The sequence below is a fragment of the Oreochromis aureus genome, linkage group 1 (genome assembly GCF_013358895.1).
Source record: "Oreochromis aureus strain Israel breed Guangdong linkage group 1, ZZ_aureus, whole genome shotgun sequence".
Classification (NCBI taxonomy): Eukaryota; Metazoa; Chordata; class Actinopteri; order Cichliformes; family Cichlidae; genus Oreochromis; species Oreochromis aureus.
The window spans coordinates 13,618,605-13,757,750 of record NC_052942.1 but is presented as its reverse complement, the minus strand read 5'-3'; the positions used below and the strand labels follow the sequence as shown (position 1 = coordinate 13,757,750).

The 139,146-nt window shown below is 40.4% G+C and overlaps 12 protein-coding genes and 1 long non-coding RNA gene across 27 annotated transcripts; 7 read left to right on the top strand and 6 right to left on the bottom strand.

Moving 5' to 3' along the window:
• Positions 1-1,351: 1,351 nt before the first annotated feature.
• Positions 1,352-7,587, top strand: fgf7 (fibroblast growth factor 7). Its single transcript, XM_031728941.2, has 4 exons — positions 1,352-1,631; positions 1,926-2,526; positions 5,724-5,830; positions 5,959-7,587. Exons 2-4 carry the CDS (start codon positions 2,241-2,243, stop codon positions 6,166-6,168), a joined length of 603 nt encoding a protein of 200 aa, XP_031584801.1. The 5' UTR covers positions 1,352-1,631; positions 1,926-2,240; the 3' UTR covers positions 6,169-7,587.
• Positions 7,588-13,496: 5,909 nt separating this feature from the next.
• Positions 13,497-19,755, top strand: dtwd1 (DTW domain containing 1). Of its 4 annotated transcripts, XM_039608347.1 has the most exons (6): positions 13,630-13,651; positions 15,642-15,693; positions 16,380-16,681; positions 16,858-16,995; positions 18,578-18,854; positions 18,977-19,755. In XM_039608347.1, the coding sequence occupies exons 3-6, from the start codon at positions 16,382-16,384 to the stop codon at positions 19,204-19,206; spliced, it is 945 nt and encodes a 314-aa protein (XP_039464281.1). In that variant the 5' UTR covers positions 13,630-13,651; positions 15,642-15,693; positions 16,380-16,381; the 3' UTR covers positions 19,207-19,755. The 4 variants fall into 4 exon arrangements, with proteins under 4 accessions (XP_031584686.1, XP_031584687.1, XP_039464281.1 ...); XM_031728826.2 differs by lacking the exon at positions 15,642-15,693 and having other exon boundaries at positions 13,497-13,651; XM_031728827.2 differs by lacking the exons at positions 13,630-13,651; positions 15,642-15,693 and adding an exon at positions 13,555-13,571.
• LOC116311641 (NAD(P) transhydrogenase, mitochondrial-like) lies at positions 19,654-36,464 on the bottom strand. 2 transcript variants are annotated; one of them, XM_031728824.2, is made up of 22 exons: positions 35,599-36,098; positions 35,329-35,495; positions 34,369-34,598; positions 33,483-33,682; positions 33,313-33,400; positions 33,082-33,170; positions 32,808-32,995; positions 32,117-32,250; positions 31,794-31,985; positions 31,126-31,276; positions 29,220-29,381; positions 29,021-29,131; positions 28,766-28,911; positions 25,995-26,190; positions 25,024-25,257; positions 24,367-24,527; positions 24,004-24,183; positions 23,766-23,925; positions 20,755-20,836; positions 20,527-20,645; positions 20,075-20,190; positions 19,654-19,974 (listed from the first exon to the last, which is right to left on the bottom strand). In XM_031728824.2, the coding sequence occupies exons 2-22, from the start codon at positions 35,456-35,458 to the stop codon at positions 19,828-19,830; spliced, it is 3,216 nt and encodes a 1,071-aa protein (XP_031584684.1). In that variant the 5' UTR covers positions 35,459-35,495; positions 35,599-36,098; the 3' UTR covers positions 19,654-19,827. The 2 variants fall into 2 exon arrangements, with proteins under 2 accessions (XP_031584684.1, XP_031584685.1); XM_031728825.2 differs by lacking the exon at positions 35,599-36,098 and adding an exon at positions 36,164-36,464 and having other exon boundaries at positions 19,828-19,974.
• A 1,526-nt stretch (positions 36,465-37,990) lies between these two features.
• Positions 37,991-43,130, top strand: spata5l1 (spermatogenesis associated 5-like 1). Of its 3 annotated transcripts, none has more exons than XM_031728819.2 (11): positions 37,991-38,226; positions 38,338-38,948; positions 39,084-39,269; positions 39,390-39,674; positions 40,494-40,679; positions 40,952-41,110; positions 41,213-41,422; positions 41,521-41,748; positions 42,375-42,509; positions 42,664-42,789; positions 42,912-43,130. In XM_031728819.2, the coding sequence occupies exons 2-11, from the start codon at positions 38,355-38,357 to the stop codon at positions 43,047-43,049; spliced, it is 2,247 nt and encodes a 748-aa protein (XP_031584679.1). In that variant the 5' UTR covers positions 37,991-38,226; positions 38,338-38,354; the 3' UTR covers positions 43,050-43,130. The 3 variants fall into 3 exon arrangements, with proteins under 3 accessions (XP_031584679.1, XP_031584681.1, XP_031584682.1); XM_031728821.2 differs by having other exon boundaries at positions 37,991-38,250; XM_031728822.2 differs by having other exon boundaries at positions 37,995-38,149.
• Positions 43,131-43,383: 253 nt separating this feature from the next.
• c1h15orf48 (chromosome 1 C15orf48 homolog) lies at positions 43,384-44,847 on the top strand. The gene is made up of 4 exons (XM_031728940.2): positions 43,384-43,587; positions 43,713-43,801; positions 43,957-44,017; positions 44,325-44,847. Exons 1-4 carry the CDS (start codon positions 43,549-43,551, stop codon positions 44,391-44,393), a joined length of 258 nt encoding a protein of 85 aa, XP_031584800.1. The 5' UTR covers positions 43,384-43,548; the 3' UTR covers positions 44,394-44,847.
• A 13,925-nt stretch (positions 44,848-58,772) lies between these two features.
• Positions 58,773-68,727, bottom strand: slc30a4 (solute carrier family 30 member 4). 4 transcript variants are annotated; one of them, XM_031728815.2, is made up of 8 exons: positions 68,591-68,727; positions 67,319-67,828; positions 66,544-66,690; positions 64,470-64,623; positions 64,021-64,246; positions 63,541-63,646; positions 63,291-63,425; positions 58,773-59,993 (listed from the first exon to the last, which is right to left on the bottom strand). In XM_031728815.2, exons 2-8 carry the CDS (start codon positions 67,710-67,712, stop codon positions 59,839-59,841), a joined length of 1,317 nt encoding a protein of 438 aa, XP_031584675.1. In that variant the 5' UTR covers positions 67,713-67,828; positions 68,591-68,727; the 3' UTR covers positions 58,773-59,838. The 4 variants fall into 4 exon arrangements, with proteins under 4 accessions (XP_031584675.1, XP_031584677.1, XP_031584674.1 ...); XM_031728817.2 differs by lacking the exon at positions 68,591-68,727 and adding an exon at positions 68,267-68,401; XM_031728814.2 differs by lacking the exon at positions 68,591-68,727 and adding an exon at positions 68,166-68,318.
• On the top strand, positions 68,337-72,908 carry bloc1s6 (biogenesis of lysosomal organelles complex-1, subunit 6, pallidin). Its single transcript, XM_031728818.2, has 6 exons — positions 68,337-68,471; positions 68,671-68,769; positions 70,278-70,437; positions 71,132-71,219; positions 71,327-71,413; positions 71,517-72,908. The coding sequence occupies exons 2-6, from the start codon at positions 68,706-68,708 to the stop codon at positions 71,634-71,636; spliced, it is 519 nt and encodes a 172-aa protein (XP_031584678.1). The 5' UTR covers positions 68,337-68,471; positions 68,671-68,705; the 3' UTR covers positions 71,637-72,908.
• LOC120437753 lies at positions 70,444-74,996 on the bottom strand. Its single transcript, XR_005611388.1, has 3 exons — positions 74,691-74,996; positions 74,096-74,202; positions 70,444-70,696 (listed from the first exon to the last, which is right to left on the bottom strand). It is a non-coding gene; the product is annotated as an uncharacterized LOC120437753 (long non-coding RNA).
• A 7,777-nt stretch (positions 74,997-82,773) lies between these two features.
• On the bottom strand, positions 82,774-85,083 carry mibp2 (muscle-specific beta 1 integrin binding protein 2). 2 transcript variants are annotated; one of them, XM_031728812.2, is made up of 8 exons: positions 84,852-85,081; positions 84,368-84,458; positions 84,113-84,161; positions 83,705-83,894; positions 83,550-83,621; positions 83,356-83,462; positions 83,161-83,251; positions 82,774-83,071 (listed from the first exon to the last, which is right to left on the bottom strand). In XM_031728812.2, the coding sequence occupies exons 1-7, from the start codon at positions 84,875-84,877 to the stop codon at positions 83,166-83,168; spliced, it is 621 nt and encodes a 206-aa protein (XP_031584672.1). In that variant the 5' UTR covers positions 84,878-85,081; the 3' UTR covers positions 82,774-83,071; positions 83,161-83,165. The 2 variants fall into 2 exon arrangements, with proteins under 2 accessions (XP_031584672.1, XP_039464200.1); XM_039608266.1 differs by lacking the exon at positions 84,113-84,161 and having other exon boundaries at positions 84,852-85,083.
• On the top strand, positions 85,083-95,105 carry LOC116311631. Of its 2 annotated transcripts, none has more exons than XM_031728803.2 (5): positions 85,083-85,201; positions 91,795-92,006; positions 92,487-92,664; positions 92,740-92,954; positions 93,697-95,105. In XM_031728803.2, exons 2-5 carry the CDS (start codon positions 91,983-91,985, stop codon positions 94,015-94,017), a joined length of 738 nt encoding a protein of 245 aa, XP_031584663.1. In that variant the 5' UTR covers positions 85,083-85,201; positions 91,795-91,982; the 3' UTR covers positions 94,018-95,105. The 2 variants fall into 2 exon arrangements, with proteins under 2 accessions (XP_031584663.1, XP_039464182.1); XM_039608248.1 differs by lacking the exon at positions 85,083-85,201 and adding an exon at positions 91,299-91,406.
• On the bottom strand, positions 94,989-98,963 carry LOC116311635 (hyaluronan and proteoglycan link protein 3-like). 2 transcript variants are annotated; one of them, XM_031728811.2, is made up of 7 exons: positions 98,816-98,963; positions 98,636-98,685; positions 97,464-97,625; positions 97,162-97,384; positions 96,929-97,074; positions 95,861-96,163; positions 94,989-95,473 (listed from the first exon to the last, which is right to left on the bottom strand). In XM_031728811.2, the coding sequence occupies exons 3-7, from the start codon at positions 97,597-97,599 to the stop codon at positions 95,178-95,180; spliced, it is 1,104 nt and encodes a 367-aa protein (XP_031584671.1). In that variant the 5' UTR covers positions 97,600-97,625; positions 98,636-98,685; positions 98,816-98,963; the 3' UTR covers positions 94,989-95,177. The 2 variants fall into 2 exon arrangements, with proteins under 2 accessions (XP_031584671.1, XP_031584669.1); XM_031728809.2 differs by having other exon boundaries at positions 98,636-98,963.
• Positions 98,964-100,695: 1,732 nt separating this feature from the next.
• LOC116311634 (lactadherin-like) lies at positions 100,696-113,209 on the bottom strand. 3 transcript variants are annotated; one of them, XM_031728807.2, is made up of 11 exons: positions 113,070-113,209; positions 112,639-112,832; positions 107,639-107,764; positions 107,427-107,558; positions 104,568-104,681; positions 104,186-104,367; positions 103,943-104,098; positions 103,037-103,181; positions 102,142-102,344; positions 101,894-102,046; positions 100,696-101,470 (listed from the first exon to the last, which is right to left on the bottom strand). In XM_031728807.2, exons 2-11 carry the CDS (start codon positions 112,700-112,702, stop codon positions 101,327-101,329), a joined length of 1,419 nt encoding a protein of 472 aa, XP_031584667.1. In that variant the 5' UTR covers positions 112,703-112,832; positions 113,070-113,209; the 3' UTR covers positions 100,696-101,326. The 3 variants fall into 3 exon arrangements, with proteins under 3 accessions (XP_031584667.1, XP_031584668.1, XP_031584666.1); XM_031728808.2 differs by lacking the exons at positions 112,639-112,832; positions 113,070-113,209 and adding an exon at positions 110,457-110,751 and having other exon boundaries at positions 102,142-102,326; XM_031728806.2 differs by lacking the exons at positions 112,639-112,832; positions 113,070-113,209 and adding an exon at positions 110,457-110,749.
• Positions 113,210-113,367: 158 nt separating this feature from the next.
• Positions 113,368-130,057, top strand: LOC116311633 (monoacylglycerol lipase ABHD2). Its single transcript, XM_031728805.2, has 11 exons — positions 113,368-113,520; positions 114,535-114,612; positions 115,280-115,495; positions 118,253-118,428; positions 119,566-119,733; positions 120,604-120,787; positions 122,469-122,561; positions 123,161-123,262; positions 123,431-123,500; positions 123,602-123,686; positions 126,110-130,057. Exons 3-11 carry the CDS (start codon positions 115,287-115,289, stop codon positions 126,316-126,318), a joined length of 1,296 nt encoding a protein of 431 aa, XP_031584665.1. The 5' UTR covers positions 113,368-113,520; positions 114,535-114,612; positions 115,280-115,286; the 3' UTR covers positions 126,319-130,057.
• Positions 130,058-139,146: the final 9,089 nt, after the last annotated feature.

Sequence of the window (139,146 nt, the reverse complement as noted above, 5' to 3'; positions counted from 1 at the left end):
TTTCAGCTGAAGCTGATGACTACGTGTAGGTAAGTAGGGTGAGACTGTACACCAGTAAGTCGAGAGCTCAGTCAGCCTGATGTGAACAGGGCCTAAAGAAAGAGCATGTCAGTATCTTCACTTGGGGCAGAATTAACTGTACAATCAATCTTTTTGGCATTTTGTGGCTCACCAACTACATCTCTAACCTTCGTGTAAAAATTCCAGGTAAGGTCATTTCTCTCTTTTGAAGGGATTTTTTTAATAGGAGTCTTGGGAACACCTTGTCTGGTTCCTCCCACGGACAGAGTCTGCCTCAGGGGGACGTACCAGGTGCTACCTGCCCAGACAACACAGATCCACCCACCATGAGAACCCTCGGGATTTTATAGACACGGATCCTGTAAACTTCAGTCTGCAGATGACCTGAAAAAATATATAGAATGTTGTGGAATTATGTCTGTTCATGTTGATTTATATAGATTAGGCATTTAGCATTCATTTCAATGTCTATTTTTCTGGTGTTTGTAACAGATTAAGTAATATTTTCTTGGCTCATCTACTGAAAAAACACATCTCAAATTGTCTCTGAGGTGATAGAGGGGACAGAGGAACAGGAAAGAATGAGGTCTTTACAACTGCCAGTTTAGAGATAAGAAGGAAACCTGCTGCGACCAGAGGTCCCACTCTCTCAAGCTGCAGCCCTGAGCTCCCCAGGGGAGCGCATCATTAGGGCCCATATAAACTTTTGAAGTTGTGCGTCCTGGAAAACACAAGGCATGTAAGGCAATAATTTATGGCTTTAAATGCAAACATAAAAAGTGAAAGAGTGTATGACCCTTGACACTGACACGACTACTTCTGAGTTGTTACGTCTTCTGTTTTTCTCGCTTGGATGGATACCTGCCAGCCATAACCTTAGCCACTTTAAGACTCAATAAGAAAGAAAACTAAAGGACTTCTTTCAAGTTTTTATTTTTTTAACTTCAGTCAGAAACCCCTTACCAGTGATCCAATGCAGCCGAGTAAAACCGCAAATTAATTATGACATTTAAATTGAATAGGAAAGAAATTCTTTTGAGGTTTGTCATTACAGCGAATATTGTAACCATCAATAAAATAAATGTGAGTCAGTCTGAGATCTGTGACACGCACAGTGCAAGTCTATTTAAGCACAAGATGTTTCTTGGACAAGACAGAAGGGTTGTAACAAGAGTGAGTCTGCAAGAGTGAGGGAGCATGCAAATGTTCTTAAAGTACTTGTGATTTCAGTCTTCCAAGAGTTTATAGCTCCCTCTCATGTCTGGTGGTTGAGTGACAGTAAGAGGCAGGCAGAGGGTGTTTCTTCATTGCATATCAGCCAGGGACAGCTGACTGGTTGGAATTTAATTGCTCTCAAGTGAGGTCAGCAGGAGGCATTTATCTAAGCGGAGTGCACAACGACAGTGGACGATGCACAGAGTCAGTCTGCCAGAATCCGAGAAACATCCATGGGAATTCACAGAAGCTCCCAGTTCGTGCTTAACTTTACTGCATCACTGGGTCTGGTTTACCACTGAGACTGCAGCTTTAGATCTAAAAAGTCTTCAAATTGAAACTCTTGCTGAAAGGGAGCGCACCTCTGCCAACTCCTGTCACCACTCAGAGCACATGTAAGTCATTACAATACAGATTTGTTTGTTACAATTAAAACTATATATTTTGCTTGTTTCAAACTATGTATGTATGTACAGGAATTATAGACAGCACCAGTGAGGCAATATTTCACGCTCTGGATCCATGAGAGGGAGATATATATCTGTCAGCGTACATCACCCAAATTTTGATTTACTGCTTGGAAATGTACAAAACATACTTGTGTAAACACAGAAAACCAGAAGCTATTTTGAAAGTTGATTGAAAATGTAAACTTGTAAGTATTAAAATGCATTGTTTCTTCAATACAGTGATATTCTGCACACTATTTCCTTAACTGGACTACAATGCCCCTTGAGGGACAAGAAGATGGAGCAGTAGATGTGCGCCGTCACTGAAGTTTAAAAGAGGGGCATCATCTTGCAATACAATCAGCCAACTTCTGCCAACCTGCTTCCTCTACAGCCACCCTGTCTCACCTCCCCGCCAGGAAACAGTGCTGCAGTAACAAAAACCAGCAGGTCACAAGTGAGGGGTCAGGAGATCCCTGAGCTGAGGAACGACGCACAGATCTCTATCTTGTATTTCAGTATGTTGTTCACTGATCCCCACTGCATTGTATTATAATGCGCAAATGGATGCTGACATGGAACCTTCAAAATCTGTTCCCGGGACTGTACCTGCATGCAATCTTTCTGTTTGGCAGTGTGTGTGTAGTCTACAGTGACTGCACCCCTGAACAACTTGCCGCCATCATGAACTGTTCCAAACACGAGCGCCACACCAGGAATTATGACTATATGGAGGGAGGAGATGTGCGCATACGACAACTGTTCAGCGGCACGCAGTGGTTCCTAACTATTGATGACTCCGGCAATATCAATGGTACTCAAGACTCTACCAACTGCTACAGTAAGCATCGCTCTTTTTGTGTAGACCGAAAGTTTATTATAGGTCCCACTGTATATCTGAATTACAGGCATTTGCCAAAATTTATGTGAATCTGACTGCTGCGCAGGTGGGACATGTTATTATACAGTTTTAGCCCCAGCGTAATTACTCTGTTAATAAGTCATGTGTCTCTGTTAGAGCAGCCAAAGTGACAGGTAAAATGCAGCAGGTGGGAGATTTGATGGGTTAAATTACAGCACAGGCTGTAATGAAGTAAACTGAAGGGTCTTGGAGACTTATGAATGTTAGGACCCTGTGACCTGAGACTCACACCGGCACAGATTCACATTTGTTCTGCCTGATTTACTCTCAGTACTCAGAGCGCCAGAATGAGTTATCAGGGAAAAGAGTGGGAGAGAATATTAGCAATGGAAAAATCAAATCTTACTTTGTAATGGATCTGTGGTTGGCTGCTGAGATCAAACACAGAGACAGCAACCACACTGTGTCCAACCCAAACTTATTCTTTTGTAAAATTAGAAGCCAAATATTTTAAAATAATGATTACCATCTAACTACTTAATGACACATTTTATTTGCTAGTCGTGATAAGTGCTGTTTGACACACATACTTGTTTGAATCGTTGCTCGGGGGCCAACATTTTCTCAAAGGTTGTCAGATAGTACGAGGAGTCTCTGTGTCACGGTGAGGATGTTTTAAGTAGTTATCATTTCCTCCTATCTGACAGTGCCTCCGTGCCTGGAATGTTGGCTTGAAAGAGAGATGCCTCATGGAAAAGATGCTTGTGCAACAACTGGCAATGAAAGACTGAAAAACTGATACGCCCATATGCGGCTGACAGTCGCACGCTAAAAGCACACAAAGTTCTTTGATGAAAGCAGCATGGTGCAGATGTACATGGAATAAATCCGCGATTTATGTTTTTGATTGCAGCGAACAAGAAGTCCTTAAAAGCTGATTGCAAAAAGTCTTTTATTACAAAGACAGAAGGGAAAAATAGGAGACCAAAATGAGAAACGTTTGCTTTGTACCTCTAACACAAATATCGGGTCACTTCTAGCGAATTCATCTTTGTTTTTATGATTTATTATATTACATTGTAGTGTTTTGTTTTCTGTTACATCCAGGGCAGTAAAAGATAAAAATCATAATTTTTTTGTGGTTCAAGCAAAATGTGGCATTATTGATAAAAGGTATGTTAACCCTCACAGAAAGTGGGACAAACAACAAGCTGGAAATAAATAATTTCTAAACAGCAGGTGGAAAACAGGGACTTCTAGGAAAATAACCTAATAAAAGTAAAGACATATGTTTTGGCACAGTTCTCTGCTGAGTCAGAGCAATCGTAGCATAGCAGTCTGGCTGCACCGCACTCTACGGCCACCCTGCTAAATTCATTGTAATTTAGAATTAGAATTAGAAATGCTTTCTTCCCGAAAGATGGAAAATCGCTGTGTTACCGCAGCCAAAACATGACAAATACCTTAGGTCAGTAAACTCACGAGAAGAAAAGGCTCAATTTTTGGGATAAATAAAGCATTTCTAAATCGAATTTGATGAATCTCGAAGTAAAATACATATTACCTGATTAAATCCTGCAGTATTTTGCAGCAAAAACGAAAGCTAAATGGAATTAATTTGCTAAACTTGCAACTCTGTGAAACTACAAGGTGTTTAGTCTGAAGCCAACTCCACATTTAACAATATTCCGTGAAAGTTATGTCTGGAGCACATTTCGCAATGAATGTAAACACTGAGGTCCAACAGTGTTCAGAAAGTAGACTTAGGGATTATCCACAAAGTAGTTTACTTAGCCAGGGGCAGCGAGTGATGGCAAATCTGTTTCAACTGAGGACAGCTTGTGAGGCTTTTTGCATCAGAGCCAAAATGTTTACAATATGCGTGTAAAAATGTGATCCATCTTTCCACAGTACACCAAACGACTGGAGCTGTTACACGTTACATTACGGGATAATGCTCTCAGACGACAAGCATGCAGTTACATCGACAAATCCCACCAATATATGTGGATTAAACAAATGTTTGGCTGACTCTGAGTCTGTAAGCAGGTTTACAAATGAGGTTGTAGCTTTTATAGTGTTAAACCGAACTTTCGAGATTGCCTCTAAAATAAGTACAAGCCGGGGGGGAACCTAAAAGCGGGGTTAAGTAAATATGAGTAAACAGTTAAAGGTCAGTAGTATTAAGTCAGATATCAAGAGCAAGAAAAGCACAAACAACATTCCAAGATTGGGAGATCCCATCTGTTTGTGATCTAGCAAACACTCAAATGTGGCATGCTCAGTGTCAGCCTAAAGAGCTTTAATAGACCTCTTCCCCCTTCTTTCCCCTCTGCCTATCAAATGAAAGAATTTCTAGAGTATGTAAAAAATCAACAAGGTTTTAAATTGCCTAAAAACATGAGCTCTGAAGCAGATTGCCGGTCTGTAAAAAGCACATTTCTCTATTTATTTTAGTTTTGCTGCCACTGCCACATCTCACCATCCACTATTTTTAAACAGAAACATCATATGTTTACAGCATGCAAAGGATTTTTCATACATATGATGGCAATGTTTTTACCAAAGGTCAACGTTATGGATATTTGATTTATGAACTGATAATTGGTGCAGCCTGTTGACATGACATGACTTTTTTTTTAAGTTACATTTTACGTCCTACAAGATAACTAAACATCTACTTCACTTTACCCAATAATGTAATCATTTCAAATATTCACAAAAGATCTCGTGTTCTTTTGGTTTCTGGGCAAAGAAATTTGATGTTTACATCATTTGATTTTCTGTGTTTAAATTCTTTTAAAAAATCCATCCTTTCAACATGGCGCATTGGGAAGAATAAATGTGTTTACCCTCCCACAGATTTGAAAAGCAGGCTTTAAATGCCCTGTCTAAAGCACACGCAAGAAGGTAGTTTTCTCAGTCCCTGGGGGAGAGAGAACCCTAATCTGTTTCCCATATGTGCTATGGCATGGGTTGTGGTTTGTGTAAAAGCCACCCAGGCCACTTAACAAAGCTTGGATAAAGTCAGAGAGACCACAGACTGATTAATCACAGGAACCTCCACCTCGTTTGCTAATGAAGATGTATGTGGAGCTGGAGCTAGAGTAAAGGCTGGATGATGACAGCGCCTTATCTCTTCTTTAACATGCCTCCTTTTTCTGACTGTCTGGCAGGTATCCTAGAAATCAGGACAGTGTCCGAGGGAGGCATACTGGCTATAAAAGGAATAAAAAGCCAGTATTATATTTCTATGAACAAAGCTGGACAGCTGCAAGGAAAGGTAATATTTTTCCACAGGGAGAAAAGTCATATGCTGTTGTCAGCTAATTCATAATCATGCAGAAATAAAACAAACAGTTCAGAGCGTTTACTTAATCATATTAATGGCTGGATGTGTTTCCATTACAGAGGATCTACAACGACAACTGCAACTTTAAGGAGGTTTTCCTAGAAAACTACTTCAATGCTTACTCCTCGGCCAAGTGGACAAAAAAAGAAATGTTCATAGCCCTGTCGCAAAAGGGAAAGCCCATGAGAGGGAAGAAGACCAGGAGGGAGCACATTGCATCTCATTTCATCCCTATGAAATGCAAGGCGGAGGAGAGGAGAGTAGACTGAAGAATCAAAGAACTTACCTGCAAAATATCTATGAATTCAGTCATGCTATATGTGCTAACAGACACTTGAATACACTCCACTCTCACTCCAGTTGCAGATGAGCCAGGACCTGTTTTACAAAATGTGGTCATTTTTAAAACAGAAAACAAAAAGGTCAATTTGAGCACGCGAAACAGTTTTAATCGTCCTAAAAATTAGAAGTTGAAACAGGAATTCTGGAAATATCATGAAAGCTATTCTATATTATTGGTGTTTTGAATTGAATAACGATACTTCTTTATAAAAGTGTTTCTATATAATACAGTAAAATTATACAATACAATACAAATACAAATTATACGATGCAGTACAGTCCCGTATTGTATCTTGTTCAGCGATGAGCTACATTCAGCCAGGTGAGGACAATCGTATGATCACCAGAATAGTCAACAATAAGCTTGACCATGATGTGCTGAAGCAAGCAGGACTTGTTTTTCTTTCTTTCTTTCTTTTTCCCTCGTGGTGCTCAGACCACACAGAGCATCCATTTATCAACCATCCTGTAAAGAGAGCTGGAGGCATACATATTCATACTCACACCTAAAGCCAATTTAGAATCACCTATTAACCTTACACTTGTTCCTGCTTGGTTCTTTTTTTTGTTTTTTTTCTTGGGAATGTCGGACGAAAACCAATCCAAAACATGCAAAGTCCACACAAAAAGGCTGCTACTGACTGGCAGGTTCCAACTGTAACCTTCTTGCTGTGATCGGGCAGTGCTAACCCTTCGAAAGTGAAGCGCACACAAACAGAGACGCAATAAATTGCAGTAGCATCATCGCTGAAATGTAAGCGCATGAGACAGTTACTTGTGGATGATCTGTTTTGTCCTTCCTGCACTGAAGACCAGACTCTGGCCAAATGCACTGTAGATGCTCGCCAACTCCCTCTGCCTTCGGGTGTGACTTTGAAATGCTCGAATATTCTGCTGCTGATGCTGCTAAAAGATACCCAAATTAAACCACAAAGTGAACACCATAATAAATGCGTATGTTATGTAATCTTTCTATCAGAGTGAATAATCCTGTACACTAAAAGGTTATGATATTTATTTTTACAGATGTTATCTTTAGGTTACGGATCATTCCCATTTTACTAAGCATGAAAAAGACAAAAATACACCAGGAGATGTATTTATTTTCACCACACTCATCAAATAGTCGTAACTTTTAACTTCTAGGCCAGCTCTCTGTTCATGATATCACTGCAGTATCTCAGTACTAACTATATCACTACAGTACCTTGTTATTTATGGGTGTAAGTTATTTGTTTTCTTTACATAAAACATATGTTGTATGTTAAGGTGTCCTGTTTTCTTACAATGTAACCCACTTGGATCTTTTACTGTGCAACTGTGGAAATAAAGTATTGCAGACTGTATTCATGTTTTGTTTGTTTTGTTTTTGTCCACCAGGGGGAATAAATTGTCAAATAAATTCATGTAAACTTTGGAAACAAAAAAAAAGCAATGACCTACTTACATATTCAGAACAGAAACAGAGATACTTTACAGAAAGTTATCTTGCCTAATATTCTCTCTCTTGTCAGCACACCTTCTTTACATGTCATATCTATCTATTTATACTCCTGTGCAAAAGTCTCGACCCACCCTCATTTCTTTGTATTCTGCTAGGAAAATTGGAAACAGGTGCAGGGATTTATTGAAGTGCATGCAAACATGTGTAAATACAGTATATAAGGGAAAAAAGGTTTGTACAACTCTACGGAGCATGAATGTCAATATTTGGTATGACCACCTTTATTCTTCAACACACCCTGAACTCTCTTGGGTCTACTTTCCTGTCATTTCTTTAAGTAGTCTTCAGTAATAGTTAGTTAGGAATAGAAAGCTCTTCTTTGATGTTGGCTGCCTTTTGTTCTGTTCTCTGTCAAGATGATCCCACATTGCTTCAATAATGTTGAGGTTCGGGCTCTGGGGAGGTCAATCCATGACTGATAGTTTCTTTTTCTATTCAGGTGCTTTTACAGCAACTGCAATGTGTTATTGATCATTGTCATGATGAAAAATAATGACAATCAAACACTATCCAGGTGGCATTACATGGTGGGTCAAACTTTGACAGCATTTTTCTGCATTTGTAGTTTCATTAGTTTTGACAAGACCCCCAACACCATGACAGAGCCTCCACTGTGTTTTACAGATGGCTGTAGACATATTAATGATCACTCTATCCGACCTGATGCCACTGATTTTGTGTCCAGTTCTTGTGTAATTTGGCAAAACTCAGCCTTTTCTCCCTTTTTCACTTCCTTAAGAATGGCTTCTTGACAGGCATCCCTCCACTGAGACCATTTCTGATCAGCCTTCAGTGAACAGTAGATGGATCAGATGAAAAGTCATGTTTCTTATGAACATGACTTTCATATACAGTCCATCTGCTGTTGATAGTTTTTTTTAGATTCGATTAGATTAGATTAGGGTTTTTTTTGGGGGGTCCTGCCACTTCTTTTTTGTCCAACACTTAACCTTTTTTCTTAAGTTTATTCGAGTTAACCCTAACTTCACCATTTTATTTTACTGGACTAACCCACACTCTTTTATTCACTTTAGTTTGATACATTTTGAAAATTAACCATCTCAGGCACACCATACCAAGATATGGCATGTTCTCAACTAATAGCTCTTTGGGAACCACATTGTTACTACAAAAAATAATGTTTCATGAATGACAGACTTCTCATAACAAAGAACCTAAAGATATAAAAGATAAAGATTAAAACAGGTTCTTTGCTAAGTTTTCTAATAAATGTTGACATCATACTGGTTTTACCTTTGGGTTACATGTCTTACATGCATTTTTAAGCTTGAATGATTCTCAGGGCAACATTAAGTGACTGAACAAAGAAAGAAATGAGGACTGGATTGAAAATGAGTCAAAAAGCACATATGTATGCTTTCACTCTCAACTCTTAAATATGTGTTACTCATGCATGACTTGGCCTTGTTTTAATTACTGATAAAACTGTAGAAAATGCATTTTGCTGTTAGTTTGAGCTTAAATGACTTTGGGGATTGTTCTAATCTATTCTTACTGTAAACAGCACAATCCTGAAAGAACACATTGCACAAGAAGCACTCAGTTTCAGACTCTAATATTTCTATAGTACCCTGGGGATATTAAGTGGCATAATAAAATATGTTGATATATTTAAGTAAGTAGATTAAAGACACACTGCAAGAGAACATTTTGAATGTCCTTGGACAATACTTGATACACAATATAACATCAGTTAACCTGATAAGGGAGGTTAAGATATAACAGAACTATTAATTTACAATAGCAGATTTTTTAAAAATACATTAATGTTGTCAGATTGTTTAGGTAATTGCCTCTGGTTTTCTGCTGTATTATGAAAAAGTGGAGCCTTCCCAGTTGAGAAAAATATTGCAGACATATTGGCAAGGTGCCTACACCACACGTTCATGCATACACTCATATGAGCACATGTGTGCAGGCGCACAGACAGACATCAGCATAGTGAGTTTTAACTTTTTCCTGGGTTCACATCTGGCTTGGAAAACCCTTGTCAGATAAAGACAGTCAAAATGAGAGTGCAACCCTGTAAAAAACGTTTGACCCAAACAACATCTGAGCAAGGTGAAGGCTTCTGCCAAGTCACGCAAAGTTAGTCTTAGCAGATAATTTGTAACATACTCAAAATGTAAACACATTTCAGACTCAAGGCTGCGTATTCCCAGCAGGATGAGGGGAAGCCAAAGCCAACGAGAAAGAGAGAAGATTGTCACAGACGTGAAGCTGCAGACGTCCAAGAAAAAAGATGCAACACAGGCACATCGGACATAAATTGTTGCAGCTTACACAGTGTTCCAAGACTCTTTATTTCTGAAATCAAAAATCACTGAAATTCTGATTGCAAAACCAAGTGAACTCTTGCCAGTAAGGCACATAAGGACAAAGTCACTTCCCATTAAAAAAAACAGTGCCCTGTAATAATATTACCATCACTATTAATACTAATATAAATATCATGTGTGCAAATAAATTGACATTCAGCCGACAATGTTGTCCATCAATACTGTTCAATCATCCCCAGTTGTGATAACTTACAGTCAAATTAAAAACTTAAATCTGAAATTAAAGTTCTATATATTACCAGATAATAACAGTAGTTCTGAAACAGAGAACAGGTAAATAATTAGCTGTAATTACTGTTGTTGTCTACTTTTTTACATTCTTCATTGTTGTTGATGGGTTTTTTTGCTCAAAAAGGTAGTTCCCGGGATGATTACTAATTCAAGTCAGCAGCATTTTTGTGAAAGTGAATGCACAGAAAGCCACATGTGCACCACATTACAAGCACCATATGCAGACAATTGCAGTGTCTGACGCTCACTTTGAACAGCACAATAGAGAAAGGAAGAATAGGGGGAAAGTTACTAATTTGAGTGAAGAGTAACAGGGAGAGACATTAGAGAGTCTCGCACAAAGTGGAGCGGTGGACTTGGGGCTGCGGGAGAAAGGGGAGGCCCTGAAGGAGGGGGAGAGGGAACACTCAGTTGAACTTGATACATCTCAGGGCTGTAAAACTTTATTTCCCTGGAGGAAATCTGTTGTTATGTAACCTGGGGAATTCTGTATTTGCAGCTCTTTGCACGGAATCCCCAGACCACCAGATTATTGTGAAACAAGATCAGGACCTCCAGCAACTCGCTGCAGCATCACACTTTTACTGAGAAGTAAATTAAATCAGTGCCAAATGAGAACAGGCAGTGATTACAATCTAAATTAGTATTGACATACCAAGGAGTAATTCACTGGGTCAGTACCATGTAACTGAAGTAAAAAGCGCCACTGGCTTTCAAACTATGGTGCACTACACGAACACCACCAAACAAAACAATATACTAAAATGCAAAAATCATCACTGTGCTGGGAAATATTTCTAATTAATCCCCTCAGTAAATATGCAGTCATAAGTTTGCATCCACTCATCATAAGCATGAATGTCAAGGTAATTCTGTCTATCAATCTATCAGTCGATCTATCTATAGGCAAGACAGATGATGTGGTATGCTTTGGATCATGAGCTGTTTCCCTCCCTCTCCATTCTTGTTTCATCCCATCATGATGATAACTAATAAAAGTTCATCTTGGTTTCATCTGTCCAAAGATTTTTCCCAGAACTGCGCCGGCTCTTTTAGATGTTGCGGTCATGGTAGAGGGAGCGAGACAGAGCGAGGGACAGAGATCGAACTCGACATTCATAAACAGACTTCATTCACTACACACTGGGGACACTGGGAAGGACACACAGAGGTGAGACTAAGACAGACACGAAAGGGAATGAAATTAAACAAGAACCAAAAAGTAGAAACACAAGTAACAAAACTCAGAGACTATCAAAAGTGAATATTAAAATCTCAATATTCCCAAAGAAAGAACAGCAAGCCTAAACAAACTCAAAAACCCGGGTCAAAGACTCAGGACCATGACAGTATTCTTGCAAAATCTAATCTGGCCTTCATGTCCTTGAGGTTAATTAGTGGTTTGCACCTAGTTGTAAATCATCTGTATTTACATTAATGAAAATACAGATGAAAACCTGTCTTGACTGTAGGCCTATACACCTGGATACACCTAGCTCCCCAAGTAGTCTTCATTCAGTTAGATGTTGTGACAGAGTTTTTCTTAACCAAGGAACGAATTCTGCATTCTTTGGTGCATTCCTTCTTTTTAAGATTGCACCAGATTGTTGATTTGGCCACTCCTAAACTTTGCTTTTTTGTATATTTAGCCACCATCGCTTTCATAAACATTCATTTGACGTCATATTGAGAGTTCCAGTTAAAAGCTACTAAAAGCAACTTCAACACTTGGACTCAACCCCAAACATTTTCTCTGTGTAAACTGCCATGAAAGGGGGAGAGATGAGGCTTCTAAACAGCTTATCATTCTGCTGTCCAATTACTTTTGAGACTCTGAAAATGGAGGGTAGGTGGTGTATAAAAATCTGTAATTTTTACACAGTTAATACAAATGTTTTAGTCAAACCCCTTGAATTGAAGCTGACAGTCTACACTTCAATCACAGCTTGATTATTTGATTTAAAATGGTGGTGTACAGGGGCAAAACTTATGCAGTTCCTTATATCATAATTCATCAGTTATTTATTAAGCTTCTGTGTTAACATCAGCAGCTCTAATAAATTATTGTTTATTGTTGTTACTAGTTTTTGTTACACAGAATATGTACACTATGCAAGGGTCAGGCGACTGTAGTTGTAGTTCAGGATGTCAGGCAGGTCTAATTATCAGAAGGTTGGTGGTTCAATTCCTGGCTTCTCCAGTTTGCATGCCAAATACCCTTGGGCGAGATACCAACTCCAAGTTCAACTCTGATGAAATAATCTCAGTATGAGCATGTGTAAATGTTAGATAGAAACCACATATGTATACAAAACGTACTTGTATGAAAGGGTGAATGAGGCAAGCTGGATAAAGTCCTTTGAGTGCTCAGGTAGAGCTGAAAAGTACAAAGATCCAGTCTATTTACCAAAATATTACCATATTATTGTGTGTTTACAACTCCAAATCCTTACATCCACAGATCAAACCCAAGTATTTACAATGACACCTACACAAACAGAGATATTTACTAAAAGTCAAATATCTTTTTCTACTTTATATATCAGGAAAATCCCTATCTTTATTTCTGTTTTTGAATTGCTTCATGTTTGGACACTGCTTCATCTCCCCACTCAACATGTTCCAGATTTTGACTCGTAAACACTAAAAAATGTTCTGGTAGTACACACATTTATAGTTTTGAAGTTGCTAAAACCCCTTAAATTATGTTCTCTACAGAAAACATACTTTGAATATTTCCTGGTAGTAAATTATTTTTTGCTCCAAACAAAATGTGTGCTTTCTGGAATTTGTAATTAATGCCACAGACCAGATTCATATGAATAAGCAGAGTCTCTAAGGATTTTTCTTTAAGGTTATTTTAATATATTATTTTAAATATTTTTGAGAACTATACATGATCATAAACTGTGTTTTATTTTAAGAAAAATAAATAAATAAATAAATCTCTTTTTTCTTTCTAACGTTTACCGAAATACATAAGAGCGAGAGTTGACGTTCATTATGCTGCTAGTATGAGTAACTACTTCGAGTTAACCCTAACTTCGTAATTTTATTTTACTGGACTAAAGCACACTCTTTTATTCACTTTACTTTGATACATTTTGCAAATTAACCATCTATGGGTTTATAAATCGGCTGCCATAACACCCTCAAAGGGCATCTTTGAGGAGTGTGTCTACTGCCTACGAGGTAGCAGCACCGACCGAGTAGCACATTCGGTGCTTAGCGACAGGTAACTACCCCGCATTTCCTTCACACGGAGCTGTGCTTCCGGCGTAGAAGAAGACGCTCATCCCGTTGTGCACTTCATTGGTAGGCACTTTTGTAATGGGGCTCCTTTATGTAGTTAAGCTAGTGAACTCAGTTGAGCTAACAGTGCACCAGCATCTGTCTTCGTTTGATCTTCGCTCCTCTATCTAGACTTTTTGACTTGTCTGTTAACGGTAGCAGCGGGGGCTGCGGATGCTGAGGAAACGTGACGCTTGCTAACAGAAGCTAGCTCCACTATGTTGAAGCATGGGCAGTGTAAAAATACTGACTCTTTTATACTGTCTTGGGGTTCAAAGAAAAGTAACTGCAAGCTGCAGATGTACGGTTTCTGCTCTCTCACATCTCACTGCGCTAAAGAGAAGTTAAAGAGAGCAACGTTTCATGTTGTTTATCCATGTGCTAATTACTAATCTGTATTTAGCACACACGCTACACTCGGACACCAGCGTTTCCTCATTAGCTGATCATGTTTATCAGAAATTCAACAGTATGTACATACAATCACTGGCCCCTTGATTAGGCACACCTTGCTAGTTTAATCTTCAGAGGTGCGTTAATTCTTCGTGTCATCGATTCACCAAGGTGATGTAACTTTTGATTCACAGTTGCTACAGATTGGCCAGCTTGCCAAGAATATATTCCCCACACCATTACACCAATAACAGTACTGTTAATATAATGCATGATGGATCCATGCTCTCATGCTGTTTTTGCCAAATTGTGACCCTACCATTTGAAAATTGAGACTCAGACCGGGCAACATTTTTCCAATCTTCTGTTTTACCAGTTGTTGCCTCAGTCTCCTGTTCTTAGCAGACAGGAGCAGCACCTGATGTGGTCTTTTGCTACTGTAGTCATCTGATTCAAGGTTTAACATGTTTCTTCAGAGATGTTCTCTGCATTCCTTGGTTGTAACGAGTGCTTAATGAATTACTCTTGCCTTGCGATCAGATTGAAGCAATCTGGCCATTCTCCTCTGACCTCTGGCAGCAACAAGACATTTTCACCTACAGAACTGACACTTTTCTTCCTATTGTCTTTAAATCCCAGTAGCTCAGAGCAGCCCATCTGGCATCAACAGCCATGCCTTATTCACAGGCACTTAAATCACCTTTCTTCCTCTTTCTTTCTTTCTTTCTTTCTTTCTTTCTTTCTTTCTTTCTTTCTTTCTTTCTTTCTTTTTTTTTTAACTTTCTATGTATCATTTTCATTATAACAACAGATAGTCCAGAACAGCAAACAAAACCATGGGGCTCACCAGTTCGTGTCATGATTTCTAAAGTATATATAAGTATATATCATAAGTAATTCTTATCCTCAGTATCCCCAGATCCTTAAAGATAGGAAGTCAATTTTTTTCCCATTTATTCAGGAGAAGTTTTCTTACACTTTGGGGTATTTTATATCCAAGTAATTTAGACACTTCAGTGTAAATCTGATCCCAAAATGGCTTTATTTTATTACATGTCTAAAAGTTATGGGTGTGATTGGCACACAGGTTCCCACACTGCCTCCAGCAGAGCTCCAATGATTCTCAGAATTTGCTCCTTATTTGTGGTGTGATGAAAAAATGAACTAAGGATTTCCAGCCAAATATTCTCTCATTTTTGGAGCTCCTCGAGATGTGCTGTGCTTTCAGCATTGAATGCCAACCCTCTTGCGAAATTTCTATATTCAGTTCTTCTTCCCATTTATTTTTAATGCAGTTAGTATCCCACTTGGTTAGTTGTCTTAGGCTCTGATATAGCTTAGAGATCATTTTTATGGGTTTTTTCTTGTAGGCTTCAGTTAAAATATGTATCAAAGTATTTTCTCCTAAGGGCAGCGCTGGCTTTATATTTCTTAAATAGTAATCTCTTACCTGTAGATATATAAAAAAAAGTCTTGCTGATCTAGATTAAATCCTTCTCGTAGTTTTGAGAAGTTTTTAAATTGGCCTTTGTGTATTCATGTGGATAGTGCTGTTATACCCTTGTTTGCCCATTGTTTAAAACCTTCTTCCCTAATTTTTGGTTTCTCCTTCTTTCTTCAGCATGTCATCTGGAACCATGTCTACTATCCTAAATGGATTACGTTACTGCAATGTGATTGACTAATTAGATATTTGCATTAACAAGATTTATGATTTTCTGTTTTCTAAGAACTTCTATCTCAGTGACTCAGCTCATAATGTGACATTTGGGAATTTGACGCGTTCATATTTGAACCAGAAATGGGTAATGTCATGTAATGTGATCTTATTCAGTTACCAGAATTGCAAAACTAACATGATGATCTTTCCACTGTTATTCATATATACCAGTTTCTAATCTGGCCTATGTAAAATCACAAGAATCTGCAATAAAATAGTTAAATGAAACACAAAACATTATTTTTAAAAGATTTGGTCATTCCAGGAGTTACAATGCTCTAAAAATGCACCTGAAGACAGTCAAAATCATGACATTCTTTTTACTAAAGCGAGTATTCAACTAAAGGCTTACTTTACTGGGCAACTCACATGAGAGTTAAGGTACATAATGGTGTAGGTTCTGTGTCACTGTAGCTGTTTAATGTAATTTTTATAATGAAAAGCATTCAAGCTGCACCGTACTATCACAGCAACAAGTTTTCTAATCTAATCATTGCCAGTCACGCACAATTAATGAACTCTTAGCTCCATAACTAGCTTTTTCCATGTTATTGTGTCCTATGAGTTTAAGTCTTTGTAAATGTTGGATTATTTATGTCTGCTAATATTGGCATTATTTGCTCTGTTATTCTTCATCAGCTATGAGTGTACTTGTGCTCCAAGACAAGTCTGTCAACAGAGCAAAAATGAGCGGCCTGGATAAGGACCAGCGTCATCATCCCAGTTGCCGGGAAAAAACACTGGCCTCTGATTCATCCGACTCCCGTGAGCTTCCCAGTCAGCAGCTCCAAGGGCTCAAATTGGCATCACATGCAGTGCTGGAGGAAGCACAGCAAAGGGGCAGGTTAAAGTGCTCTAAATGTGGAGGCTCGAGGATGTTCTTCTGCTACACATGCTGCTCCTTAGTGGGCATGAGCCTGCAAGATGTCCCCACAGTAAAGGTTTGTAGGAGGTTAGGACTCACCTGCTTTGTCTTTTAACAGAGGCCTTCACCATTGTCTTAATTAGTTGCAAAAATGCCTTTTTTTTATTATTTAAAGTTAAATTTTTTGACATGATGCTGCTGAAATCCAACTCTCCCCTCGACCTGACTGTACACACTGTGTGTTACACTCAGCTTCCTGTGAAGATAGACATCATCAAGCATCCCAACGAGACAGATGGCAAGAGCACTGCCATCCACGCCAAGATTCTTGCACCCAGTGATGTCACAATATATACTTACCCCTGCATACCTGAGTACCAAAAAGATAAGGTTAGTTCTTCTTTATCCTTGTAGTTGTGGTTTTTATCCTAAAAGAATGGAGTTCATTTAACTGTAAAACATGCTGTCTGCCTTGTACCTTGTGTGGCTTCAGCTAACGATTACGTTTATGATTGATTCATCTGGAAATTACTTCCCAGAAAACTTTTTTGTATCTTCACTTGTCTTGTTTTCACTACTCAGTCAAATAACATATTCAGTTTTCTATGACACAACACCGAGAAAAGCATGTGGCATGTTTTGTTTGGAAACAGAGGTTAAATTGATCATCAAAAGTGATTTTCTCTCATTTGCTAATCCATGAGTGTCAAACATATGGCCTGCAGGCCAGAACGGCGCGCCAAAAGATCCCATCAGGCCTGCTGGATGGCTTGTTGAGTGTATAATATAAAGAGCAGGGCGGCATATGTAGTTTTTGGACTTTTCAGTGTATTTAGTACCAAGAAGCCTTAAAAGCTTTGAGAACTAAAAGTCATCGTGCAAACTGTTATTTTCATCCAATCCAGAGGTTTGAATCACTGTAAGTTTAAAAACTTTCTTAGTGACAAAAACATTACACACAGCCCACCATAGCAAACTGAGGAAAGGTGATTGCGCAAAGGAGCTGTGCCCGTGTGTTTCACCGAGTTCACTATACAAAAGTCTTGAGTCACTCACCATTTCTTATTATTTTTCTTCCAAGAAGAAAGTAAGGGTTTTTTGTTGTTATTGAGCAATAGTTCTTCAGGCTTTCTGAAGGTCTTTCAAAGTTTGTCTTTGGATTTTGGCTGCTTTTTCACTCAATTTTTTAGTCCAGTCTTTATACCTGACCATTTTGAGGGGAATGGGTTTTTTGGCTTGTTAAGCCACTCCCCTTTTTGTCTTTTTTGGTTCCCTTTCGGAATTTACTTTACACTAAAACAAATGGAAGTAGTTGAGAGCATTTATTATGCAGTTGCTTTTACTAGTTTTGAACTAATGTCTGATATCACGGACTTAGCATTTTCTTTGTCATCTATTAGTCTTTTTCTTTATATTGTTGCTTAAATAATCCTCTTTACTGTGTTGCATCAACTCATTTCTATTTTAATGCAGGAATCTAATTTAACAGTGTGTTCTGAAACTGTTGCTCTCCACTAAAGTCAAATTGTAAATGCTTATCTTTTGCATTTTGTAGTCTTGTTTGTTCTTCTCTTGTCTGTTTGCATAAAAATCTTAGATTTTTATGCAAACAATGTCTGGTGAAACATTTCTAAAAGATGTAGATTTATTTGCTGCAGCTTCATTCTTCAGTTCAAACCTCACAGCACTTATGCAATCAGATTGTTATTTCAGCTGAATGAGTTTCGTCCACAAGCCATACATTTGTATTGTTTTTCTTCTTGCCTTCTCATTTATTTAAATCAACTGATTTAGTGTTTTCACTTTTTCAACTTTATCCCTCACCTGTCAAACAGTTTACATCCTGTTCTCTGCTTCCTAAATTTAGCCTTTTATAAATCACCCCACTGTAAAAACATGTGTTCGAGACACATATTTTGTGCCCTAGCACAGTTTGCATGATGGCGTTCCTCTCCGTCTTCGCTCGCTCCAGGTGGTGTTGGTATTCCCTGGTCCGAGGGCCGTCTCAGTTCAAGACATGATGAAGTGTTTACATGACAGGTCACACGACTTCTCTGATGAACCGTGCAGAAAGAGGTTAAAGACTGAGCAAGTTCAAGGTTCCACGTGCACCTCCGAGAGCTCAGAGTCGGGGACGCCAGATGAAGCAAAAAGCTCGGTGTCAAAGGTGGATCCCCTCCAGAGGGTGGTCTTCATTGACAGCACATGGAACCAGACCAATAAGATCAGCACAGACGAGAGACTGCAAGGTAATCATGAAAGATTGCATTTGAGTGGGTTTCCAAAGAACTCTTGACTGCTGGTGATTATTCACCCACAATTGAATTTACCATGATCTCACGATGTTGTGACTGACGTGTTTCTCCCCCAGATTTGCTCCAGGTAGAGTTGAAGATGAGAAAAACGTGTTTCTGGCGTCATCAAAAGGGCAAGCCGGACACTTATCTAGCTACTATCGAAGCCATATATTACTTTCTCATGGACTTCCACGAGCATTGCCTCGACGAGGAGTACAGCGGAGAATACGACAACCTTCTCTTCTTCTACTCCTACCTGCACTCGATTGTTAACAAAGCTAAAACCTCTGCGGGAAAATGCTGAGGTTTCCTGTGAGGACAGACCAAAAGACATCGAACTGTAGCTGAAGCGACGATATAAATGCAACATTCAGGTGCTCTGCCTTCCAACGACCCCAAAACATGCATCTCATTATGTGTCGATCATAATTTGCCTCTGGTTGTGGATGAAAACCTTAATGGTCGGCTCTCTGTTTGAAAACCTGTTCAGGGTCACAGTGAGGGGATAGAATAAGAAGCTATTAAAATGGATGGATTCGTAATTTAAAGTCGTGGATAATGAACAGATCAAAATGAGTAACTTGGAATAACAGACAGTGAGATGGGGTTTTTATGTTTATCGATTCTGATTATGCAGAAAAATAATTTTTAGTTTTTGAACTCGAATGACTTTTTTTTTTTTTTTTTTTTTTAAATGCATGAATGGACAACAGTATAGAGTATGTAGTGGTACAAAGAAAGGGATTTCTGATACATTTAAACATTTTAATTTACAAATTAGTGCACAATGACGTTTGTGTTCTGCTGTAATCACATTTGTTGCAGACCCAATAAACTTGTTTTCTTAAAATAAGTATCTGAAATGCCAAAAATTGTAATAACTTTTAAGTTCTTAACAATTGTACACAGCAGTAATGAGCTGTATTTAGTAGTAGGTCTCTCGGATCTTTGCTTGCAGACTGTCGCAAGTCTTCTTGGCATCTCCCAGCAACATCGATGTGTTGGGCTTGTAGAAAATGGGGTTATCTACTGCAGCGTAGCCCACGCCCAAAGTACGCTTCATCACTATCACCTGGTGGAAATAGTAAGAAAAGAAGGTGGTATATGGTTCGATTTTTCTTATTTTGGTACCATATCATCAAACACATTTCATCTAATAAAGGTAGACCAACCTGTTTGGACTTCCACACCTCCAGGACAGGCATGCCAGCAATTATAGAGTTGGGATCTTCTTGTGCCGCCGAATTCACCGTGTCATTGGCACCGATGACCAGCGTCAAGTCTGTCTCTGTGGGTCATAACATTTACACGTTTACGCACAAGGCAGATGAACTCAGAAACTCCAGCGCTGCACTAATCTCCCTCCACCATAAACAGAACCATGTGTGTCAGCCTGCGTGCCTGGTTGCTAAGAAAACAATGAGTGTTGTCCTAATAACTTGGCACAACCAAGTATCCAGACACAACATGTGGCCACTTCAAGCACAGATGAAAAGGAAAGGATGCGTTTATTACAAGTCACCGATCAAGTAATTGAATCCAACGCCTCCCTGCCAAAGTGACAGCCGTGTAACGGTAAATATAACAGATCTTTCTAGAATTTATTTTTAAAAAAGGAGCTTGCCTGGGAAGTCGTCATTGATCTCATCCATCTCCAGGACCACGTCATAGGGAACGCCAGCCTCGGCCAAGAGTACGTTCAGCTGGCCGGGCATACGACCGGCCACTGGGTGGATGCCAAACCTGTTGGAGATGTTACAGCACATCACTGATTTTTCACTGAAAACTTGTCACACACATTGATAAAAGAATGTCCTGCCGTGTGTGTGTGCGTGTGCGCGCACAAACTCACCTCACAGTCTTGCCTTGTTCCTTCAGCATCTTCACCATATCTGCAATAGGATACTGGGCTTTGGCTGCACACAGACCCCAACCTAACAACATAAATATAGAAACTTGCAATAGCTGAGCAAATTGGCCTCTTGAACTTAGTAGGAATATAATGGTTATATCCTATCTAGAGACTCCATAATCCCCTTAGGTTGCTTGAGTCTCCTGTCAAACAGCTTTTCTTTTATTGGATGGGTGCCTGGTCATAGATAAGCATTTCACAGCTATTGTTCATTTTTAAATGACAGGCACAGCAGTCCTGCAGGACAACAGTAAAGCCACATATTCATCACCCTTCATTCCTTCTTTTGTCCTCCACCACCACAAGACTCCTCTCTGTGTTAAATCATAGCAGTCAAAAGTCTGAGAGACATTTTTCTAAGGAAAACTTTTGCATGTGTGGTGTGCTTTGGGGTCCCCTGCGTGCAAAGAGCTAGTTACCCTCTGTCTGCATAACCCCTCCTTAACCCTGGTGGTCAGGTACCTTCTAGAGTTCAGCATTACCCCTAATCGAGTTTTTCCAAGCCAGTGACTTGTATCCTGCATCTTCTATAATTCCCCAGACAGCCGGAGCCTTCTGTTTCCTCACTGCCGTGCTTTGTTGTTGACAGCACATGGAGAGTCTGGACCGAATAGCCCTTATGATTTTTCACTGTTTCTCTAATCAAACCAGCATGTTCGACCACACAGCTGTCTCTGCACCGATTCGGAGCCATTGGAAAAAAACAGCAATCCTGGTATCCAAGCTACACGGAGTGGTTCCTCTCGCACAGGCCGTTCAACAACTACTCATTTGTCAGACAAGTCTGGCTTTTTCTGCTTAATAAATCATGATGTGGGCATTATCTCACACTCTGAAATCCAAACCACCATTATTTAGGCCCTGTGGACAGTTTGTGAACAAACTACTCCCTCTTGTGGTCACTACAGTTTAGCATTCTGAGTTTAATGAAAACGCTACCATCAGATGCCTGATTCTGGCCATTTCCAAGTACTCTGCAAAACATTTGGGCTTTCCCAGAGCTGTTTTTGATCTGACAGAGCAACTTTTTTTGTTTGGTTTTTTTGGTCAGGTGAAAGCAGTTATGTGGGAGATAGATGATGGTACTGATCTAAACTGATGATCTGAAAAATGACGTTTGGACTCCACGCCATCTACTGACAGGAGCACCAATATAAAAGTTGTGCTCCATTTAAATCTCTTATGTTAGTCCAAGCTTCTTTCTACACCTGTCTGCACCTGTCTCTAAAGGGCTCCATCTGTTTCCAGCACCATCTCCACCCTCAACTGGGAAAAAAAAAGTTTTTCTATTTATGTAGAAGATTTAAAGCTTCCACCAAAATTTGCTTACAGACAAAGTGGCAAATGACAAAAGTAGCTGAGCTTTGAAGAAAATATAAATCATGGTGGAGCATTCTTCCAATGCACTGATTGCAAGCTGGCTTTAGGCCAAATTTTAACAGTTTCTATCAGTTTACATAATTTTTTGTGCTGCTCTAAAAGTGTTTTTTTTCCCCAGATGAAACAACTTATAGCTAAGGACTTCAAAAATGAGGAAACTTTGGGTGAAGCACCGTTTTATCCAACTTGCTACCTGCTCTTCATGTCTGCTAAAGGCTTAATTAACCACTGATAACACAACACACCTGAAACCACTGTTGGAGTGCCAAAAACAGTTTCTTAGATGGCCATTTGAAGCTAACCCAGAGAAATAAACATACAAAAACACTTTGTCTCCATTCTCCATTTTAACTCATCTGTTTAAATTTAATATTGGAGCTTAAAGACATGGCTTCATTAACACATGGATGCCGTTATAGGTGGCTATATATCTATCTGCTAACCTTCACCTCAGCCAATTCTTCATTCACTGCAACCTATTTCACCCAGTGGCAACCTGGAATCCCTCCCCAATCAAACAGGGTGTTACACCAAAACCCTCCTTAGAATAGCTTTGGTCATTAGATTGCAGTGGTCACTCATGTTTTGCCACCATTAACTATAAGAGCAGCGCAAGGTTTTCACCAGCAGGTTGGGGGGAATAAATAAATAAATAAAACAGCACAGCACATTTTTCCCTAGCAACCTGTAGTTGCCAGGAAGTCACTGCCTAACCTCTAGGCTTTTACGACTAGGGTCTTCATTCACATGATCCTACATGACGACACAGGATTCTTCTTCTCTCTCTCGCTCTCCCTCTCTCTTCTCCTTTCAGCTGCTCCCTTTAGTGGTCACCACGGCAATTCATCTGCCTCTATCTCACCCCATCCCCAGCATCCTCGTCTGTCACACCCACCCTCTGCATGTCCTTCTTCACTACATCCATGAATCTGCTCTGTGCTCTTTCTCTTTTCCTCTTGCCCGGTAGCTCCATCTTCAACATCCTTTTTCCAGTATATCCACCATTCCTCTTTTGCCCATCTCCAAACTATATCAGCTTTGCGACTCCAACTTTGTTTCCAAACTGCTCAACCCGCCCTATTCCTCTGATGTACCCAATGAAAATTCCTAATGAAAGTTTAAGCATCTTCAGCTCTGCCAACTCCATTTACACTTCCTATTTCTCCAAACCATAAATCATAGCAGGTCCCTCTACCATCTTGTAAACCTTTCATTTCACTCCTGCTGCTATCTTTGTGTCAAAAATCACCTCAGTCTTTCCACCATCCTAAATCTCCACCTGCTCCACCTGCTCCACCCTGCCTCCACCCTTTTCTTCACCTCTCTTGTGCACTGTCCATTGCTTTTGGATGGTTGGGTACACTGCTAATCACACTAGATAGTGCAACCTAATAACTCAATACAGTCACTTACAAGTGGGGTACTATTGTGGTAATATAGGTACCTACATTAAATGAAACAAACTGATAAAAGATCAGTTTCACAGTTTCACTTTTTCCAACCAACCAATGACAAAGCTGAAAATTACATTCCTCATCTTTGCTTCAAGACATCTGTAAAACAGTGTGTACCTGGGGTAATGATGATGTTGTTGGCCTCTTTGATTATGTCAATGGTTTGGTCCACATTGACCTCAGTGTGAGTGCCAACAATCTCCATGGGCTTACCACCCAATGTTGAGGTGGTGCCGTACCCGCCCAGGATCACGTTTGGCAGGGAGCGGTTCATAGCCTTGAGGAAGAAGCAGCCCAGTGACATGTTTGTATCCTTTTACTTCATGCACAATGCTGGAAATGTGCATCTACTCACCACACACATGATGTAGGAGAGGATTGCACCAGAGGAGCCAATCAGTGCTCCAACAATTGTCATGAGATTGTTGTCAAGCAAGAAGCCTTCGGCGCATAGTGCCCATCCAGAGTAGCTGTTCAGCACAGTAATGACCACAGGCATGTCAGCGCCTCCAATGGCTGCTGTTAGCGTTACACCCTATGACAGGTTGAATCAGAAAAACAAAACAGAAAACAAACAAAGTATTTTAACATATTCCAACTTAGATAAAACAATACATTAAAAATCAACTGCTGAAATGTAAATTCACTGAAAGAGATGTTGCCATTTTTTTTTTCCCCTGCTGCCTGTTCGCAGCTTTAATAATGGTCACAAACTCACCATGACAGTGGAAAGCCCAGACACTCCCAGCAGGCACCCCATGCCAGTACCATAACTGGAACTAAGCATAAAGGGCACCATGCCTCCAACGGATGCTGCCATCAGACTGGCATTCAGCATGTGCCGTCCAGGCAGCAGCAGGGGGGCAGAGTTCAAAAGACCTGCAACCAAAAAAAAACACATTTTTCAGAGAGGCAAGAGAAAGTGTTCTTACACTTTTGTAGGGGTTAAAAGGAACAACAAGAGAGCGTGCTTTTCTTTAACCAGTGTCAGGTGTATTTGAACCCTCAGACTTATCTGCGAAAGCCTCTAATCAGCTGTCTGAGCATCTGTCTCATCCACAAATCAGATAGCAACCCTCTACCAACCACAGCCATCCAGTCACTGGCCTGCCCTTCCCATGACAAATTACCAGAGAGCTTCTCATGTGTTCCTCTTGATTGGTCGGCCTAAAGCGCAAATTAGAGAGTGCTGACACTTACACAGAAACTCCTGGATTTAAGAGGGGATCTTTGGCTTTCAGTAGATGAAAGGAACAATCAGCAGCCGACCAGACAACCTGATGTGTTTTCATAGAGATTTGTGTGTAATAAGAAGAGCTATGGTCAGATCTGGACTGACAACGTGCAAATGAGAGATTAGTGTCAGATCGATTACCTTGAAGCTTGCCATAGGCCACCAGTGATCCACTGAATGTGACGCCTCCGATGTAAGTACCCAGGTAAGCCACAGTCTTGAGCACACCTGCAGATGGGTGAGTATCCAGGTGAGGATACTCAATCATATACTCGGCAATGCATGTGAGAACAGCCGCCAGGCCCACAAGGCTGTGGAAAGCTGCCACAAGCTGGGGCAAGTCTGAGATTTCAATACGCTTGGCAATGGTCAGACCTGTAGTTGAGATATGAAGAACGTAAAAAATAATAATTTTTAAAAAGCAGCCAAAAAAAGTCAAACACCAGAACTAAACTTCTCATGCACATTGGCAGAGTCTGACTGCTAGAAACATTTAGGGCATTGAAAAAACATGAAATTAAAAAAAAAAAAAAAAAAGAAGGAAAACATGGTTAAAAGGCAGACACCTGCTTCTAGTTATTGGGCCTGTTCTTCAAAAGGTAATCCTAGGAGTTCAAAGTTGAGCATTTAATTGCATTTTCTTGAAAACTAAGCGGCTCTTAATGCCGTGTGTATGTGCGCATTCTTAGGATGATTACACTGCCATTCATCTTCCTGCTTCTTAAATTACGATTAACATGTACAACAGGGTGATTGATGCATGTTATGAAGTAGCAATACTTCTTCAGAAGACTGGAGGAGCTGCATGCAAAGCTAATAACGAAACAAACTGCTAGACTTCAGAGGAGTCCTGCCCAAACTTTATCAATTTATTTTTTATTGAAAACTGAAACCTTGAGGTGCTACGTTATTTGCAAGTCTCCTTCACATGACCCAATGAAACAGCAGGCCGTACTGCTTGAGTTGTTCCAAAACCAAATTAGAAGCGCTGTGAAGCTACAGTGGGCATTTTGCAGCACAAGAGGTTTTTTGGGGGGGCAGTTTAAGTAAAGAAACATCAGTGAACACAACATCATGATATCCATTTTAGTTGAATGCATGGAGCCACCTACCCAGGGTTCCCCCGCCGGCCATAGCCAGAGACATCTGAGACAGCAGCTCCGGTGAGGGTTTGAGGGCACCGAGGGTGGCAGCAAGGCCCCCTGCCACTCCCATCATGCCGAGGGCGTTCCCCAAGCGACTGGTGCTCTGGGCAGACAGGCCGGCCAGCGCCCCGACACAGCACAAACCTGAGCCCAAGTACATCATCTGAGGAGAAAAAGTGAGAATCAGCAATTTATCATAGCTACATGTTGAGAATGGATCAATAATTCATCTTTAGGTCATCAAAGAATCGAGAAGCAGGATGAAAGTAGTCTAAAGATGAGAAGTAATTCCAATTAAATAAAAGCTTCTGAACAGTTTCTCCCACATCTATTTTTGTCCTGAACTTTTCAAAGCATTGAACAATGAAGTACACGAGGAATCAAATATTTGAGTCATTTAGAGCTGACATCAAAGTGGACCCAGTCTGCTAATCTGCAGCTTTTTTTTTTTTGGAAATACATTCTACTTAATAGCTTTGAAAAGCTAGCTCACAATTAAAGAAAATCCCTATATAGCCTCTACCAGGTCTTGATGCAGCCCCACAGTGAACTCCCTCAAAGAAAAGATTTGAATAGCAGGTGGGTAGGTTTCTGTGCTCAAGCCAGAACTGTGTACCTGACATGACCATAATGAGAGTTTCCCCCATCTCACTGACATCATGCAGAGCAAAGAGTAGAAAAAAAAAAAAAACACACAAAACAAACCGTGTTTAAAATGCATCCACTACTGCAGTAACAGAATCTATGTGAGAGAAAAAAAAAAAATAGAAGTTTAAAAGGTTCTCTCGGGCAAATCATTCCAAAACCAGCTGAGAGATAGAATCTCTCCAGTGTGTCCCGTGTCTGGCCCCCGGCCTCCTCCAGTACAGCCCAAACACTTTACCTTGGAAGTGTCTAACCAGATGCATCTCAGAAAATTCAAATATTTAAAAGAAGTTCAGTATTTCCCATCAGTTAGTTACAACACATGAAAATTTTATATATTGTAGACTCACAGAAGCTACAATGTTTCAAACTGGGGTTTTTTTGTTTGTTTTAATTTGGATAATTATGGCGAGTAGATTTTTTTAAAAGTCATTAGAAGAACAGTATAAATACCTGTAAATGACTCCGCCTACTTAATACACACAACCACAGTCATGGAGAAGACTGCTAACTGGACAGTTGTATAGATGATTATCACTGATTCTCTTCTCAAGCAGGAATATTGACACTTTTCATAGAAGGTCATTAATATAGCACATCAAAACATATTAATGGAAAGTTGACTGAAATGGAAAAGTGTGGTAGTAACAAGAAAAATGGACGCCCGCAGCCTTGAGAGGCTTGTTAAGAAAAGTTGATTCAAGAGCTTTGGAGAACGAGTGGACTGAGGCTGGGGTTTGATCTTCCTAAGATCAAACAAAGATGACAGACAAAGTCAAAAGCACCTTACCTGGGTCACTCTGAAAAATTACTGGACTATTGTGCAGTGGTCCGAGGCCCTTCTTTCAGATCAAAGTAATTTTCGCTCTTTATTTCTAAATCAAGGTCCAAGAGTCTGGAGGGAGAGCAAAGAGGCACACAAGCCGAGGCGTTTGAAATCCAGAGTGAATTTCCTGCAGTCTGTGATGGTTTGAGATGCCACATCATCTGCCGGTGTTGCTGATGGTTGGTCCACTGTGTTTTATCAACTCCAAAGTCAGTGCAGCTGTCTTCAAGGAGGAAACTTGAAGCTCTCTAAAGCCATCTGCTGACGAGCTTTATGGAGATGTTGATTTTCTTTTCCCAGCAGGACACAGCACCTTCACACAGTGCCAAAACTAGTACCAAATGGCCTGCTGACCATGTTATTACTGTGCAAGACGGGCCAGCCAACTCACTTCACCTGAACCCTCACAGAGAATCAAAGAGGTATTTGTCAAGACCAAGATGAGAAACACCTGATCCAATACAGACAAGCTATCAAAGTAGCATGGGCTTCAGAAACAACTCAACAGACCCACAAGCGGATTGCCTCCATGGCAACCTGATGCAGTAATTCATGCAAAGGAGCAACAATCAAGAATGAACACACTTTTCAGAAGCTGGATATTTCTGTATTTGAAATCCTTTTTTGATCGTGCTTAACTTTTCTATTAAACTGACATAACTGCATTTATGATGTTCACAAATGGTAAGCCATATTTAAAGTTAACATAATATTTCAGTTTAATTTCTATATTTATTAGACTGAAAGTATGCATAAAACTTTCCATGGTATCCTCATTTTGTAAGATGCACATTTATACATAAAATTAAATGCACTTTCTAGCAAGCAGAGGTCACCACACTAAAGTACCACACGGAGTACCATATACTCTACAACAGCGGTCCCCAACCCCCGGGCCACGGACCGGTACATGAGTCGTTTGGTACCGGTCCGCGAGGGTTATGGCTCAGGTGTGAAATTTATGGTTTTCAGGGTTTTTAATCATTAACTCTGTTTCCCTGGGTCTTTTCCCGTGTGTTATGAATAAATCTTCTTTTTTTGCTACTGGCACAGGTTTTATTTTGTTGTACTAATCCAAGACATCTTAAAGGCCGGTCGGTGAAAATATTGTCGGACATAAACCGGTCTGTGGCGCAAAAAAGGTTGGGGACTGCTGCTCTACAACCAATTAATTTCACTGTTAAGCTACTTAATGCACATTACATTAAGTAGCTGATTGTCAGTGGAAACAAATGTGAGTGGGATGACATGATGTGCATCTTCTCACCTGCTCGATGCTGTACCCAGCAGCCACAGAGGCTCCGTATCCTCCAACAAATGTAGCCCCAGGCAGCAAATACAGGTAATTGTACTCAGGAGGGTCGGTGGGGCGTTTAAACATGTCCAGCATCCTCTGGGTGATCAGAAAACCACCTGCACAGGTACAGAAATAAATTAATGAATTAACAGTTTTCATTTGTTTGGGTGGGAAATTATTTATGTTCACTGAAGCCATTTTTGTGTCCAGTTTTGAATGTCACACCAGCAATGTTGATGGAGGAAACAAAGGCAGCAGCCAGAGCAAGACTCTCAGGCAGGGAAGAAGGTGTGAGACCTCCACCCATCAGCACCAGGCCTCCTACCGCAGTCAGACCTGACAGAAAAGAATTTGTTAACAAATAAAAAGGAAACACTCAAACACCACATCTATACAGACTTTCATGACTTTAATGCGTTCTGACCTGAGATGGCATTGGTGACGGACATGAGAGGTGAGTGCAGAGCGGGGGTCACACCCCACACAGTGTGGTATCCCACTATCCCCGCCAAACCAAAGGTGGTGACCATCTGAGTGAAAGCAGCATTGGGCGAGATGACGCCCAGAGCCAGACAGGTAGACAGGCCTAGAGAAAGAAAGAGCAAGGCTGTGTTGCTGTTGCTATGTTTGTGCTTTCCCTGCTGCTGTAGTTTCAAGTTTGGTTTCCAGTCCCTTCTTAACCATTAAAGGAATGGAATAACTGAATAAGACAAATAAACATGTCGTTTTATTACCAGCTATTATGATTCATAGTTCCTCTGAAAGAAGTGAAGCGAAATGTTTGAATTTACTGAAAAATTTATTCATCGCTGTGCTCGGTTACAGAGGGGCTTCCAAAGGTCACAGTAAGATCTGTGTTGTGAGTAACAATGACTTGTTTTAAAAATGGAAAAATTACAAAGTCAGACTGGAAAGTAAAGGATTTTTCCCCTCATGAATCTTACAATGAAATCCCAAAGAGACATGATTATACTGCAAATTGCTTTTTTTGTCCACATAAAGGTTTCCAGTTTACATATCCATTATGTAGAAAAGCAGTCCCACTTTACATTTTGTTTTATATAGAATCAAAGTCATTTCTTAGTTTTTGGCATACTTGTTATACCCAAATGCTTCAGATCAAACAGATTTTAATATCGAGTAAAGAGGTTTTTAAGGGGGGGAAAAAGCCATCCCTACCTGAAACTTCTATGTGAAAAACCAACTCCCCCCCCCCTAAATGTAATAACTGGTTGAGCCACCCTTGGCAGCAAGAACTGCAATCAAGCATGTGCAAAAACTGGAAATGGGTCTCTCGTGACTGTGGAGGGATTTTGGCCCACTCTTCTTTGCAGAATTGTAATTCAGCCACATTGGAGGATTTGAGCATGAATAACCTGTTTAAGGTCAAGCATCTAAAGTCCACAATTTGATTAGACAACTCCAAAACCTTCATTTTGTTTTTTTAAGACATCAAGAAATGGACTTTCTGGTGTGTTTTCAGATCATTGTCCTTCTGCCTAACTCAAGTGTCCTTGAGCTTTGGGGTATAAACTCGAGGCCAGACATTCTCCTTCAGGATGTTCTGGTAACTTTTACCTGGAAGGCCAGGTAGGTTTGGATAGCTTTTTTCCTCAATAAATGAAATAATCATTTAAAAACTTTTGCATTTGCTCAAGTCTAACATTAATGTCACACTAACACAAACCATTTAAACCGAGGGTGTCCAACTCCAGTCCTCAAGAGCTACTGTCCTGCAGCTTTTAGATGCATCGCTACTCCAACACAGCTGAATCAGATGGTTGGATTACCTCTTTTCAGCATGCCATCAAGTTTGGCAAAGGCCTGACAACAAGCCATTCATTTGATTCAGGTGTGTTGGAACAAGGATGCGTCTAAAACAGTGGTGGGCAATCTCAGTCCACGAGGGCCGGTGTCCCTGCAGGTTTTAGATCTCACCGTGGGTCAACACACCTGAATCACATGATTAGTTCGTTACCAGGCCTCTGGAGAACTTCAGGACATGCTGAGGAGCTAATTTAGCCATTTAAATCAGCTGTGTTGGTTCGAGGACACATCTAAAACCTGCAGGGACACCGGCCCTCGTGGACTGAGATTGCCCACCCCTGGTCTAAAAGCTGCAGGACAGTAGCTCTCGAGGACTCGAGTTGGACACCCCTGATTTAAACCAAAAGATAGTCCAATTACAATAAAATGTACATTTTCACTATTTGTATGCTTTAATTTCAGTACAAATTAATGTTTTACACAGAACAAATCCTCTCAGTGAAGCCAAATAAAGCAGTGCTAAATGTCCCAGAAGTCTGAATATTTCTGCGTTTGTGTTTAACCTGCAGTGTAGACACCAGCAGAGGTCATGGTGCGATTGAAGGGCGAAACAGCCGCCACTTTCTCGGCCTCCAACTCTGCGACCGTTTTCGGTTTCACCGGCGGTGGCGGGACTGTTTTTGGAAGAGGCGATGGGAACATGTTCCTGCCTTCCTGAATGCACCAGAAAACACACAAGAAGACCAGAGTGAGGAGAGAGGAGTCCACAAAAGATTTGCGTGAGAAACAGACATCAAGACTTTCGCACAGTGGGAGAGCTCTCGAACACGAACTCGTGGACGGCACAGGGGATTACACTAAACAAAAAAGCAATCACGAACCAGTTAGCAGTGGTTTTGAAAGATAAATTCTCTTTTAAGGGGCTGAATAATGCTTAGTGTAACAAGAGGTAAGCTGATATGTCCTATTGAGGTTGCGTGCTTATTCTGCCATAAACAATGTGTCAAAGCTAAATTCCTGGAAAAGTGTATTTTGAAACGTTCATAACATTCTTGCTGGGATCCAACTTGAGCTATTCCCAGCTGGGACTGTGTTTTAGTACTCAATTGGCGCTCTACCCAAGCATGACAGGATCTGACAGCGCATGCTGAGAGGGAAGGAGGGATGCCAGTGGGGATGGAAGCTGACAGGAGACAGTTACACGAAAAAAAAAAACCCAAAAAAACTGCACCTTCATAACAAGAGTCCCACGGATGACATGGTCAATTGTTCCATAATCAAATTCTTCTTTGGGCTCATAGTGGAAGTATTCCTTGTCTGGACTAATGGCCTTCAGAAGCTTCAGTATGTTGTTTGAATATAGACTGCTGGCTTGGGTGGCCATGCGGCTGGGCAGGTCTGTGTAGCCGATGTGCGTTACTCCCTAGTTAACAAAAAAAGTACATTAGTCATACATAAATAAATCATATATATCCCAAATCAGAAATACATCTTTTGCATTCCTTAAGATTATCCAGTTTTTATCCAAATGTCCAAGCTAGGCCAAAAACTCACCCTGTAAACATGCAGCTCTCCGGGCTTTGTGGTCTCGATGTTGCCCCCTGCCTCTGCAGCTAGATCCACCACTACAGAGCCATCCTTCATAGACTCTACAAACTCCTTTTTGATCAATATGGGTGCACGCTTCCCTGAGTGAGCACAGGACCACAGGTAGAAAGGAATGAGATGCATCAAACAGCATCATGCTGTCTAACAAAGAGGATAGTCAATCCACATTAAAGATGTAGTGACCCTCATGAAAGTGACATTATGGGGTTGATGGGGCTTAAGCCATAGTATAGAAAAATTGGATGAGGCCACTGTGCCATCATACGTTGGTTAGTTAGATCTAGTTGCAAAGTCCAAAGCGGAGGCTTTTCACCGTCGCCACCTCTTTTGAAAGCACAAGTGATGAGTGAGGGGCAGACTAGCAGACGATTTACTCAGTGTCAGCAGATAAAATGATACGTTCCTTATGTTTAGGACCAACTCCCATGAAGCCTACTGAGTCCTTAGCTGCTAGATTACATAAAATGAGCCAACAGCGATTGAAATTCTCAGCACACTTGCAGAGCAATATTTCATATGTTTATCTCTAATTGATGTTCAGTGTTGCTTTGGAAAAGATGAAATAAAAGCAAATAGTGGTGACACTTGATGCCAAACGATAAAGGCAAAAGTGGCTTAAAGTACCGATGTGACTCACCGGGAATTAGGGCAGTGCTTACGATAATGTCGACTTCTTTACACTGCTTGGCAAAAAGAGTCATCTCAGCCTCAATGAACTCCTTTGACATCTCCTTGGCATAACCTCCAACACCCTCGCCAGACTCTTTGAGGTCTACTTCTAAAGGCTCAGCCCCAAACGACTTGAACTGCTCCAGAGCCGCTGGCCTGAAAGTCAAGAAGCAGCCAGCCTATCAGCAAAAATCTGTCCATCATTAGTAAGCCTGCGGTTTGAGGCGATGCCAACCTTATACCTGGTATCAAACCCTCTGACTATGGCTCCCATTGACTTGGCTGCCCCGGCTGCTGCCAAACCAGCCACTCCACCTCCAATAACCAGGACCTGTTTACAACCGAAACATCCAAATGTGCCAAGGTTTCACTTCACACTTCATTTTTTATTTTAAGAATATTGAAAGGAAAGGAAACGCTGTACTGACTGTAGAAATAGATCATGCTTGGTTGAGTAAAACATAGACTATTACCTTAGCTGGAGGGACTTTTCCTGCAGCTGTGATCTGACCAGTAAAGAACCTGCCAAAGTGGTTGGCAGCCAGAACCACAGCCTTGTACCTACATAACAAAAACTCACGTCACATTTACATTAACTAAACAAACAGACGAAATCTGGACTTAAAAATACATTTTTGTTTACCCAGCAATGTTAGCCATGGAACTGAGTGCATCGTAGCCTTGTGCAATGGTAACTCTGGGCACCTGATCCATGGCCAGCACAGTGCTCTGCCTCTGTGACAGCTTATTCATCAGCTCCTGGTTCTGTGCTGGATAGATGAAGCTCACCAGGGTGGATTTGGGTTTCAGGAGATCTACCTCACTCAAACTGGGGGCTCGAACCTAAAAAGAAAAAAAAAAAAAAATCTATTTTCCACTCAAAATTAAATAGAACTGACAGATATGTTCCCAGCCACCCACCCTAAGCTGTATACGATGTCCTCAAGAGCAAATACTTTTAATACACAAGACCCCTGGCTGTGAGCCCCTCCTGTGAATGGATTAAACTTTCTGATTCCAGCCACTCTGAAGAAAGACGGAAGCTAAACTGCGGAGCCACAATAAGACACAGTTTAAGATAATGAAGGAGTATTTTGAACTACGAGGAATAGCTTTGAATTTGAAATAAGTATTACAAGTCTCTTTTAACCAGCTGATGTGCGTCATCTGGCTTCATAAATAAATACAGCTGAGCTTTGACTGCACAGCAAGGCTGTTTTATAATGACACTACCAGCGACATGTATAAGGTGAAAAGCACAGGCCCGAGAACAGAACCCTGTGGAATTGTATAATGAACTTTTGTCTGTGAGGAAGACTCGTTAGCCAAGTGTTATTCAAACCAGAAGAGGGTGGTTACTTTGACTGGAACATATCAGGAAGCTCAAAGTGATCATTGGTGTCTGATGCTGCACTGAGATGAGTCTATAGTATGAGGCCTTAAGAAGATTGTTGGTGGTTACGGTTTCTGTGCTGTGAAGCTGCAAAAACAGAGTCTGATCTGCGGACCAAACCGAGCCAGGTACGAACCTTAAGGACCAAGTCTGAGCCGAGGGCTCCCTTAACATCAGTAATGGTGGCTCCAGCATCTCTGTACTGCTGATCGGAGAACTTTGATTCGTCCCCGGCACCGCTTTCCACCTGCACCCTGAAGCCCTGTTTGACCAGCGCCTGCACCCCAGCCGGAGACAGCGCCACGCGACGCTCATTCTGTAACGTCTCCTTAGGAACTCCAACCACCAGGTCCTTGTAGAGCACACCTGAGGACAAAAAAACAAAACAAAAAGAAAAAAGAAAACAATGCAGCCGAGAGTGAAGAACTTGGAACTTGTCACACAAAAAAAAATACACAACAAGACATAAGTTTATCTTCTTTTACGCAACAACGCAGCAGGCATGCGCGTACAGCTGAGATTTGCGTTGCTGGAAACAGTGTCAGGTTACACATTTCTCTCCCTACATGGTGTGGTGACCTCGCCACCATGGAGACATTATTAGCAGGTGATTGGCACCAGGCCAGCACACACACAGAGGCCCTGCAGTCCTACGCAGACACTCTCCAAAGTCAAACTTAAAAGCTTTCAGTAACTCACAAAACTATGACGAACACTCTGTGCCATGTGCCTCGCACACAGCACCGGCTCCATACACAAAAGGCTGTCATCAGAATCAGCCGCACTGCTGTCAAGTTTTTACATGTCACCTTTAACTGACCTCTCGCCCGCTCTCACATGTTAGCAGCGCTCACGAGCAAAGCCGCCGTCTGCTTTATAACAGCTTTCCCTATTTTGAGAACATCTCCAGCAACCTGCTGCAAACAGTTTGTGATCTGCAGTGGAAGTTTTCCACTCTTTTGGCCGGCCGGAGCGTGTCCTTGAGTGAACCGTTACGCTCTCATTCCTCAAGTCAGACACGAGAAAGCACGCAAGCCCAGCCTGTCCTCTGTGAGAACACTGTAAAGTGAAGCAGAGAGATTTGTACATTTCCTACCTCTGGAGGCCTTTTGGTCCCATAACACAGGGAAAGTCCTGAAATGCCTCCTTCCTGGGAACTTCAGATGGACCCCTCGCTGGGACAGAATGACAGAGGAGCTACAGATGCAGCGGAGAAGGGTCGACATGGCTGCTGAGCGTCCGCCCTGAGGCTCCTTCTAAGCTCTTGATTACGAACACAAACAAGGAGAAGGAGAGGTTGACGATAAGGCGACACTACTTCTACATCTGCTGTCAAATAAAAAAGAACATTATTTTTTAAAAATACCCTCAAAGCAAGTCCCGGGCCCCCCTTTCTCCAAGTCACACACTCAGACTGTGTGTGCTGCGAGGCCTACAGACAGCGGAGTGACATTTCAGCCACACACACACACGCAGAGCACAGGGTTGATTACACACTCCAGGCTTCTCTTCGCAAGAACTGGAATTATGACGGCACAGGGGGGAAAGTGTGCCAAGTGTGGCCTGGTTGTTGTGAGCCGGAGAAGAGCCACCAGTGAGCAGATAACAAAGGGGGAGCTGGAGGGGGGACAGCTCAGACACAATCAAGACTGGAAAAAATGTGGTGTTTACAAATGTTGGTCTGTCTTATATAAAGACAAACAATGCCACAACCAGAAAGACAAAACAAAACACATGACTGTGGAAACTTGTCATACTTTGGTTGCTGTTTTGATTTCTGAGTCACAACAACGTTTTGTTGTTTACCCTCCCTCCCATTCATTCATTCATTCATTTTGTTGAATCACAGTCAAATCACTGCTCCTCATTCTCCAGTAATCCAGTCAGACACTCAAAGACCGGCTGATGGCCTTCCTTGTTCTCACACTTGCCTTTCAGGTTTCCAGAAAGAGCGAGTTTAACAGCAGTGTCACCTGCGAGGTTCCTATATCCCCAAAATCCTTCCCGTCTGCTTGCAAGGAGAGACAGACGACCTTCCACAGTTTCCTTATCACTGCCGGACTATTTGAGTATAAATAGCAAATCCACGTGACTTCAGTCATCACCACCTCTGAAGCAGCTAAACTCCTTCAGGCCCTGCGCAGGCTGATACACTGCCACACTCCCACAGAATTAAAGGCTGGATTAAGACGCCCGGGAAGGAAGACACTGGCTAGTCATTTTATTTTAAAGCGGTAAAAGTGGATGAACCGACCGACTATGGTCCTTACTGTGCAATAAAATAGCTTTTATGACAGTATCAGTTAGAACAAACACTTTCAGTCTATCTTGGGCACAAGTAATTGGGGACTACCTGGTGTCGGTGTTGTTAATTAGGCCAGTGTGCATTTTCGTTTCTGCACACTAGGTGACGCCAGAGAGTCAGAGAACGCTGTCCCACCTGTAAATGGTTGGACGACAAGAACTATTACTGCTCCCTCTCTTTGCAAGTCCCTGTAATGTTAATGTTTAATTCAAACAATCTTATCGGTTTATAAATTTACATTTACATAAAATCCAAGATATATATATATATAAAGATTGGAAAAATTAAATAATAATGGTAATTACGGAAACAATTCATTATTATATTATATTATATTATTCTTTTTTTAATGTTTACTTGATATTTGAGGAATAACCTCAGTACAAAACATGCAGCCAAACAGAAGCAGCATACATTAATAGAGAGAATATATAATTAAATACATTTCCTTATATTCTGCAGATAATCTTCAGAAAAATAATACAGCAAAAAGAAGACAAATAATGAGGGAATGTTGAAATAAACATTTATTCACACAATAATGGGTCATTTTTTGCACGTGGGTTTTTTTTAAGTTTTTTTTTAGAGTAGCTTATCCATAGTTTTCTAATGATTGTTTTTATGGCAAATACTTTCATTCCAGTCCTTATACCTGACCATTTTCGGAGGAGTGTTTTTTGTTACGCTACCTAATGCTGACCTATGAATCATTCAAACATAAAAAGGCACCTTACTCAAGAGATGAACCAGTGTTGTGTCTACACATTACAGACACCTTAGCAAAGAACCAATTTCAAATCATTTCTTTTGGGCACTTTAGACCAGCAGCCTGTCACAAAACACGGCATTTGTTCTCATTTGTTAGGTTGAATTTATGAATTAACGCCAAAGATAACAAGGTTGACAGGCATAAAATTGGATCAACAAGTGGAGAACAACAGAAGAAGTGACAGGCCTAAAAAAACAAATGCAGCAGACAAATTATCTCTAAAAATAATCTCCTTTAGAAATTGGGGGGGGGGAGAGAACAGCAAAGACCTGACACAGGACCTGAGAGATTCATGTGGCCCTTCAGTTGCTTGGACCTCAACATTATTGAAGCAGTGTGGGATCACTTTGACAGAGAACAGAACAAAAGGCAGCCAACATCCAAAGAGCTTTGAATGTCTTTCTACAAGCCTGGAGAAATATTCCCGAAGACTACTTAAAGAAATTACAAGAAAACCTGACTAAGAGAGTTCAGACTGTGTTGAAGAATAAATACTCCTAAAGATTCCAAATATTGACTTTTATGTTCACTGAAATTGTAAAAACTCTCTTTATGTCTTATATACTGTATTTCCATATATGTTTGCACATGCTCCTATTTCCCTAGCAAAATATAAAGAAATTAGGGGTGACCCAAGACTTTTACGTAGTAAAGTGTCGACGCGGAAGATTAGCGTCACCTCACGCAGGAAGCTGTTTTGGTTGACCGTGTTGTTTTAATGCCACATGGATTTTGTAAACAGTAAAGTCTGAGTTGATATGTTCTGTGTAGTATATAGTTGGTATTAGCACCCATTTTATTTCTGATTGTTTAGGTGCTGTCGGCTGGTTTCAGCCGTTTCCGGTACATAAACCTCTTTGCCTTAGACCCAGCTTAGTCAGAGTTTTGTCCATTTAGCGCCGCTAAAAGAAGCTCTAACGGTTAGCATGTAGCATGTAGCCTCGGTGAGGTTTTATGCTGCCTCTGAGTTTCTGCTTAGTCTCTCTCCCTCACTAACGTTACGTGCGTCTCTGTCTCTATTTCCCCGTCAGGTGGCTGCAGGCGGAGCATGGAGCCTCTGAGGCTGCTTTCCGTGGATCCATCAGACCGGGGCTCTCAGAGATGCAGGCTTGGTCCGGGCATGATGTCGGCGCTGGGTGTGCACCTGGGCTCCCCTCTGCTGGTGTCTGTCCCCGGAGGAAGCTGCCTGTGCACTGCCTGGCCCCGGGCTGACCTGGCAGAGGGCTTCCTGCAGATGGACCTGAAATGTTTCTCCCCCAGTCTTCTCTCTCAGCTCCCCTCGCACCTGAGCCTGGACCCCGCTCAGCTCACACCTGTGATCTGCTCCAAACTGAAAGGCGTCAGGATAACCGTGATAGTCCAGAGTGTCAATTTCAGGAAACGCACACCGCATCGCCTTGTTCATGAGCTTGTAAAAGACATGCTGAAAGGTGTTTATGTCCATGATGGGTTTGTAATAAACCTGGAGGATTTCGACACAGAGATCAAATATGTTGTTATTGAAAGCATCAGTCCAGAGTCGGATAGTGCTGGATTCATCACCTCGAAGACTGCTGTTGAGATTGCTGGCATCCAGACACTCCGACATTACAGGAGTCAGCTGCAGGACCGGCACACAGTGCAGCTGGGGGGGCTGGAGGAGGTGAATTTCTTTAAATAATACCTAACAGAGTGTTTTTCCACTGTGCAACACCTAACGTGTGTGGGTTTTTGTTTGTTTGTTTGTTTGTTTGTTTGTTTGTTTGTTTGTTTGTTTGTTTTTTTTACAACATTTTAGGTGTCTGCATCACTTAGAGAGATGCTGAAGCTGCCACTTCTCTATCCAAGCACACTGAGCTCTCTCGGTGTATCCTGTCCCAGAGGGGTGCTTCTGGTGGGGCCTCCAGGTGTAGGCAAAACCTTGCTGGTCCGCCAAGTGGTGGGTGAGGTGGGAGCCAGCTTGGTGGTGGTCAGAGGGCCAGAGGTAAAAAAGATGATACTAAACACACCTCATCATAATGTTGTTGCCGTCTAATATTCCTTGTAATACGCGAAGCATTTTGCATGTAAATGCATTACCAGTAATTCTGAACAATAATTTCAGGTGGTGGGGGCTCGGCCGGGTGAGAGCGAGGAGGCGCTGCGGGCCGTGTTTGAGCGTGCTCGATCTGCAGCAGATGAAGGTCCCTGTGTGCTGTTCTTAGACGAGCTGGACTCTCTGTGTCCGAGGAGAACCAGCTCGTCGGCTCCGGAGAACCGGCTGGTTGCTCAGCTTCTCACACTCATGGACGGGATGAATCAGTCTGACCGCTTCCTGATCGTCGGAGCCACCAACCGGCCGGACAGCTTAGACCCAGCACTGCGCCGGCCAGGGAGGTTTGACAGAGAGGTGTGTGTCCGCTCACTGTCACAGATCCAGTGTTTTTAATCTTTCTTGAGAAAGATGATATAAATTTCATCTTCTCTGTGAAGTGTAGATAATTGGGGTGCTTATGCAGGGGTTTCTCTCAGATGTTTGTAATGCTTCAGTTGACTGATTTGTCTAGCTTCAGATTTCACTAGAGATATCTTTGTTTCTAGAGATGCAGAGACAGAGATACAGTAATGTGCAAAAGTCTTGGGCCACATATCATTTCTTTTCTAGAAAAATTGGAAACAAATTAAATGTTTTATTAAAACATGTCCTAACATACATGAAAATGCACCATATAAGTTAAAAACAGAGTTTATACACTTTTAAGGAGCTTAAAACTCAATATTTGTTATGGCGACCTTTGTTCTTAAACACAGCCTGAACTCTCTTAGGCAAGGAAATAAAATAACGTTGGCTCACATGACTTCCCGTACTTCAGTGAATAGGCTCGGGATCTGCAGCATGTCTCCTAAATGACGAGGCAAAACCCATGTGACACAGATACACTGTATGACCCTCCGGTGAAGCGTTTTGTTTTTGAAACATGTCTGGAGGAACAAAAGAGGATTTTATAAAAACAGAAGATGACAGACGACAACCGAACGCCTCGGTACACCTAATTCTTTAACACTGCTGGTAGTCACGACTACGTATAGATGTAAACATAGAGGGGGTTTTTTTCTGATTATAAGGCAAGATGTACCTTTTTTACTTATATAAAATATCTGTCCAGGTCGGTGAGTTGGTGTATGTGTATGTGAGTCGTTAGTCTCTGAGTGTTCGTCTTTCCCACAGGTTATAATCGGAGCTCCAACCTTGCAGCAGAGAAAGGCCATCTTGTCTGTCCTGTGTGAGAGGATGCCTGTGTGTCCCAGTGTGAACCTGACAGAGCTTGCACAAACAACTACAGGCTACGTGGGAGCAGACCTCAGTGCCCTGTGCAGGGAGGCCGCCATGCACGCTATACGGGAAGACTCCAAAGTAACGACAGCGACCTGTCACAGTGAAACAAAACACTAGTTTTTGCTGTTTTGCTACAGGAACGACACACTTTATTGCAAATTGTGCAGCTGTGTTGTAACTGTAAAGTCAAAGTTAAAGCCTGAATAAGAATCACATTTAGAAATTCATCTCATAAGGCTCACAGTGAATGTGTTCTTTAGATGTGTGAAAGATTACATAGAAAATAATAGGGAGAGTGAGTGGATGACAGCTGTAAAAACCTGTTGCTGTTTCTGTCACACTGTCTGCAGTGTTCAGGGGAGCAGCTGGTGAGTATGAAGCACTTCCATGAGGCTTTGAAGTCGGTGCGTCCCTCCTGCCTTCGGAGCAGCATGGGCAGGACGGAGCTCTCTCCGGTGACCTGGGAGCAAATTGGAGGCCTGGATGACGTCAAATTCAAATTAAGACAGGTAGCTAATTGAGTGGCTTTGCTCAAAAATGCACATTTATGTATTCAGAGAAAAAACTTTATTGCTGGATGTTTATTTTCCCTCACTGTCTCCACGTCAAAGAGCATCGAGTGGCCGATGGCGCACCCTGAGGCCTTTGTTCGTCTGGGTCTGTGTCGACCGCGAGGTGTGCTGCTGTACGGGCCTCCGGGATGTGCAAAGACGACGCTCGTCAAGGCTGCCGCTACTTCCTCCAACTGTGCCTTCCTGTCTGTCAGTGGCGCTGACCTCTACTCTCCCTATGTCGGAGATTCAGAGAAGGCTTTAGCTCAGGTTCTTCCTCTTTATAATCTCGAACAGACGAGCATTAATGATTGTGTCCTCCCTTGTGTTTCGTCCACTAAGCCCTGCGTCTGTCTGTCCACATGCAGCTGTTTCATCAGGCCCGCGCCTGCGCTCCAAGCATCCTGTTCCTCGATGAGATTGACTCACTGATTGGCTCGCGGTCACACAGTCAAACACCAAACAGCGTACAGACTCATCTTCTCTCTGTGCTCCTCAACGAGATGGATGGGATCGGCCTGAAGACTCATGAGAGGAGAGGGACGGAGAAGATCCTCCAGGCAGAGGGAGTCGAGGAGAGTCACACACCTGAGCAGGTCAGACGTTGTAGAAACATGGCTGATGCTGCAGCTGGCTTCTATGTTTCTTCTCTTAAATTTCCAATTTGTTTTGTTTCATTTTGCTTTTGTGGCACACAGGTGAATGTAAAAATAGCACAGATTTTTTCAGGGGTAGACTTCAGATGTTTGGGGTTGACATCTGTTGATCTTTGGCTTTATACAGATTTAGGGTTTTTTTTGCTTTTTGTTTTTCGCTGACAGTTAGGTGTGTCATTACATTAAGCAGCTTTATCTTAACGTGACTCTTCTCTCCTCAGCTCTGCTGTACTCCGTGTGTATCTGACATTGTAAGACAGTAACTTTCCACTTGATCAGTCCAGAAATGAACATCAGTTGGTTTCTTGATGAGTGAGGTAGATGTGTGGCAGTCATAATAAGAGCTTTTTGAATTCTCCAGATACTAAAGGAAGTAACAAAGGTATGCTAAAAGTGGTAATAAAGGAACCTTCAGTGTTTACTTTATTACAGCTTTTAGCAGAGGACACACTGGAGCATCCTTTATGAAAGAGGACATAATACCATCCTGCAGTTCATTGTGACACATCATCAATCCATCTGTTCGTGATTTAATCAACACTTTATGTGCTTTTGCTGTTTGACAGTTGGACTGCCAGGAAGTGTGCAACAAAGATGTAATGGTTGTAGCCGCCACAAACAGACCCGACTGTTTAGACAGCGCCCTCCTCAGGCCCGGCAGACTTGATCACATCATTTATGTCCCACCACCAGATCAAGAGGTAAAGGACTTCTCAAAACAGGACAAAAATGTATTACATTTACCAGCAATGTTGTAAGAAAGACTTGGACTTGAAGAGGTCATTTAAAATAAAGTAACCGCGCCTCTCCTGTCAGCGTATCTGTGTTTAATGACCCTCACTTTCTAATATTTAGGCTCGACTTGTTGTCCTGAAGGTGTGCACAAAGTGTATGCCTGTGGGTGCCGATGTGCGCCTGGAGGATCTCGCAGCAAAGACCGAGCTTTTTTCTGGAGCTGACCTGGAAAATCTTTGCAAAGAGGTGACATAAACATATGAAACCCTGGAATTCTTAGACTTGTAAAATGTAAAATCCTTTCTTGGCGGATAGATTTGAAATAACTGAAAATATTTGTTTGTTTGGCTTTTGCTTTTTTTCCTCAGGCTGCTCTTTTGGCATTGCTGGACGGGAACATGGAAGCCTCAGACATCAAACACACGCATTTCCTACGATCCCTCAGCAAAATGAGCTCCTCTCTGACTGAACAGCAGATCAACAAATATGAAACTCCTCCCAGATGACACACATAATATTTGACTGATCTTAAAATTGTATTATTACTCAAATATTGTTTTAAAATAAAAAAAAATTCTAAAATTTGACACTCTCTCTCTCTTTTAGTCATTTCAAATAACATCCTTTTTGAGATCAGCTTGAAACCCAACCACCAGTTACTGACCTTCACTTTTACAACATGGCCATGGGAGGGCGCTGCACACTTAGAAAATCTATTGATCATCATCTAATGATGCGTTAACCTCCAGTGGTGCATTTCAGTACAGGAAACTCTGTGTACGTGCTTATCACCTCGTACAACCTCCCATCCCGCCTCCATCTCATGAGCTCACAATGTGTCGCACTTAAAAGGAGTTCCCAGCAGCAGGTAAACTGTCACAACATAGCTGCGTGTGAGACTGCTCCTCTTCAGTTTTGCAAGTGGATGCTTGAAGCCTTAGAATAACCAGAGTTGAGTGGAAATACACTTAATTCCTCTTTGAGTGCTTAAAACCAATCAGAAAGATGTCTGGATTTTTCCAAATGTTGAGAAAAAGGAAAGAGGTAAGATCATCATTATTATTATTAATATTATTATTATTATTATTATTACTCTGTTGCATTGAGTTATATCCTGTGTGGGGGGCATTGTGTGATTTAATTTGTTGGACTGTTTTTTTGTCCTGTAGCTCATCCCTCTGATAGGGTTTATGGCTTTTGCTGCAACAGGAGCCACCTCTGCATCGATCTACTTTCTGCTTACTAAACCTGACGTTATGTGAGTGTTACAAAGCTCTTTCTCATTTATTAAAATAATGCATTTGTCTTATGGTATGTTTTTAGTTTCATTTGCACTTCTATCTTACTTTCGCACCTGCTTAAACTCTGTTGTGTAAAAATACTTAAGAATGTATTTGAATTTACTGTTTATAGTTTGAATAAGACCAGCAACCCAGAGCCATGGGAGAGGCTGGACCCGTCAAAACCCCAGAAGGTAATGTAGTAACATTGCAGAGCACTTAATAATGTTTATATTCTGGCTAATAAGCCTTCCGGTTCTTATCAGCACCAAAATATAAGCAGACTCTCCTCCTGCAGCTTAAATCTGCTGAGTCATTGAGGAAAGAATTTTATCATTAACGCCAGTCGTTAATGTCATCGAAAGAAAATAAATTACCACAAGTAATGGCACAGTCCCGGTGCGGCCACATCATTAAGTCTGTTAATTCAGTTTAACACTTATAAATAGGTCAGACGAAGCCTCGTTATGTTTTTTTGAAATTTCTGGCATTTCATTGCAGCTCATCACCATCAATCAGCAGTGGAAGCCCGTGGAGGAGCTGGAGATCGTGAAGAGCCTCACAAAGTGAAAGAGCCCGGGTTCCTCCCGAGAGTCTGACGACACGCCTCCGCTCACTCCCCACCCCCCCATTAGTCTAACAGAATCGTTTCTGCACAAACTAGGACGCTTTGACACTCAGTGTGCGGAAATGCTTCTGCTCAACTGGTGGGGTTCACCCTGCTCTGTACTGACCTTTCTCAAGGACATCCATCACATCACAATAGGCAGATATGGTAACTGATGACCGTGCAACCTTTGAGTCCGAGGATGATGAATGTAAGCTTTCTCTGGGTCTCTGTCAGTGTATATTATTGCAGAAGTATATATCATTGAATTTATTGTGTTCAGGTTTTGCCAGGGTTGGTGGTCCACGTGTTCTTGCTGTAGATGTGACTGTACGATAGTGTTTTAATGGAAAAGACACAGAATGTTGATTTATTTTGTAATGTACTGTACAGTGATAATAAATTATTTTAAAATTTTGCTGTCCCAGTGCTGCTTTTATGCTTTATTCAAATTAACGTATTTAAAGATGCTGAGAATGTGCTTGACCTAGAAATCGATTATTAAGTTAAATGTAGCCAAAAGAGATGCCGCTCCACCTCTTGTAGTATACATATAGTCACAAAATAATGAACGCACATGGTTAGTTTTAAGCTCTTGTGCATTTTTCTTATTAACAACAGCTTCATGACATCAACCCTGCTGTTTTTCACACCAAACATGCCGACTCATCAAAACAGGAAGGGTGCAGGTGTTACTAATAAGCTTAACCAGCAATACGACAACCCCCGGGGCTAAAAGGCAGCTGAATGGAATTCAGTCTCATTATTCTAATGTGTTTGCACCTGATGTCCACATGCTATCTGTGACACGTCCTGTAAAATATCTCATTAAAAAGGCAGAACAGCAAAAACGGTTCAAAACTCACCTTTACATGTTTTTTTAAGTGAACATAGGAAATTTAGGTCAATCAAAATAAAGGCAGTTCCCTCTTAACTGATGAGTGACATTTTCCAAAATAAACACAGTGCTCGAGTTTTAAAAAATAAACCTATTGGCTAATTTATAAAATTAGAGATGCAAGCAAATGGGTCACGGGAGCAGATCTGCACAGGCAGCAAGAAATTAGCCGGACAGCCAGGCTGGGGCCACAAAATCCACTGTTGAATTTTTAAAAGCTTTACTAAGATACTACAAATCACTGTTGCACACAGCCTCTTTCACTTAAGCTGGTTATCTTTTTCCAGCATGCTGGTGATATAAGAAACATTAATTTTGGGGGTTTAAAGCTCCTCTTAGGCCTGTCTGTAATGAATTAAGAACAGAAGAAAAGGATGGCAACAGAGTCCCAATGGTGATGTATGCAATTTTCCATCCTCCCCCCTTCCCATTCCCTTTTCAAAACAATCCAGTCCACCCCCACCTTTAACCTCCCAGCTCCATTCCAATGCTTCCCAGGTGTCACATGACCATTATAGACAAAATCCAACGATGCTCAAGCAGAAAAGTAAATAGAAAAAAAGACTAATAATCTCCATATCTATCTATATATATATATATATATATGTACACACACACACACACAGACATAACCTACAATTAGGCCAAATATAAATGTGAAAGAATGAAAAGAAATAGTTATTTTCTTTGTTAGCTTTGACCTACAAATATCTTGTTGTTTTTAAGATAATTTGAATGTGGGTAATTTCATCTAATTTCAAAAGTTGCCAAATTCCAACAAGCACAGAGCCAGTTGCATGCTGATGGAGCATGCAGAGGTGACCAGCATCATGGTACCATTCTTTTAGCAGCTGTTGGTCAAGCAAACAAGCCTCTATGGTAGTAGTGCTTTGTGAGCACGGAGCAGGAAGGAAGACACGTCTGTATTTATTTTAAGCTAAGCCAAAGATATGATAGCTGAAGCTTCAAAGTGTGCAGGCGTGAATAATACTCTGTTTAAAAAAAAAAAATTTTTAAAAAATGACATGCTGGAATATTTTGACTAATGAGTTGTTGATTTTGGGGGGGGGGGGTTTCTCTGTATGGTGAAAATAATGCTGTGATGCTGACTAAGAGCAATGTACAGGTCTTCTTATTATCACATAGCTGCATGAGCCCCTTCCTCAGTTTGGATGAGTGAATCCTTCCTGAAAGGATAGCCTTAAGGAATATGTCATAAAAAAAAATACTCCCCCACAAATAGTTGGATATGAAAAGAACAGGTGTAACTAGTAACAGTCAGTGGCTCTGTATTCAAGCATAACTGAAAAACATGCCAACATGGTACAATAGCAGCTTTTTGGGACATGGAGTGGTGCCATTATGGGCGTTATTATACCCACCTGTCGTTTTGCAGCAGATTCTCCTGAAAACATTTCACCTTGAAATCCCTCAAGCAGCCATTGTCTGGGTTTTGATCATATTACATGATTTCATAACTAAACTGTTTGCCAAGCTTTGCCAAAGCTTGCATGCAATTGTATAGGTGTGTGTTTGGATTTTTAAGCATTTGTCATCTGAGCAATTTTAATCCACAGCAACTGAGTAAACAATCTGCCGCAGAAGACGCTCAGACTTAAAGTTCAGCATGAGATGGCTGTTTAGGATTGTTTAGGATGAACTTTTAGGATTCCATTTTGTTTTTTACACCATCTAATCTCCACTCATCTGCTCCTTTTATAGCCGAGTGGGCATTCAGTGCTCCCATTGTGTTCAGCATAACAGACAATCCTCTTAACACCCATACTGCATCTCATAAAAGAGCGATAACACCAGAAAGTGTCCATCGTTTCAATGCACCATGTGCCCTTCTACAGCCTGCTGAAACAGTGATGGTCCTTGAGGATGAGTCTTATGACTTATTAACCACTAAACAAAGAGAAAGCAAGCAGACGAGTAATGGGTTTTGTTTCCTGGTCCGTCTGGGCTGCACTTATTTTTCAGGAAGTTCATTTTCTGCTTGGTTTCAGTTACATGTTGAATTATTAACGCACGTGTCGGACATCTGAAAAAACATTTCCTTCCTCTGTTTCTCTGATGCTGTGTATGCCGTGAGAGGAGTATATAAACTACACATACTGCGGACAAGCGCCAACTTGCACTGGGGCTGCCGGCTACAAGTGCTCTCATGTCAAATATAGGCTACTACAGGAGCAGAGGTCAAATACAACAGTCACAACATGCTTCTTTAATCAGTCAAGGGGAGTGCAGCTGAAAGCCTATTAAGGGGAACAATGACAGAAGAGGAAGGCTATTTTGTGTCTATATGTGTGTGTGTGCTCATACGTGGTGTTGGAATTTGTGTACGTGACTATGAAACACATCGCGACACCACAGATCATGTGACCTCCAAGCAAAGCAGGTATTGTTTGCAGGGTGTGTTAAAAAAAATAAGAGATGGAATTTCCCCCTCAGCTGACAGTGGTACAACTTTAAGACTTAAAAAGTTACCTTCTGTCACTTGTTGTCTCTGAAATAGTCTTTTTCAAACATGCATGTGTGTGAGCTTGACTGTGATATGATGTGACTGTAGTAGTTACTTGTAACAGGAGGGAGATAACAGCAGCGTTTTATGGCCCCCTAAAGTAAGGTAGGGCAGACAGGTACATGCTGTAAACACTTCTTCCTTTGCCAGACTGCTTTTGGTTCACTGCTTCAGTGGTTTTTGATAAAGAAGTTGTTGCCTGGAAACTGGGGCACTCCTAGATTTTTTTTGATATTGTCAGTACCTAACCTCTGATATGTCTACATTTTAAACATTAACTTTGCTCTGTGTATAAAAGCCTCTAACAATGACTCTTTTGATGCTCCATTGCATAATTATGAGTAATCTGGAGTATGTTTGTCTATTTAAAGCTAGATATTCACAAGCGCACAATGTGTGTTGACATATAAGGGCCCATTTAATAATTGTATCTCCTTATTTATGTTCTAGTTTTTCAGTTTCATTCTGTGAAGACAATAATGGCTCCGTGTAACAACAAGGCATTCATTCAACACCACTTTGCACTGTCATGCTGGTAAAGGCAGTTTTGCTGTATAAACAATAGATTCACCATCCAGCCATCCACCTATCTGCTCATCCATCCATTTTTTTTTAACAGCAGCTCATCCAATTAAGGGTAGTGGGGGTGTGTGTGGGGGTGGGTTGGAACCTATCCTAGATGTCACTGTGAAAGAGGTGTGGCACGATGCGGACGGGTTTCTAGTCCATCACAGGGCTGTTCACAATGAAACATTTCATTCTCTTGTTGTTTTTAGAAGTGCACCACCTAGCGTTGAACAGTGTACACTTACTGGCCACTTTATTAGGTACATCTTGCTACTTGTTGTGCCAAAAAGTAATCGTCTGAAAAAAGTAATTTTTGAATTCCTGTGTGATTTTTTAAATGTCTAATATCTTTATTTATATTGGTAAATATACTGTAATAAACAGGATTCATGAAGAATGTATATAAAAAGAAAATTTTGCAAGAATCTTCACAACTCTGCGTTCTTGTAAATTATGAATCTCTTAAGTTATCTTTATAAAACTTTTTTTAACACTTTATTTTTATTTATTTATTAAAAAACAACCAGACCCTAAACAAGTATTCAGAGCATCTAGGCTAGCAAAGACGCATTAAAAGAAAGATGCAGCCATTTAAGGTACAATCAATAGAATAGAATAGAATAATCCTTTAATTGTCCCACAAGGGGAAATTTGGGTGTAACAGCAGCAAGAAAGACACATATACTAACAAACAGTACACAAGACACAGAACAGAAATCAAATCAAATAGGTGAATCACAGCAATGATACATTTGGTACCAGGATTTAGAGTATTTTTCCATTCAGGTAAAAGTCCTATTTTTTCCAGTACTTCTCAAATTTATCAGCAGCAAGTCTCTCCATTGTGTAAATTTCCTGGATAATGCCTATCCAGTCCAAAAATGACGGTGGATCCACATTTAGCCATTTGCGAGTTATGGCTTTCTTTGCACCAGCCAATAGTACTAATAAAAGATATTTGTCCGATTCCCTCAGTCCTTGGGGGAAATTACATAGATAAAACACAGTGAAATCAGGGGCCAAATTCAAGCCCATCATGGTATTGATTTCTGTAATCACTACTAGCCAGTAGGGGACAATCTTAGGACATTCCCAAAAAATATGAAAATATCCTGCAGATACACATCCACAGTTCCTCCAGCACAGGGCCTTGTCAGGGTCTTTACTTTGTTTACTCTTAGCATTAGGCGTGACAAAAAAAAGCACCATGTTTTTCCATGCAAATTCCCTCCAAAGACCTGAGCTCGAAGTCATTATCACAGCTTTACACTTATTGAACCAGTTGTCGTTATGTATTATTATTTCGGCCTCTTTTTCCCATCTAGCTTTAATGTACGTTGTGTCATTATTCCTACATGTTTGTAAACATTTGGATAATCTGGATATCTGTTTCTTTGGGGCATTCCCCTTACATGATTCAAGGAAGATTTTAACCAAGACAGTGTCCTCCTCTTCTAGGGGTTTTATGTTTCTGTCATAATGGTGCCTCAGCTGGAGGTATCTAAAGAAATCCTGTCTTTCCAAATAAAAACTTCTCTGGAGTTGCTGGTAGTCTTTTAGTACATTTTTGTCTGCGATTTTCCAGTAGCCTGTTATACCTTATGTGACCACTGTATAAATCTCTTATCCATGTTTGCAGGTGCAAAATCCGAATCGTGTGCAGACCATTCAATTCAATTCAATTCAATCTTTATTGGCAGACTTCATGTCCATAAAAAACAAGACAGAAACACACACACATATATATCTATATGTAGATAAATAAGTATATAAAACATTAGTAAAAATATAAAGCATTTGTAAAAATTTGTAAAAATATAAAACCATAATATACATAAAACACAATTACTTAAAATAAATCAATAAATACACAAACACTTTAACCAGTGCTTTCTCAGACTGGATGAGTAACGGGAACCACTCAGTGTCGGATCTGTAAGTGCTAAAATTATACTGTTACTCGAACCATCCAGTCGTTCTCTAAAATTGTACATTAACTTTCTTAAAAGTGCTTTAAAAGTCCAAACACCCACAGCTACAAACATCTGACTGGCACTACCACTTCTAGGTATCCTGCAAAGGATTCTCATCGCATCATTATATGCAACATGCAGCTTCTGCATGCTACATTGTTTGTAGGATGACCACAAGGGGGCAGTATATAGCGGTGTGCAATACGCTTTAAACAAAGCCACTTTAACTGGAAGTGAACAAAAACTGAATTTGCGTGCAATAGTATTTGCCTGCACATAGAGCTTACATCGTTGTCTGTAAATGTCATCATCATCATTCATTTCCTCAGTAATAAAGTGACCGAGGTATTTCACCTTTTTATGAACTTCAAGAGTTTTTGGGCCAGTTTAAACAAAGGGAAATTTAGCTGTTTATCCTGCTTGGTTCTACATATCAAAACAGCACTTTTAGCAGCATTGTACTCTATGTCATATTGCACACCATATTCAGTACAGACATTAAGAAGATCCTGCAACCCAGCACTGCTTGGACTAAAAACAACCAGGTCATCTGCATACATAAGATGATTTATCAGTGTTTTACCTAATATACACCCAGTGTTACAGGCTCTCAGCTGTATGGACAAATCATCAACATATAGATTAAATAAAATTGGAGACAAAATCCCACCCTGTCTGACACCATTGCTGACACCAAAGGGGGCAGAAATACTACTTCCCCATTTAACCTGCATGCTCTGATGAGCGTACCAGTAAGAGAGAATCCTCACGATGTATTGAGGAACTCCCCGTCTCTTCAATTTATCAAAAAGTTTTCTGTGGTTCACTCGATCAAAAGCCTTAGAGGCATCAATGAAACACATGAGGACAGATGAATTTTTAGCCCTATACAAACTGACTATTTCCTTGAGTGCATATATGCACATGTCAGTGCCGTGCTTTGGTTTGAAGCCAAACTGATTATCCAGAGAAGAGATGAACACACTAACTCTGTCAAACAAGATTCTTTCTAACACCTTAGATAAAATACTGGCTAGTGCAATCGGCCTGTAATTATCCAAACAGCTCACTTTTGAAGCTTTGTCTTTCATAACTGGTACCAATAAAATACACAGCATTGAGTCTGGTAATATGCCATGAATCATAAACCCAGTGAAACAGAGTGCTAAAAGAGGAGCTAGCCTTAAACTAGCATGTTTTAAATGTTCTGCAGTGATGTGATCCAAACCAGAGGATTTATTATCAGGCAACCTATGAATGGCTTCATATACTTCATGTGTCCTTACACTTATTGTGTCATTACTCATGTCAAAATTGTCCTCATATGGATCACTTTTTATACAGTTAAACAACGCACTATAATGCTGTCTCCATAATGCAGCAATGTTATCTGCCCCAGAAACACCTTCAACAGTTGATGGTAAAGATGGTTTACAGTTATTAAGAGCTTTCACCTCTTTCCAAAAATCTGTCATATTATTACACAGCATTTTCCTGGCCAAAGAATCTGCTCTCAGCATTTGCTCATTTTAGTTATAAAGCGAACAGCGTACTTATATCTGGCATTCGCACATTTTTTTCTGTTCAAATTCTGGGCCTTGTTTAGGTCTTCCAGCCATGGCCCAACATTTATAAGCTATACTGAGCTTCATCATGGTACATAGATACATGTTCTTTCCAACCAGGTCTGATGTTAGGTTTCTTATGCTTATATTGTTTATCAAGCAGTGTACCACTTTCATACAGAGCAGTCACTATATCATCATACATGGAGCAGAGTAAATGTTTATGCACAGCATTCTTACAGTTGACATCCTTGCACAAAATAGCTTCTTTGGGCAAAGAAATGTTGTTCAGATGTATATCGGTATTACTATGATAAGCTAAGAAATCATCTTCACTACATGCTGACCAGTCTAATTTTACACTGGTAGCAATATTAGCAATATTATTTCCAGTTGTTGCTGGCATTTGTTCCACATTCACAGTAAATCCAAAAGGTATATGATCTGACACAGTTACCTCATACCTAATAGTCATGTTTGCTAAAGCTGCATGTCCATCAGCTGTACAAATACAGTGGTCCAGCCATGATGTACTATGCCAGGCTTCACTTATGTATGTATAGCTATCTGCAGGCAGTAACACTTTGGTAGACAGGATAAGATTGTTAACTTCACAAAAGTGAGTTAAGTGGTTAGCAAACCGAGAACTGCTGTCTGTGAGATCAGCATTAAAATCACCCAAAACATATATGCTGTAAGTATCGTTGTCTTGAATAAATGCATTAATAAAAGCCAGCCTACTGAGGTATTCTTGCTCATTTTGACAAGATTCATAGGGAGTATAAATATTAAGAATGATAAAACTACTATTATTCTGTGTATATTGTATACCAATACACCAGTCTACATTCAGTCTAATGGGCTTTATCACAGGGTCTATTTTTTTGTCCCAAAGCACAGCAACTCCTCCAGGTATTCTGCCTCTGACTATAGCTGTGCTGAGATCAGTTGTTGATTCCCCCACTCCCAAAAAACTTGCATTTAGACAGTTAAGTTTTCCCAGGTCCTGTTTGGACAACCATGTCTCCTGCAAGCATAAAATGTCACATTCTGCAAGCAGACTGTCCACAACAATCCGTCGAGCTTTGTCCCCTGCACTCTGTCCCAAACGTAGACCACGACAGTTGCAAGTGTGGGTACTTTTTTCAGTTTTCTCATATTTGAGTATCCTTTGCCATATCTCTATGGGCACTTTCATTAGCACTGGGAACAGGTCTGTATCTATATATCTTTTAATAAGTGGTTGATCTCCACTGAAGCGGTGTCTCACAGTAGGATTGATCTATCTCCTTCCATTTAGCCTCACACAATGGATCCCAGTGGCACATATCTTTTGTTTCCACTGATCTGTCAGTCCTCTCAGCTTCTGGCATAGCTCACTTTCAGTCTGCTGTTGAACAAGGGTTCAACAGCTCACTTTCAGTCTGCTGTTGAACAAGGGCTCAACAGCTCACTTTCAGTCTGCTGTTGAACAAGGGCTCAACCTTCCAGCATCGCCATGCCTAAGACCAAATGAAAGTGGCACAAACGAAAATTTTTGCAGCACAAACCAGCACAAACGTTTCATACCACTTTTGTTAGATTTGAAGAAGGTGGGGGACAAAGTGTTTTTTCCCTTAGAAAGTTCAAGGCTCGTGCGATCTGTGTGCGCATGCGCATCCCTACAGTTGCCCCAAGCTACCATTTGCAACCTTATAAACTCCAAATGATCTTCACATGATCAAAAATATCTAAATTAGAGGTGTAATTCATTATTTCTATGTAAATATTGGTATAATTTGGCTTATTTTAAAACATTTTAAACATATCATATTTTATAAAGTGTGAGCTGGAAGGATTTTGTAAAGCTCATTTGTATGGCTGGTTTCTAACTGTGAAACAACATCTGGTAAAAACAGCCTGACTGCTTGTAGAGGGACTCACAAAAGAAGAAACTCAACGTCACCAATTGCTGGCCACACCCACAAAGGGCACAAAAACGCAAAACTTGGGTATCAAACAGCACAGAAAGTCTGTGTGGGCGAATGACAAAAAGTGTAGTGCATGCATACCCATAAACACACTGCTCATTAAGCATTAAGCAGCACACTGCTCACATTGCTCTTAAGTCTATCAGTCTTCTGTCACTATCCTGCCTGGTTTGGAGCTCTTTCAGGAGAGATACTTATTCCAGCTTTCCTGTTTTAATCACTGGGATTTCAAAGATGGAAGATTATGAGATGCCCCTTTCTCCAGGTATGTACTCAGCATTGTTGCCTGGTGAGCTGATATGAACATAGTTTGCTAACTTATAAGACAACTTGCAAAAATACTCTTTTACTCTGTGTTCTAAGTCCTGAGGGGTGAAGTCACCATTTCTCCCTCCATAGCTGAACAGAGAGTCAACTTTAAATTCGTTTTGGTTTTAAAGAATGTACAAATATCCCACCACTTTTTTTCCCCAAGTGTGTGTGAAACTGTTGTGTTTAAGACTCATCAATATTCCCTTTTTTATTTTTTCTGTTAGAAAGTCAGTCGTGCCAAAACATATCAGTAACTGACCCATGTGGACCATATAGACTTGTGATTACTTGTCCTCTTATGTCTTTACCCTCACAGGCTTCTTGGAAGAACTCACTTTATGGGCAGAGAGTGAACTACAAAAGGGCAACAAAACCTGTGATACCTCTGAGGCTGTTTCAAGCTCAGTCTCAGAGCAGAAACAAGATTCTGCTGTCCCAAGAAGCCACGATGGCAACATCACTGCCACTCTGCACGATCGCAGCACTGCTCCAGAGAAACCTAAAGGAAAGGCCCGGGTGGTGTTCACAGAGAGACAGTTAAATATTCTTGTCTGTCACTTTAATGTGAAACTTTACTATGAGCCAAAAGAGATGAAAAAGCTGGCAGAGATGACAGGACTGACCTACAAACAGGTGAGCGTTTTTCAGCTCAATAGAACATAAGAAATTGAATTTTGGGTCCATTGTACTCATGAAATGTTTTCTGTTTTTGTCCATCTTTAGGTAAAAACTTGGTTTCAAAACAGACGGAGTAAGTTTAGGAAGCACTCACATTCTCAGCATGTCAATCAGGGCGTCCCACTTCATGTAAGTATTTCCTATTATTAAACAGAACTGTTTCTGTCATTATCTGGGGAATTGATTTTATTTAATGAAATGTAATTCCAATAATAAAAACAAGAATTACAAAAGTATTCTGATTTTACTGATAATCCACCTATCTGTGATTCAGTTTCAGGGAGAGGGACAGCCCCCGCTCATGAACTTTATGAGAATTAATAATCAGGCACACTATCCTCATCCTGTGGCTTTACCTCAATGGACCTTCCCCAACTCGCACCAGATGTCTGGCCAGAATGAATTCAACCCCATTTTTTTTTAACACTGGTATGAATGTAAAGAACTCAGGGATTCATTGCCAACAATCAATGCTGTTGAAGCTGTAACCATCTTTCTTTCTTTTCTTTTTTCCATATGTTCCAATAATTGTAATGCCAGGTGTATGCTTTAGAATATTATCTGTCTTGTCTATGAGAAGCTGTGAATAAAATGCGAGTCCCACACCTTAAAAATTGAACATTGTACATGTCTCCAAACCTTCTGTCAGAGACTTAACATTTGTTTGTACCACTAGATTTTCTTATACTCAAATTTAACAGTGTAATCCTCTCCCGCAACTAACTTCTGCTTCCTGCGATTGTTATGAGAAACAGTCATCCACTTGTTCACACATTGAATGAAGGTGTGAACAGGTGCTCCTGTTGGAGTTCATGTTCATCACTGATTATCATGCCTATGTCTTCCTCTCACACTCAGCTGACATCAGCATGGTGGTTATGTTGCAAAACATTATATTTTAAACAGAAGCTCTGCAGCCTCTGCAACAAACTACCTGCTCCAGCAGAAATACTTAAACCAGTTTTGCCTTTTAGTCTTAGAATTCTGGCAAAATAAAATAATAAAAAATAAAAGTTGTATCATGACCTATTTATTTATTTAATTTTGAACACTTTTGAGTTCCATAGTATAGACGTGCTAGAACAACACACACTGTACATCAAATATCTTTTTATTTTCTTTTAAAAGAGTGGGGCTGCCAGCCAGGAAAGAAAGAAAACCAGAGAGGAGGTTCATGGATGTAGTGAAGGAGGACATGCAGAGGTTGTGTGTGACAGATGATTAACCATTGAACTCAAAAGATTCCAGAAATACTTTATGTACATATGTACATACATTATGTACAGTGCTAGTGGACAAACATTAAACAAGAAGTGTGTGTAGTTGAAGTCACAGCAACAACAGATCATCTTCGTCCTCATGGCATGAAAATTCAGTGGGCAGGTAAAATGAGGAAAAGAACAGGGAAAAAAAGTCAATACTTCACTTAGTTCACTTGAACTGTTTCTCATCACACATGAACTGGATCAGGGCATCATGCCATCGGCCTTCACTTCAGCTCCAGCAAGTGAAGGCCGATGTACTGCAGGATGGAACTGAAGTGCAACTCCTGAACGTAGGACCAGTATCGATTAAAACTATGACATCATATTCAAGCTTTAAATTTGCAGTTTATCAAGCATCACTGAGCACTTCGAATCTACCTTTAAATCTGTAACATAACAGCTGGACCTCAGCTTGCAACACACGACACAAAAGCATTGTGAGCTCAGGCATCAGCAAACGCACAACCTTTGAATATGAAATTATCTGACTTAGTTTTGGGGAAGGAGGAAGGAGTGCCAAAGTGGCCAAATTAATAAACAGCTTTGAGCTGCTTTTTTAAATAAAGCAGCTAGAGGCCACAAATCTTGTTCTTTTAAGCAATGTGTGCTAATTTAGTTTAAATTAAAAGGTCTGGTGGTATTGCAAGTCCCACCATTTAATTTGCTGCGTTTTATTTTTTTTAATATTTCCCCGCAGTTCTATATTCTCAGGTAATTTAATAAATTTTATATTCATTTGCCACGCCTCTGTCTTGTCAGTACAGAGTCTGTGTGCCTATGTAACTGAAAAACCTTTGCAATGGCTAATGTAATATTTCCTGAGGTATAACTGCACGGCCAAATGGTGTTGTCAGTACCATTTAGTTACACTTTCCTTTTCTCCTCCTTCAGGCCACCACACTTGGACAGTAAAAACCTGTTTCTCCTCTGTGACAGAGCTGGAAACAGCTTCAGTTTCAAACAATGAGTCAGATTGACCCAAAATTGAACACAAATTCACCTGTTTGTTGATCAGTCCTTTCACCTCCTGTGGGTCATAGTAACATTTCAGATTACAGTGATGGACAAGAACTTTTAAGTTAAGGTTAGGGTTAAGCTAGGGCTCATATGTAGCGCTTGTCCTCTGTGGACCATGCAAAGTGGCATTTTTGTTACTGTCCTCCTTCCTTCGCACAGAGCTGGAAACAGTTCAGCAGTCTCAAAGATGTTGTTCCTCATCTCCTAATCAAAAGCTCTCTTAGCCCACATAGTGAGGTATGCCAGGGGGAGACTACCTTCAAGGCTGCTACCAGAACTCCAAAAGTCTGTGAGGATAGGAAGACAGAGGCCCAGTAAGCACAAGTCTATATGGTCCACATGGGTCAGCATGGTTACTGATGTGTGTTGGCATGAGTGACTTAAGATCAGAAAATACAAAAGTAAACCTCTGAGCTTTAAGGCTTTATTCTGGTGGCACACTTTAAAATTTGCCACTAAGTGTCACCATTTGGGGAAAAAAACAAACAAGCAAGGGTGGTATAATTGGAAATGAGGACAGACCTGAAGTGGACTCCGCCCAGTAAGCCACCCCCCCCCAGCTCCGTCCCTGGATCACACCACCCAATCATCACTCGTAACTGTCTTTATAAAACTTTTTGATGTTGTATGTGCCCAGCTCTCTCTTGAAAAAGACATTTTTGATGTCAGTGAGCCTTTTTACCTGGTTAAATAAATAAAATGAAAGAGTAACTTTGTAAGAAACTGATTGCAGCTTCTACCTATGATAGGAATGTTCTTTCTGGTTCAAAATGACTTATTATCATGAGAGATATGTTTGGCATATTGTTTTTTTCACAGATTTTAGGCCAGTGAGTCATTTATTACCGTTTCAATTCTCAAATCCCTTTTTTGGAACAACATCCAGGATGAACTTTTTTTTTTTTTTTTTACCTTCAGAGCAGCCTTAATTCTTCATGGCATAGTTTTAACAAGGTGCTTGAATCATTCCTCAGTGAGTTTGGTACATAGTAACATGACAGCATCACACAGTTGCATCACACTTCCATGATAAGAACCTCCTGTTCCACCACATCCCAAAGGCACTCTATTGGCTTGAGATCTGGTGCTTGTGAAGCCATTGCTATGATCAAGAAACCAACTGGAGATGACTTGAGCATGGTGGAAGCAGCCAACAGAAGAAGGGCACGCTGTGGTCATAAACAGATTGATAACAAAAAGTCTGAGGTAAGCTGTGGTGCTTAAATGGTCCAAAGTGTACCAGAAAAATATCTCCCACACCACCAGCAGCAGCCTGAATGATGAATACAAGGCAGGATGAACCCATTGTTATATGTAATTTATGCCTAATTCTGACCCTGGCATCCAGTTGTATCAGCAGAAATCTCATCAGACCAGACAACATTTTTTACGGTTTTCTGTTGTCCGATTTTGGTGAGCCTGTGTGGAATTTGCTATTATAATAATAATAATAATTATTATTATTATTATTATTATTATTATTATTATTATTATCATCATCATTATTATTATTATTATTATTATACTGCCTTGTGAGCTCGGTCTGTCAAGAAAATCATGGCAGAAACACAAAAAAATTAAAACATTTTATTACAAACAAAAACAGTGATACCGTTCCTGAATTTCCTTGGTGATTAATATCAGAGATGTGGAAAGGTTTACACACAACCCCCCCACAGCCTCTTAACAAGTGACAGAAATAACATTTTAAAGATCATAACTTGCAAACTGCAACCTCCTCCATGAAAACAACGCAACTCTGAAATACTGGAACTACACCCACACCTGTGTGTGTTAAAATACTGTCAGTTTATGATATGGAAAAGAAAGTGGAGTATATGTGGATGATACCATGCTGAAGCTATCCGTTTTAGCACGTCCCCTTAGTTAAAGTCATGATTTGATTGTCAGTTGCCTTCTCATCACAATTGAGAGTTACAATAAAATGTCAGTATCAAAAAATGCCAATTAACTTTAAGTGATGGTCATTTTAGCAATTTAAGAATTTCTAAGGTTATTTATTCTCTTAAAGTCTGCCTTTTTACAGACATCAGCTAAATAACATGAAAGCTCCAAAGCATGTAATGAGCTATACTGTCTACTAAAGGGATGCAGTGGTGCAGTTTTTGCTCACTTCTTCCACTTGTAAAGAGTACAGTGCCTCACTCTGACCAAATATCTTGTTAGACATGAGGTATGTCAGCTGACATGCTTTGTACAGTAATAAAAATCATAATGTGCAGTTCTAACAAAAGGTAAAATTTACATCTGATAACAAAACATCAGTGGTGACAAATCAATCTATAAAAGAAAAAAAAAGGTTACATGGTTTAGAAGAGGCTTTGATGGTGAATTAAGGGCAAGTTTTTGTCATCTGACTCAGGAAAAACATTCAACTCCCACTTCAAAAGCTTTGCAAGCGTGAAGACGTGAGGCCCCCAGAGGCTGTAGATCTCTCTTAATTAGATCTGTTGTTATTCCTCTGACTGTCCTTTGGCACCTCTCTTTTTCCAGTTACATCAGTGTGCTGTGGATCCTGCTGTGGCACTGAGCTGTAGCAGCACTGTTACATTCAGGGCTCTCTATATATTGCGTTCTCTGCCATCCGACACTGTGTGACGAACTGCTGACCTCCCTCTTTAGGCGCTAGCCTCCTGGCAGTTTGTGCAACTGCGTGCCACCCTCTGCCTGTGTGTCTGGATCTGCACTGTGCACCTGGTGAGGCCGTAGGTGTGAAGCAGCATGTGACGCGCCTTTGCCTGGACCTCCTCCCAGTTGTTAGCACTGGAGGGCGCTGTGCACACAAAGAGACATTTAAATATATTATATATACATACAAACAACAACAACAACTTGCAACTAACAACAAACAGCTTGTGATATTTAGAGCTGGTGACGCCAACAGACTGGATAAACTGATGAAGAAGGCTGGCTCTGTGATTGGCTGCACACTGGACACCGTTTAAACTTTGGTGGAGAAATTATGCATCACGGATAATCCTATCCACCGTCTGTACCACTTGCTGGACAGGAGGTGGAGTATTTTCTCTCTCAGATTCATTCAGCTGTGCCGCCGTGAGGATAAATGCAGGAAATCTTGCAGTAAGTCTAGACATTGCAACACATCTGTCTGAGCAGTATGACCAGGCTTTCGTTGCATTAGCTGGATTGACAAACTTAAAAACCTCAGTCAGAGGTGAGGGGTATGACAACAGCAGTTAGCAGCTTTCTTTGTTACTCCAAGCTTTCTGCTTCTGGCTCTGGGCATGCTTACATCATGCTAAATTGATCTGCTCACAAACACATGCAGAAGAATAAATGTAATAGTATAGTTACTCTAGTGTGCTCTCTTTAAACTGCATACACTTAAACATTAATGGTTACTCAGTGCATTCAGCTCTGACACTATCCCATAGCCTAATAAAGAAGAGAACTCGATTTGGTATGTCGCCATATCAAAGTGAAATTAGTTTGACTGATTTTTGGCGATGAATAACCTAAAACTGTAACAGATCAGTTTTCTAATGTGTGCTGCAGTAGCTGCAATTCAAACAGCAGAGGAAAAAAATAAAAGAGCCATCATCGAAGTTAATGTAAATTACAGTGACAATGTGATGCAGTGTTTGTGATGCCACAGCTGGGTCACATTTTGGCTGTGTTGAGCTCTACAAGATGCATCTATATGTATTCCTGCAGCAGAGAATCCATTTTGAACAGGATACCGTGAATAAAAGAATCAGTGAAAATGTGGCACTTCCAGTTTCAGTTTACTTCCAGGTGATTTTAACCTGAAACTCTGAACACAATCTGCTCCTGACCGTGTTATGTGCTATGGTGATTTAATTCAGTTTAATTCAGAACCTACAACAATACAGAGAAATCCCCCAAAATCAGACAACTCCCTATGAGCAACCACTTGATGAAAGTGGGGAGGAAAAACTCCCTTTTAACAGGAAGAAACCTCTGACAAAACCAGGCTCAGGCAGGGGCAGCCATCTGCTAGGAACTGTTAGATGACACACTGTGGAGGAGAGTGAGAGATTAATAATAATGAATGACTGAAAGTGGAGTGGTGTCACTCCCTTCTTTTCACACACAGAGTGAAAAGAGGTGAGTGAAGAAGAAATACCCCCAGAAGCCTGCAGCTATTGAAGAACCGTGACTCTTAACACTTCATTAGTTAATGGAGGGTTCATGGTCACCTGATCCAGCTCCAACTATGAACTTTATATTAAATTTAAAAAAGAAAAGAAAAAAAAAAAAAGAAAGAAAAGAAAGTTTCAAGCCTAATCTTTAAAGTAGAGAGGGTGTCTGTCTTTCGAATCTGACCTAGTCAGGTAAAAAGATTTCCAACCTGCACTGTTACAACACTACAGCACACACAGACACTAAACTGCTTTACTGCACTGAACTGTATTCTGTTTTTACTTTGTTAAATCTGACATATTTTACACATTGTATTCTATTGTAGTGAAGTGGAACTCTATTGTAGTGCTTTACATATTTGCATAAGAAGCCAAAGATCCCAGGAGGGGACTCGAATCCCTCTGGGATTGTGTCAGGATGGTGTAAAACCTCTGCCAAATCAAACATGCAGAAATTCCCACTATTGTGACCCTTTCCTAAAGGTCAAAGGGAGCAGCTGAAAGTCGATCTTTATACTATTGTACTGAGTTGCATAACCATTTAAGATATTTGTTGTATGTTTGTTATGATTTAATTTTTGGCTGCTTTACCACAGGCATGTCCAAGCTTCGGAATACATAAAGTTTATATCTTAAGGTGGACGTGGCCATTGTGAGTTTGGCATTCTGGTCATTGCTAAAGACATCAAGAAATCAAATTTTTATCATATTTAATTTTAGACTGATATCTGCAACTATTGTTGAACTGACTTTTCTGTAGGAAGTGAAAGTTCATGCTCCAACGATGACTAAACAGCTCCCTCTTGTGTACAATCTGCAGCTTAGCGCATGAGTGAACTGTTCTGTGTGCCACATTTCAATACAGTTAAGTGGGTCAAAAGTAAACAGTGAAAGCCAGTTTTATACACTACTCTGTTACAGTGGCTTTATAAACACTTTTTTCTCATTTTTAAAGCAAAAGCTTGAATTCAGAACAGTCTATAGTTGTCTAAAAATGATAAATAAATATGGGTGAAAGAAAAATGAAGAACTGGCACTTTACTTTTGTAAAGGAGCTTAAAACGGTGGGACAAAAACATTTGTGTGGCCCAAACTTTTCAAACATACTCTAGCACGCTACATTTCACAGCAACCAGTATCAGCACTTTTCCCAAACTTCCCTGCTGTGAAGTTCCATGGAGCCCGAATTATGAAAACAAACAAGTCTGAAAACAAAGACATTCCAGAGAAGGCTGTGATACAGATGGACAAAGACTCTACACAGACCCTTCTCTTCCGACATTTAAACCACGGACAAATCAGTACAGGAAATGACACAAATAAGAGAAGCTTGCTAAACCACAGCCCTGACATGCTTCCTCAGCAGAAAGTTAATGACTTCACTAACTTGGCTCGATCTTGCACAAAGTAGAATACTTTAAAAAAGCAGAAGTCACTGCCAACAGATTTTTAAAATATATTTAAACTAGACTTAAAGGTATTCCTAATGTAAATTTTACTTTTTTTTGTCAATTCTGACAACATGGTTATCATTATATAAGCTCACTGAATAATTCTTGTTATTAATAATTGTTCTGCTCTTGTCCTGAAGGAAAAATTAAATCCAATTTGGTACTGGCAAAGTGTACCTAATGAACTGGCCAGTGAGTGTATTACATCCATTGTAAATCAAGAATAGTTGTACACGACTAAAGAAAATGTGCTCATTATTTGTCTCTTAACAATGACAATTGTTTTTTATGTGAATAGAAGTTCTGTTTTCCAGTGTTTCAGTAGTTTCTAGGTAACATTCAAGAACATGTTTTCCAAATTGAACAGGGTTTTTCCTGCATACTGAAATCCCCCCAAAAGCTTTAGCCAGATGAAAAATCACCTGCTCTGCACTGTCATGAAATTGTGGTTTTTATTTTTAATCACATTACACATTTCTTATTGCAGCCACTCACTCAGCTGGAGATGCACCAGTGCTGCAGTCTTGTCCGCCGTCAACGCCCAGACGTTCAGCTCATCGACTGATTGGACATCTTCCAGCTTAAGGAGGTCCTCTCTGATTCGCTGAGTGTCCAGGTGCCTGGGAACACCTGACACAGCAAGATAAAAACGTCAGCAAACAAATTAGTGTGTCCATCCCGCTCTGTACTGTTTAAATTAAACAGAATCCCCTGACAGGATTATGCAACAGGAGATGGGACTTACCCTCCAACACAATGACTCCTGTGTCTCGTAAGATGCGTAACGTGGTAAAAAGAACCAGAATGGAGAAGATGTACGTGCAGATGGGGTCTGCCAACTTTAACTCCGGCTGTGAAATCAGAAAGCTACATCAAACCTCCTGAATCTTCTCAATTAATCTTTTTTTTTTTAAATTTTATTAAATACACTTCATCATACATTAGACCTACATTGTTGTAAAGCTCCATAACTACTACTTCCAAAAGGCAAAATTCCCTTGTTTAACAACTTCAATTACATTTCCATTTTACACATCAACACTTCTTTTACATTCTCACGGAGTAAGATAATAAAACAAAACCTTTTCACTTTATACTGTGGAACAACATTCAAGATATCAATTATATTAAGTGCCTCTCAACTGATATTTATGCAAAGCAAATACACCTGCAGTATTAAAAATAAATATAAGCTGTTAAAAAAAGCAAACAAACAAACACAAACCTTGAACCGGACAATGTAAGCAGCTATGAGCACTCCGACACTCTGGAGGAGATCGCCCAAAGCATGGATGAATGCAGCTCTTACGGCGAGGCTGCCATGTGGCTTCTGCTGCTGAGCCGACTGTGAACTTGAAGCACCAGCAGAGGCGGGAGACGGACCGTGGCTGTGGCCGTGGCCGTGGCTATGTGAGTGCAGGTGACCACCTTGGTTTAACAAGAAGCCCATTCTGTAATGGCCAGGGAAGCAAACAAGAAGTAATTGAGTCATTTACATTGCATATGGTACATTTTGCCACCAGGGGTTTAAAGACTTGCAGTCACAAGCTGTGGTTAAACATTACACACTGAAGATCAGCTTGACGCACAGTTAGACAGTACTGAGGCCTTCCGCTTTTACTGGTAGTCTAAAATTATTCTAAAGTTTTTGCTATAGAAACAAGTGTTACTTACATAATGTTAACAGCCACCCCCACAGCTGCAGTGATGAGCATGGCATCGCCGTCTATGCTGAAGTCCTGTTTTATTGTCCTCTGAACTGCCTCATAGAGCAGTATGGCAGTCAGTATATAGATGAGCAGCACACTGAGGACTGCTGCTACCACCTCTAGAAAGGAAGAAACAACCAGTTTATCTTTATCTACCAGTCTAGGAAATCAAGGCTTTTTTTTTTTTTAGACCATCCAATCTAATCTAGCATTTCTATTCAATGTTAATAAGTATTATCAGGGAACTTAGAATAAGATACTATCATGATATAGCAATTCTATGACACTACCCCCCAAAAAAGCAGAAATGATCTTACTCAGTTACTATAACTCAGTTCATTCACTCCACTGCCCACTGCGGAGCATTTTCTTCCTGTCAGGTTTAATTTTTACTGCAAGTTAAACAAAGTTTACTGCACCTTCACCGCCTGATCTAACATTTGTTTTCCAAGTTATATGCTGTTCCTGACCAAATATAATTTGTATTTATGGCTCAAACACAGGGTCCAGTGTAAACCTTAAGTTTAATTTTAATTTAAGTGGACACCACCATGTGGGGTTTTCCCAGCTCAGAGAGGGTTTTTTCTTCTATGTAGGAAAAACCCTTCTATTTGTCTACTGACAAACTAGATATAAACTAAAATACCCTGTGTTTTAGTTTATTTCTAGTCCACCTTAAGCTCATGTCTTGCTTTGTATTATTTCACCATGTCTTATCAGAGCCAGTGAGTATGCTGTTTAAGAAGACAAATCTTAGAAGAATGAAGAAATTTGTGGTTTTAAAAATGTGCTGTCATATTTATAAGTGTTGAACTGATAAAATGTAGCAGACCAAAGCAATCATGTGTCAAAGAGGTGTGTATTAATTAATTAATGTAGTAAAGAAAGCAAAAAGAAAAAAACAAAAGAAAAAACAGACCTATCCTGGTTTACATTACATTTAAATACAAAAAGAAAGAAAACTGTAAGTCAGGTTCCCTGCTGGGTCTTTTATTATCATAGAGATTCCTCGGAGATGTCTTCCAATAACCATAGATTTCCACATTTCACAAATGGAACCAGCTAGGATAAACTTTTGGCGTTTCTGACTTTTGGTCAAACAAACCAGAGTAAATTGAATGTGTTAACTAGGCCTTGCCTAGTAAACTAAATAACTCTAAGATAAACTGATAATAAAAATTAGGATGGACTGCAACTTTACAACACTTCTCCTGGAATAATATTAGCTGAGGAAACAAAGCATTAGCTGAATATAAACTAAAACACTCTAATATCAAACTATTTTCAGAGACATTGCCTCCCGTAGCTGATATTATACTTCAAAGGTCTAACACAGTTTCAGCTAGAGAAGAAGAAAAAGGCAGTCAATACAAACAAATAGAGAAACTTAATCTAGGATTCGGGGGCCCCCTTTAGATCCAAACAGAGTGACCACACTAACCGCTGTGTAAGGATTCCAAAACTTAGAAAACAATACGTCTTTTAGTTCACGTCGTTGCCATTTCCATGAATGATTGCACTTCAACAACTTCAACAAGAGTTTTGTAATGAAGACATTTATATATTTACTTTAACTCTACTGCCATAAAATAGAAACAGTGGTTTATAACAAAAGGATAAACATTCATAACAGATAACATTCATAGAGTCAACATGACATTTATCAGTTTCTGGCAGAGCTTTTACAATTATGCATCTCTAATGCTGTAAGGCAGGGATGTCAAACTGATTTTACACCATGGGGCACATACTGCCCAAGTTGATCTTAAGTGGGCCGGACCAATTAAAGTCCCCTTTCCGTCAGTGTAAAGAAGTTTAACTACACATCTAATCCCTGAGATATCTTAATAAAGAAATAAAAGGTGCAATTTCTACAGTACTTCTCAGTTTTTCTACAATGCTTCTGTAGTGTTCTGAAAGAAATCTGTCAGCACGTCTCTTTGGGCTTAAATTGTAAGAAATAAATCTTTAAAACAGAAAAAGTTCTGGCAGTTCATTGGCCAGGCAGACCTGGAATTATAACAAAAATGAGAACATACCTAGCCGATGGAGTCCAAAAGTGAATCTCTTGGTTGGTGGTTTAGTCGTGAGAAAGAGGGCCAGCATAGAAAACAGAATACCCACAACATCGGCTAAGATGTGCAACGCATCGGTCATGATGGCTAAACTGTTGGACACATAACCACCTAAAAGCAAAACATAACAGAAATAACAAAATATATTTAAACAATTTGTGTGTAACTAATACACCATTAAAAAGTACTGTTTTACTAGAGACAACTGACACGTAAAGAAGACAAGACCAGTCCAGTTCATGTGGGTTCAAAACAAGAACTGCAGATAAAAACTTGATTAAACATTACTTGTATTTTGTGTTTTTCTACCATCTTTTTTCTTTCTGGAATAATCATTTTTTAACCAGGGCTACGGAAAATCACTAATCTATTAGATGGCTGGCATCAAGAAATAAACAGGAGAGGTTTTAACCCATGCCTGAAATTAATGTTTGACATGTACAATCAGTCATCATCAGGCTGCCTGCAATCCTGCCATACAGCTGACAATCCTGACAAACACCAATGAAGCAAATGCTGCCACTTTTCTGACTCTAAAACTTTGAGACATGTGAATGAAATCTACTGGCTCACACTTTCCTAATCTTCATGCTTTATGGTGTTTTTGTTTTAAGAAAGCTGGCCTTACATGGAAGCCTTTTATTGCTACTGACATCTCATTCCGCTCATATCGTTCATAGATCTGTTATTAAGTTTCTTCTTGTGATTAACCACACAGTGACAAAGGTCCATCTCTTACCTATAATTTCACCCGTCATAAAAAGAAAATACAGCAAAGCTGCAATGCCAAGCCTCTTCATCACCCTCCTGTGTTTGATGGCCTCCCGCTTTCTAGTGCAGTTGTCACAAGGATCCATGTTTAGCCCCGGGCTGCCCAGGCTGGAAGACGAGTCCAGCAGGGAGTCATCATCATCCGCCACCAGCGTGTTCACGGCCAGACCGTTGGACGAAGCTCCGGCGGAATAGTCCGACATCTCTCCAGACACCACGACCTTCAGCTTGTTGAATCTGGGCGCCTCATCGTCCGCCAGCTCGTCCGAAAAATCAAAAGGTGCCGTGTCGCTCAGGTCCCAGTCGCTTCGCTCCCTTCTGAAGGCGGACCGCACCTTGCCGAACAGGCTCCCACCTGACATCTTTGATACCGATAAGGGTGAGCTCTCTGTGTAGGCTGTTGTTCTCTGGGGTAATCATTCACGCTTTTCTAACGGGTGCTCGACGGTGGGATTGTACGTCTACTCCATCTCAGCAACTGGAGGATAACAAAAAGAAGCGAAAATGATATCAAAAACACACAGAAAGCATCCATTCACGTCCGCACAGCTCATCGATTTCTACAGCGGGGTCTCAAAAGAGCTATTTACACGACTGACAAAATGCTGAACTTACGTTTCAAATATACGACCTCAAGTCGCTTACTTTTCCACGTGAGCCGATGAACTTTGAGTTCAACAGTCCCCCTAAAAACAGTATTGGCTAAACAGTAGCAAGCTAGCTAGTAAATGTTAGCTACCCTGTCGTGTCGGCTTGTGACTCTCACACAGTCAGCACAGCGCGGAAGACTGTGACGAAACATGAGCGGGACTTACCACTAACTGTTCCCTCAGCCTGTTCAAACTTATTTCGTTCCCACGTTAAAAACAGTCATGTTAAAAGTGGTTGAACCGCCAGAGTCGAGGAAGGGAACTACCTCTGTATTGCTGTTGTCACGTTCCCAGCAGCAAGTTTGGTTTCACAGGCACAGTCACGTGATTACACAGATCACATGACGTTTTTTTTTCTTTTAAGACGCAGTGACAAATCCAAAATATTTCCGCTCTGTTTTCTTCTTTTTTGTTGCAAACATAGCCGTACTAATCACGGCTACAGTTACTGATCCATGCCGATTAAACCAGGTAAGGTGCTGACTGATGTTTACAGACTGCCGAGCCGCTGCTCTGCCTCTCCTGGGTCACGCTGTGCTCATTATGGAGCAGCTGAGCAAGCTAGCTAGTTCTTCACAACGTTTACATACCTGATGCTCGATCAGCTGATATTTGCCTCTAGATAAAACAGTAAAACCCGACTTTCTGCCTTTTCTGTGCCTCTTTGTAGGGTAAAAAAGCACTGGGTCAGTAAAATCGTTGCATATGGAGGTAGAAGGAATGGAAGATGAAGGACCTTCGTCCCAAAGTGAACTTCCTCACAGTGAAGGTGTGTGTGTGTGTGTGTGTGTGTGTGTGTGTGTGTGTGTGTGTGTGTGTGTGTGTGTGTGTGTGTGTGTGTGTGTGTGTGTGTGTGTGTGTGTGTTTAAACCTGTGTGTGTTTAAAGGTTTGTGGAGTTACCAGTATTTCTGCATTTTTTTACGCATAACGTAGTCAAGGTATATATAGGTCACAACTATAGATCCACACAGTATGACAAATACATTCACACGACCTCAGCAGTGTTATAGAAATGTGAGAAGTTTCACAAGGCCGCTCCACCAAAACAGAAACTGTCAACAAGAGGGGAAAACTCTGTCCGTCTGCACCTCTCCTTGGGAATTTTCATACATGTATTGCACCAAGAGCACAATGTGGAATGTGGGGGTTGTTGCCCCAGAGGTTTGACTGCATATATTTATGGTTTTAAAGGGCTGACAGACTTTAGAAAATTATATATATGAGAGGGTAATATTTGTCCTAAAAGAAGAATGTCTTTGGTTCTGTTCTGCAATGCACATGTCATACTAGAGGCACTGTAATTAGACTTCAATTATAATTCAGCTGCAGTTAGGACCAAAAATTAGTATGTGTAATATATTCACCTTAACTGAAAACACAGAAGTGCCTAAAAACAGACTAACGCAGTTCTCTCACATTAGGCAAAGTGTGTGGTTCTTCACAGTAAATTTTAATGTAACCTCTACACAACCAGCTCTGCAACTGTAGTTGAAACACCTTTCTAATCTAACCTTTCTAATGCCATTTTGAAAACATTTTTTTTAAAACAAAACTAGAATAATGGAGGCTTTAACGGGACAGTTGTGAAAACCTGTTATTCATATTATCCATAAAATCAAAATGAAGTATGGATGATGTGATTTTTCAGGTGAATTTCATTTAGCTTATATTAGGGCCACACCAAAAAGCTGAACTCCATTCTGCTTAATGGTAACTTTATGTCTTTAGAAGCTTGTTGGTACGGCCGTCCACAGCATTCACGGTTTCTCGTGTGGCACCTTGGGGAAATCAATTGGGCACTTCTGGTCTGGTCTTGAGGTTCAAAGAGTAAAGAACATACATACATACATACATACATACATACATACATACATACATACATACATACATACAATTTTGATAATTAAATTAAACTGTCACTGCTGCACACAACTAAACCCTGTTGATGGTCCAGCAATTAGCTGAAATGCACGTTTATAGAATGAGGAAAGGATTTTCCACTGTCTACAGCAAAACTTTCAGCTTCTATTTATGACATTTAAACATCAGCTAATCCAGATCACACTCACAACAAAGAAAGCTAACATCTCAGTAATTAGAATAAAAGACGTAAAAGGTAGCCCGTTACATTTAACGGATATCACGCTTAGCTTGACTTATGGTCTTTGTGACATTATCAGATAAAAAAAACAAAGGGGAAAATACTTAGCTAATGTATTGATATAATTTTAGCTCTGCACTTCACACATTGTTTTTCTTTCATAAATATTTCACAGATCTACAGTCGGTCCAGCAAGAATCATTGCATCTGGATGGCTCAGCCCTGGTGGAAAACGTGTATGTGGATAAGAAAGCAGTGGACAAACTCACAGAGGGATTCCTCACTCACTACCTACCAGATCTGCAGAACTCTAAGAGAGCCCTCCAGGAGCTCACGTGAGTATTCACGTGTGTCATTGTTTCAGGACGCACTCTTGGGCTTGACATCATGTTAGCTTTCACACATTTGCCTAAAAAAATAATAATCAATTACCAAATCAAGCATTCAGAGGTACCTGCTTTGGCAACCCCTTGTGAATAAGAGAGAAGCAGAAAGTAGCTTCAGTCAGCAGCAAGTTTCCCTCCGTTTCGCTCCGTTTACTGCAGTTTCATCAGTTTTCAGCATGTTCTTGTCCAGCCTGCTTCAGTGGGGGAACTGTAAATACAGAAGAGCATTCCAGATCAGGATCTGGTAATCAAATGACATGTCAGGGCAAGTCTGTGCCAAAGGTTGCAATCAGGGGGATGAGATTGCCCTTGCTGTTGCAATTGTTCTAAGTCCAGTCAGTTAAATGCACACATTGGTGGATCTGAATAATGTCCAAGAGGTTTTTGCTTGTCAGTGAACCTGGAGGAGACTAAAAAGCTGCTTGGAGAATCTGGCTTTTGTCATTTCGAGTTGCCTTTTGCACAGACAACTCCCTAAAACACACAGACGCTAACCTACAGTAAACACAGCACAGTTGGTTTGACCAGTTCCTCTGATGCTGGCAGTGAGATCATGTGTCATGAAAAACAAACACAAGCTTGTGGACACTTTTAAATGGGATGTTTTTCGTCTATATGATCACTTTATTTTCTTGTTTTTCAGACAAAATCAGCTTGTGCTGTTGGACACACTGGACCAAGAAGTCACAAAGTTCAGAGAATGTAATGCCTTATTGGACCTCAATTCCCTGGTATGTGTGAACTGAATTCTAATGTAATTTGTTGTTGTTGTTGTTGTTGTTTGTGCACTCTACATCAGCCTACAGAAGGGATTTGTAAGCAAGGCCTTTCTCCTTAGTTTACAGAGGCGAAGATGTACCACAATAAACTGGTGAACATAAGGAAAGAGATGATTATGCTCCATGAAAAGACAACTAAACTAAAGGTACTATTATCTTAGACGGCACTGGAGGCCGTGCTCTTAAGATGAGGGCAAAATACTGAACGGAGGCAAATTAATCAAAGCCCTGCATGTTGTGTCCTCTCAGAAAAGAGCTTTGAAGCTGCAGCAACAAAAGCAGAAGGAGGCGTTGGAGAAGGAGCAGCAGCGGGAGAAGGAACTGGAGAGAGAAAGGCAGCTCATCGCCAAACCTGCTAAAAGAACGTAGGATCCCCAAGTGCGTCTGCTGTATTAAAAGACAATACGGGGGAGGGGGGCGGGGGTTTGCATGTTTTAGTCTATTTATTACATTTCTTATTCATTATACAGCACGTTACTGCTAGCCATTTTCCAAAGTGCACAAGTTTAAAATTATAAGATCAAATGAAATGGAGAAATATTATATGAACATCAACTTGAAACATGCTTGATACATGTAATCCATCACAGTTAATATCAAATTCTACTTTAAATTATTGTTAAATGTTAATGCAGAGCTCACTGATATAAATTTTCTTTGAAATATTGATTGCGTTTGAAGTATGATTGTTTTAAACGTACGTTATTCCAGTTGCAGGCAGGTTTGTGTGGTACAGACAGAGTTTACCACCTGTTATGTTAATGGCTGTTTCTGCAGTCGTTATACGCTGAGATTGGCTTCAAAGACGTTTTTGGTTTCTAGGAGTAACGGGAGTGGCTGTAAACTCACTAGAATAACTGGAACCTGCTTGAGTTTTGGAGTTGCATCTCTCTGGCACCTTGTTTCTTCATTTCTATGGCAGCACTCACCATCTTTAGATCCATTTCATAAGGAAGCAAAATTGGAACAAGATGTCATTTTTCTATTTGAATAATCTGAAACGGTTGTCATTGAAAGAAGTGGAAACAAAACGTAAAGAAAAAGTCTGTTTAACCATCTTGAAACCGAAAGATGCTTTGGAAAATGTTTCTCTTATTAAGTAGTTCTTAGTACATGGACTAAAACTTGCAAAACCTCTGGTTTGATTGACCCCAGATTACATTGCCAAGAAGACCACAAACCAAAGACATTAACTAAATCATCAAATGCTGGTACTTCCCACTATCAGTGTCTGATGGCACACCAATTTGTGCACTTCTTCAAACAGAATTGTTGAAAATTGCTTAGATACTCACGTAGCCATCAGACCACAGCCTGGGATAATCAGTGCGCTTGGTGTCATTTGTTGAAGTATTAATATGTTGTTCCTGGACCCTCTTAGTGTTGAATGTTATAAAACAAGACATGCTGTTTAAAGTCACATAGGTCTGCACTAAATTTGACTGACTGTATTTCTGCCGTTCAGATGATGTATAGCTAATTTATGATGGTGGATGAATAAAAATGTATCAAACTTTGCCATCACAATAATCAGCGTCTGTAAATTTGTTTAGCAGACCTTTCGAGAGGCTTCTATGCACTAGTTGTTACTGAAACCTCAGTATTTGTACTATTAATAAAAAAACAGACTGGTTTATAGTATACTGTCTTACTGCTGTGTTCTTTTGTATTCTGTATTCTTTACATCTCAGCTGTCTATGTGTGGAAAAATTTAGGGTGAACAGGTCGGAGCAAACTAAAAGTGGTGCACGGATACACTCACCGGCCACTTTATTAATTAAATTTTGCAATTTAATTCTTCATGGCACAGATTCAAGAAGGAGCTGGAAATGTTCCTCAGAGGTTTTGGTTAGAATATGATGGCATCACACATATTTGTCAGGTACACATCCATGATGTGAATCTCACATTCCACTACATCCCAAAGGTGCTCTATTGGACTGAGATCTGGTGACTGTGGAGGCCATCTGAGTACAGTGAACTCATCGTCATGTTAGACAAAGCAGTCTGAGATGATCTGAGTTATGTGACATGGTGCGTTATGCTGCTGGAGGCAGTCTTACGAAGATTGGTAGGCTGTTAACACACAGCTGGATATCTTGATGCATGCTCAATCATCCAGGGACAAAGCAGGATAGATCCATGCTTTCATGTTTACGTCATCTCTGACCTTACTGATGGTTGCAGCAGAAATGCAGTCTCAATGGACCAGGCAATGTTTTCCTGATGTTTACCTGGTGTGATCTTCTGCTGCTGCTGCCCCTCTGCTTTAGTCTGTCCATTCAGAGATGCTCTTCTCCATACTTTGTTGTAATGAATTACCTTTGCCTTCCTATCAGCTCAAAGCAGTCTGGCCATTATCCTCTCCACTCTGCAATCAAGACATTTTCGCCCAGAGAACTGCCGCTCACTGAATACTTTCCTTTTCTGAGCCTTCCCTGTAAACCCTAGAGATGCTTGTTTGGGAAAATCCCAGAATATCACCAGTTTCTGAAATACAGATTGCCCAGTCCGGCATCAACAACCACGCCACATTCAAAGTCACTTAAATCACCTTTCTTCCAAATTCTGATGCTCAGTTTGAACTTCATCAACTTTGTCATCTTAATGATATCTACACGGCTAAATACATTGAGTTGCCATGTGATTGGCTGATTAGATATTTGCACTAATGAGTGGTTGTTCATGTGTACCTGATAAAGTGTCTGGTAAGTGTATTGTGCAATTTTCCCAGCTTCTTATATCCATAAATAGAAGACAAAATTTCTTTTTCTTCTCACACATTTCTATATGTGGGACATTTCACTGACAAAAGAACAATTACTTACCTTATATGAGTTGTACTAAGCATCTAAGTCCACCAGGTGTCAGCAGAGTAACAGTTAATTTACCCGGATCTGGCTCTGTGACGATGGGCCACATGTGGGACACACCCCTGCAAAGTGAATGATCCATGAATACTTTCTCTCCTTTTTTTAGATGTCTGCATATTCTGTGGTTTGAATGAAAACTCACTTTCTTACGCCACACACAGCTGAAAATTTTAATCTGTAAATGTATATTTTAAAAACCTCATCCTAGGCTGGGTTTCATCGTACTGGCAGGTGACAATTTCTGACTGCAAGTAACTTTCATATAGAGGCGAACAGCAGGACTGATTTTTGTTTACTGACTCTGGTCCTCGCTGGTTTCTAAGACAGCCTCAACAGTCCCCACATAAACCTTAAATTGTCGCTGAACTGGTAAACACGAGACGGACAAACATAGTCTCTGTTCACATTAATTTTACTATTGTCACGTACGAGGCACACACAACAGGGGTTTGTTGACAGCAAAGTAGGTTACATTCCTCTCTCTCCCAACACGACCATGAGTCTCTCCCACCTCCTTCCACTTCGCATAAAACTCTAATTTTATACTCACTACTACAGCAGGAAACGGAGTCAAAAACAACATCACTCTGTTCACCCCCGCCCTGTCCTTCTTGGCCGGGGGTGAACCGCAGCGTGGCAAGCATCGTGGGGTCCAGACTTAGGAGAGAGGGGCACTCCGGTTCCACACCGATGAACTGAAGTACTGTGGAAACCACAGTCTGAATATCACTTTCAGTACCTTGACTTTGAGTTTTGTTTGACATTTTTTGTAAATACAGTGGCTCAGTATATGGATGCTTTTTTGCAACACTAATTGCTGGTGTTTTTCTGCATTTTTCTGAAAATGGGTGATGCAAAGACCCAAAAAAAGGAGAGAGGTTATGTTTGGGATTGTGATTTATTATAAAAGAATGTCAGGGGCTTACTAGAGGAGAAAAAAAATCTCCTCTTTGTGTAAACAAGAAGAGAACTCTTTTAGATGAGATAATTATTCAATAAAGCAGGAAATACCAGTAGTTCTGGTTAATGGTGCACCTTTTTAAGGTTCCCCGTGCGTTTTATTGTGCGTTTATTTTTTGTTGATCTTATTTGATTACATTTCAGACAAAAGGGTCTGTTGAAATGAAAAAAATAACTGTTACAAGGCAAAAGGTAATAATGATTTTGCAAATAACTAAAGGCTCCACATACAAAACACTTCCTGAACTTGTGTGTTCCACCAAAAGGTTTTTGTTTGATTTATTAATTTTTTTTTTTATCCTCTTAAAACTGACTTTTATCCCAACCTACTGAGTGGTTTTATTTTCCTACTTTGGCCTCATAAAATTTGACAAAGTGAACCTGTATCCGGATTTGCTCTTGAGTAGTTAATACTTTGATTGAATGAGGCTCTGTTCTCCAGAAGGAGAAGGATCCAGAGGTAGACAGCTAAAGAGGAGCAGTGATTTCTGAGGCTGAGCTCTGTTGCCTGCAGGCATTTGGTTTAAACTTGTCTCTGCTTTTAGAAACTTGGCTGTCAGGGAAAACATACCCCCCCCCCCCCCTTCACAAAGCCGCAAGCACAGACTGGAGCAACAGCAGATGATGCTGTAGCGTGCAGCCTTCCTGTCTAAGTAAACAGTGATTCAGACGGATGAAGAGTGGGAGGCTGTGGTTTGCTCCAGCCTGGCAGCACCAAGCCTCTCCCAGCTCCACCACAACAGGATATGGTCCGTGGGCCCACACTGGCCATGGTTGCTTCATAATATTGTCTTCTTCAGCTTTTACCATTTGGTTCGCCTGGTAATGTTCATGCACGCTGACTACCATGTGAGAAGCTGGACCCATGTTTCTGGAAAATATATCTCCCTGTGGTGTTTTTGACCAAAGTGACAGTGAGTGAGGTTACTTTCCCTTCTCAGCCGTGTCTTATATAACTCTGCATACGCAAGTCTGGATAAGTGGGCACGGAGAAGATTAGTAATTAGGTTTCTGTGACTCAACAGATGGTACAGTGCAGATTTTAAGCACAACAGTTTACTATGTAACCACCGCATCTTTCCAAAACAGTAATTTTCAAACATATTTCAACTTTATGCTTTGATGGGAAGGAAGAAAATGTCATAACTCAGTGATAATTTTACAAAGTGTTGTTTCTATGCTATGGTTTACTCAACTCAGCCAGAGCAAGATGTCCTTCATCTTAGTCCACAAACTTTATATGACTGTCTTGGCTGACCGCTGGCTTGCCGGTGACAATTTTATATGCGATGAGCTGATAAAACATCATAAAATAAACAGACAACCTACTGGAGCGTTACGTAATGAAAGTGTCGATCACTGTGTTTGACACAGCAGTCGGCTGTTCCTCTTTGTGAAAGTTTCACTGCTGGGATTTTACCAGTGAGAGGCTTGCTGTGTTTAGGGATATGAAACATGAAAAGCTTAACTTGCATGTGAAAAAGGAAGCTTTCGTGAGATTCTGTGTAATCCTGTCAAAAACGAATATGCCCTTTCTACCTCCACAGGAAGAAGGGGGAAAATATCAGCTATGTGCTGCTAATTATATGCACTTGATGAACTCATCATCAGCAAGTGTGAGCACCTCTATAAGTGCAGATGTTTTTGATGTTTACTGGTCTGGAGCTTTAGGTGTGTGTTAACACAATCTCAGAAAATTCACCTCAACTTTGCATTGTGAAAAAGCTCAAGAGCTGCATTTCAGATTCTACTGGCCTCGTTTAGCACGTTAAATGTTAAAATTCATGACAATAAAATTAGAAAAAGACTGAGCAAGCCTGACAGGAGGAAGCCTCTTCTCTCTAAAAAGAGCATGGCAGCACATCTTAGGTTTGCATGTAAACAAACCACAAGACGTCTGGAATAATGTCCTTTGGACAGATGAGACCAAAGCAGAGATGTTTAGCCATAATGTACAGCACCACGTTTAGCAAAAACCACTCACAGCACATCAGCACAAACACCTCATACCAGCTGTCAAACACAGAAATGCAAGTGGTGGTTAGGTTTGTTTTGAATCCACGCAGCACCTTGCAATCACTGAGTTAATAACAAAGTATTCTAAAGTCAAATGTTAGACCACCTGTGTGACAGCTGACGTTTGGCTGAAACCGGGTCATGCAGCAGAGCTATGATATCGGCAGCGAATCTACAACAGAATGGCTAAAAAAGATAAGTCCAGACCTAAATACTGTGTTGGGACTCTGAGAGAGGCGTGCATAACTAATAATAACAGGCCTCAATGAATTGAAGCAACTTTGTAAGAGATGTGAGAGACTGGTGAAGTCATACAGGACACCATTACTTTAAGTTAATACTGCTAAAAGTGCCTCTAAGCTACTCAGTCATGGCGAGTGCTTTGTTTTTCACAGGACTGTGGAAGCTTTTTTGCCACATGACTGTAGATTTTATTAATGTTTACCAAAACAGACATTAACATGCAAAAGCAATATGGTAGCATCTACCTTTAAGCGTACCTATAATATGATACATTATTGCTTCATATGCCAAATGAGTAAAATCAGCTGACACGGTGGTGTGGAGCTATTGGAGAATTCTAACTTTGGGGGGGTTTTTTATGTTTCAGTTGTAAAAATCCCAAAATTAATTACAGCCAGCGCAAATGCTTTTAAGCTGGGCATTTTGCCATTACAGTAAAAAACAAAAAACAAACTGAGTGGATTCACCGAACTTCTATACTATAATAAATTTCCCCTTGAAGTTGCAGCACGGTTATGGGAATGCTGCCATAATATTTGACATTCCCACCAACACCCTGAAGGTGGACCCAGGCTGGTCCTGATTAACCACCGTGGGAGTTTCAGTCGTGGCCGCTCATAGCTGGCTAACCCTCAACACTGTTCTTGGCCACACAAACACTGGAAAGCACGGCACGCATTAACAACAAAGTCTAAACACTACAGAGCAGAACTAGCCATTATAATAACTCTAAATTAATGATTTGGACTTACACATTTTCTACTTGCTAAAGGAAAATGACTGTACTGTAGCCTACACATCCAGCTTTCAGCTGTATTTACTAAGACGTGGGCATCACTTTACAAAATTTCCTGCATTTATATAGCATTTTTACATTTTGTTAGTAGATTATTATTGCTTTTAGTAAATACTACTTCTATCTGCTGTAGAAACAGCAGTACAGCGTCTACAGTTTGGGTACCTAATGCAACGCTGGGGTTAACGGGTGGCTTGTTGTGTCTGCACTGTGGTATAATTTCTTCCAAGGTTAGTTCTACTCAGTGTAAACACAGACATAGTTGTTGAACCACAGTAGATGTTTTCACTTCAAGCCTTCAGGTGCAACTTGAACCTTGCAGCAGCAGCTCGCTGCCACGCTGGTCACATTTTCAAAACAAATGCTTGCAACAATCCCAAATGCCACTAAAAGGGTTTATGGCACAAATGGCTGGTTCCACGGGCTCCTCGCAGACTGCAGTAAAAGAGGTAAATATAGAAACAACTGGTAGGCCAAAAATAAGGCTTTAAAGAGTGAAGCTGTGGTGGGAAAGGGTGATTTGATTAAATGACTGTGCCCTGTTCTTGTTGTTTTCTTTGGTTGGGAATAGAGCAACAACGCTGCGAGAGAGACAAAGAGATAGTTTTGAGACAGGCAGCCGCAGAGCTACAGTCACCTCTTCTGCCAGGGTGGTTAGCGGTTGGACGGCTGTGTCCTGTCTGACCTGTGTGAGGTGGAGATGTGATAATACAAACCTGAAGTTAGAGGTCTGAAGGGAGGATTTATAGGGTTGTTTATATGCTCTATTTGAGTCGACCACAGACGTCTGCTGCTTCCTCTGCTTTTGATATGCATTTTGGAGAGGTGCGTAAGAAGACAGAGGAAGTGACGGGTGCAGAAGACGCACACACACCCAGACAGAAAAGCAGGCATACAAAAACTTACACACTCACACGCACAAACAAAATCCAGCAAGAACCAGTACTGCAACCCTCATAACCTTTTTTGTGGTGGCTTGTGTGGTTTGGAAAACTTCAGGGTGTGTTGCAGTCCAACGGCAGTATGAGTGTCAGAAGATGGTGTCCTCTCTCCTCACACAGCCTTTCTATTAGCACTGTATCTGAATACGCGGAGTTCACTGCAACTGTAGTAATAGATTCACTGGCCACTTCACTTTGCAACACCTGTTCAGCCAATCACACGGCAGCAACTCAGTGGATTTAGGCATGTAGACATGGTCAAGACGAACTGTTGGTGCCAGATGGGCTGGTCTGAGTGATTTATATCCTGCTGATCTGCTGGGATTTCCCCACATGATCATCTCTAAAGTTTACAGAGATTGGTAAGCAGAGGAGAAAATATCCAGTGAGGGTCAGGTCTATGGGTGAAAATGCATTTTTGATGTCAGAGGAGAATGGCTACTTGTTAGAGCCAAGCACAAGATCATCTGTGAATGCACAGCACATCAAATCTGAAGCAATTGTGTGATGCTATCATGCCATTATGGACCAAAATCTCTGAGGAATGTTTCCATCTCCTTCTAGAATATGCTCCCTGAAGAATTAAGGCAGTTCTGAAGGTAAAAGTGGGTTAAACCCAGTACTAGTAAGGTGTACCTAATGAAATGGCCAGTAAGTGTAGATGTACTTCATATTATTGCAACAATGTGTAACATAAAATGGGAAATGAATTTCCTGAGAGTAAGAATCTCTTTTGTGAGAGTGTCCTGGACCAAGATAAGCACAAAAGTCCTTCAACTGAATTTGTGTGTCAAAATTTCAGACAATTTTTTCTCCACATTTAGTTTTTATTTAAAATTTTGTCACCCATAAATAGTCACCTCTGTTGCAAATAATTTAGACCTGAGATGTTGCACTTAAAGAAAAAGAAGTATAACAGTAAATCAGCTACAAACTTCACTTCTGAAGGCAAAGGAGGGTCCAACTCTGCACCAGTAGAGCTTGTTAGTTTTTGGTTGTCCTTGACTTGCCAGTCACTTTGTTTTGTAAAGTGAGGAAAGCCGTGGAAATGTAAATGCCACCATGCCTCAGTTCAGATTTGAGAAAACGTCTCATTTTTTCCCAGGCAGGCCCTGCCCACAGCAATCAAGAGTTATGTAACTGCTTATCTCCCACAGCCAGGTCTAGACTGACTCGCTTACACCCATTCTAAAACAGGTTTGCTACTTCTTGAGGAAATTGACACCATCTATGAAATGATTCTTGGCATTATTTCATGCCAGGCTGACCCATTTGAGGATATTAGTACACAGAGTACATTCAGAGCGAGACTCTCACATGGAGAATTTTCAAACACTGATATCTCTGCCTGTGACTTTGCACACAATGTCAGACTTCCTGCCTCAGAAAGTTTGGTCCAAGCTAAGGAATTGCATTGTAAATGGATGGGATGAATTATAATGGTTTTTGTCCTGCATGAAACCAGGAAATTCCCAAGATGGGTAGGATTGTAATAAGATCTCTTACTCACTATCTCTCCTGCTCTCTCTCTCTCTGACCCCTCAATGCCCCCCTCAGAACATTTGAACATACTGGTTTAATTGCACTGATCTTCTAGTAGGAGAAAGAATGGAAGCAAAGAATATTTTTGAAGTGTAAATGGCATAAAACAAATATTCTAAATGAATGTATGAAGCTTTTGGCTGAAAAAAAATTAAAAACAATCAAAACCAAAATGAGGGGACGTTTAAGCAGACTGAAGAGTGTATGGAGGCCATCAACGGCGATAAATACAACAATAAAACATGACATCTGATAACAAAATCTAACATACAGCTTGTAAGAGCCTAATTCACCTCATCTGGGGTTGTTCTGTGCAGCTGCTTCTTAACCTCAAAAAACCATAAAAGCTGCTTTGTACCATGCTCTCGGGCCTTCATGCACGCTTGTAGTATAATATCAACATGTCTGTTTCATTCCACAATAACACACTGGACACTGGGGAAACAGTGACTACTAAAGGGAAAAGATTTATGACGACAGATCTAAAAATATAATTCAGTTTGTTTTAAAAGGCAGGTTAGTTTAACATCAGGGTAAACGGCTCCTGTTGTACAATGATTCATATTTTTTAACCAATCCAAAGCATATTGAAAAGGAGCTTTCTGCACAATAACTGCAAACGATGAGACGACGACTCGACACTGACAAAGAGAAAAAAAAGCACTTCTCACATTTCTCTGACCTACTTAATGCCTCCATACATTCCTTCAGCCACATTACATAACGTGTGGAGTGACTCAGAGGGGCCCAGAGGACACACCCGTGGCTCAGATAGTTCTTCTGCTGAATTAGATTTCATCAGCTGTAATAAAAGTACATCACTCTATACTGACTCATGCACATTATACAGGCCTGTTTACCAAACATTAGGGAAATGATTCATATCATTTCTCTCTAGTTTTTCCTTTTCAATTTTCAAAAGGAAAACTTTCTGAGACTTTTACGGAACATCTTTTTTTGCTTCAAAAAAATTACATAGAAAGATGTGGGTTAAGTCTATATACGGCTACACAATTTCTATTATTGCTATTTTTATTATTCAAAGAGCACATTAAATAGGTATCATTCGAAATCTTTAAACGTAGCTAACAGTCTGTAGGGGTCTGTATTTGAAGGTCGATGTTTCTGTAAATGTGTAATTAGCACTACTTGTTTAAACTCAGTCATGGATTTTCATTCTTTGTTGGATTTTTAGAATATAATCATGACACGTCTATAAAAGCTGGAAAATAACATCAAATTTCCTACATTTACTAAACATGGGCGAAAACTGAAGTTTGTTTATAGGATAAGACTATAAAAACTTTAAAAATGAGCGAATGGGCCCAATTACCCATCACCAAGTGTAAGGTTTATGGAGCATCTGAATTAACAGTATTGGCAATTACCAGTTTTTCTATGAGGCGTCCAATGTGTTGCCTCAAATTTGGATATGACAAGGTACATTCAGTTTGCTTTCCTTATAACATTACTGGTATTTACATTTCTAAAATATTTAACTTCTAAGATTTTTCTTTTTACGACAGGTGGTTAATACATTTGTTAAACACCGTAGATGTTTAAGATTTTAGTAGGACAGAAGTAAAAAATGCATAGTGCTTTAGTGACTGTTGTGTATAGTGCATATATTTTTTAATAATCAAAAATACTTCTAAAACAACCTCCGCTCACTAATGTGCTTAAGAAATATACTATAGCATATGATCAAAAACACGATCTGTGTGCTTTACACCATGGTCAAATCTGACACTGCATGTTTTTTCCTAAATGCGACTACTGTTTTCAGCCATTTATTCATGCGATCTGTTACATGAACCCATTTAATCATTAAAACTTCAAAGTTATGTAATTGAGTTTAATCTGTATGAAAGAAGAGTCCAAATATGTGTGAATTTGGATAAGCCCTGTACTCAAAAGCTGAACTCACGAGGCGAGTCCCTCTTATCGTTTGCACCAACTGTTGCCTGGGAGGAAGATAGAGAAAGCTAAATGTGCCCATCTAAGCAGCTACACAATGTTCCTGGTGTACATTTTAAATAACCAATTTAAAGGTAAAGACTTCAGAATTCACAAAGTTCCATTTTGCAACAGCTGAAGTGGGAGTGTCGTGTTCTAAAAATAATCAGTACACGGTGTAATTGGCAGGAGGATCGTTTATTGACATACGCAACTTGAGTGCAACCATCCTGTTAACAAATCCATCAATTCTCTTTGGAGTGTACTCCGTATCAAAGCAATAAATACGATCGATATAAAATCATGCCAGCATCATATGCTGAAAGGTAAACATTTACAAAATAACAAAAAAAACAAAAAAAAAAAAAAAAAAAAAAACATAGCACTCTGATAAATGAGCTGCCAGGTGGAAACTTAAGGCAAGGCGGTCTTCAGCTTGCAGATTGATTATATGATCCTTTTAGCCAATCAGATGATCTGCAATACAGAAAGCACATAAAATCAGTAACGGAAGTTTACATATAAAAATTTTTTTCTGTTGCTATATATTTAGAGGATTTTAATACTTTTGTTAGAGAGACTTCTGGATGTTATTCAGGATGTCGCCATAGACAAAGTTGAACAGCGCCTCCTTTGACTTGGTTCCATCCAGCTGCACTGTAAGAGGATACACATATTTAATCAGTGTGGTCAGCGTTTATGTGACGAAGCACCACACATGGTTTCAACATTTACATTAATAAAAAACAAAATCAACTTACCAACATCAACAGCTGATGCCTCCATGATGTTCTTATGTTTCAGGTACATGGGCCAGACGTGGCCATCAAAAAGGCCAGGTGGGTCTGGTACCAGGTAGTTTCTTGAGCTGCAGAATGACACAAGACCAGTTAAAAAAGATCAAGCTACAGCTGCCTGCATGGCAAAAACATGTGAAGAACACTAGAGCACTTACCACCTCCTCTTTTTGCATTCTTCATATGGGATGGAAATAAAGTAGCGTTGGTTCAGCACGTCGATCAAAGGTCTGCAACAGGTAGAGAGGAATTGGTGTCATTTGACTTCGAGAACAAGCACTTAACTCACATGTAGCTAAGCACAGATTCTTACTCGTAGGTGTAAAGCAAGAAGCCCTCCACAATAAGGATGTGAGTCTCCTCATCCTCCTTGCGGTCAGACTTTGGCACGATCTCAGAATCCAGGGTGTTATTAACGCCATGAGACTTCTCAAACTTCACCGGGTTCTCCAGCCACGCGTAGATGGTACTCATCATAGCCTCCATGTCCAGAGCAGTGATGACTGAAGAGATGGCAGAGGGGGAGAAGGAAGAAAAAAATAGAAGTGTGCAGAAAGTTGCAAAAAAGAAAACAAGTGAGAAACACATGTTCAAACTCCCAGATTTCATTGCATTGCATGCACGTTAGGAATGAAACAACATTAAGGTTGAGTCATACACACAAAACACAAAAGCACACAGACACCCACACACAAAGCCCTTCATAAAAACCCAGGCTTACCATCGTACTGCTTAAAGCCATCTTCACCAACTTCAATCTGATCTTGGGGCTGAAACATACATTGATGAGATGTACCCAGGTACATTCCACTAATGCTACACTCTGCTATATGGAAGGCTCTGATAGCGTTTTTTTGTTTATTTGTTTGCTTTTTTTTTTTTTAATACACACACTATCTCAAACTGCTACCCAGAGCAGTCTCTTTGGTGAACTACATCCAAAATTCAAAGATACGAAGATATGCATGTGGCTCACCTTGAAGAAGTCATCCTGATGTACCACGCAACAGTTGGGCAGGTTCTTGATCAGTCTGTTGGTGAGGGTGGTTTTCCCTCCATTGGTTACACTACAGGGGAAGAAAGGGAATTAAAATGAATGAAGTGTGGTTGATGTAAAATAGGGCATGGGTTGCAGGATCATTTTAAGGTAATAGGCAGCCATATTTGATCGTTAATCACTCATCTAATGCATTTTAATGTGTAATGTCACGGCTGCCGGGTGCATGGTGTAATCGGCTATATTACATGCTTACAACGTTAGCTATTATTCATAAATTACCACATGGTTAGTTTAATATTTAGAGAACCCAATGAGTGGCAATCGAAATGTTATAACGTTACGGTTCGATCAAAAAGCCATACCGGATGTAATGACCGCCTTCCCCACGTGTGACGGCCTTACAAGGCCTTCAAGGTTGGTTAGCTTAGCTTAGCTTAGCCATTCATCCTCTAGTACTCACCCGCCAATGCCGATGATGTACTTCATGTTTCCGTAAGTAGCCGAGAGGTCAAAACGTCAATAAAACCGGATCAGGAGCACAGTGATCAGACGAGAAGAAAGCTTAAAAAGAGAAGGTTGCAGCAGGAAACGTCAACTACTTGATTCCTCCATGGTACTTGGGTTGATTGAGTAAGGTAAGAGCGGAGGAGACGGGCTGTCACGCGCACACGGTCTTCCACCAAAGAGGACTTCGGTTCTCTGTCGCTTCTACACATACCGGAGAGAGCCACGCGATTGGCTATTTAAACACTTCGAGTTGGCCGGAGGCGTAAGAGCTTATATTCTCAGCCAATCAGAAGCGAAATAGAGGTAGCGTCAACTTCTTTATTTTAAACTTAATTTAACTGTTTCTGGTCTAAAGTATACGATTAAACTGTGCTATTTCATCTTAATTTAATCCGCTGTATTAATGTTTACATGACGTCACAGCTATCGTGAATGTGAGCCGCTAATATTGTGAACTTCGATGGAAAAGGTTCCTACATGAAACTGCTCACAAGCTTGGTGAAGGATTTTTTTTTTTACTCAAATCCCAGTTTTATGGAAATAGACACTGCTGCTAAGTTTTTCGTATCTATTCTTTTAGTGCTTTGAGCTTCACAAAGCAAGTGCCATTTAATTTTAATCACGAGAAGAAACACTATCTCACACCAGGAAAGTCTAGTTAGTTACTACGAGTTATTACAGGACCCAGGAAAGCATAATGTTACTGCCCCTTTTACAGTTTTTTTTACATAAAAAGAATAATACGTTTTATTTCTAGGCCCATTTCAAAGCCCAAAAGCAGCTTAAATTACTACAGCAATTTAAAAACATACGCACAATGAAATGACAATAAAACCAACAATTAAAATAACAAAACACTATTTTGAAATAATTGGTCATGGTAACAATGAGGTGACAGAAGTGATACATTTTTTTTTTTTTTAATTCAGCATAACGCTGAATATACTTTTGATGCATCACATGTGCACTAGTTGTAAAGGGTCAAACTTAGATGAACTTCTGCACAGCACTGTAATATAATATCAGCTACAAGTCATATGAACGCTTACCGCTGAATTCCTGATTTTTCTCATGAGCACCATGGCATAATCAATATCATCGCCTTTAAGATATGATAGACAGAGTCCTAGTGCACACTATGCCACTTCACTGAGTTATAGAAGGTGTAAAATCACCATAAAGACAGAAAGCACTTTACAGAAAGTGCCTCATTGGTAGCATTTCACTTATCTAATCAGTGAAGACAGAGGCTCTTTGACTAACTGGGGCTGACAGATGCGTGACTTTAGGGCAACTGGTGGAAGATGAACTTTCCAATTACTTGCTGCTTTCTTTTACAGATTTTCTTTCATAACCTCGTGGCATTTTGCAGCTTGGTTTAATATATATATATATATATATATATATATATATATATATATATATATATATATATATATATATATATATATATATATATATATATATATATATATATATATATATATATATATATATATATATATATATATATGTATATATATATATATATGATGTGCAATGTGAGTGTGTCTTTACACACTCACATTGCTGTGGTGTTACTTTGGCCAGTCTGCTGCTGACCTTTTTCTGTTCTGTTTTGAAACTTCCCAACCAACTCCATGACACTGCTTCCTGAGGTTGCACCAAAATATTGCCTGTGTTAGGCCTTACAACCTCAACTATGAAGAGCAAGTGGCCAAGTGTGGAATTCAGTTCAGCTTGTAAGACTTATATTTATAGTTTGACAGAGCTATATTCTGGCAGCTTGGAGTCTGAGAGTTTCATGAATTTCTTGAAGAAGAGGAATCAGCAACAAAGCCTTCATATTGTGGTGTAATTGTGTTCTTCAAGGTCAACAGGAGTCAAATAATCAACACCTCCTCTGATACTGAGACTACAGCTGCACCAAAAGTCATAAAAAATTCTCTCTGAGTATTACACAGTATTACTTGACAAAGTATAGATAATTAGAATACTAAAGAACAAATTGTACTTCTAACTGTGTGACTGCTGTGTTACAGTTCTCTCATGTATCAAATACAAAAGCAGGCTATAGTGAACCAAATGTTTATGTTGCTAGGCAAATGTAGCACCATATGAAAATGCTCCTTTAACCTAAAAATTAAGGTAAAATAATAATTGTTAAATTATGCATAAGTTTAGAACCCTAAATATATTTGTTAGTTTTGTATCATTATCATTATATTATTTTATAGTCTATTGTGCTCTGAAAAACAGCTCTACATGAAAAAGAAACTAAGTACATCTTTGCTGCTTCCACAGGAATTAGGTGGACAAGTAGCAGCCAGGTGCTGATAATCAGATGCACTTAATTAACTGATTAGCTGATAAGAAAGTGTGAGCGCCTTTATAGAAACACAAATTCTGGCAGTTTCACAAGTTTTTCACCCCGATGTCCGATCGTGCAATACTCAAAGAAAGAAGGGCTACATCTCACACTCTACAGGCCCTGGGTTTGTATGTGAAATGTTCAAGTTCATGACTAATTTCACTAAAAATACTTGTTTGGCTTGTTTGGATGGGTTGCCAGGAAAAAGCCGCTTCTCTCTAAAAAGAACACGGCAGTAGAGCTGGTAAAGTTGCATGACAATGACCCACAAGATTTCTGGAACAATGTCCTTTCGACATATGAGACCAGAGTGCAGATCTTTGGCCGTAATGCACGGTAGCATATTTGAAAAAAACAAAACAAAAAAAAGCAAGACGGCATATCAGCACAAACACCTCATACCAACTAAACATGGTGGTGGAGTGGTGATGGTTTGGGCTTGTTTTTCACATGGCCTGGGCACCTTCCAGACCACAAACTCATCTGTAGGCCATGAGGCCATCTGTGTGACAACTAAAGGTTGGAAAGAACTGGGTCGTTCAACAGGACTTGAGCTCAAGCACAGCAGTAAATCTACAACAGAATGGCTGAAAACGATGTCCAGACTTCAGCTCGACTGAAATACTGTGGCAAGACTTTAAGAGAGGCATGCATAACTAATGGTAATAAACTTCAATGAAGTGGAGCAGTGTTGTATAGAAGAGTGGGCCATAATTCCTCCATGGTGATGTGAAACGCTGATAAGGTTATACAGAAAACCATTACTTCAAGTTGTTGCTGTTGAAGGTGGTTCTACAAGCGACTGAGGCATGGCGTATATTTAGGTTTTCAGAGTCCTGTAAAATCTCTCTCACATTGTTGTATTGGCAGATTGCTGTATAATGTTGGCTAATTACAATTTACCGTAACCTGACCTGCAAGGCAATTAGCACCTGTATTGGAAACAGGATATTTTTTCCCTAAAACAAAATTGCTATAAAGCCATTACAAAGAACCATGAAGTGGAACTATATTGTATATTCTGCTGTTGGCTCTAACGTGAGAACAAAATGAATGAATCCACCTAACACATGTTTTTGTGAAGAATTACTTGTTATGCAAGGTAGAGTATTAATAGTCCATATTGTAAAGCCAACAAACCAAGCATTTGTGTACTTGGCAGCCTCATATTTGGTCAAATTTTATCCACCGCCTTTGTTTTGTTTCTATTTAGAGGCATTTATACACATGGCTGTAAAACTGCACTCTTTGTGTCTTTCCTTTCCTATAAAACATAGATGCCATAGCTTGCCAAACACGGTGCTCTGCTTTCGGGTCAGTTTCGGGCCCCAGTAACTCAACAGAAAAACAGGTTTTAGATCATTTTATACAAACAAACCAATTTGTATAAAATGACTCACAATAGGACGCCCTATTTCCATTTAACGAGGGATTCATAAAAAGGATGTTTGTGTACAGAGAAAGTAGTTTCACAAAGAAAAGCAGTAAGAAGGTGGCACTCTATGAAGGTCGTTTTCTGTCTAACATTTAATGACTTATATCTGATTGTTGATTCACTGACTGTCTGGGATCTAAAATGATCATTTCCTCCTTTTTCCTTTCTCCTTTTCAATTCCTATGTGAGCAGTTTATGAGATGACTGGGGTTGCTTGTTTTGTCTGCAAAAGTCCTTGTGTTGTGTTACACTGACTCCACCGTGTGGCAAAGCAGAGGAAATTCCTCAAAGGATCAAACACCGGAGAAACAATCAACACCTGTTTTGACACCTGTCTAATGTGGAATCAAGGGGCGGCAGGAGGACGAGGAGTGGGATTAGCTCCTCTTTGCTCACCATCTTTTCCAAGTGGTGGGATTGTGCCTTTCTTAGGACGTACTTCAAGGAATTATTTGCATTAGCTCTCACTGTGGTTGTACAGGGACTGCATGGCTCGTAACAGGCCCCACAGGTTCCCCCGAGGGACACGTTCCTGCCTTTTCCAAATCAGCGAAACACAGGCTCTAATGGAAAATACCAACCTAGCTTGGAAAGCTGTTGAAATTCTGCTGGAGGTGGGAGTTGAAGAGTTATAAGTTTATGTCCGTCAGAAAATTAATCAGATCATTCAAGTTTTATGTGTTTTGCTCTTATGTGTTGACTGTAACATCAAAGGAGGCATTCATGCTAAATCACCCATAAAGTTTTATAGTTGAATGACAGTTTTATATTATCACATTAAAGATATACCTGGAAAAAAAGATAATGGGGAAAAAGCTGGGAGCCGAGGATCAAGGTGATACTGACAACCTTAAAGCTGCTTAAAAGGGAAAAACAATATTTCACATGATGTTTCCTTACTGTTAATGCTGCTGTTTACTCTATCTGTACCAGATTTTAGACAGGACATAGTTAACAGTTTTTATTAGGTGAAGTTTTTGTTATTGAACTTCCCAACATGATCCCAACCATACTCGAGATGCTGACTCACTGTCAAAACAAATATTGCACTGTCTCAAACACAAATGCCTCATACACCTGAAAGATACCAACGAGTGTGTGAATGTACACTGAATTTTCTGCTTTCTTCTCACTGTTCAGACATAATATTTCATTTCAGATTTTCAGAGGTCAAAGCTTTGCTACCCTGCACTCTTCAAGCTTAATTAAATTGCCTTTGAAAATAATTTTCTGCATGTTATTCACACTGAGTTCAGGAAATCAAGGAAATCTATTATCTCGCCTGGCTGTGTGATACAGATAGGCGATCATGTGAAATTAAGGCATGAATGTCATGTTGATAAGAATTTAAAATGATTTGTTTATTTCTTTTTGTATTGTGCTTTAATATAAGCAGATGCTACATATATCCTTGAGCTCCACATTACAGCCACAACATATGACTGTCATCTGGTGGATTTAAAGGTTTTGGTTCTCATTGCTTCCTGAAAAGCCTCCATCTCAACCAAAGAATTGTCAGTTTCTATATAACAGAAACAAAAATATGATGTTTTCAGAGTTTCCTTTTAAACTTAAAAACTATCTACAGTAGATGAAAAGTGTCTGAGAGTCATGTTATTAAAAAACAGGGGAATAAAATCCACCAAAGACCTGACAGGACCTGCTCCATCTACACTGTTCACTGAAGCATCATCAGAAATATTCTCAGTGGAAGGGTGGCAGTCGAGAAGCCATTCTTAAGGAAGGAAACAGAGAGAAAAGGCTGAGGTATGCCAAGTAACATAAAAACTGTTCTAAAAATCAGTGACAAGAAGTCTTATGGAGTGATGAATCCAAATGTAAGGTTTTTGCTTCAAAATCATCATCAGCAGGTATAGAGGAGGTCAGGAGTGAGGTGAGTGCCTACAGCCTCTGTAAAACATGAGAGTTTGTGGCTTCATTTCAGCAACTGCTGTTCTCCACAGAAAAGTGCTGTGAAATTTTAATCCAGCATGAAATACCATTTGGAAAGTTTCTGGCAACAGCATTTGTTTTAGCATCACAATAATCCCAAACACATTCTCAATGCATTGAAAGCTCACCTGGACAGAAAAACACACAGTGGAAAACTATCAGTCATGGATTGACCTCCCCAGAGCCCGAACCTCAACCTTAGTGTGGGATAAATTTGACAGAGAACACAACAAAAGGCAAAACATTCAAAGAAGAGCTTTGAATCTCCTTCAGGAAGCCTGGAGAACTATTCCTGAAGACTATTTAAAGAAGGAAGCTGCCTAAGAAAGTTCAGGCTGTGTCAAAGGATAAAGATGGTCATAATAAATATTGACTGTCATGTTCGTTGGAACTGTACAAACTCAAAAAATCGCTGACTTTATTTAGCAGTTTTCTAGCAAAATATAAAGAAAAGAGTGCTGACTCAAGATTTGTGCATACTTCTTTACTGACAACTGTGCTTACTGTTTATAGAGAGCAGTGGTTACAGTTTTACATCACTGAGAACTGGTGCTAGTTAAGGTCAAGTCTGCACATGTACTTCAGTCTATGGACTTAGTTAAGGGGGGGAAATTATTGTTAAATGTTTCTAAAATTCACTGGATGAGTTAAAAGACTCAAACTATTGTGGGCAGGAACCAGAAGGAGGCAGTAAAGCATTTTAAAGGATAACCAATTGCTGTTATATCCATAGAGAAGACAGTCTTCAGGTAGTTCTGTGAGCAAGATGGACAGTGACCAACAGTTCAATGCAAATATTGTTTTAGCTAGCAACTAACAGTGATTATGAGCCTTTTATATTCATAGGGGGTTAACTCTTCTGTCTGGTAGCTAATTGGCTTACAGGCAACATATCAGATAGGCTAATCATAACAGTGGAAATTGTTTGCTTATATTTTTATTTAACATAAGAGAAGCAAAGGAGTAACTTTAACCCTAAAAATGGTTAGCAGTCGGTGACGAAGCTGGTTTATAAGCCTTTAGAAAGATGTGGGCATGTTGAATAATGTTACTTGCATGTTACTACAAACTGAGCATCACACTAAGAGGCAAGTTACATCAAAGGTTTTGACTGTAACAAAATAACTATCATTTCAGAGCACCGAAGCTTCCCCTGGTCAAGTGAATGCAACACGAGGAAGACAAAAAGGAGTACAAAAATGTTCAAATGTGTACAGACAGACACTTCATAACCAGAAGGAGGCAGCAAAGCAATATAAAGGGCGATAAACTGCAGTGAGCTCCCCAAAGAAGAAGAGCAGGCCTCAGGTAGCTCTGTGAGAAAGATGGACAGTCCCCAGCAGTTAAATGTAAGTATTTTTATTCTAGGCAGCAGTGATTATGAGCCTTTTACCTTCATAGCAGGTTGACTGTTTTCTATTTGGCAGCTAACTAAGTGTCATTCAACTTATCTAGTAAGTGGCTAACAATGAAGCTAGTCATTGGTCATAGGAACTGTTTGTTTGCATTTTTCTTTTTTGACATTGTTTAAGAGATGCAAAGGAGTAAGTTTAATTCTGAAAAAGGCTAACAGTTGCTGACAAACCTGGTCTAAGAGTCATTAAAAGTGATTCAACTGCAATCAGAATTACACATTTTTTTTCTTTGCATTGGACACATTAAATAATACAAATTAAAACTTTATGATTCCACATTGCTGTTTCCAAGTTCTTGCATTTCTACTAAGCTTCCTTGTTGTCGTACCTCCAGCAGACATCTGGGCTAATTATTGACTGCCCTTCTTCATGCATCTGATATTTTCAGATTAATGACTTTATTATCTATTCCAGTTTCACGTGTCTATCCGGAAGGGATCTTCTATTCCTGCTCTGCAAAAATGCAACACTTGCTGTTCTCCAGGAAAATTTCATTGTCCGTTTTGTTCACCTGAAATTTTCAAACCCACAAACCGCCCCAGTCTTAGGATCCACTTGGACAGTCATCGAAGGGAAGCCTTTGAAACTGGAAGTATGTTTCCTAACTTTAAGTTTCAGCAAAAACAATTCATTCCTAATCATGATGTTTACATCTTTTCTGTTTCAGAATACACCTTCCACAGGTGTAGACTCCAGTGCAGAAGTCAGGCGCATTACCACTGTTTGTACTGCAAAGCCACAGTGATAAGAAAGAAAACTTTCCACAGTCATCTGTCATTTTGCCGTGAGCAACAACAAAAGAGGTCCCGGAAGTTATCCAAACTACAGGCTGAATTGACACAAAGAATCCAAAATGACAGAGGGAGCCTTTCATATGACATGGTGAGGGTGTGATGGTGTAGTGTTGCACAGGCTCTACGTTAAAGCAGATATGCATCATCTTTTAACAATGTTCCTAAATATTTAATGTGCATGTCCATAGTTTTATTGAATATTTTGTGTGTGGTCTAGTCGAAAAGCTGTAGCCACTTTAGAAAGAGACTCAGGCACTTCCAATTGGTCAGCTTGTCCAAGCAAAGCAAACCAGCATTTGTTACAAACATCAGGTGCACATCCAAGAAATTTATAAATGGGGCACAACTCCCCTTCTCTAAAGGAAAAAAAGATGGCCCAGAATGAGTGGATGTCTCTGATATTCAACATTCATGATAATTGGGGCTCAGGGGGTTGAGAGAATAGGTTTCAATTTAAGATTTTTATGGACTTTTAATTGTAGTAGAGTACCTTTCTATTTATATTAATAAAATCATGCACTGCCAGCCATATATCAGACAAGCAGCAGTCACCTAATAACAATTACCTTCAACCAGCTGAACCAGCTGCTTCTGTTTCATTGCTAAATTTAAATATGCTAACATCGGTTGAAGGTCCCATTGATTACCACAATCCTTATGGCGAGATGTGAACCCTGCACATATTTAAGCTATTTGCACTCCAAATGTTTTAGCGTGTTCTTTCAACGTTGGTGATGGAACCAGTTCTATCAATTGAGCATCAAACCAACAAAAAGGAAAGTCATCCAAGAGATTTTTAATTGGTTTAAAAAAGTGTATTTTCTTCACAGGAGAGGGATGTGAACGGTAACGGCATAACTATCGTCTCAAACTCAGAGGGCCAAAGCAGCCACGGAGCCAGCGGCAGCCATTCTGTGTCTCACAGTTTCACCAGAAACAAATGTGACACTGGGAGGAAAATGAAGAGGAGTATAGAGATGGACTCCTCTAAATGTCACAAAGGTGTACAGACAGACACTCCAAAACCACAAGACTGCGATGAGTATTACTTTATGACCCTCACGAAAGTGTTTAAGAAGTTGGCTCCTCAGAAAAAGGCAGAGGTCAGGATGAAAATCGAACGTCTCCTTCTCGAAGCTCAATTTACATAGAGAAGGGCACACCTTCTTATATATATACAGATTCTTTTTTTTTTTTTTTTTTTTTTTTTTTTTTTGATTGCACATGAATTACTCAAAGAAGTGGAAGTGATAGGTTTTCTTTTTCATTGTGGACAAAGCCTGGAGTGTTTTGTGTCTTTGTGCCAGGCTACTGCATCTTAAATGCAAACTTACAACATGACAATTATTTCAAACATTTCAGTATTTAATATAAATGTGTGCGAATTAGCAGGATAGTTTAATTCAAACACCTTTTTTTTTTGTAGTTTAACAATAAACAGACTTATTCGTTGAGGACAGGTGGCATGCTTAAGTTATACATTCAGACACTGAGGCACAGTATGAGCAGAGAGACAAAGACAGATGTTCTGTATGAGGATCTTTATTTGTAATAAATAGGATATATATTTCCATAAAAAAAAAAAAATCAACTAGCCAGCTCCTTTGCTAGATTTTGAGTTGATTGTCATGTGCTTCAAACGATGTAAGTACAACATGGTGAGACATCGCAGTAAATGCTTTACGTTCATGTATGAAAGAGGAAATCAGACAGCAACTTTGTTGAATGTTATTTTCCTTCTCCCCAGGTTTTCCTATCTTTTATATTCCTGCTGTCTCTCAGCTATAGTAAAAGTGAAAGGAAAAAAATGTTTAAAAAGTACAGGAATGCTAGTATTTGAGCTCTGAATCCTCATGTCAAATATAAAGAGGGATTTTCTTTTTACTATTCTGTTGGAGTATTTTACAGCTCCACAGTGTAGTGGTTTACATATTGATCCAACAAGTGAAAAAGCTCTACAAAAACTGCTAATACAAATGTGCAGTGCTAGCTGATGTGGTGAGCCCTTGTTAATAAAGAAACAGCTGAAAGTAGTTTTATTCTACTTGAATAATTTCAGTGGTATTAAGAAGTAAAATCTGTAGTAGCTCACATGGAAAGAAATGTATAAGAGTTTAGATTCTTTTTTTTTTTTTTTTTTTTTTTTAAATGTTGTAGCATTAAAGTTTCTTCTGTTCATCATCTTGTGAACCTGTAGATGTTTTGCTGACTGCAGAAGTGCTCTCGTCTACAGTGTTAAACCTCTTGTTGGTTATAATAATAATTTTAAAAAATGTTTAAATGTTATGGCCCACCAAGGATGGGTGGAGATCTACACTCTTTCAGTATCTAACTTGTAGCAGTAGACTCCATGCTTGTGCTGTGGAGGTGGGAAACCAAAGCTGCGTACCCCTGGCTCAGACGGACCACAGTTACTTCGAGGTCTGGTGATGGGATAGCGAACGCTTCCATCGGCCAGCCAGCCGGCATCACAGCTGTCAAGCCCCGTGAATTTCCACGCAGAGTACAGCTGTCCAACTTTGGCAATCTCTGCTCCGTCCTCCTGACACGCATGCTGAGCTTCAGTCAGGTTCATCTTGTGAGAGGACTGAAGGTAGTAGACTCTCCCTTAGAATAAAACACATTTATTTTGACAGTTAGCCGCAGAGACGTGTTTCAGACTGCTATTTAACTGCGATTTATCCCAAATAAATACTAATCTGTATTTGTACTTAGGTCATTTATTCATACAGTGGTTGTATAAATAAATGGGGGCTCAAGAAATGAGTCTTAGCACCTTTAAAGAGGGAGATAATGGGAATCTGCACCAATGTGCTGTGAGGGTGTGAAACTGTTAAGTTATGAATCTGCTAATCTTTGTCAGTGTGGGCATCTTGACATGTCACAGTAAGGAAAACACAATTACACATCAGGAAATGTCCGCTCAATATCACTTTAGCTCCTCTGTGGCCTTGTTGACCTCGCACCACCTTATCACCTTCTGCTTCGCCTCACCTTGGAGCAAAGAGGAGAAACAGAAGACATCGTAGTGATTAGGGTAGAGGTGAAGTCTATCGTAGCGACGGACACCCGGGGCGAGGCGGGCTCCCCCGCAGCGCTCCCTGGGCTGCGTGATCGGGTACTGGACTGTCCCATCAGCCAGCCAGCCGGCATTGCACCAGTTCATTCCCTCTTTCCAAGACTGGAAGAGCTGTGTGACGGTGGCCACTGTTGAGTCCTGCTCCTTACAGGCTTGCTGGGCTCCCAGGAAGCTCAGATGGTAACGACCCCGAGGGTGTTGGTAGGGAAACGCCACACCTGGGTGGAGGATTCAATCAGACGTCAGAATACCCAGTATGTGGACTTCAAAGTGTGTCAAGCTTTCATCTATTGTTACTACTTTGCTTGCCAAGTGATACAACCATTGGTTTGTGGGTTTTTTGTTGTTGTTGTTTTTTTAATTCCAGGAAGTAGGTTTGCAATCATCTGCTCTTACTACAAACTACAAAAGAAAACACTTTGATCTGCAACAGTGGGAAATCACAGGCTACTGGGTCAGCTGAACCAAACAGATGAGTGGTTAATTGTGTGGTTTTCTATGGCAACTCAATTTGGAAAGTAAAATGATTATCAGTTGCTTGTAGCTTTTTTGTCTTTTGCTTTTTTATAAATGAATGATTTATTTGCAGATTAAAGGTGTTCCTAAAGGCAGTAAGGTTAAGTTTCTGTTGTAACTAACACAGTAAACTGCATTAAATGTGTTTAAATAACATACAAATTTCCGATGCAAGCCTTTCCAAGCTTTTCACCTTCACTACATGGATCTTAAATGTGAAGCAGTCTGCTTTTATAATGGATATCTAGACCAGCGGTCCCCAACCCCCGGGCCACGGACCGCTACCGGTCCGTAAGTCGTTTGGTAACCAGCCGCAAGAGTTGACCGGAGTTAATGACCGGTCCGTGAAAATATTGTCGGACATAAACTGGTCCGTGGTGGATCTGATCTAGACTCTACATGTCGCAGCTTTCATTCACTGAACCAAACAGGAAATTTGTGTATAGCTGAAGGTGTAAATGGAGCACCTTGTAACTCTAGGTGAACCACTGTGCTTTGGTCCTCCAGTCCATCCACCACAGTACACCGATAGCGACCTGTATCATTCAGCCAGAGTTTATTCAACACAAGTGCAGCATCTCCTGGGAAATCCTGTCGGAGCTGCACACGACCCCTGCCCGACAGACAGTGCATGTTAATAGTTTAAAGACAAACAAGGTCACACAGTCAGCGATCAGGTTATTCAGTTGATCATTTTAACCTGAAATCTCCAAAACTTCGGAATCGAGTGCCGAAAGCCACGATCACGTCAGTCTCCTGTCCCCCAGCGGCAGGCAGCCAGGACCACTTGACCCGGACCTCCCTTGGTAAGCTCGGCACAGGCTCATACCAAAATCTGCATTGTAGGGTCGCATTACCCCCTCTGACGGAAAGCACTGATGGCTCAGCAGAGTCCACGTGGAGTTTCATACCAATAAAATGAACTGCAGAATAAATACAGATTTATATTTTTCATACTGATTTTATATTAAAGGGTTAGGGTCTGAGCAATAATGTGCATACGTTCGTTATTGCCGCTTTCATTGAGGTAGTCACTGTAGAAGAAGCTGTTTTGGGTTGGGGGGTCAGCCGGGGCCCAGTCTGAGAGAACCAGGTGAGCTATGAACAACAGTACAGTCTGGAAGCACCAAATCATCATCAGCAGTGTCTGCACAATCCTCAAACCTGCGAAGAGAAAATATATTAGCTAATTAATCATTAAAGGTCAGGGAGCAGGATGGACAAGATCAGAAATGAGTTCAGCAGAGGGACGGTTCAGACTGAGCAGCTTGGAGACAAAGAGAGGCAAGGCTGAGGTGTTAGGACGTGCAGAGTCGGGATAGTGGATATACTTGACAAAAGATGTTGAATATGGAGCTGACAGGGAGGAGGACAAAAGAAAGACATCAGAGAAGATTTATGGATAGTAAAGGAGGACATGGAGAAGGTTGGTGTGACGGAGGAAGATGCTGGGAATAAAGTGGCATGGATGTGGATGATCTGCCATGGTGACTCCGAATGGAAGCAGACGAAAGAAGAAGAATCATCAAAGCCAGTTTTAAAGTAGTTGTTCAAGAGTTTTTTAATGAAGACTCTGCTTGCTGTATTGTGAACACTGGATGTTGTGATAAAGGAGCAGCAGTAAAGGACAGCAAGATGCAATTTTAGCATATGTGTCAAATGTAATGACCTCACTGTGAATAGTTTGCTGTGTTTATACAGGGAAAAGGCGTTTTTACACTGCGGGACTGTTACTTAATGTGACTTCAGTGTTTAGATTTAACAATAGCCATTAATTCTCGTCACAGTAGTTTTCTCGTGATCCCCCCCACCCCCCACATTCCTTTGCAGGTACGTGGGAACAAGAAATATCTGAGCATCATTGTTCACCTTTATCGCCTCATAGACCTTTAGTGACGTTTTCTAAATGCTACAGCTCTTACCACACTTTACTCAGCTTTGAAACATGGCATAGGCCCACCTGCAATACAGGTGAGAATAAACAAAAAAAAAAAACGACCAGCTAACAAGCAGGTGAAATACAAGAGTCCTAAGAGTTTACCGGTTAAAAAAACACAAAAACAAAACAAACAAACAAACAAAAAACCCTTAATGAACTTTTAAAGCTAACAAACTATCTGACGTACAGTTGTTATAATAATAATTATTATTAGATGGCTTTCTTTCCCACTTACCGCGAAATTGTCTGTTTTCCACCTCGTGTGAAAGGTCTGATGTTGGAGAGCTGGAGGCAAAGTGATCAAAAATATTCCCAGGATATTAATATCGCATTTAGCTCCTTCTCAGTCTCTGTCGATGGTAAAAGCAGGTGCAGCTATATGGAGCCAGTTAATAATGATGAAGAGTGTCCTGACCTTTCTTCTCCCTGAGGAGTGTCGGGTCGTACCGCTGCTCTGACGCTAAAGCTCAGTCATCAAGCTGCTGGAAACATCCCCGTGTGTGTGTCTTTGTGCATGCTTTGAATGGAGGTAGGGCATCTGCGGTTCAAGAAGACCTACAGAAATTACCCCCACCCCCGCAAAGTAAGCGCAGTTACAGTGGTTTATAGCTTTAAAAGAAAGTTAAAGATCATCGTGATTTTGATGGAAATTTAGCTTTTTATGTTATGAATATTATTCTACTATTAGGTAAACTCTTTGTGCAGGCTCTATAAAAGTATTAAAATACACAAAATTATTTTTGTCTTTTTTTTAAGGTCACGACAGTAATACGCTTCAACAGGAACGGCACATGGGATCGCTGAGGGGCTGTTTGTGGAGGAAAACTCTTTGAAAGCAGATACTTGTTATGGAGGGAAGCAGCATTTACTAGAAACACTATGAAACACCGTAATCTTTAAAAAGAACTCCTTTTATGGTGTGGAAAACATAGCCTACAAAGTCACATACAGCAGACACAAACAGTGAAGAAGTATCATGTGTTAGAGATGCTTTGACCTCCACTGCCTTTATTTTACAGAGATGAAAGATGCTGCCAGAGGCCAAACATGCCAGGATTGTGAGCTTATGGACTAACAAGGTGTAATTACTGGTGTAAAGAGCAAGCCGAAGTCTTCTGCAAGAACTGCATTCAAGCGTTTGTGATAACTGGCAACGAGTCTCTCTTGCTGTGGAGGAGTTTGGCACACTCTTTATTACAGAATTGTTTTATTCAAACAAGGGTTTTCAAGCATAAGCGGTGTTTTAAGTATCAGATCAAATTCCAGATTTTGATTAGGCCACTTTCAATTTTTTTTTTTTTTTGTTGGAGTCATTCAGAGATGAACTTGCTGGCGTGTTTTGGAACATCCAAGTGTGCTTAAGGAAAGCACCAAAACACCCCCAGACCATCACACTACCACCACCATGTTTCACTGTTGCTATGAAGTTCTTTTTATGAAATGCTGTTAGTTTTACGCAGATGTAACAGACTCAAAACTTCCAAAAAGTTCAGCTTTGGTCTTGTCAGTTCACAGAATCATTTCCCCAAAGTCATCAAGATGTTTTTTGGCACATGTAAGACGAGCCATTGTGTTCTCTTTAGTCAGCAGTGGTTTTGTCCTTGAACTCCCCCATGGATGCTATTTTTGCCATGTCTCTTTCTTATTGCTGTATCATGTATTCATTTATTACGTAAACAGGCTGTTTAAACTAATTTGGTTGTTAGAAAACAGTTTAAGAGTGATTCCCGTACTTTTGTACTGTGTCACTCACTCAAATTTGACGTCCACAGTGTTTCCACTGTTGGGTAGAGATTCCCATTGGATGTGAGAGTAAAATAAAACTGCTAGAAAAGTTGAATCACATTGAAACCTTATAAAAAGGACATAAAATTGCAAACATAATAGTAAGTTAAAGGATGTGTTTTTGTGTATCAGTGTTTAAGAAATGATTTCCTGAATTCCTTAGCTTGAATATTTCACCATCACCAGGCTGAGCATGAAGACTCACATCATGTTTTGTGTGGTTAGAACAGTTTGTTCTTTGCGAAACAAAGAGGAACACAGCCGACGCCAGGCTGCTCAAAAACTGCACCTTCTTTTAAGTTTTATCTCCTTTTAAATGCTGAGTTGTACAAAAGAATGCTCACTTTTGTCTTCTTTATCTACGCCTTCATTTTGTACCCCGTGTACGTGACTCTGCTAACAAGTCAGCTCATGCTTAAATCAGCTGTAAACATCTACTCTAACATGGGCATTAGCTCAAAAATGTACTTTTGTGTCTCAGCTGAAAAGATACACAAAGTGTAGAAAAGGTTTTTTTTTTTAAACATTTAATAATGTTAACCAACAGTGAATTAAAAAAGGAATGCAAAACGTTGCTGTTTTCTACATATTTCACATTTTTTGCAAAAAGAATTAGTTGGTCATGAAATTAAGTTTAGGAACAAAGCAAAAAGGTGTCAAAATGTGTTTAAACCCCCCCAAAACAAACAAACAGAACACCCTACTCATCCGTGGAGTCAAAATGTGAAATTTTCCTGCTCTGGACAAGCTTTCCTGTCCTGTGTGGTTGGAAATGCCATAAATACACTCTGTATTACACCGGGAAAACCTCAGGGCTTGCATTCTTAGACAGACTAAGAGAAGATCTGTGCAAAAAAAAGCTCCTAAAGGACAAATGATCAATCTGTGAGGGATCTGTGAGCAGTTCAATGTTGCAGCATCAAACAAACTTTTAGCAATGTAAACATTAGGGGGGGAAAAAAAGTTGCTACAGTCAAAGTGCTACAAGTGTTAAAGTCCAAGCTATTCAGCAAATATGATTTCCATGGAGTAAAAAACAAAGCAAATGATTCTGTTTGTGATCCGTCCTCTGCTGTGGTGCGAGCAGACGGAGCATCTGAGGATGAGGATGGAGTGCTGATAAATGGTTATTGACTAGTTTCTAATCATCGCAGCCCAACAGCTCCATGCGCAGAGTGATGCGCTCGTGCCATTCCCAGGGGATGACTCGGACGTATCGAGCATAGACCGGAGGCTCAAAAAGATTCTTCTTATGGGAGTTGTTGTCAGTGTTTCCCTGGAAGAGCTGCAAACACATGTTAAGGTTACTGTTAAATGAAAACACATTGTTTTGAACACATCTTCATAACTGTAGCATTCCCATTTACTCGTGTCAGAAAACTGTTTTTGTGCATGCATGGGTGTGCGAGTGTGTGTTTTGTTTGTTAGACTACAATTTTTTTCCAACTGAAGTGGAGGTGAAGTGGAATTTTCTATGATTTTTTGTAGGTTTTTTAATACAGCTCCTGCATTTTTACCTTACTGAATCAAAATATCGTTTTGTAATATTGTATTTTATTAGGTTTTGTTTAATGTTTTGGCTGCTGCAACACAGCAATTTCTCAACTTTTGAGATAATAAAGTATATCTTACCTTATTTTTAACTTAGCTCTGATATATATGGAAAAAAAAGAGGAAATGGCATTTCAGGTATTCACATACGTCTGACCTTATCATTTCCAGTGTTCTCCTTCACCGTACTCCAGGACTCCCCATCATTGCTGTATGCAACTTTAAACACTGACACAAACTGCACTACTCCAAAGTCCTTTGCACCCTGTGTGATGATGCCCGTGAGGCGCTTTGTCTTCTCTAGATCAACCTGGGGAAGGAGCAGGGAAAAAAATGGCATTACCAACTAGTAACATCAAAGAAAACAAGATTTTTAAAAAAGGTGACTGCTGCGGTTTCCCTCACCTGGATCCACTCTGAGCGGTTGTTGTAAGCAGGAGACCATGCATTAGTCTTCCCCACTTTATCCAGCCGGGCAAACTGGGGGTGCCACGTGAAAGTATCAATGCCCCACGTGCGGTAAGAGCTGGAGGCTGAAAGCTGCCCGTCTGAGATGAACCGAGACTTCATACCAAGAGGCTCTGAGCAACCTGCCGTGTTTGAATAAACTGTGAATCAAAAGGCAGACGGACAGACGGAGGGAGGGGGAAGCCAAAGCGACAGAAAGAGAAAAGAGGGGAAAAATTGAAATCACCCGACAGAAAAGAAGAATCAACTTCACCCAACATTTTAAGAATGACGAGCATTCACAAAGCGCGTGACTGATTACAATCACAAACACCCACCAGTGACCGAGTGAAAGGAAAAAACACAGAAGAGCCACACAATGCAGAAGAAAGCATGCAACATAGCACACAGAGCTGTTTTTCTTTAAACCTTTTAGCGTTAAGATCAAATAAGACAAAAGCTGCAGATGGACAAAAACACAGCCGGCCGTGTTTTTATTCTTGAGTGCTTGAAATGGCTTCTTTTGTTGTTTCATAATAAGGACTGTACCCACAGAGTTCTATGTGGTCAAACTACGCTAGATGTGGCGCAATTAAATTTAAAAAGTCTGTCATTTCACCTGTCAGCAAGACCACAGTAAGAAGACATCAACACAGTAGCACAAGACACACAAACAATGCTGCAAGGACTTATGTAGTTTAGGTTAAGGGTTCACAGAGGCTGTGACCTGACTTCAACTTAGCGTACACCACCTGTCCTTATTCATTAATGTCCTATCTTTTTTATCTAACTGCTTTTGCTCTCTGACCTTGCTGTAAGTGTTATGGCTATGCTGGAAATTTATTGTGTTTACCATGAAGTTCACAGCCCAGCAGCTCCATGCGCAGCGTGCAGGCCCTGCGACAAACCACGGGGATGATGCGGATGTACTGGGCCACGATAGGAACGTCAAAAAGGTTCGTCTTTGTGCGGTCGTTATCTATGTTGCCCACAAAAACCTGCAGCAAACAAACACAGGTGAGCAAACTGAATAAACAAAGTCAACAAGAACACTCAGAGAGCACAACTCCCACCAAAGGGCAAGGGCTATACTAAAACTGTTTTATGATGTTTTTATTACAACATGATGATGTCAGCCTGTTATGCCGTCACGGTGTGTTGTATATCTCTCTCTGTGCCTTTCATATGATAGATTACTCAATATGGTTTCTTTAAATTTTTTTCAAGATCAATTTTGATCTCAGAGTCAAAGTTGATTTTGAAGGTCAAGGTCAAATGCTTAGCTACCCTAGATACCCAGGTCCCCCAAGGGCAGTATATAGTTGTGAAGTTTGAAGACAAAGAGAACAATCCTTATTTGTCCTGCACTGGACTTTGGTGCAACAGGGCGGTTTGGGCTGCCTACTCTTCCGCCTTTTTTTGACTGGCTGCCTCTTACAAACAGAGGGTTCAAACAAGAGGCAGGTGGAGCTTGTCAGTGAGAGCAGATATCATCTGTCATCTCAGGAACACAGCTCTAAATAAACATCATGGAGAGGCAAGAGTTGAAAAAAAAAAAAAAAAACTGTCTCAAATTGGGTCCTTTTGGCTCATTGGCATTACTTCTACACCTCATCTCATTGTTCTAGATTGTTTAACACCTTAATATCGACATCCACCACTGTAAGAGTATCTATGTGTTAGAAAATGAGAAAAAGCTTAACAGGTCCACTTTAAACACAATGGAAAATAACATATGTAGTACAAAGTTGTGTCTAACCTTATCCCTCTGCTGGCCGTCCACTTTGTAAGTGATGTAGGAGTTTCCATCAAGGCTGCTCGCCACCTTGAAGGCTTTGATGTACTCAGCTGTGCCCAGGCGACTGGCACCCTGAGTGATGATGCCCGTCAGACGCATAATCTTCTGCATATTAATCTGTTGTAACCAAAAGGCCACGAGTCAGTGAGCATCTGCACAGGTCATGCACTGGTCAGTCTCGTCAAAAGCATTCACTTCTCTCACCTCGATCCAGGGGTTCTTGTCGTGTGCGGCTGACGTCCAGGCGTTGACGATGCCTTGGTTGTTCAGTCGAGCCAACTCTGGGCCCCAGCGCTGAAGACCCAAAATGCTGTAGTGCACAGAGGAAGCAGAAATCTGGGACTCCACGATTGCTCCTCCCTCCATCCCCAGCAGAGAAACGCACCCTGGGGTATGAGATGGAGGGATTTTTTGGTACTCTTGCCACGCTTTAGATCTTTTTCTCATGCTTGAGTGAGCCACGCTTACAAGGATATCTCATCATTCTTTAAGTCCTTGTTGAATTTTATAAAAAATGTTGAGGCAAAGCGAGTAACAACAGGCTGTCCATGTTTGAAATGTGTGTGTCTAATGGTGGTGCACATACGTAGCTGGCACTGCTTTCCAACATATGGTGAGGGGCACTGGCAGGAGTAGTCTCCATCCAGATCTCGGCATTGCCCTCCATTCTTACAAGGCTGGTTTTCACAGTCATTTACATCTGAAAATCAAATTCAGAAATTACAAGACAAACAAATAAAACAACAACAAAAAAAAACCCAAAAAAAGAATGCTTGAGATGTGGTTCACACTTGTCAAACAAACACAAACACTAACATCTGAGGGAAAACTGGTGGAGGACTGAAGCAGGTGAATGACCATAATAATTTCACAGAGTCTCCAACATTCAGGTGGTGACGAATAATTACTCTTCAACCTTATTGCGTTGACAGAAGTGGCCCTGAGGTATGGCGTCACTGGAGAAGGAACAGGTGGGACACAGCGGATACTTCGAAGTTATATCAATGTCGTGTCACCTGACAGACTTACACACCAACTATTCTGGCAACAAGCTAGAACATCCGCTCAACAGCAGTATACACAAACTGAGCTCTTTAAAAAAAACAAAAAAAGATATTTCAAATGATAGTGAAATTTGTCATTAAATATCATTAATGTTTCTCCTGTTTAATGGATAAAAACTTTTGCACCCAAAGTTTTTAAGTATGTTTAAGGTCATGTTGTGAACGCCTCTAAACACTGTCTAGGTAATGCTTGGTAATCTCCACAAGGTGGCATGCTCATATAACATGAAGACTACAGACAATTGGGATGATTGCACATTTTTCTTCTCTATTGTTTTAAAAAGAAACTATTCATTTTTAAACCAAGTAGTGAGATTGCACGCCAAACAATATTACAAGCATTTTAGTCTTTACAAGGCAAAATGTGACTGAAGGTAAGCAGCTAAGAAGACAGAAAGTGCTGTTTTACCAAATGACCAGTGTATAGATTGCTTTGTAATAATAGTAGGTTATGTCAAGTCTTTGTGTTTGGTTTGTATTGGAAACAAGTGTGTACCATGTTTATGATGTTTTCCTAAGCCCGCAGCCAGAGGAGGTCAGCCCAACTCCCTGTTCCATGAAAAATCCACAAGTAGAAAATCTCACCCACATCAATAAATTATATGATCTACACAGTAAAATACGCTGTCTTCTGCTTTTTCATCTCTGTGTGAGAAATAGTATGCGCACTGGCTAATACAGGGATATGACATATGATGATACAACATAATATATAGATTATAATCTGAATATAAATTAACTGTTGTAAAATTGCAATGATACAGTGCTTTTATAAGGTGTTACAGGTGCATAAATGCTACAAATGCGTGATTTCAGCCAGTTGGTAGGTGGTTGCTAGGCAATGTGATGGCATAATATCATATATAGATAAGAAACTTTAGGGTCCTAATGTACCTATGTGCCAATTTTGTTTGCTCAACTCTGATTGTGTAGGAGGAGTTTACAGGCAAACTTTTATAGTGACAGTGACAAAATCTAATAAGATTTTTTTTAAAAGGTAAAGTCCAAAAGCGTTGTTACTTTATTAAATTCAGACTTGATAAAAGCTATGTAACTGACACCTACACTTAAGCATCACACATGCCTTATTTCACCTGTTTTAGTAACGCCTAGAAACTTCAGAATTAATGCAGGGCTGACGTAATGCCACATGGGTCTGTTTAATTCGTGTTCCAGTTAATGCTAAGAGGATTGGTCACAACAGCACAGGCACAGCACAGCTAATAACACTGAGAAACAAGTGATCTTACCAAGAGACGGACCGTGAAATAGCCTTTGCTTTTTTTTGCTACTTAAATCTGAAGCCTGAAGATCCGGCCTGTACTGAACATTTTATTTTTGTCAAGTGGAATTCATTTTCACACGCTCTGGCTTCACCTCAGTGACTTCTGAAAGGCTCTTTACCTACTATCACATCACTTGTTTTTTGTGGAGAGTTATTTCCGTCCATTTACTGGACATATTATATAGAGCAGCGTATATTGTCTGCCTGGTTCAAAATTAGAAAATATCTGGGAGTAGACGACCAGACTGCACCAACACTACAATTGGTGGTCACAGCGCGGGCTTTGGGAGGGTGAGCTGTTCCTCTACAAAAAGAGGAAAAGAGGGGGGGAAAAGCCTCCTCACAGGGTTATGCAAGATTTTGAATCAGAAGGTTGATACATTCAATCTTTTTCATCATTTTTACTTCCAGATTCACAGTTAAGGATGTCAGCCACTGCTCAGAGGTGTATAGGAATAATATTCACACATACACAAAAAAAACCCATCTTAAGTTTGGCTTCCTTTTTTATTTTCTAATGCATTTCCTCCACTAATAATCCCCATGTTTTAATGCTAACTTGTATTGGATTCTACTATGAGGATATGACTGAATTCACTATTCATTTGACTGAGTTAAAATAGATGCAATGTTGACCCTGTGTGAGAAGCATCTGCATGCTAAGAGACTTGGAGTGGTCTTTTACTAATTAGCCAAACAGAATAACCACAGAAGCCACTGAATGAGCTCCTTTCATGAAGCTGCTGAGCGGACTACACATCCCTTTCATTGCCGAAGATGTGACCGGAAGAAAAAACTCCTTGTGTTAAAACTTCTAGGGAAATCTGCTGAAAGTGGAGCTTGCTACTGTGTTTTTCACATTGTTGGGTAAGCTGTTCTCTAAAAAAATACTACTTTTAAAAAAAAAAAAAATTAGAATGCAACCCATTCCTAAACGATAAATCTTTTATGTCAACATTAAGTGGCCAGAAATTGTTTTAAAATTCATTGAATAAGGAGTTAGATGTCCTCTGGGAGTACAGCATGTAGTCTTATAGATGCACAAGACAAAAAGGGTTCAGTTCAGGCTTTTGACTCATAGCCAGAAGTAACTTACTGATCTGGCAGTGCACTCCCTTAAAGCCGGGCTGGCACTTGCAGATGTACTCATTGAAAACATCTCCTCGTCTGGTCGGAGCGATAACCTCGCAGGACCCATCGTTCTTGCAGGGGTTGGGACTGCAAGGTCCTGAAGATGTAAAAAGAAAGGTGTTAGTTTCGGTACGTGCTTCCGTGCTTTCCCACCGGAATTTTCCTTTTCAGCTCTACCTGTCTCTGTCAGGTTACAGGTGTCTCCACCAAAGCCATCGGCACAGATACAGATGAAGGGTTCCTCTCCTACTCCAGTCACGCATGTTGCTCCATTGTAGCAGTGATTTACCTTACAGTAGTCAGCTGAGTGAGAGAGATAAAGGAAAATCAGTGCAACGATTATTAGTATTAACTATTCACACAGCTGCTGCACATGCATATCACATTTAGGCCTGCTTTGGGGTACAAGAGCAGTCTATTTAATGTGTTGTGACCACAGGTTTCCCAAATAAAATGTTTGTTTATTCAATGGAAAGAAACCCTTTACATAGCAAAAAAGAAAATCATGACAGTACATTTAAAATTGTCTCTACCAGCTTCAGTTCAAGTCAGTTTTATTTATATAACACCAAATCCCAACAGCAGATACCGCAAGGTTCTTTATATTGTATGGTAAAGACTCTACAATAATACAGAGAAAACCTGAACAATTAGATGACCCCCTATGAGCAAGCGCTTGGTGACAGTGGGGAGGAAAAACCCCCTTTCCACAGGAAGAAACCTCCCCCGAAACAGGTTCAGGGAGGGGGAGCCATCTGCCACGACTGTGTTACATCTTCAGAGACTCCGGGAGTTGCAAACAAGCAATTTAAGGAGAAAAGAATTACTAAAACTGAAGCAGGAGATCATGCGACTCTCCAAATGTTTAGTCTAAAACAAGAACATTTTAAATTTTAAGAAATACATTTGTAAAATGACAGAAAAAATTCTGTTAGCTCATTTTGTAGACTGTCCTCTAATTATATTTTTTATGTGAACCCACTGCAAAAAGCACACATTTCTATAGTAGATAGTGAAAAAAAAACAACAACAAAAAAAACAAAACAAAAAAACTTTATGTAATTTAATTCTATTAATGAATTACTTTGTTGTATTATGAATGGCACTGGGAGATGTCTTAATCAGCAGGAGAAGCTGCAAACCTCCAAAATATATGCCCTCCTTTACATTATTCAAACCTGCTGAGTGGGCCAAATTGGTGTCTTTGGCAGGTAATTCTAGTTCCCGGGCATTATGTTTGATGCCGCAGGTCTAAAAGATGGTATCGCTCAGCACTCCCGACTCAATATAGCACTGCAAAGTTCACTTCTATTGCAGATAATGTATGGTAAATGGTTGGGTACAGTCATCAGGTGTATCTAAAGAGTAACCTGGTGTTGCTGGAGTTTCTGCCCTGATTAGGGCTGCTGCAGTTTTTGCTGGGAGGCATTGAGTCACACATCATGCCTGGATTGAGTGAAATGATGGCTCAGACCTCAGTGGGAGCGGCAGGACAAAAACTTATGAGTCATACAAGATCTCTCAAAGTTACAAAACCTTTACCCCATTATATTTGTTTTCTTTTTTTCATTTTTCTTTTCCAGTCTATTGACTCAACAGCAGCAGTCACCATTCAAACTGTGAGCAGCTCCAGGTGGAACAAACTGCAATTTACTGGCATTTTGTTTGGCAGTGAGGCCAAAGCCCTACGTGAATTATTCTTGAATACAGCACAGTCTATGTTTACGAAACAATGCCACTAAAGCAATGAGACACAGAAATGTGATACAAGGTATAACCAACACATCTGGCAACTACAGTCAAACATCTCTGAAGCAGGAAAAGAGCAGCGTTGCCAATAAAATGCCACAATTCGCCATAAAAACGGATCAGAAGAATAAACACATAACAAATAACCCAAAATACAGTCGAAAATGTGACTCAATATAAAGTTTTATGTAGTTAAATTCTCAAAAAGTATAACCTGAATAAATGCTGGAAAGTGTCTAAGGCTGTGTGAGCTGGAAAACAGCTGTTCCTATGATGTAGCCACTGTCTTCATGAGCCAACCTCTGAAAGCAGAATGTGTTTATGTCCAGGATTAGCCGGGTTTTCCAGAAGCATGCGGCTCTTTGAATAACAGACTAGGTAACAGCATGACAATGCAGCAGCTCAGGGGTGGGACAGGATATGCACCACACCTGACAGACAGGTGGGACTCTGAATGTACACAACCACCATGACAACAAAATCACATTTGCATGTTGAACTAAATTTAGATGAGTGGACAGCTGGTTCATGATGGCCCCAGACAGGAGCACAGATGGCATTAATTTCCTTTCCATGTGTACCAAATCCTTGTGAGTCCAGGTAGATGTCCACAGACACAACTAAAGGGACACCTGTAAGTGTGCCCGTGAGAATAGTGACATTTCTAGAAGTCCACTGAGAAAGGGGAAAACAAACATGAGAACTGTTCACTACTGCAAGTATCACTTCTTGTACAATGATCACTGCTCAGAATAGAGCTTAGTAATAACAGAGCATCACGTGTAATAACAGACCGGTCTCACATTTAATCACCAAGTCCACCAGGACAATAATGAGCTCACATTACCATAGGCATACGTCTATACTGACTGCTTTCAGGGGGCAAAAAAGAGCACATTTAAAAACTGAATCCTAAATGCTTAAGTAAGAATAGTAAAAATATTTGAGATATTTAGGCTACTGTTGTACATCTGCTGTTTTCTTTTCGCCATGCATTACGTTAATTTATGTGAAAAAGAAAAACAAAAAGCAATCAAAGTAGGTCACTTCAGTGTGAATTGACAATATAATGGGGAAAAGGGAAGTAAATGCCATGGAAAATACAACAAACAGTACCAGAGTCCCCTTAAGGAGTAGATGGAGTCTAGTGTTAGAGGCAGAGAGAGACCTGTCAACAAACTTTTAAGTTCTGCGTTAACGCAATAATCCGCTTTGATTCGTGTCGTTTGTTAAAAAGGAAACTTACCTGTGACTGAATGCAGGCAAAGCAGCAGAGCAAATGTTCCTACATACGCTGGGGTTACATTTCCAGGACGTTTCATATTTGTTTTGGCCTTACTTTGTACAGCGGGGTTGTTTGTCCGGAAAGACGCGCTACTTTTAAAATTTGAATACCAATGCGGCTTTGAAACGCAGTCGGAAATATCGCAATTCCGACTAAAATGCAGATGAAGAGCCGGGTGATAAATGGGAGAGCTGAGATTTTCGCTAATACCCGAGTTAACGACGTGTGACGTTTTCTGGTGGGCGGAGAGAAGTGAGGAGGAAGTCCTCTGACATTCATGCATGGCAGCCTGTTCGCCACTTCTTTCATTATTTTTACTTCTTGTTGACTTCAAACTTACTTACTTCTACATTTAAATAAATAACAACAACAACAACAACAACAAACAACTAAAACAAATGTATTTATGTGCTATGGTGCTGGTCAATTTTTTTTAAAATTTACTTTATCTATTCTAGTATACCTTACTATTAAAGACATTTTCCACTTTAATTTTGTCTTTTCATCGTGAGTTAACTTTTATCTAAAATTAACAAAGTCACTGAAAGGCATCAGTTAGCTTAATTACCTGTTATTCCACTTCACAGTGCACCCTAAAATATTTGTGCGTTGAATAACTTGTTTTATTGTGAGCATGTGAAAGCACCACTACCCCCTCCCCTTGGCCAGATTGACAGGTCAGGCTGAGATTTGAATTAGCGCTAGGGATTATATACTGGAAACGAAAACACCTGTTGCATAGGGTACTGTGCAAAAGTCTTGAGCCACACCTCATTTCTTTTTATTTTGCTTCCAAGGAGCCAGACTTTATTACAATTCTTCTTTAACACTGGCCTATAAATCAAGTATTTAAAACTCCCTAACTCAAGAGATGAGCCAGTGTTGTGTCTACACACGACATATAACTTAGTAAATAATCAATTTTTAATTGTATCTTTATGCTACTAGCAGCCTGCTTCCTATTTCTTTAGCTGAATCTAACCAAAGATATGAGAATTTGACAGCATTTTTGTACCAAATCAGCAATTACTAAAAAGCTATTAATTACAAAATGTAATAAACAATCCAAAGAAGAGCTTTGAATGTCCTTAAAGAAGCCTGGTGACATATTACTGGAAAGTGTTCAAGCTGTGTTGAAGAACAAAGATGATCATAACATATATTAACTTTCAAGCTGGTTAGAATTGTACATATTCTGTTTTTGCCTTATATACTGCATTTCCATGTATCTTTAAAAATGTTTCAATAAAGCAGTTGGAAGATATTTCTCATTTTCCTAGAAAAATGTGAAGAAATTAGGGAGGACCCAAGACTTTTGCACAGTACTGTAAAATTACATGTAAACATGCAGTTGGAACATTTTGCTGACAGGATCTTTTGTTTCCCCCAACATAAAAGAAACCGAAAAACAGAGGGATTTAAAGTGTCTGAATTAAATCCTCGTGGGAAAACTCGACTGTTTGGTGGCAGAGCAGTCACACTGCAGAAATCAAACTGATCCCGATCTGGGGCCACGCGCTTTCTTTGGTCATGGGTACTGGCTAGATTATTACCAAATATATAATAGCCATTATTTATTTTTAAGTAGTACTTAAAACTAAGGGTACTTAAAACTAAAGTGACAAACTACATTAAAGCCAATGCCTGTTTCGGTTGCCTGCGAAATTCATAGACGCCATAAGGAGATTAAACTCTGTCTCCATCTAGTGGATATCAAGCTGCAATTGCAGTGGGGACATTAATCTTATTAATATTATTAAATGATCTGGACTCTTTTAGACTCGTAATCCTAAAGATCCGATCAATAACACAAATATATAACTTTGCATAAGAAAATATAAATAGGATCTTGTAAATGCAGCCATGCTATGCTTTATAGTGAATTTTAGAAGAAATTGTGTTAAAGTACATAACATATTATGTATATAGCACAGTACAGATGTAATTTACAGTGAAGGCATGGGAGTTGTAGTGATTCAAAGTGATAAATTAAAGCTATTAAAAGTTGTAGAATGGCTGTGTTTAATTGGCAAGCAAAAAATGACCATTCTAGATCTTCCAGTCACCTAACATGTCCTCCTGATAATTATCTTTTTTTATAGGCTCTTTGACAGGGAATGTTATGTTGTCCTGTCACACTGACCTTCAGCGTATCTTTGACGAGGGCTTGACCTGTAAATAGAAGCCTGGTCAGTCAGGTCTATCATCCCCCGTGTTTTTCAGCCTAATGTGTTGTTGTGGATTTTACGCTTACGTTATATAGGCTACAGCTTGTCCAATCCTTAAAGCTTCACGATGCAAAAAGGTGCAAAGGTGGGCGTGACAGCTGAGAGGATGCTGTAATAACCATCACAGAATAAATGGGAATTAAGTAGAGTTAAATTATAGAATAACAAATTTCCTGAAAATAAATATTCACGTTGCTAATACTGGTAGAACTGGAGAATCAACGAGCAACCCAAAGGTATCCGCTATCCGCTGACATCATTTAGTTGTCAACAACAGCTAAATGCTAATGTTGCTAATAGACCGAGACATGCGCAGAAGAAACTTTATATAACGGTTTCAGCTCACGTTTTTATCACGTTCGGGAGGGACGGCATTGGCTGTGTGTCAGATACTCTTAGCACAGATGTATCTCCTCAGAAAATCATATAAAGAGGTCAAATATTGATAGAGATGGTGTCCGAACGCGTATTTAGGCTAATATGTAGGACATATATAAACCAACAGTAGTGTAATGTGGAAAATTACACCGCTGAAGGGGCGTGGAAAGTTACTGGCCTTAAAACGTCATCGAAATTTTATCCAATGGGGGCTCCGTTATGCAAATAACAGATTCTTCTAGGAAGTGGGATGTCTGCGCTGCAGTCGCTACTTCAGCTATCTTCGGCTCTGTGAGGGCGAGCTGGACATCAGGCTGTCATGCTTTTACAGACACGTTAAACAAAAGAAAACCTGCGTACATAAATAAGGCTTGCCGCTTTTAAGAAGCAAGCAACTGACCCACAGTTTTCCTGCTGAGGTAAGTACGCTGGAGATGCGACTGTTGCTGTGTCCGGTTTGGTCCTCAAGTGATGCTGCAACATTAAATCGATTATTAACGGCAGAAATGAAGGCCGTTAAAAACATGTATGCTCCACTGCTTTTTTTAAGGACTAAAACGATATCAAACTAAGGCTAGGGAAAGGGCAGGGCGAAGCGGGGTCTTAATGTGGTGCTACTGCGGCAAATTCTGGTGGGTGGGTGGCTAATTCGTCCAAAAGGCGACACGGTTTTCATTTTCAGGATCGGGAGTATGAGAGGAGGACCCTTGGCCTGCTCTTAGATAGCTTGTTATCGTCCAGAAAAGCCCACGTTTCTCACTGGATTAGCTACTTGATGGAATCTGTGTGCCCTTGTGGCTGTTAAGGTGCGTCTCAGGCTTGTTGAGATTCGTGACAAAGACCAGAGAGTAAAATTAAAGCTGTTTACACGCCGTCTCTTGGCATTAGCTGTATTAATGTGTCAGATATACTCTTTGGATTGGTTTCCAGTGAAAGACACGGGTATTAGTGGGGTTATTTTTGAAGCTAATTTTACACGGGTGGATTTTTTTTCTCCTTTTCTTTTGTCTTACACCGTCGCCTTTTGGTGCTGAGTTTGTTTACACGTGATGCTTGTATAATTGCCTGACTTTTTAATAAGTGTGAGGCCGACGACTTTTCGCAAGTGATGAATTTAGGTTTTCTGGAGGCAGCGTTATAACTTCCTGTCTGACATTGACAGTCTTGGTTATGGCAACAGGAACATGCTAGAAAATAAGTACAGCCAAGTGTCTAAAAGAGCTTATGACACCAGTCAAAACTAAAATATTTAGATTCATGAAACTTTAAAAAAAGGGATGTGTATTCGTTGAGCAGTTACTTACCATGAAAATTAAGTGGTGTCATTATTCTTACTTAATTTTAGATGAAACTTCTGTTTAAGGAAAAAAGATAATTTTTTGATACTGTACAGTGAAGGTCTTTGAGTATGTTTTGCTTTATGTGCTTTTCAGGACCACATCACTGTGACTTCACATTTCTTTGGACCTTTTGGAACGAGTTTTCATTGGAGGCGAACTTGAACGTAAAATGTAAGTATATTAGTTTATTTTAGCTTTCAGTTATGACGTTTTCTATTTATGTCAGTTTGATGTGGCTGCCTGGTAACATCACACAAACATTTGCGTTGCACATCAGTGATCAGAACTTCCTTTTTTCTTTGCAATAGAAGGCATTGAGCCTCTTCTGTGCCCTTTATAGTTTCTGTTTGTTTACCTATAATTTCACACCTGCGGAAACTTTATTAGCTGTGAACATTAATACATTTAATAAATCTACTAAAATGTAAATTTGTGCTGGCACATTGCATTGGGAGTAATGCTAGTCAGGAATCACCGTGTCTGCTACATGTAATGATTTATTTAAAGCAATGTCAGCACCTCTATCTTCTATGCAGCATAGGCTTCCTATTGGCACAGTTTAAGCTGTAATGTAATTACACTGAGTGTATTAAATAACCAGGTCTGTCTTATCTGACTGTGCTTTATCTGAGTTCCTTTGAGTTTATATTCCCACAGATATGTTGCTGCAGGACACCTGAGGAATATTTAATTAATTCATTTCTTTAAAGTCCATTGTTAATCCCTAGAACTGGAAAAAAAAAAAACAACACTGACTTTTGTACAAGCGATGTCTTTTTAAATTAAAATTCAGTTTAAAAATGGAGTTCTGCATTTATTGGCTGCTTTTATTTTCTAGAATAATCATGAGCGCCCACGAATCCGACGTGCACACCATCTCTCCTGAGATGCCAGCCATGTTTGACGGCATGAAGCTGGCGGCGGTGGCCACGGTGCTTTACATCATTGTCCGCTGCTTGAACCTCAAGAGCCCCACAGCACCCCCGGACCTCATCTACCAGGACACTGCTCTCAACCGCTTCCTCCTCAAGTCCTGCTCTCAGTTGACCAAAGAGTGAGTTGCGTTCCTTTCTCTCTGTGCATGTCTCTTTGGAGGTTGCCACGGCAACGGTGCAGCAGCAGTGAAGGTAGCGGTTTGTCTGGCGGTGGTCCCAGCTATCGTCAGTGCTCCTGAGTGTGCCACACGTCTGTACCACAGCCTTCCTGTTGGCTCTTGCATGAATTAAACACGAGGCTGTATTTTTGGGGTTATCTCAAAGGTGCACTGAGTTTGTTGCACTTGCATTATAAATAAAGGCTCATTCACTGCAGGGCAAGAGGATTTGCATTCATGATGACGCTGGTCTCACATTCAGGGTAACTATGATGACTGCTATAATTTGAATGTTTCATCTGAGTTCATAATAACTGACGCAAAGCAGTGGTTCCTGGACCATAACAGAACAAGGCTTTGCTGTGTGCATTAAACCAGGTTATCTCTGCCTCAAACTTCCTGTAATTTTGCTGGAAACACACTCCCATAAGTGGGAATTGTATACTCAGTTGTGTTTCCTTAGTGAGCATCTCTCCACCTCTTGCTTTGACACTCGACAGGAACTTTCAGCTTCGTAGGGCGAATCTCTCGAAGCACCCTCGAGTGTCAGCTTACATAACGGATGGTTACTGAGCCCTTTGCCTTTCAGCTGCAGGGTCATTGAATCATAAGGCCGCACTGATGCTTACATCTGTGTCTAGTTTGTTATTATTCCCTCCTGAACAGCCGTATGCTCTATGCTTAGAATAGGAAGATGTCTGTCCCAGTGTGTAGTTTAGCAGAGATGTTTGAAGTCTACACTTTTTATCTTCTTTTTTGTAAAGTCACGTTTGTAACTCGTGACATCCTGTGTTGTTGCATAATAAATCGATCGCACAGTGGAAAGCGTAAGAGGGGTGATGTGAGGTGAACAGCCTTTTTGTTTGGCTGTGTTTGGAGACAGTTGAATAGGGTTTAGGATAACATACAAAATGACAGAGCATGCTATTTAATATTTCATTATTTGACAGAAGTCGCAGTCTGATTTGCCTCAGGTGATTGTCCAGGATATTGCAAAACATTGCAGAGCTTGTTTTCCTATTATACGTGTGTGTGAAAGTGTGTGTAGCTAGCATCTGACAGTATGCGGTGTATAGAAAAGAAAAAAAGCCTAATGAATGTAAAGATTGATAGCATACAGATTAGCACAATTACCATAAATGATATGAGTCATTTTGGACTTTGACCAGGACTGTGGGTCTTTGTTTTATCAAGCCACACAGACACATCCAGTTCCTTTTTTCTGTTACCTAATAGCTACAAAGGACAATAGCACAGTCACTGTACATACCCCAAGAAGGTGACATTTGCCACTTAGAGTGGGTGGAAGAAAGCCTCTATGATTCTGATTCAAACAAAGGCTCACCATTCAGTTATCCCAATTCGAAGAGAGATTGGAGACTGTTCCATTCGATATAGACTTATTAAAAAGGATTTCTCAAACTTTATCAGTTAAAAGCAACAGAAAACTGATAACAGCATTATTTTAATTTTTTATTTTTTTGATGAACTCAGCTACTCTGGTGTCGCGCTTCTCTCCACATTATAACAGTGAGGTCATCCTCTTCCTGTAGTCATGGATTAAGCCAGCAGAGTACCTTCTAGAAACATGTGGTAAAGCTTTAACTACAGTGCACCCTGGAGGCGATCACATTATCACTAAATGGCAATAGTCTGTTTTGTGGCAGATAATTCTCTTATGTAGGACTGTATTTGTTAATGCAGTAATTGTTGGAGCCACTGTAAGAGTTGAGGAAACATAAGGTTAAAGAGCTTGTGTAACTGTTGATGTAACTGAAGCCTCGACTCTCGGCAGTCGCTGACTGTCGTCGTGTTTTGGGCTGTACTGTACACACAGCTAGTGTCCACACTGCAGCTGGGCTTTAGAGTTATGCTGGTCTTGTTTATCTGATATAGCTCACTGCCGAGTTTTGTCACGAAACTATTCCACGCAGGCTTTTATATAACTGAAGAAGTGAGAGAGTGCCTTGAGTGCTCACTAAAGTGTTATTAACAAGCACTCAACCAACACGATTATCACTGTCGAAACGCTGCGTTTGGAGATCTAGCCCGTCTTTAACTCAAATGTTCCTAAATATCTTCCTGAGTCACTTCAAAATCTTCCATATTGAATAATACTTTCATGTGAGCCAATCCCATCTAAACGGCTGTAGCATTATATGAAAAGCAGGATGTTTAATCTGTTCCTCTCGCCGCTGTCGTGATTTTAAACCTAATATTTTACCTATAATATGTGATGAAACAGACAGTTGCAGTGGCAAGTTGAAGACGTTTCTCTGTGTTAGTTCACACTATTTTGCTCTCGGTGTGGAGATGTGATAGTGATTCATGATAATGCCCGGTGTCTCAAAGGAATGTTACATAAGCTAAAGACTCAACTCCTACAGTTAACTCCTACAGAAGTGTCACTGGAATACAAGCACTCGTTCTGCGAATAACTTTGCAAAACATAGCTACACACTAATGAAACGTTGCTGTTTGTTGGGTCCACGTAGCAATCTTTAAATGTCTTGAAAAGAAATGTGACTTTGTGTGCAAACTCTGTGCTGGAAAGTTCTGTCTCTGTCATAAACCAGAAATGCAAAAGGCATGTGCTTCAGATAACACTGTGTTGATCTTGCGTCTGAGCATTTGCCCTGCCCTTGTAGTGTCCATTAGGCTGAGGGATCGTATTTCAAGACCAAATTTAACAAAGGAATGCAATTTTTTGTTTTCCAGGTACATTCCTCCATTACTGTGGGGTAAGAGTGGTCACCTCCAGACGGCACTGTATGGTAAACTCGGTCGGGTGAGCTCACCTCACCCTTGTGGAATCAGAAAATATTTGCCCATGCAGGATGGGGCGACTGCGACCTTCGACCTCTTCGAGCCGCTGGGGGATCATCGGACAGGAGGTGATGCATTTGATCAGGATCTGCTTCTTATTAACCAACATTTTTATGCAGTTGTGTAGAACAGGGGCAAGAGAAAGCACATTCATCACAGCTATGGATGAGCACAATGTACAGCACTGCCTGAGCTCAGCCATTCTTGGGATGCCAGGGGTGGACAGCTCTCCTAAGATCATTTCACAGCATTGGAGGTGTGGGCTAACTCAAATCTTCAGTCAGGTTTCATTTGTTGAATCCAAGTTCTGTTGAAGTCATCGACCTTCTCGTTCTGATATTTTTTCCAGCTGTGTGAATTTTTACGTGATGCTCTACAAGAGTGAACACTTTTTCTTGCCCCTGTACATTGCTTAGTTGGATCTTTACTGTCATGACAAACATTAAAATCTAATATATTATAGTTCTTAGTTTCATATTGTAATTCTGTTGCTTTACATTGTAATTCTACTACTGCTACTTCTGTCTAGTCCGTTCATGCCACACCTAATGAGTGTTTGTCAGTCCTGGACGAAGGATCCCTTCTCTGCTGATCTTCCTGAGGTTTCTCCCATTTTGTTGTTCCTGATAAATTTCTTCATTATTCGATTCGAGGGTCAAGAATAGTTAGAGGGTATCACAAGAAACTTTTGCCCCAGAGAGTTTTTATTTAGAACATATGGGCTAAATAAAACAAGTCTGATGTTTGGAGAATAAAGAAATTCGTTGTCAGTGGTGTCATGTCCAGCTTTGGTTGTTTGTGCCAGGCGTTGCAAGTCAGCTACTTTGCTGCATTGTTTTTCTTTTAAATCAGGCATAAGATGTGTGTAACTCAGTTGTGGGGGGACTGTTTAAAAGATACATATGTTTCTCTGAAAGCTTGAGCTTATCCAACCAAATTAACTTGGATCTATTAGTCCTCTCAGAAAGCTTAAGCCTCACATGACATTTGACTCCCGACAAAAGTAGTGTTACTATTTCCACTGTGTTTGGAAAAGCTATAATTGACAGCCTTATCCTTTATCTTGGATCGGCTGCCGGGCTTTGCCTTGCTCCATTTGTTATGATGATCTGCTGTTTAGGAGAGTAACACTCTCCTTTCTTTATCTTTGCTTACATTTTTCTCACTTGCAAATATTGCCCTGCTCCATCTGCCTGTTCAACCAGATGACATCACCATGGTGATATGCCCCGGTATCGGTAACCATAGTGAGAAGCACTACATCCGGACCTTTGTGGATTATGCACAGAAGGATGGTTATCGTTGTGCTGTGCTGAATCACCTGGGAGCTCTTCCCAACATCGAGCTTACCTCTCCACGCATGTTCACTTATGGTAAGACCAGTGAGCCAACTCAAAATAGTACCTATTTGGCTTTTGAAAAAATGTGTTTCATATAATTTTTGTCATTGTTGGATGTTTATAGTATAAATGTCCAGTTTCAAATGTTATATACAGTTTATGTCTGTGGACCAAAAGCTTTCTACTTGTATGCTGCTCAGGGTGGTATCAGTTTGGCACTGATTACATATGGTATAAGCAAACAAGGCTCATAAGGCCTGCATCTGTGTGGATGTCAGTGAGGGGCAGCTAATGAGAAGAAAGTGAGGAAAGGGGCTTGAAAAAATGAAATGGGCTGCCTAAAGGCCGTAGTAGAGGATTTTATACTGTGAATCATGCAGAGCTAGTCTAGTGATGACTCATCCCCCCCACCCCTAATAATTTCTGAACCCCTGTTAAACACCAGTCAGTTTTTCATCAGAGGTCTATCTAAGAATGAAAACCATTATTTGCAATGATAAAAAGAATTCAGTCCTGTCAGTAATGCTGTGTCATCGCTTTTGGCTCAGCCTGCTGCTCTCATCCAATTGTCTGTTGTGGTTTAGGCTTAACCTATCCTCTCCAAAATCCATTAAAAGGGGTGAGCACAGTGAAGGTATTAGTATAAAGGATTTCTGGTGAAAGTGTGTACTTACGAGCAGCTTATCTTTTTTTTTTGCCCTGCTTGTACAGCATTATTTCAGGGTAAACGCTAAATTATGGAAAAAGAAGAATGTAAGGCTTTTTTTTATGGGCATGATGAGACCTGTGCTGTTTAAAAGATCTCAGACACTCAAATCTGATACCCTGAATTAAAGAAGTGCTGAGTAGAATAAAGTGTGTTTCTGTGTTTTGATTATAGCACTATACTGTTTCATTTTACAGGATGCACATGGGAATTTGCATCCATGGTTGGCTACATTAAGCGGGCATACCCTAACACCCAGCTCATTGTTGTGGGCTTCAGTCTGGGTGGAAACATCGTTTGTAAGTTCCTGGGGGAGAACAGGGCTAACCAGGAGCGAGTGCTGTGCTGCGTCAGTGTTTGTCAGGGGTACAGCGCGCTGAGGTGGGTTGCTGTGGTCTCATTTCTTAATTACATGCATTGTTTTGTCAAACCGGCTTTGTAATACTAACACTGACGTGCTCACATTTCTAAATATAAATGAAGCTCAGAATAATTCTACAAAATGAATAGCGCTTGCATAATATAATCACATGTTTATCCATGAGTCTGCAAAGCGGCTCCAGTCAGCTGGTTACCCTTTCCGCTCTTCCTTTTACCATAATTATCCTAGTTGATGGATTGCACCAATTTGGTAAAGTTGCCACTTAAAAGATTTTTTTTCTCCCAAAATGTAAGCAACGAGACGCATTTAAAAACCTGTCTGAGGACCTGTCTGATCCCTTCACTCACCTACCACAGTTTGCTCTGAATGTCTACAGTACCATTGATAATGTTGGGCATTATCAATGGTCCTTTGCTGAAGTACAGTACTAGAAGTCCTACCAGCTAATGACTAGTGTGAATTGTCTTGTCTTTTAATCAGTTAATAGTTTGATTTAAAAAAGACAAAAACAATAAAACCTTACTTTGTAAAGTAACTAGCAACCACATAAATGTATTGAAAGTACAATATTTACAAATAGATTATGATGTATATGTATATTTAGTGCATGCGGGTGTCTGCACTCTGTGTTCGTGTTTTTAAATGCAGACAGCATCTCTTGGCAGACTTGACAGGCCGGGTCTATTAAAGTTTCAGTGTGGACAGCAGGGGAGGGGTGTGTGTCGAGACTGGCCGTCTGTCAAATTGGCTTTGCAGTTTTTCTTTTTTCTTTTTAAAAAAAAAATTCATTTTCATTTAAAATCTGTTTCCAAAATTTAAGCTGGCCCTCCTGTCAGTGTACCTCGAGAGCTGAAGCTGTACAGTAATCAGCCACAACATTAAAAACACCTGCCTAATATTCTATAGGTTCCCTTTGTGCCGCCCAACAGCTCTGACCTGTCGGGGCATGGACATGGGACCCCTTGGCGTGTCCTGTGGTGTCTGGCACCCGGACGTTGGCATTGGATCCTTTCGCTTTGCGGGTTCGGGGTAGGCCTTTGTGGATCGGGCTCGTTTGTTAGCATCTGACTGATGCTCAATCGGATTGAGAATTTGGAGGCTGGCTCTGTTTTTTCAGGGTTCCTCGAGCAATTCCTGGGAAGTTTTTGCGATATGGCGGGGTGCATTATCCTGCTGGGGAGGCCACTACCATCGAAGAGTATCGTAGCCTCGAGTGGGTTGTGCTTGGGCTACAACAATGTTTAGGTGGGTGGCACAGTACATATTGTAGTGTCAACCGCATGAATACCAGGACCCAAGGCTTGCAGTGGATTGAGTGATCAATGTTTTTCACTATTGCCTACTGTTTTAATGTTGCGGCTGATCGATGTATGTTCTTCTTACAATAACACACATTTAATATTATGGCCTTATTGTATGAAAAAGCCACAGCAAAAGAAACCTTTTTCGTTTTTGGTAATCAGCAGTTAGCTGCTGAACCTGTTTTTCTTGAGCTGTTGTTTTGCGTCACCTTGTCACTGTCAGCGAGCTGCATATTGATGCCTGACACCATTGCTGCTCTCAACCAGTGTGACTCTTTGTGTTAGTGGATTACACAGGACATTCAACGTATTGTTTAGATTGCAGACAGTCTGCACAAAGCTAACTTCCTGTGTGTTTGCCTTCCCCTCTCTCTCTCAGGGCTCAGGAAACATTCCTGCAGTGGGATCAGTTCAGGCGCTTCTATAACTTTCTCATGGCTGACAACATGAAGAAAATCATTCTCTCACACAGGTACCACTGTTGCACAGCTATAAATTTCAGTACATTGTGTGCCTTCTGTTTCCAATCACTGAAAGGTTTAATGGACATGTTTAGTGTTTGGGGAGAAAATTTTATGGTGTTTGCCAAAGACGGTGATTTCATCAGACAACCCAGTCAGTAATCTAACCTCCTAATTTCCTTATAAATGAAATTGAGATTACCCACATCCATGGTGGGTTCGTTTGAGCAATGATCATTTTCACAGATCTGAGTAGGTTGTACTGCCTGAAATGGTACCTTCCTCTTGCCTCTCTTGCTCTTGCCCTATCTACCTATAACATGCTGGGGTGCCCATAAAATAAATAAAGCCAGCTATAAACTACTCAAACCTAAGTAAAAATGTAAAATTAAAAAAAAGCTAAATGAGCCACTAGCCTACTAAAAAAAAACCCCATCTAAAGTAACTTTCTAAATGCTAATCTACATGAATAGTTCTTACCATTCTTGAACCGTCTTCGTTGTCGCTCTGTGTGATAGAGGGAATAGTTGGTACACAGCTGACAGTTATGACTGTGAACTAATTGATTTGTAAAATTACTTGTGTTCATGTTAGTGTTTGTATGTTACAGGCACAGTCTGTTTGGAGGACATTCGCTCAAAATGATTGATGCTGATCTAAGTCGACTGTACACAGCAACATCTCTCATGCAGATTGATGACAACATCATGAGGTGTGTGTTCTAGTAAACTGCAGCTCTTCTATGTTCTTGATACTCATAGTGATACTTATTGTCAGTGCTGAGAATCTGAAAAATATCAGATATTCTTGTCATTCCTATTAAACCCCTCTAAGGGTTAGGGACTGAATAATAACACCTGATCTTTTTTGGTTTCAACAGAAAATTCCACGGCCACCGCTCTCTCAAAGAGTACTATGAGAAAGAGAGTTGTGTACATTATATTCACAATGTAAGAACTGCTTTTGCATACGACTCACAAATGCCATCTTTCTCTTTTTGGTCTGTTTGTGTATTTGTTTGATGGATGGCATTTTGTTCTTAAATTTCCAGGTCGATGTGCCACTGCTGTTGGTGAACTCTGCAGATGATCCTCTGGTTCATGACTCACTGCTCACCATCCCTCGCACGCTAGCAGGTAATTGCCAACATGTTGCACAGCAACAGCAGCTGCACTAAAATATTTTTTTTTATCACGTTATCAACTAGATGGCAAACTTGCAGTTAAATGGTCCGTGCAGATCAGGGTCGACTTGCTGTCATAGCATGGCTGCAGTAGCCATCAAGAAAATCAAGCTCCTGACCTTAAATAACAATCCTGCTGGAAAATTATGTCTTGAATAAAAAACAAACAAAAAATCCCAGCTGGACCTTCCTGCTCAAAATAAAAAGAAATTTAAAAATAAAGAAAAGGGTGGGTTCAATTTCTTTGAATATTGCTACCACTGCACTGTAGTATTATGTAACTTTAAATAACTCACTGTAGATTATTAGTAACACCTATATTTTCCACAGTTCTAAAAATACTGAAGAACAATTCTCCTTCAGGTTGATACAAAAAGCTATTCATGTCTTAAAGACTGGCCTCAGTTGAATCTCAGTAGTTTTAAAAAACAAACAAACAAAAACATGTCTGCAGCCTTAAGCAGGACTATGATGAGCTGGCATCCAACCCCAACCGGGACAGGGTGGGGCACACAGTTTGTGACTAATGTTTTCTGCTTTGTGGCAACAGCTGTAATGCATAAATATAACACAGTGTTCCTCCAGTTGGATAAAGTGAGTTCACTGGTCTCCCGCCCCCCAAAAAACCTTCTGTCCTCCAGTATATGGTGCAGGGTGATTGAACTTGGATAAATAAACATAAGCAGGCAACTCTGGCTACACATGACTTAATGTCTGTCAAGCATCCATTCTCCTCACTCTGTGCTATTTTTACTTACTGACCACTTTTAACTCTACTGGAAAAGGAATATTGCTCGTGTGCATGCGTGTAAGCAAGAGAGTAGGAGGAGGAGTCCTTACTGAAAGCAAATGGTACTCTATCCAATATGTCTCCAGAGAGCAACACTTACAGAAAAGTGGATTAGCTGTCCCTTTGACCTAAAATGTGAGACAGTTGCTCAGACGCTTGACTGCCATCAAAGGACTGACAGAAATACACTTGCTGTGCTGGTGCTGGAATTAGCCCCGACTAGAAGTGTTTGATAAGAGTTTTTAGCAGACTGTTAAGTAAGACTGTTCCTGCTGAAGCAAAAATGCTACCGGTGAATTAAAGACAACAAAGAATAGTTGGCGCATCTTTATTGCAATGATATTTGAATAATATAATTAAACAAAATAACATCATGAAACTGATGCAACTGTGTTTCAGTAATGACTTGGTAAATGATGCGTTTAGGGACTTATTAAGAAAAATCTTTAAACCATAAGCTGGTCTCCAGGCCTCTGTTCCAACCTGTCACTCAGCTCATAGTGAGGCGGCAGCTCTCTGTCCTGGATGTGCACGCAGTTGTCCAAGGACAACTCAGCAGCTGTCATGAATAGTGCACAGTGTTCAAAGACCAGTGGGATCTTAGTCACTAGTCTGCTACAGCAGACTTCCCCACTAACCCAGATAAGACCAGGAGACCAAAGAGATCCAGGCCAGTCCTTCTCACCATGGTTGTTCACTGCAGCAGCACTATGCTGCAAGCAGAGTGAGCGTGTGGAGATGACCTAGTTTACATTTCAGACTTTATTTATCATCATTATGGTTATTATTATTTTTAATTATACATTTTAAATAAAACTATATTTTAACAGCAGAATAACCAATGCAAAAAAAGATTAAACAATAAAGGAAATTGCAGTCCTTCATATTTTATTAGGCAGCACAGATGCAGAGATATTCAGGGTTCGTATATTGCATATATTGTGAATGACGTAAAGTCGGTGTGAAAACTGCTGTTTTCTGTATGGACAGAGTATAGAAAACATAGGTCGTCACATCTAAGGGAAAATGTTAAAGTTTGGCCTGGAGTCCTATCTTGTCAATTATTAATGGTTGCATTATTTTACCATTAGTATGTGGACACAAATGTGATCGTAAGGATCTAGGAAGATTGTCAACATGGCAGTCTTTATGAAAAGAGAGGTATGGAAAATGATGAGTGTTATACTATGAAAAGAGATTTTCCATTCTGGATGGCCATTTAAGCAACGAGACAACAAGCAATGAAAAGACTGTGTAACAATCTGTGAGACCTGTCAGTCGAGGCAAACCTGTTTCAACTGTTTAAGTCATAAAAAAAAAATAGCTTCCAGGTTGAAGGAGCAAAGTTGAAGTACCACTTTTTTTTCTGCCAGCTGTCAGACAAACAAATTGAGTAACATATTGATTGTGTCTGATGGCCAGAAATGTAATCGTACTGTTATCTGCTCGCCTGTGCAAACACGCCCTTAACAATCCCTTGCAAGCCCATTTTTGGGCATGTGTTGAACATTATTCTTCCGATGCTGACGATTACAAACTGTGCAGAGTACAGAGGGCTAATTACCGTGTGATTTGTCCTCTTCCAGCAAAGAAGCCGAATGTGATCTTTGCCCTGACACTTCACGGAGGCCACCTGGGCTTCTTTGAGGGTGCAGTCCTCTTCCCCCAGCCTCTCACCTGGATGGACAAAGTGATCGTGGGTTACGCCAATGCCATTTGTCAGTGGGAGAAACAGAAACCACCATGCCAAAGTGACCACCTGAGTGAGGGCTCCTGCTTAAAGGAGAAAGCATAAACCTCTGTGTCGCTCATTTGTTCATTAACCTTTCACTTTCTCCAACACCACTATCCCCACACTGCACTGAGGAGACACTCTAAACTGATATCTCTTCTCTGCCTTCTCCTCCTGTGCGACTCACCAGTACCAACCCACCTTTCCCGGTCCTCCTTTGTAATCACAATCACCTTACAGTTTGTGACAAAATGAACTAACTGCCTTCGTGCTCTTTTCCATGTCGAGGACTCGGAGCAGGGACATTTTGGTTCTTTACATCTACACAGTAATGACGCCTGGCTAAGTGATTCTTTTTGGCCGAAAGTGGCAGACGATGAAGTCAAGCTGTCATTTTAAAGGAAAGCAAGAGCACCACATTAGAGTAGTCGGGTGAGAAACAAGAGCACACAAGAAGCCTCGTATTACATCGAAGAAGAACTGTAAGAAGCTCACTGCTTATCACCGCCAAGGCCATATAGCCTAGTCTGCTGTCTTAACAAACGTTACCTGTTTTGTGTGTGCGTGCGTGTGTGAGTATGTCTGTGTGAGACTGTGTAGGCCAAGAGGGAAAGACCCAGGATGGTGGTCTTTGTGTGAGGTTGGTCTGATTTAAATTCTCTGTTCTTAGTCCTTGGCCATTATGTCTGCTCCTCTGGGTGCGTTGCTGTTTGTAGTAAATGTACTGTAGATTATTAAGTATTAAGGTAGGATTGTACACATTGTTTCCAGCTCGTAACATCATCCTGCACATAGTTTTGGCACTCAAAGTTTTCGGTGCTTACCAGACGTGACCAGGGATCGAGCCCCACCCTCAGATGGGATCCATGTACATTCCCACAGTTGCATTCTGTCACTTTGATTCCAGCACTTTACATACTGTACACCACAATATTTTAGCCCTTTCCTCATTTTATTTGTCAAAGTGCAGATATGGAAACTATTAACGGAGGGGGCGAGGATGATAACGAAACGTTAGATGAATCAAATGTTCCCCGCGTTGTCTGTCTGTCAGTGTCTTTGAGCCCTCCTTACTCTTTCTGTTGCCTTTGATCAGCTGCAGGTCCAGCCAAGTCTCTGATATCCATCTCTTACTGCACACACAACAGTCCTACTGCCACTGCACTGAGGCTAACATTCAACCCACCTGGTTTGGTGCGAACATCTTAGTACAGCTTTTCCATTTTCCAGCAGATGATCATGTGGTTCTTTTGAAATGTTGAAAATCTAGCCTTCTGATTGGCCAGCGTGGTGCTACAAAAGGGAAAGTTCAGCAGATGTGAAGCAGATTTTTCATTTGTAATAATCTGAGCTGTGAGGTTTGATGAGTAGGAGGGCTGAAGATACCAAAGCTCAACTGCTATTTATTTTAGTGGCTTGTTCGTAAAATTCTGATGTTTGTTTAACTGTAATTTAGATGGAGAATGCTGCATGCAAGAAAGAAGATGGATTTTAACCGTAGGGAATATTTTTTTATTTCAAAGACTTTGCCGAAAATCTCAGTTCCTGTTTTGTTGACTGCACTGAGAATAAAGGGTGTTGCTGCACGAACTGCTGAAAAAATGATCGCAAACATCTCTTGTTGAAATCATACTGCAAGACTGGGACCTGTGGACTTTTCAAATCCCGATTTAAATTCAAACCTTGTTGAAAGGGCTCCAAGGAAGCTTCTTCCAAGGCAATGTAAAGCCAAGAAATGTGTAATCTAAAACCTACTTCTGAACACTGTGATGAGACACACGGGTGGTTTGAAATGATTAAGTGACTGACAGCAGGGCATTTTATGATTCTTCCTAAGCCGTGGTTTGTGTGTCGTAATACCTGGTTGATAGTATTTGATAAGTAGAAGTGTTTGAGTACTAGAAGGTTTGCCATATCAGGATATAACAGCACTGAATGTCAATCAATAGAAGCTTGTAAAGTAATAATAAATATCAGATAATAAGAATTGAGTATTATAGCTTATATATGGAGTCCCAAGGTTTGTTCTTAGCTTTAGAAATAGTTGCTTGGTTACCAGTGGTAGTATTTAAAGTGCTGTAATTGTGAATCTGATCTGTTACTCTTTTTGCTCTATGGAAATTTTATTATCACAGTTATTTTCTGAGGTATAACTGCCTTAAACCTTTCTGAGCAAATACTATGACATCCAGGTATTAATCTCACCAATGCTGGCTTGGCTAATGTGGGGATAAAAGGGAACTCTTATCCAACTTCATCTCCTTTAACTCAGGGCATCTGTCAACACCAAGCACCAGTCTGACACCAGTGATCCCTTTTTTCTTTGTCATTTGTCGGAGTCGTTTTTAATGTACTGTAAGATAAAATGAGACACTCTGTGGCAGGTGGTCATCAGCCTGCCTTGTGTGTGGAAACACTCAGTTTTATAACAGTATTGGAAATGAGGCTGCACTTGATGTGATTGGTGACATAATCGTGTTTGGTGTTTCAGTCGGCCTGCCAACACCCTCTTTCTTTTCGCGTCTAGCGGTCGTCAACCAGCATTTGCTCAAACAACAAATCACTGTTGCCATCTGTTGTCAGGGAAACCTAACTACAACTGCCAGTCTTCGTGGCAAACATCCTCTCATCCACCCACAGTCAGATTATAGTAAATGGTTCATCTGTAGTCCACAGCTCTCATTTAAAAATACATGTTTAGAGAAAAAATAAAATCAGGTGTGGTTTGGGTTTATTCTGGCTCGATTTCGATGACACCAGCAAAAACCCAGTTTCTGCAGTACGAGCCATGTGTTTTGAGTTGTTTTTGTTGTTGTTTTTGTTTTTTAGAAAAAAATATTTTTGCCTCTCCACAACTTTGCACAAAAATGCAAGTTTGGATGTATTATTTGGATATATATTTTTTTCTAGTTAATTATTTTGGGGGTATTTTTTAATTTTATTTTGTATTGTTCTTATGACTTCTTGTGTTATCTGCTTGTGTAAATGCAGCAGAGTGTGAGTGTGGATAAGTAAACATACAGCAGGTGTATACTGTGTCATATCACCACCTCTGATCCCCAAAAATCCAATATTGTTCACTTTAACAACAAAAATAAAATATCTATGTAAAGATGGTGTATATTAGAAGATTTGAGGGACCAGGGATGGAAAAATAAAGGCAATAACCAAACAGAAGGGATTCTTTTATTATTTAAACACTAATGTGACAATAAATGGTGTCAAAGTATATTAGACCAAAACATGTAATACTCATTGTAATAGTTTTGTCATGGATCTAGGATCTGAAATGTTATTTTACTGTATTGATAAAAAATTGTGTTCCTCTGTATTTATCCTAACCTCACTGCTTCAAACATCAAGTTTATGGGCTCATATTTAATTGCTTGGAAACTAAACAACTCAAATATCTAGAGTAAATTTAAAATGTCCAAAAAACTTGGGAAGAAAAACATGGATTGGGGTAAACTTTTTTTTTTCCTTTTTCTTTTTCTAGAAAGATTTTTTTTAATTGTAGAATCAGTGACTGTCAGTACCAGGCAAGTGGATGGGAGCCCACAGTGTGTTAACCTACAATTATCATTATACAGCTTTAATTTTGTGTTTACAGTTTTGTCGAATGAAGGCTAAAGGGTGTGTTGGGACAGCGAGAGGGGGGGATGCAGTCACACAACATAATGTACTCTGATACTGAACACTGGGTGTGTTTGTTGAAGAAATACCAGTGGTGTGCGTGTGAACTAATTATGTGAGGAGACGTGCTTATTGTGTTCCAAAATAAATTATTTTCTCAAAAGAAAAATGGTTTCCTTTTTTTCCCCCTCCAATTAGAGCTTTGTAAATATAATGTAGAACACACTTTTTAATATTTAACAATAATTTAAATATTGCAGATCGTGCTGAATTAAGCCTCCATGTAGTGACTCCTTTTGGGTTTTGTTTGGTTTGCATCAGGGTTGTAAAAAACATATATATACTGATATTAGCTACTTGCAGATGTATTGATACTAGCGTTTATAATAACCAATACATAAAAATGTAAGCAAGAAACATCCACCATGAGTATTGAGCTTGCATAGTTGGTCCATCAGAGGGCGGTCTTTAACTTCCTTATTGGCAACAGAGGCTTGGGCAGAGCCACAGCTATGATGACGGAATGTGCTGTTCAAAATTGGATCTGCTACATCTAAACACGAGGACTCGGCTGCCTCCCCAAACTTGTCCGCGCTGTGTTGCCTTGGGGATTGCTCGCCGTCCACGCTACATTCACCGGGGCTGCTGTCATAATCTGCATGTGTATAATCATCCTGTGGGAAACGGACTTTCTCACCAAATCAGAATCAGAATCGTGTTTATTGGCCAAGTATATGTGCAGACAAATACAAGGAATTTGGTTCCGGTAGATGGTGGCTCTCGAGCACAGCAATGTAAAACACACACACACACGTATCTATATATACATTACACATGCATACACATACATACACAAAGCTGTGTAAACCAACTATAAATAACTAATCTAAACGTATATACATAAAATACAGAAATGAAATGAGGTGGAATGAATACTACAGAATGTACATAAGGTGCAGTTGCAGTCTGGCAGTGGGAGCAGTGTGACAGGTCAACTGTTTAGAAGGGAGATGGCGAGGGGAAAGAAACTGTTCCTGTGTCGGGTGGTCCTGGTCTGCAGGCTTCTGTACCGTCTGCCAGAGGGCAGCAGATCAAAAAGTCTGTGTCCAGGGTGTGAGGGGTCTGTGATGATTTTCCCTGCCCGTTTCCTGGTTCTTGAGAGGTACAGATCCTGGATGGAGGGCAGGGGGGCGCCGATGATCCTTTCTGCTGCCCGTACAGTCCGCTGCAGTCTGCTCCTGTCCTGTTTAGTGGCTGCACCATACCAGACTGTGATGGAGGAGCACAGGACAGACTCAATGACTGCAGTGTAGAACTGGATCAGCAGCTCCTGTGGAAGACTGTACTTCCCCAGTTGTCTCAGGAAGTACATCCTCTGCTGGGTCTTTTTGAGGATGGAGTTGATGTTGGTCTCCCACTTCAGGTCCTGGGAGATGGTGGTACCCAGCAACTTGAAGATCTCCACAGTCGACACAGGGCTGTCTGATATGATGAGTAGGGATGGGTATTGATAAGATTTTAACGATTCCGATTCTATTTTCGATTCTGTTTAACGATTCGATTCTTTATCGATTCTCTTATCGATTCTTGTTTTTAAAAAGGAGAACACTAAGGTCGATTAGCTTAGAATTTTGTTTTATATCTTCTCTTTGAACAAGATAGAAATTTAGGAGTAACATGGCCTTATAAACCCAACAGTGAGATCTTAAGAGATCCAGCCTATGGCTCTTCAATGGGGTGTCACAGGGTCCCCGGGGAAAATTGTAAATGTAAAATAATAAAATAAATATTCTTCTGTAGCAATAACAAAGTATAACAAATTATTTTGTAGCAATTACACAAGAATATCCAGTAATGTCCCTGCCTACAATTAAACACATTCACTTACCATCTGCTGTGGCAAATGGCTGCAAGGTTTTTACCACAAACTAGTCACTGCTCAGTGACATTTGGGCCTGAAAAGAGACGCTACCGGTGGACTGCAGTGACAACTGCCAGCGAGCGCCAGCCAGACTGTCTGTCTCATCATGGTCACCTAAATGCACAGTAATGGCAGGTTTTATAATAAGGCAGATCGCGCTAACATAACATGCACTGTTAGTTGATTATTTACCTGCCGCATTAACGGGAGAGGACGTGCAAACGTTACTGCTGCTGCTGGGTTGAGATTCACGAGTCCGGAGCGGAATTAAAAACACGACATTCATTTAAGTTCATCGCGTGTTTTGTGAGCAAATGCTTTTGCATATCCGTAGTGTTTCCTCCCTTAATGAAATATCTACTTTGCAAGTATTGCAAGTTGCCCTGTTGTCATCCGTTCTCGTAAAGTATAACCAAACTTTTGAGCGTTTGAGCCGCTTAGGCGCCGCCGTGTTTCCTGCCAGGTACGCCCGACGCCGCCGCGTGGTGACGCTCATTCGGGCGACTGAATCGATAAGGGAATCGTTTGCAAAAATGGCAAACGATTCCAAGGAATTGAAACAGTGGGAACCGGTTCTCAACAAGAACCGGTTTTCGATACCCATCCCTAATGATGAGGGGGGGGCAGAGTTGAGGGATGTCTCCTGAAGTCCACTGTCATCTCTACAGTTTTAAGAGTGTTCAGCTCCAGATTGTGCTGACTGCACCAGAGTACCAGCCGCTCAACTTCCTGCCGGTATGCAGACTCATCACCATCCTGAATGAGGCCAATGATTTGTGGTGTCATCTGCAAACTTTAGGAGTTTTACAGCTGAGTTCTTGGAGGTGCAGTCATTAGTGTAGAGGGAGAACAGTAGTGGTGAGAGGACACATCCTTGAGGGGCACCAATACTGAGGGACCGAGTTTCAGAGGTGATCTCCCCCAGCCTCACTTGTTGCTTTCTGTCTGTCAAGAAGCTGGTGATCCACTGACAGGTAGCTGGAGACACGCTGAGCTGGGAGAGTTTGGAAGAGAGAAGTTCAGGCACGATGGTGTTAAAAGCCGAACTAAAGTCCACAAACAGGATCCTGGCATAAGTTCCCGGGCGGTCGAGGTGTTGCAGGATGTAATGCAGCCCCATATTCACTGCATCATCCACCGACCTGTTTGCCCGGTAGGCAAACTGCAGAGGGTCCAGCTGGTGGCCTGTAATGTCCTTCAGATGGTCTAACACCAGTCGTTCAAAGGATTTCATGACCACAGACGTCAAGGCAACAGGTCTGTAGTCATTCAGTCCTGTGATGGTGGGTTTCTTGGGAACAGGGATGATGGTGGAGCGTTTGAAGCAGGAGGGAACTTCACACAGTTCCAGGGATCTGTTGAAGATGCGAGTAAAGATGGGAGCCAGCTGTTCAGCACAGGTCTTGAGGCAGGAGGGTGAGACACCGTCTGGTCCGGGGCTTTCCTGGGCTTCTGTTTCTGAAATAGTCGGCTCACATCCTCAGTGTGTATTCTGAGTTTCAGGGAGGAGGAAAGGGGGGTGAGAGGTGTGATGGAGGTCGTTGAGTCTGGATTAGAGAGGGTGATGGTGGTCGTTGAGTCTGAAATGGGAGGGTGGTGGTGGTCGTTGGGTCTGGATTGGGAGGGTGGGGTGGTCGTTGAGACTGGATTGGGGAGGGGGGTGAAGGGGGGAGAAGTGGAAGGTGTGTTGGGGGTCATTGTCTGAAGCAGTGTCTCTGGGGAGGGGAGGGTGAGGCGTGGGAGTCTGTCCGTCTCAAACCTGCAATAGAATGTATTTAGCTCGTTGGCCAGGTCTTTGTTTGCTTCAACAGTGGGTGGGGGGCGTCTGTAGCTGGTGATTTCCTGGAGGCCCCTCCACACTGACGCAGGGTCGTTACCATCTATCTGGACAGCTTCCCGTCGTCTCTCAACTAGACTGGACAGAAAAAACAGGTGTCGACGCCACCAATTTTCAGCATCTAGAATTTGTACCATCAACTATCTTACCCACACATTCAGTCTTCGATTCTTCACCACTCAAATAGGCATTAATCAATGCAAGGTCTGTGGTAAATAAGACCTTCATATACCGTGACCTGTTTGTCTCTCATGGCTTGGACTTCCTTTTTATGACTAAAACTTGGCTACCCACTGATGATCTATCTGCTTTTGTGGAACTGACTGCTTCCTTAACACACCTAGGACCTGCCGTCATGGAGGCCGCTTGGCAACAAGTTTCAGAGATCACTTTAAATGCAGAATGCTGCCCAGAAGTGACGACACTAGTTTTGAACTTATGCTGGATCTGTCTTCTCCTGTACTGTGTGCTCTAGTATATAGATCTCCTCACCTTAACAAAGATTTCATTGAGGAATTTTCTGACTTTCTGTGATATTGCCAACCACTGATAGGCTGCTAATCCTTGGTGACTTCAATATCCATATATGTTGTCCCTCCAAACCTTTGGTTAGGGAATTTTAACAACTCTTGGAGTCATTTAACTTGACCCAGTCTGTCAATGGCCCTACACACAAGCAGGGCCACACTCTAGACCTCATCTTTTCATTTGAGCATTCGGTGATCAGGGAATTTTGTTTAATATTCCCATTCCTCACTCATCTTCTAAACAAACCTGGACCCCCTCTTTTATACGCCCTATAACATCTGAAAGTGCTATATTTGAAACCTATAACATCGCAATTCTCAGCCACCTTTGCTACATCTCCTCCTCCGCCTTTGATGAAAGTTCTCATTGCAATAACTCTGAGCTACTTGAATGCTTTAGTTCTGCTTGTACCGTCATGACTCAGTTGCTCCTCTAAAATGTAGACGGCAAAAATGTAAAACTCAGCCTTGGCTAAATAAGGTCACTCATGCCGTCAGACAGGAATGCAGGAAAGCAGAACAAAAATGGAAGAAAGATGAGCTCCATGTCTCTCACCAAGTGTTTAGTTTCAGGTTGTCTTAGCGGCATAAATTGCTGGATGTGTCTGAACTTTCTCAAACTAAACCACGACAAAACTGACATAATTTTCGATAAGCAAGACTCTGTTAGTCTCATAAGAAATGACTTGGGCCCACTATCAGCTAATGTACACCCCCATGTAAAAAAGCTTGGTTTCATTTTCAATTCTACGCTCAAGCTGGACAAACAAATAAATTCAGTTGTTTGTGGCAGTTTTTTCTAACTCAGGAGCATTTCTAAACTCAAAAATATATTGTCACCTAAAGATCTGGAAACCATTATCCATGCCTTCATATCATCACGTCTTGACTACTGTAACTCTCTCTATTTAGGCGTCTGTCTCAAGCCTGTCCCGCCTGCAACTTGTTCAAAATGCAGCCGCAAGGCTCCTGACGGGTACCAGAAAGAGAGAGAGTATTACTTTGACACACATCTTTACATTGGCTGCCAGTTAAATATAGAATTGATTTCAAGGTTTTATTATTTGTTTTTAAAGCCCTCCATGGCTTGGCTCCAGGTTACAATCTCCTTAGCCTGCACCTACCCACTCGAACTCTGCGTTTTTCCAGTCGGATGCTTTTATTGGTTCCACGCTCCCAGTTAAAATCTAGAGGTGACGGGGCTTTCTCCATTGCTGCTCCGAGACACTGGAACACTCTTTCCTCTGTAATAAAATCTTCTTCCTCTTTGGAAGTCTTCAAATCAAATTTGAAGACCTACCTATTTCCAAAGGCTTTCGGATCTCTTTGACACCACTTTTATTCTGTTTTAGCTATTCTGGTCTTTTATCTCATTGGATGATGTATGCATGTGTATATGTATACACGTTGTTAAGGGATTTCTTAGGATTTTAGGATTTTTATTATGTTATGCTTAAAAGTACATTTCATTGTCTAAATGTGTTTGCTCTTTCAGTATTCAGCTTAAATGGGGAAGTTACACTCTGTGCAGACTCAACAGGAAGCCTGCAGCACAGTTCTATTTTATCTCTTCCTGTACGTCTCTGAGAATGCTATGAATAAAAGGCTGACAACTATTGCACTGGGTGAGAGTCTCTCTCTGGGTCTCCCCGTGTACACGGTAACCTGTCTGAGCGTTTTATTCCAACCTGGGTTGCAATACAGGAAAACTCCTGACATTTCTTGGTCCTTCGAGCCGGATTCGAACCAGCGACCTACAATTGTAGTTAGAGTTTAGAAATGTTATATCGATGTATATATCGATACCATGCGTTGTTCATCTTCTTTCTTTCGGGTGAGTGTTAAGAAACTCACCAGGAGTGCACTAGGAGGACAAGTGTCTTCATGATGACCAGACACACCTGTGACCTCTGATGAGTAGACTACTGGCAAGAAGAAGAAGGCGGGGTATACCCGATCAGCCCTCCCTCCACCAATAGATCACCAGGAGTTAGGGGTGCCGGCGTCTAAACGTTTAGGTTGTCACTCACTTTTTTGCAGTGGCTTTGATGGATCCAGGATGGTCTTTCTGCTATTTTGCAGGCAGTAGGTGTGGTGAGTAGCACTTGATAAGGACCTTCCCACCTTGGTGAGCTCCAATTTTTCCTTTGGATAACTTTGATCAGGATCCGATCACCTGGTTTCAACCTGCAAGATACTGGAGAGTTGTTTAGAACAATCTCTTTATTTTCAAGTAATTTAGTCATCCTTTCGGCTAGTGTAGTTTCTCTTATTGACTTATCTATAGGTTTATCTATAGGTTCACTTGTGATTGCTAGTGGAAATAGTCTACCGTGAATGATTTCAAAAGGTGTGAGTTTCTGAGAACTTTGTGTCAGTCTCATCCACATTTTTACCAGGCCTATACATTCAGGCCATGGTCTCCCTGTTTCTTCCAGGCATTTACTCAGTCTCTGTTTTATTTCCTAGTGCTTCAGAGACCTTACTGATTACTTCATTAACAAAATGTGTCCCATTGTCTGAGCTTATCAGAGTGGGGATGCCATATATTGAAATAAAATGGTTGCACAAACATTTTGCTACTGGCATCTGCCTTTTTTCTACTGGATAGATTTCTGGCCATTTTGAGATCACGTCTATGATCACTAGAGCGTATTCTGAGCCTTGGCTTTCATTTAGCTCAATAAATCCCATGTGGATTGTATGAAAAGGATGAGGTGGTGTGCATTATGTGCATTATGTTTTTGGCAAATCATGCATGTTCCGATAAATTTCCGAAATTTTATCTACCACTCCTACCCCCCCTCCTGTTGACAATAATGCTGCTGATATGTGTAGGGACTTTGGTAGTATTGGTTTGCTATTACAAGTCATCAAATCATTTTCTGGCTCTGCTCCACCTGTTAACCACCTCCTTTGTTCTCCAGGTGGTGCGGCTGTCTGTTCGTATATAAGCACATCAAGTGGTATTTGCATTGAGGAGTCAGACATTAATGTGTCTACAGTTTGTTGTGCTGCTGCTTTTGCGGCTTTGGTCTGCCAAGTTATTGCCTTCAGTGACCTCTGAACTGTTTTGGCAATATAAACACTTCCAACAGTGTCTTTAGAAGATCTCAAAGTGTTGCACAGCTGAAAAAACATACTGTCTGTCAGTGTATATATTTATATCTTGGCCTGCGTGTGTGAGGATGTCAACGGTTTCGCTTCTACAACTCTATCTGCTGTGGTTACTGCATAGCCTACACAGTTTCGTCCTAGGCTATTCTTAAGTTACTGAATGCTTCTTCCGCTTTCTTCTTTGTAAATGCAACACTACATTTTGACTTAAGGCATTTTAGGCAATTCCTATTTCTCAAAGAATTCATACATCTTACATATTTCAAACTTTTAAGTTAGGAAAAACTTTGCATTGCTTATAGCTCATAGCTCACAGCTCTAAAACTCGTCATTGTTAAATCATGTGCCTAATCATTATATGTTACTGTGATCCACAAGTATGATCCCAAATTTGTTTTCCAAACTTACAAAACAAACAAACAAAAACAAAACAAATTGCCTATGGCCTAAGGCTTTGCGTTCAGATTAATTGAGTGTAAGCTGCTTTCTTCATTGCAAGTGTTTATTGCCATAAGGTTTAATTCATGCATCATATCACTGAGTTCTAAGTTCAAATTATCTCTTCTAACTCTTTCCAGAAATAATTTCACAACAATTTGAGTATGTGTTGTCTATTCATTCTATTCATAGAGTCTATTCCTCTCTGTGGCTGTCTTGACACTCCACAGGCAAACATATTTCCTGTTTCTGCAGACTAATCGAACTCTTTTGTTTCTCTTTGTATTCATAGTCTATAAAACCTCTTTAATTCTACTAAATCTTGATCTAAAACCAACACCTTTATGTCACGCTCACACTCCTGAATGGAGCCCTTTCAGACATCAGGTATCATCACACACACTGCCTTTTCTCTCAAAAATTCCACTTGTTCACTCACTCCACTATGAACCTTTGTAGTGTTATTATTACTTATGTTTTATTATTTTTGTACAAATCACACCCAATCACTCAAAACCTACTACTCACAGCATTCACACAGTTAGAATCACTCAAAATATGCTTTCATACGAGTATTTCAGACATGCTTTTCAAGATATATAGAGGTCACTCACTGTACATCCACAGTAATGAATTCAAACTCTATTTATACAATTGTAGTGAGCAAAACCAGCATCTCCATGCGCGTCACCGCTCCTCATTAGCTTGGTAGTGTCCACATATTTAATTCAGCTTCTCATTAGTTGTTAGTATAGGTTTGCTCTTCATCCTAACAAAGTCTCATCTAAGATGACAGGTTTACAAGCAAGTCAAGTGTCTCTATGCACCCGATTAGTGTAGTTAATTCCTTATTTTCTTCATCTCATATATCATTGTACTGAGTTTGAGCAAACCTTAAACTTGAATCAGACTACTTTCAACAATCTTCCACCTCACATCATAACTGACTGAGGTGCCTCTTCTTATGTCATTATTAATGTTATCATTGTATTGTTTTTCCTTTTTTATAACAGCAATAGTATATTACAATACACTACTTTACTACTAATATACAATAGTATATTAGCTTATATTTTATTATGTGTCCATCACGGGTCTGTGTGAACCTGCAGCTTCACACCTTCCCAAGCTGGAGACATTTTCCTTGGCTGAACAATGACACAGCCTTAATATGCCTTATGCATCTCTCTTTTTTATTTGATATATTTTGTGTGAATTATCTGGTTTCACGCATTCTATTCATTCAGCTTGGTTGTCTTCCCAATTTTGTTTCATTGCTTTAATTTAAGTTAACCTTAATTTAACCTTTTGTTTATTCCACTTCATTCCTCTTTCCATGCTTTAAAATATTACAACTCTTGTGTACTCTTTGTTTTCTTTTTAGCTTCCTTTTCAGAATTTATTTCTGCTTGGAGGGT

Coding starts and splice junctions, on each gene's coding strand:
- fgf7 (XM_031728941.2), top strand. CDS start 2,241: ATGCGCAAATGGATGCTGACATGGAACCTTCAAAATCTGTTCCCGGGA. Junction 2,527..5,723: donor AGACTCTACCAACTGCTACA/GTAAGCATCGCT, acceptor ACTGTCTGGCAG/GTATCCTAGAAATCAGGACA. Junction 5,831..5,958: donor CTGGACAGCTGCAAGGAAAG/GTAATATTTTTC, acceptor TTTCCATTACAG/AGGATCTACAACGACAACTG.
- dtwd1 (XM_039608337.1), top strand. Junction 16,996..18,577: donor CTGAGTACCAAAAAGATAAG/GTTAGTTCTTCT, acceptor CGCTCGCTCCAG/GTGGTGTTGGTATTCCCTGG. Junction 18,855..18,976: donor CACAGACGAGAGACTGCAAG/GTAATCATGAAA, acceptor TTTCTCCCCCAG/ATTTGCTCCAGGTAGAGTTG.
- LOC116311641 (XM_031728825.2), bottom strand. CDS start 35,458: ATGTCGACCCTTCTCCGCTGCATCTGTAGCTCCTCTGTCATTCTGTCC. Junction 24,184..24,366: donor CTGGGCTTTCCACTGTCATG/GTGAGTTTGTGA, acceptor AACCTGTCATAG/GGTGTAACGCTAACAGCAGC. Junction 20,646..20,754: donor GAACAAGGCAAGACTGTGAG/GTGAGTTTGTGC, acceptor CATCTCCAACAG/GTTTGGCATCCACCCAGTGG.
- spata5l1 (XM_031728819.2), top strand. CDS start 38,355: ATGGAGCCTCTGAGGCTGCTTTCCGTGGATCCATCAGACCGGGGCTCT. Junction 40,680..40,951: donor CTATACGGGAAGACTCCAAA/GTAACGACAGCG, acceptor CACTGTCTGCAG/TGTTCAGGGGAGCAGCTGGT. Junction 42,510..42,663: donor TCCCACCACCAGATCAAGAG/GTAAAGGACTTC, acceptor TCTAATATTTAG/GCTCGACTTGTTGTCCTGAA.
- c1h15orf48 (XM_031728940.2), top strand. CDS start 43,549: ATGTCTGGATTTTTCCAAATGTTGAGAAAAAGGAAAGAG. Junction 43,802..43,956: donor CTTACTAAACCTGACGTTAT/GTGAGTGTTACA, acceptor TACTGTTTATAG/TTTGAATAAGACCAGCAACC. Junction 44,018..44,324: donor ACCCGTCAAAACCCCAGAAG/GTAATGTAGTAA, acceptor ATTTCATTGCAG/CTCATCACCATCAATCAGCA.
- slc30a4 (XM_031728815.2), bottom strand. CDS start 67,712: ATGTCAGGTGGGAGCCTGTTCGGCAAGGTGCGGTCCGCCTTCAGAAGG. Junction 64,624..66,543: donor TTTTGGACTCCATCGGCTAG/GTATGTTCTCAT, acceptor CTTCCTTTCTAG/AGGTGGTAGCAGCAGTCCTC. Junction 63,647..64,020: donor CTTACATTGTCCGGTTCAAG/GTTTGTGTTTGT, acceptor CTGATTTCACAG/CCGGAGTTAAAGTTGGCAGA.
- bloc1s6 (XM_031728818.2), top strand. CDS start 68,706: ATGGAGGTAGAAGGAATGGAAGATGAAGGACCTTCGTCCCAAAGTGAA. Junction 68,770..70,277: donor TGAACTTCCTCACAGTGAAG/GTGTGTGTGTGT, acceptor AATATTTCACAG/ATCTACAGTCGGTCCAGCAA. Junction 71,220..71,326: donor TATTGGACCTCAATTCCCTG/GTATGTGTGAAC, acceptor CTTTCTCCTTAG/TTTACAGAGGCGAAGATGTA.
- mibp2 (XM_031728812.2), bottom strand. CDS start 84,877: ATGAAGTACATCATCGGCATTGGCGG. Junction 83,622..83,704: donor TTCTTGCTTTACACCTACGA/GTAAGAATCTGT, acceptor TACCTGTTGCAG/ACCTTTGATCGACGTGCTGA. Junction 83,463..83,549: donor GAATGCAAAAAGAGGAGGTG/GTAAGTGCTCTA, acceptor GTCATTCTGCAG/CTCAAGAAACTACCTGGTAC.
- LOC116311631 (XM_031728803.2), top strand. CDS start 91,983: ATGGACAGTCCCCAGCAGTTAAAT. Junction 92,007..92,486: donor ACAGTCCCCAGCAGTTAAAT/GTAAGTATTTTT, acceptor TATCTATTCCAG/TTTCACGTGTCTATCCGGAA. Junction 92,955..93,696: donor GGAGCCTTTCATATGACATG/GTGAGGGTGTGA, acceptor TTTTCTTCACAG/GAGAGGGATGTGAACGGTAA.
- LOC116311635 (XM_031728809.2), bottom strand. CDS start 97,599: ATGATGATTTGGTGCTTCCAGACTGTACTGTTGTTCATAGCTCACCTG. Junction 96,164..96,928: donor GGTTCACCTAGAGTTACAAG/GTGCTCCATTTA, acceptor TCCTCCACCCAG/GTGTGGCGTTTCCCTACCAA. Junction 95,474..95,860: donor TTTCTCCTCTTTGCTCCAAG/GTGAGGCGAAGC, acceptor TTTTATTCTAAG/GGAGAGTCTACTACCTTCAG.
- LOC116311634 (XM_031728806.2), bottom strand. CDS start 110,532: ATGAAACGTCCTGGAAATGTAACCCCAGCGTATGTAGGAACATTTGCT. Junction 104,682..107,426: donor GGGAGTGCACTGCCAGATCA/GTAAGTTACTTC, acceptor TTTGATTTTCAG/ATGTAAATGACTGTGAAAAC. Junction 102,345..103,036: donor GCTGGGCTGTGAACTTCATG/GTAAACACAATA, acceptor TTTGATTCACAG/TTTATTCAAACACGGCAGGT.
- LOC116311633 (XM_031728805.2), top strand. CDS start 115,287: ATGAGCGCCCACGAATCCGACGTGCACACCATCTCTCCTGAGATGCCA. Junction 119,734..120,603: donor TCCACGCATGTTCACTTATG/GTAAGACCAGTG, acceptor TTCATTTTACAG/GATGCACATGGGAATTTGCA. Junction 123,263..123,430: donor ATTGATGACAACATCATGAG/GTGTGTGTTCTA, acceptor TGGTTTCAACAG/AAAATTCCACGGCCACCGCT.